Source organism: Leuciscus leuciscus (genome assembly GCF_965113295.1).
Source record: "Leuciscus leuciscus genome assembly, chromosome: 1".
NCBI lineage: Eukaryota > Metazoa > Chordata > Actinopteri > Cypriniformes > Leuciscidae > Leuciscus > Leuciscus leuciscus.
The window spans coordinates 12,639,596-12,783,774 of NC_138725.1; the positions used below are offsets into that span (position 1 = coordinate 12,639,596).

Consider the following 144,179-nt stretch of genomic DNA (forward strand, 5'->3'; position numbering starts at 1 on the left):
ATTGGCTATGCGCAGTGCAATAATAACAATAACCTATAGCAGCCTATAAATCTTCCAGAATATTTCAGTAACAACTAAGCTAGAGAAAAATATATTGATTATCATGTTGCTTCAAATGTTTCCATTCGTTATGATGATATGAAATGAGATAATAGTAAAAACATGAAGCCGTTTGGTGCTTTTCAAACGCGATCGTGATCCAAAATATGATACATTCAAACGCGATCACGCTCAAATACAAAACATTATGGTTACCATATACGTATCTACATTTGAGCAGATATCCACAAACACAGTCACAGTAAACATGGGTCTAAATATTATAATATTCACCATATATCTAGCAACAGTTCAACTGCAATGTGAAATTTATGCAACAATAACAAACTAATATGTAAGAATTTCTTACCTTAAATCTTTGTCTTCAAATCGCGTTCTTCTTCTTCTGAGGTAATTCGAATGTAAGCTCACAGTGCGCCTTTCAAACTCGACGAAAAGCAGAGATTTGTGAAGTGTTTTGTTGTTGAGGTAATGAGCGCGTTCGCGTTCCATGTGGAGATTTGCATGTCAATCTCTTTTGCGCGAGTGGGCGTGTTCAAATTAAAAAATAATTAGGAAGCGTTTGAGAAGCTGGACATCTTGTTGGTTTTATCCAAATTACTTAAACAGAGAATATTTGTTTTCAGTTTGAATCCGATCATTTAAAAGTACACACTTAAATGTTTATAAAGGTATATGGCTCATAAATGTGTGACAAGTATTCGTTGAGTTTTGTTTCAGTTTATAGACGTGCTCAAGAAAAAAAAGTTCACCGCGACGGAGAGGCAGAACGCACACCCTGTTTATTTTCTTTATTTTACAAAAGCACAATGTTTTGATTTGATTGTAAGTGGACACATACAAAAGTAAAAATATCACAGATTATTTTTTTATATTTCTTTTTTCTGTATGACCATAAATGACGGAGTAATTTAAGTTTATAGTGCTACAATGTGGAGAAAATCCGGCAAAACGCGCCGGCGCGTTTGCCGACCTCAGAGGGTTAAGCCCTGTGCGACACCCTTTTAAAATGTGAAAATCCTATTAATTTAGCTTTATTGATTTGAATGTTATTTAATATTTACTTTAATTTCAGTTTATTATTTAGCTTGGATTATTTTAATACATCAAATTAATAATTCCTTGGGAGCATACGAATTGGATTACCACAAATGATCTGTGCTGAATTCATCTGGTCTGACTCAGCTCATCATTGATTGGGAGAGAACAGTTCAAACTTACTGGCTGTGGAAATCAGTGGGCGTGTCTCATTATACTATAAGCAAAACGCCGTAAAATAGCGTGCGCTCTGTGCAACCAAAACAGCTTTTTTTACGGCGTCATATGACGGCGTTTGGATTTAAACGCGATTAATCTATGGCGTATTTCTGAGCCTCTTGGCTTGCCATACACACACATGACCCACAGATAGACGCGCGCCAGTATGAAGTTCTCTTTCGCGGTAGAACGAACACACATGTATGCCAAAATGAATGCACTGCCTGTGAGTGTCCTGATGTGACACACAGAAAGGCTCGCGCTAATATCGTGCGTGCGCACAAAACAGCATTCCAGAATACAGTTATCTTTCGAGCTTAAACGAACAATAACACACACAATTATGGCAAAATGCCTTTTTGGCGAGTATCTTCATAACATAAGAGTAGTCTTATGATGAACGTGAAGAGTTGTGACTCGTGAGAGAATGAGGCGCGTGTGAGATCCGTGTCTCTGACAGCAGCGGCTGCTCTTAAAGGGACAGTACACAGTATCAACTAATTATATCTGTCGCTAAAGTTAATCAAAGAGCAAAGGGAACAGAGAAAAACACTCACTGCTCTTGACTAAAGAACTTTTTTCTTTAGGCAGATTATTAATAATCTTTGTTTTGCAATCACAATATTTACCTCTATTATCGCACTGACATTTTCCCCAAATCGTGCAGCCCTAATATATAATTATATATATATATATATATATATATATATATATATATATTCCATCGAATATTCCATTCTCTTTACTCTTAAGTATAACACATAAATATTTTTTATATACATTGTCAGAAAAGTAAACAAAGCAATGAAAACATCATTGCAATTACCAAGTCCATCTCATCTGGCATGTTATTAGAATTATTGATAATGTTTTAGAACTCATCTCTGTTTATAATGACACATTAGCTACAGTTTCTGTTTTCATAGACGATAAATGTAGGTTTTAAATCCTTCATGTTAATCTTCTATGAACAATGTAGATTAATGTAGAATAAACCAATGTATATTTTAGTCAGAATTATTGCTCTTCATCAACTTGAGGTCCTGGAGCTCGTTCTGTAAAGTTGAACAGAGACTCACTCGCTCTCGGGACAAGCATTGAAGGAAAATGGAAATACACACATGACTTTCTTACATTTACTGATAAAGACATAACCATTAAATATAAAAAAGTCATTGAAATTACAATCATTTATTTCAATCTCTGCATTTAATAAACTACCAGGGATTGTTTTTATCACAGCTTGTAAATGTTTTAAATGAATGTGTATGTGTGTGTTTTGTAATGTATGATTTTTTTTCTGTCAAGCTGTCGGTGAAAATAAGAGCTTGTTCTTCAGTGATTTGCCTGGTTAAATAAAGGTTAATGAGTTACACAAAGGGAATACCACATCAGAGTAAACATCACATGCATCTGAACGATGTGTTCAACTGTATGCTTAAGAGTTTATTTGAAGTGCTGAATATGAAGCATTTTCATGTTTAGGAAAACTTGGCTTGTGTCGTTTCAGCACTAGTTGATTTATGTTAGTTTTGTTTGTTGTGTTGTTGTGGCTTCGACAAAACCTGATAATCTTAAGTTACATGATCACGGTCACTATATTTTTCAACATGTGATTAGCCTTAGTACTTAGTTCAGAGTCTGAAATATTGATTATTCCTCTCTCATCATGTCTGTAAGAAATGAACTTGTGTGTTATTAGCAGAACTGCCAGAAAGCATCTGGAAGGAGAGGACGGAGAGAACGCCAGTGATCCAGAACCTGCAGAATGAAACATCATGATACTGAAGAACAAAGAGGTTGGTGTTTATTCTTGATTCCTCATTCATTCTTCATGATGAAGAACATGCTGATGCTCACCAGATTTACATTGTTTCATGACCAAACTAGTGTTTTATAACACAAATCATCTTCATGACATTAAAATAGATCATAATCGTGTACAGCAGTTTTGACCAGATTTGATGAGATTAAAATGTCTGTTGAACTCATCAGTGATCTTGACTTTGAGCTTCACTTTTCATTTCATGTTTGTCTCTCATTTGAAATCTCAATTGATTTAATGTTTCTTTTAGACCTGATGGACGCGAACGAGAAAGGAAAAATGTGTGTAAATGTAAATCAAGTCTGAAGAAGGATCCGCAGCGGAGAGAAACTTTACATGTGATCAATGCGGGAAGAGTTTCACTCGGGCCTTCGTTCTGAAATCACTTCTGCCTTCTCATTCAGAAGAAGAGCACCAGAAAAATTACACTGGAAAATGTTCAGGAGCTGAAGAAGAGGCCGTAACACTTTTAACAGAGACATGAATCTGATATTAATTTGAACTCGTTCATTGTTTTTCAGAGATCTGTCCTATTAGTTTTAATTTTTATATAATAACTCCATAATTTTCGGTTCTGAAAGCCAAGTATTACGTTTGTTTCAGGGGCTTCCCAGCAAACACAGAACGTTCCCCTAACGTTAGTTTTTGGTTCCTGTCTTTTTTATTGTTTTGGGAACTAAATAGTATAATTCTAGGAATGCTCTTTTTATTTATTTTTTTGCAACAATAATATAATGTTCCCAGAAGGTTGCAGGATAGTTATTTTTAACAACATAGACATTTTTAATATTAACATAGAAATAGTTACCAACTATAGAACGTTCCCCAATGGTTATTGTTTATATAAATATGTAAACTAACTTTCCAATTAAAACGCTGCAGATGGTTTTGTATAATGACCTGTACTGAGCTCTGTAACTAGTTTATGCAGCATTTAATAAAATTTAGCAATTAGTTAAATCCAAGCGCATTACATTGTGAATGTGAAAAGCACAGAAATCATAAATTCTTGGGTTTGTTTATATCTTCATTTACTCCTCCTCTGATCTGCACACGCTTCTCCAACACGTGTTGTTGTACACAGTGCAGTGATTCCGGGATCTACGTCAGAACGCTGCCTCGTTATTGGCCAGCTCATGCGTCAGGATCACACGATCACACTAAAAAATATTATAGTCGCTTCATAAACCGCAGTCTGTAAGTTTCGCCTCTTTGTCGCTATCTCCGTTTGAAATCTGCTATTGCAGTTATATGTGGAATTATCTTTAAATGCGTTGTGCATCAGCACGGCTCCTGAGCACGGATGAATAATATCTTGAGGTGTATGTGTGAGCTGTCAGTCAATGCACCAGTGTGGATATTCACTGTACTTCAGGAATACAGATACGACCTCCAGGAATTATTTCCAAAATAAGAAGGAAAATGTCGTCTGAACAAGTAACATGTCAGCCACTTTTGTTCTGATCAACTGATGATTAAATCTTATGATCACAAAGTTAGCTCAGATCACGTCAAACCGTGTAAATTATTGTTATACTTTGTTCTCAAATTGTTAATGTTATCAAAACTACGTGACTATGTATTTAAGGCTATAAATGATCTGCCACCTGCAGCATCCTCACACGCAGAATAGCCTACTAGCCGAGACTCCTTCTTTATGTATACAGACGTGACGTAATGACGCAGAGACGAACCGCGGCAAACTTGTATTTCTCGTGGAAACCTACCAGTACCACTCAAATTAGAATCCGTTAAAAGCTTACCGCTGTGAATCAGGCTACGGTAAGGAGATGAAAATGTTGTAGAGGTGAGTCTAAAAGACAATTTTCACCTGTATATATACACTCAGTTACATCTTGTCAATCACAGTCATTTCACGATTAACATTTCCTTTTAAATTTTATTTCAACAGGTATAGACTGGGCATGTCAACCAGCCAGGGTGTGCGTAGGGCGGTTGGGGTGAACGCCAAACTTTTATCAGCACACCAACTGGACTTGTATACTAATACTAAAATGTATACTTGGCCCGTATCGCTGGTGCGGTCCTTGATGAGGACTTGGTGGAGGCAGCTGAGCTCTTATCCTCTATAGCTGGGTATGTCTCTTAATTTATCAAGGACATAACACAAACTATTTGTACATTACATTACTATAAACGTTGTATTCCTCACTTATACAGGACTTGTTCGGACAAGGGGTCAGCAGCAGTTGCTGAAACCAGCACCCGGCAGTCTTTCTGACAGTTTTTGGAGGCGTTTCCTGTCTCACTGCAGGGCCAGCCTCCATCTAAGAGGCAGCGCAGTGAATCTGGCTTTTCTGGAGACAGAGCGTTCTATGATAAGTGGCAGCTTTCACAGTATGCTCCAAGGAAAGACTATCTTCTCGGTAATTCTCCAATTCTATCAATACAGTATTGGCACCCATTAATTCTACATTGATTCACTGTGACAAATAACTTGCAAGAGAAAAGTCTTGTCATTCTGTCTTTCAGGCTACTTCAGTCTGCGGAGGCCTTCAGCTGCAGAAGTGGCAAGGGTGATTGGTCAGGAGGGGTGGACGACCAATTGCCCCAAAGCAGAGGAGGTAGTCAAGATGTGGAAGCCGTCCACCAAGCAGAAGGTCGAAACCTTCTGGGCGCCGCAGCAGTCATTCTATTCTACATCACTTACCGATCAAATAAGGCTTTGGCGGCACTACATTTCGATTTGGCGACCGCCAAAAATTTTCAATGCAGGACAAAACCCTGTAATGGACGTTAATATTAGACTGTTAGGTTACGTTACGTACTTTACGTTTATACGGGAATGGTGAGTATAATTACTTGCATTTTAGGGAATTTACTGAAGGGTTGTCTTGGCCTGTAGTAGAAATCCTACATTATTTAGAAAAGTAAAATACTTCAATTTAAATGTTCTTGTTTAGATATCACAGGACTTTGGAGTTTTATTCCCTGACAATGCAAACCGCCTTTATGAGTTTTGGGCTCCTGTCTTCATTGACCGGATTTTACTTTTTGCACTTGAGACTTGATTTGATCCATTGGTTTTTGAAAACTGTAAGCATTCTTTCTGTAAACTCGTCGTTCAAGATGTTTGTGGTGAAGTTGCCTTTAAAACCCTTCCTGCTGTCCTGCCATCATCGCCACACTGCACAGATGGGAAAATGGTCCGTCCAACTGAAATAAAGCGCAGCTTCATTGACATTAAACCAGTAAGTTTAACCAACACTGCAACATCAGCTGTTAACTGGCTTTATATATTATTTGAGGTTTATTTATATTGTTGATATACATTTTTTTTTTACTTAAAAGTTAATGCTTTGGATAAAAGCGTCTGCTAATTTATGTACTGTGTGTGCACGCATGTTTTAAATGTAATATGTATATTTTAATATTTGCACATCATAATTGTTTGTTCTATTTATACACGTGTATATTTACATACTAGGCTCACTCATATTTATTGCATTCATAATGTAATACTTAACACATGTTAAAACATATTTATTGTGTTTATACAATGTCTATTTTATTTATTAAAATAAGGTCATAAATAAAAATGAAAAAAAAAAATTACTCAACTGTTGGGTTATTTTAACCCAACGGGTATTTAACCCAGTGCATTGGGTTAAAATAACCCACAGTTGGGAAGGTGCTATACTACCCCATAGTTGGGTTATTTTTAACCCAACATTTTTAAGTGAGTACATATTAGTACCTGTGTACAAAGGTGCCTTTTGAAAAGGTTCTGGCTAGGGATGGCTCGATACCACAATTTTGGTTTCGGTACGATACCAGAACCTAATACCTCGGTATCGATACTAAATCGATACCACAGGTGACAAATAACCGGCCTCAAAATTTAAGTGAATTGAAACTATTTTATTAAAAAACACTGCTTGAAACTCTGCAGTACCGAATATGCAAACAAAAAGTATCAAAATGTAAAAAATTTAAAATAAATAAAAAAAAAACAGTCAGGGAACATACAGTAGCCTAGGTTAAATTTTGATTTTGGAAAGAAAAGAAAAAACCTGAAATGATACAATTAAAATAGGTTAATATCTATAATAATAAATTAATATAGAATAATAATAGAATAATGAAATGACATGTTAACCATTAGCTGTCAACAGAGAATTATCAACATTTATAGCATTTATTCATCTTGGTTTGAGTACTGTTTGGGTTCATATTAGTTTAATGCATTGCATAAAGTAGGCTAATGTTAACATGCTAAACATGTATTAGTATATTTAAATAATAATTACTGATTGATCTAGATTAATACATGTTATAATACTGTTAGGTCAGGTTACCTAATGAATGTTGACAAATGTAGCTTAATTGTAAAGTGTTATTCTAACATTCATATTAGTAATATCCATATTACTACTATTACTCTTTCTCTCTCGGCTGATTCCTAGGGGTCGCCACACTAGCAATTTTACTAGCACTAATACTAAAATGAATATTACTAATCTCTTTATTCATTCAAATTCAATTAATATATGATTGTTTGAATGTGCAAAAATTATGAGACCTAAACTTCATTGGTTCTAGCGTGTCATGCAAGCACATTTGAGCTTTCGTGTTTACCGTATCATATTTAATTGATAAGCTCTTATGTATGTGCGCTGATCAGTGTTGTGAATAGAAGTCTAAATTAAATCAGTTGAATGATGCTCACCTGTCGATCTCTGAACTCTTTGAACAAGTCAGGATGAGCAAGTGACAAGTGCTTAGCCAGACTGTGTTGCCTCCCGTGGCTAATTTAAAGCAGCGTTTTGTAGAGTGGTGCATTGAGGTCTGTTGCTTCACCTTTCTCATTACTTTTGTAAGCAAAGTAATGCTATATTTCACTCCTACTGCTCTCTTTATTTATTAATTTCGGGCGTGTAGAATCATAGACAGTATGTGTAGAATGAGCTTCATCTGTTTGATCCATCGTGTTCCTCCGTTGTCACGTTTGCCGGTTTTGCGTGACCCGCGTCAGTTTGGGTAGCGCACTGCCGCCTAGCGGTGAACTTCGAAACAGCAGCGCATCAAATACCGAATTGAGCAAAATTATGATATTGTACCGTTTGAAATATAATATATACCGGTATTTTTGCAGTACCGGTATACCGCGCATCCCTAGTTCTGGCCCAGTGACAGCTTTTGAACCGTTTTTGCTAAGAGTGATTTCTATCAGGATGACTCTGAACCAGACTGTCGATGTGGAAACAGGCGATTCAGAACAGGACTATGTCTTGGTCAATATTACAGAAAACAGAAGTACGTTTGGCAGTAACTGCTATTTTAAGAAAAAAAATCTATATATATTACTGATTTTCAAAAAAAAAATAGAGGGGACCAAGGATGATAACATCACTGAACATTAGACAAGACAGTCCATTACCACACTCTGAGCTACAAGGAAACGCTGAACATTCGACATAGCTGTGTTCCAATGTGAAGTCGAGAAGCACCTGGCTGCAGCCTGCAGATTTGGGCGGGGGTGCACCTCCACCACCTCTGTGCAGCCCCGCCCACAATGCTTCTCATTGGTTAGTGGCAAGTGATGACGTCGATCAAGGCGGGGCTGCACGTCTCTTCACTCCAACATCTCTTTTCATTGGTTAGTGGCGTGAAGTCATGACGTTCTAGCATGTTTTCATTTCCTAAGGTCATCGCTGCATGGTGAGTACACTACAGGCAAGCTACTCTTTTTTTTGTTCTAATTTTATTTACATTTTATTTGACCATTTTTAATTCTGAAGTGGCGTTTAGTGTGATGTTAAAATGAAGTGGTGTAAAAATGAGATCGTGTAACTTTACTCATCATATCACACAAATAACTATAGGGCAGCGTAGGTCTAAGTGTGGTGTGTGTAGTGTGTTTGTGTGTGTGTGTGTGTGTGTGTGTGTGTGTGTGTGTGTGTGTGTGTGTGTGTGTGTGTGTGTGCAGTGCGTGTGTAGTGCGGGTGTGTAGTGTGTATGTTGTGTGTGTCTGTGGTTTTGGTGGGATTAGGATATAGTGTTAAAACCATAGGTTAAAACAAGGCCCTTAAAAAGAAATACAGTTTCCGGTTTACCGTGGCGTCGACGTCATTACTGTGCCACTTACCATTGAGAAGCTGGGTGCGGCCCCGCCTCGATCGACGTCATCACTTTGCCCCTAACCAATGAGAAGTGTTATGGGCAGCCCCACCCCAATCTGCAGGCTGCAGCCAGGGGCATGTTCAAGTTCAAAACGGTGCGCAACGTTTTGCTATGGTTTCCGGGTTGAACGTCATGTTTCCTGGAAACGGCGTGCACCGGTGTGCAACGGGGTTTGAGATGCGTTTTCTCTTGTTTGGTGGGTGTGTCAGAACTGCAGTCCAATCAGCAGCAACATGTATATAAAGCACGTGGTATTAAAGTGAACTCGCACAATGGGACTAAGGAAAGTAATTTACAAATGTGTTCGATGCAGCTCGGTATACGCAACAACTGAGGATATTAGAAGACTTGTTTGTCTAAAGTTTTATTGTAAAAAATATAGGATATCAACATAATGATGTAGTTGTTTATATTTTTAGCTTCATTGTAAGTGTATTGGTATAGAAATAAACAATGGTAATTAAGTGCTTTTCCTAAAAATGAGAAAGAAAATACAGGGTATTAAAACAGTATGAACTACAAATAAAGTCAGTATGTGAGGCTAAATAGATGTGTTTTAGTCTGAATTAGGTAAGATGTGTGCTTCAGTTTCAGCAATCCCTTCACTCGATTGGGATGTTCTCTTTTGTTCTGGGCGGCAAGTGCAGTAACTGTAACATCGGGCATATTTTGTAGTATTAAACACATATTTATACCGACTTCATCAGGCTCTGAAAATTCTTCACAAAGAACACAAAGAATGGCCTTCTCAGCTGCCATAGTTGCAACTCTTGCGTCATCAGAACAGTGTGTTCAACGCATCACCGTTTCTGTTTAAAAAACGTTGTGCAACGTTTTGTCGGAGCTGAACGCAGCCCAGGTGTACTTGGGGAAGTCTGCATCCTCCGAAGGCTGTATTTGAAGGCCGATTGGCCGCGTTTAAAGGCCGATTGCGTCACAGCAGCGCGATGACGGCTGTCCCAATTCAAACACTGCATGCTTGGAAGGCCGATTGCGTCACCGCAGCGCGACGAAGGCTGCCCCAGTTTGGAATGTCATTCAGATGCGACGCCAAATGCGCACTTCGTTTCTCGGACAAAACGAAGGATACAAAAATGCACACTTTCGCGGCCTACTCTTCCCCAGAATTCATAAAGCATCATCATTCATGACCAATTAAGTGAGTTTTTGCTTAAAAGAAGTCAAGTCAAGTCATCCTCATTTATATAGCGCTTTTAACAATGTAGATTGTTTCAAAGCAGCTTTACAGAGATAGACATATAATTTATGGTAACAGAGATTGTTTTGTATAATAAATAAGCAAAATAATTATTTTAATAAGCAAAATAATCTGCCAAATGGGGCAAGTAAAATAATCTTGTTTTCAGTTTGATCTAAGATTATTTTGCTTAACCCATTAGCAGATTATTTTAGTGTTTTAAGTAAAAACTCACCTAATTTTAAGTTATTTTTCCCCAAAACAAGAAATGTTTTACTTGCCTAGTAGGCTAAATGCTTCTTGATTTAAGAATTTTTAGATGTTTGAACTAGAAACAAGACAAAATAATAAGTAAGAAAAGCTTTTTTTGCAGTGAATATCAAGTAGGAGGGTATATTCAAGTAAATAAAACAGCAGAAAAAATCCAGCTGAAATGTGGTAGATAAAAATACCTGAAAAACATAGCGGTCTCTGCAATACATTATTTGATATACCTGAAATAGCTAGCGAAATAAGTGTTAAAACCAAGGGGTGTTTCTTAAAAAAACTGAACTTAAACTAAAAAACTGCAGCTTAATTTATCAGGTGGTCTGAGGCAAAACCTGTTGTAATGTTTTGTTTTGTTTCAGGGACCAAGGAGCAGACGACTGAATTTATAAAATGAAGGGCCGAAAATGATCATTTATTTACAGGGACCAAAAACTCGGCCACTGTGGCTTGGACGTAAAGTCATTAACCATTTGTAATATTTCCACTAGCTGCCTCTTGTATGCAAAAATTAGCCCTCACCCTATACAAAGCCCACAGCAATGAGAGAACAACTAGATAAGGCAATAGTCTTTCACTCAGTTGTTTTTTGTAGGTTTTTTTTTGTGTGTGTGTGTGTGTGTACAAACGTTTTAAGCAAACTTGAGGATCCAGGAATATGATTTCTGGAGTATTTTGTATGCATGTACTGCTGTGTGATTTTCTAATGTTAAGATTGCACCCCTGTCTTAATTTGTTTCGTAAGTCTTTCCGTTTACTCCTTTTTTAGGAGAATTCTGGAGAAAATGGACCCACTGGGGAAGGTCACTCCCTTGCAGGCCAAAAGAAAATGGGACAACTTAAAAAAAAAAAAAAGAAAGCAAGTTAATTGACACATCTTTGCTGAAATGTATTGTGGTGTTCTTGTTGTTTACAACTGGTATGGTGTATTTGCTCTGCCTTAGGATTGCAAGTGTCCTGGGACAGGTGAGGGGGTGAGCGGGAAATCCTCTGCTGAACTTGGCTGTGGTTTGTCCTCATGGATGAGGTCTTGGGACAGAGGCCTTCCAACAACCCCCCTGTCCTAATTGCCTCCATCCCTGAGGACAAACCAGGGCCAAGTTCAGCAGTGGCGGACCGAGATGAGGAGCCAGCCCCACCAGCCCCACCAGCCCCAAAATACAAGTAATTGGTCTGGACATTGTTGACTTTTTAAATGGAAGTCATTTGTAAACGATACATTCTTCTATACATGTTTTTTTTTACCATGTAAAATGAAAATGATTTCAAGTACTTTTTACAAATATTTACAACAACAGGAAAACAATTCAAATTAACGGTACATAAAACAGATTGGAAAAACAAGTGTATGCTTTCAGCTGAGCACGGAGACCCTGGTGGAGCTGCTGGACCGGGATGGGCTCCACAATAGAGACCCTGGTAAGGCCTCCTGCTGGTGGGACATCATCTGGGACGCTCTCCAGAGTGTTTGACTGCATATTTCCACTGTCCACTAAGTTGTCTACCAACAGGTTTGCAGGGCTGACTCAATCAACAGCTGCCATGTACCTGAGATATTTTCAGAAAGAGGGAAGAGTAAAAGAAATACTCACATCCTCAAATCAAACCTTACAATTCTCTTACTTGCCTGTTACAAATAGTTGTGGTCAATGGGAACCTCCTCCAGGGCCTCTTCTGCAGACAGCTGGTCTCGCCACAGAGCACCACTGACTGTCTCCAAAACATGCTCCCCCTCATCCTCTGCATCCTCCTCCTCGTGCTCATCCTCTGCATCATTACATTTTTTTAAAAATAAAGAAAAATAAAAAATAGGGGGGACCTAGGATAATAACAACACTAAACACTAGACAAGAGAGTCCATTACCACACTCTGAGCTACAAGGAAACGCTGAACATTTCGACACCATGTTTCACTTCCTCAAATCTGCTTCACAGCTTTATCAGCGCTTTAACCTGTTCTGAGAACAGAGCTATTCTCTGAACGTGTTCAAATCATCCTGCAAAATCACCATCATCTGGAAATCACACTGAATACTGCACTTGAAGTCCATTTCAGAGTCTTGCATATCTGAGCTTTCTCTATTCTCCTGAGTAACTCTCTCAGTTAAATGATCTATAAGAGATCATCTGAGGTTTTGCATATGTGATAGTCCTATTTCTCTTTATTTTGCAGATTTTAAACACACATAAACACTAACATTTTACATGAAGCATTGGCTTTATCACATTTGCTGTCGATGAATAAATGATGTTACTGCCATGATGGTGTTGTTCCAGCATCTACCAGCAGAGGGTTGAGGAGATTATTCAGTCAATTCCTGACCCAATCCCAGAGGAAAACAGTGAGGATCAGGCACTCTTTTAAAAAGACTAATTTCCGGCTATACTTTTGGACTCTGCCCATATATATATTATAAAAAGGTGCTTGTATCCAGACTGTTTAATGTACAAGGGCAGCATGAATGTTCTTCCACAGCTCAGGAACACTATCAACAAAATATTATCAATTAAAATAATTGTTTTATCCACATGCTCAAACACAATACAACAATGTGTGCGGTAAAGTGCCTTGTTTAATTTTGCACGTCTTCTGAAACAGATCTTCACACAAACCAGGAAGTGACATCATGGTCTAAATGTGCTGAATTATGTAATATTCGGTTTCATAGATGATTTCAGTTTATTGACAATAAGAAAAAATAAAAATCATTATCAATAAATAAGTTTAGTCATGTTTGATGATTGATTAATCTCTCACTGAACTCTGGTCTGTTCTGCTAGTTTCCCTGTAGCTCTGATTACAAGATCTGCCTTCATACGACTGATTCTCTCGCTCTCAGCCTCCTTTATTGCTCTCTCTCCCTCCTTTATTGCTCTCTCTTTCTCCTCTATTGCTCTCTCTTTCTCCTCTATTGCTCTCTCTTTCTCCTTTATTGCTCTCTCTCCCTCCTTTATTGCTCTCTCTCCCTCCTTTATTGCTCTCTCTTTCTCCTCTATTGCTCTCTCTTTCTCCTTTATTGCTCTCTCTTTCTCCTTTATTGCTCTCTTTCTCCTTCATTGCTCTCTCTTTCTCCATTATTGCTCTCTCTTTCTCCTTTATTGCTCTCTTTCTCCTTTATTGCTCTCTCTTTCTCCTCTATTGCTCTCTCTTTCTCCTTTATTGCTCTCTCTTTCTCCTTTATTGCTCTCTTTCTCCTTTATTGCTCTCTCTTTCTCCTCTATTGCTCTCTTTCTCCTTTATTGCTCTCTCTTTCTCCTCTATTGCTCTCTCTTTCTCCTTTATTGCTCTCTTTCTCCTTTATTGCTCTCTCTTTCTCCTCTATTGCTCTCTCTTTCTCCATTATTGCTCTCTCTTTCTCCTTTATTGCTCTCTTTCTCCTTTATTGCTCTCTCTTTCTCCTCTATTGCTCTCTCTTTCTCCTTTATTGCTCTCTCTTTCTCCTCTATTGCTCTCTTTCTCCTTTATTGCTCTCTCTTTCTCCTTTATTGCTCTCTCTTTCTCCTTCATTGCTCTCTCTTTCTCCTCTATTGCTCTCTTTCTCCTTTATTGCTCTCTCTTTCTCCTCTATTGCTCTCTCTTTCTCCTTTATTGCTCTCTCTTTCTCCTCTATTGCTCTCTTTCTCCTTTATTGCTCTCTCTTTCTCCTTTATTGCTCTCTCTTTCTCCTTCATTGCTCTCTCTTTCTCCTCTATTGCTCTCTTTCTCCTTTATTGCTCTCTCTTTCTCCTCTATTGCTCTCTCTTTCTCCTTTATTGCTCTCTCTTTCTCCTCTATTGCTCTCTTTCTCCTTTATTGCTCTCTCTTTCTCCTTTATTGCTCTCTCTTTCTCCTTCATTGCTCTCTCTTTCTCCATTATTGCTCTCTCTTTCTCCTTTATTGCTCTCTTTCTCCTTTATTGCTCTCTCTTTCTCCTCTATTGCTCTCTTTCTCCTTTATTGCTCTCTCTCTTTCTCCTTTATTGCTCTCTCTTTCTCCTATATTGCTCTCTCTTTCTCCTTTATTGCTTTCTTTCTCCTTTATTGCTCTCTCTTTCTCCTTTATTGCTCTCTCTTTCTCCTTCATTGCTCTCTCTTTCTCCATTATTGCTCTCTCTTTCTCCTTTATTGCTCTCTTTCTCCTTTATTGCTCTCTCTTTCTCCTCTATTGCTCTCTTTCTCCTTTATTGCTCTCTCTCTTTCTCCTTTATTGCTCTCTCTTTCTCCTTTATTGCTCTCTCTTTCTCCTATATTGCTCTCTCTTTCTCCTTTATTGCTCTCTCTTTCTCCTCTATTGCTCTCTTTCTCCTTTATTGCTCTCTCTTTCTCCTTTATTGCTCTCTCTTTCTCCTCTATTGCTCTCTTTCTCCTTTATTGCTCTCTCTTTCTCCTTTATTGCTCTTTCTCTTTCTCCTTTATTGCTCTCTCTTTCTCTATTGCTCTCTAGTTTTTACAAAGAAAGATTACATTGGAAATATTGTTACAATTTTTATTGTTGTTGTAATTGTATAACCTTTTTTAATAAAATACCAACAAAACAAACAAAATATATATATATATATCTCTTTAAATAATTTTTATTAAGCTTTATTAGTGACACATTTGGGTAGAGAATATATTCCTAATCTGAAAATACAGTATGAGAACAATTAACTGCACAATTACTAGAAATGTTTACTTTGGATATTATACAATTTGCAAGCAAAATTTGTGGAAAAAACAACAACAACAACAACTGTGAACCAATTATATATATTGTCCTTGCATTATTTTTTGTGGCTCAGTCACATGCCTGAATGAAAGGCTCATTACGTATGCAGCCTCATTATGCGGGGGCCCATTGTCTCCTCAAGTGTGAATCACGCCCATCCAAACAAAAAGTGTCGTACAAAATTTAAATCAATGTATTGTTTTATGTGAATGATTAGGAAGGATGATTTTCACATCATTTTGAAGAAAAAACTCTAGGCGACAAAATGCATTATTCAGACGTCTTGTGGACACATATATAGTATGTGTTTTGTGGCCTTATTTCAGACATTTTTAGTTTTTTCAATAACCATGCATAAACATTATTTTCTCAAAAATACAAACATGTACATACATGTTGTTCACATATTATGGTAGCCCTGTTTGTGCTAAATAGAGTGTAATTACACCTTTGCCATTAACATGTTTATAAGCAACTGAAAAAAGCACAAATGTCAGGGCATGTCAGAACATCTCAAGGACCCCAAAAACACCTTAGACCCCAGAGGGTTAAACTCCAGTATATTTTCTGCCATTCGGATTGAGTGACCAGTTTGTGCTCCTGTTTAAACTGCTTCACTTTCTCATGCAGTTTCTGCTTCTGAATCTCCTGAATGTGTTTCTTTGACTCATCAAACATGTCATTTGTAAAGTGTCCACCATCTTCTCTATTTTCCTCATCAGATCTTTGACTTGTAGGTATCCAGATGACTTATTGTCCAGACAGAAGAACCGATTTCCACAACTCTTTACAAGTTCTTTAAGATCTGAATCTCTTTCCTGTAGAAACTGCTCAATGGTTTTCTTTAAATGTTTTTTTTTTGTGAGTAAAGAGGATTAAAGTGTATTTTCCATCTGTTCTCCAAACATTTCTTTGAGCTGCTGTATTGTGTTTTTCTCCTCCTCAGTGAATCGACCCACTTTAATCACGATAATAAAAGCATGTGGTCCAGGAGAGGAGTATGTTATGCATTTCACTACTTCAGTTTTAACCTCCTCATTATTAAGTTCAGTATCATAAAGTCCAGAAGTGTCGATCACTGAGATCTCTTTACCAAACCTCACTGTAGTTTCTGACTGACACCATTTCGTTACAGAGTTTGAACTGGTTAAAGATTTAAACAGGTTTACTATTAATAAAAATCATCATCTCTACAGAAGTTCGCCACTCGACCTATAACTCAACCTAATAAGTTAGAAGCACATACCTTATGAGTGCGATCTCCGGAAACCAAATCAGATTTTAAACCAAACCAAGGCAGACAACACATATGCTTGGAAGCTGAGGGCTCGTCCAGTCTATCGGGAGGAGAAATGCTGAAACCCGTACTAGCCGCGCTTTAATCAGTTTCACCCAAACCTCTCACTGTACACAAACAATCCTGCCTTTACAATACGAGTGGATACTTAGATAAAAAACACAATCATGGCTTTCACCTTCCAGAAGAGGAACAACCTCAACCCAATGCCAGCCGCAGGACTTCATACACCACCCTGAAAATAGGCTAACGTTAGCTACGACAACCCAGCCAACATCACCAAACATACCTGGATGGCGACTAAATGACGACACGGGAAGAAAGGGGCGGTGACTCGTGACGCCACACACTCTAGCCAGCCAGTTTATATACACTCTACTGCTTAGCACTGATAGGACGAAACTCAATGAGTAGACTAACCAATCACATGCAGGCAGGAAGAATTTCATTGGACCTGCCACATAAGGCTGTGTCTGAAGTCAGTTGTAGTTCTTGTGTTTCTCTTTTCTTCAGAAACCCACTTTAAGAAAGAAGAGGAACTGTTTTCTGAATGTGTGAGAATTCACACCTGTCCGCCTAGACTGGATTCAGAGATGATCACAGCTGTGTGTGGGTTAAACCAGTCCGGTCTAACTAACTGAGTTCTGAGAACTAACCAGCGATGACATACGTCTGAAAACACTAGAGCTCAAAGCCACAACACAAAGAGACTGTCACGCGGGTGTAGAAACACACACAAAGATGAAGATGTTTAGGTAGGTTTAGGGTATAGTGTAGGTGTACGTTATTTCAAAGCGTGATGGTTAATCTTTTAGCGCTACTCACCGGACATTTCAACACAGATCTGCAATGATACGGACAAACTTCGACGTAATAAAACGTTGTTTTCATGTTTCATGATATTCATGTTCATCTGTTCTGGAAAAAAGACTAAACACACTTTTAGCGCCACTCACTGGACATATAACTTTGATACTGTTGTGAAACGTGCACAACGCAACGTATTTTACCGTCTTGCAAAAATGTTGCCACAGGAACGTTTTTTACATGAGCCAGGGTTTCAATATTGACTTTTACAGCTAATGAAATTCAAAATAGCCTTTAGAGCATCTCTGAATCGCTTTAAACAGCTCATCTGTGTCACAGCACACCAAAACCAGCTGACCGAGAATTATCCCCGTCAGAGCGGCTCGTGCCAAATCCACCGGCCAAAGGGAAAATGACTGGCATTTGGTGTTTGTAGTGTTAATAAAGGAGTCTGGATCTGATCTATTTCTCAGGGCTGGAGAGAGTAAAGCAGAACATTATAATCCATGTGTAGAAACTCTTCCTGAAGACATTTAATATCTGCTTTACAGAACCTCATGAAGTGTGTGCAAATACTTTCTGTTTAACCACTGGAGCTGATGTTAATCATTTCAAAATACTTTAAATATTAATTTTCTACAAGTTAGTCATGGATATTGGAAACCAGCGTTTAAGTCGTTTTCGCGGATCCATGTGAATGGGGATCGTTTGACATTATTAGTAATAAAATTAGTTTTCTGCTAAAAAGGAATAATTGTACCTATTTCTAGATTTTAACGTCATGTGGAAAACTGCTAAAATAAAGAAATGAGATTCACTCATTTCATGAGAACAGAGGAAGTGAATAACCAGAGGAGGAGCTGATGATGTGTAGAGGAAGAGCTGTAATTATATATAATGAAGAGAAAGACTGACAGAAACACAAAATGGCTGATAAGTGTGATCTGTGTCTGCTGGGACTGATCATTCTCTCTTCACTTCTCACAGGTAAAGAAATCTGTATTTTCTCTAAAGACATTTAGTGGAATTAGTCTGGAAAGAGTTCATTTGAACATGCTCAGTTTATTCTTGCACACATTCACATTGTGATCTCAGAGTTGTGTATTGATACACACAGATCATACTGTATTATTCCTGATACTGGACATAGTGTCACTCAAACATCTGATGATGAAGAATTATCTTCATATTAAGAGTGTGTCAGTGATTTGAACAGCGCTCTGATAAAGACTAATAGTTTATTCTGGAGAGAGTGTTGTTTGCTTTAAGTGAGGAAAAATACTATGATTTAAAACTTCAGCTTTTTATGCTGGTATGTTTTATGTTTCATTTATTAATATATATCATAATGATCACTGAGATATACTGTGTTTCAGGAACCAGTGGAGTGGATGATGATCATGTGTTCATCAGTTCTGGTGAAAATGTGCGTCTGTCCTGTAATAATGCTCTTTCTGACTGCAAATCTAAAACTATGTGGAACTACTCTAACAGTCATTCAGCAACAGTTGAACTGATTACTGAAGGGATAAAGAAGAAAGACACAGAGAGACATGAGAGACTGAGTCTGGAGTCTGACTGCTCTCTGAACATCAAGAACGTCACAGAAGAAGATCATGGATTATACACCTGCAGACAATATGTGAATGGACAGAAACAAGGACATGATGCAGATGTTTATCTGCATGTTCTTCATGGTAAGTTTATGATTATGTGGTAAATTTAAAAACTCAGATGATGATTGAAGAGTCTGTGATTTTTGTCTTGTGTTCAGTTTCAGTGTCTTCATCATCATCATCATCATCATCATCCTCACAGACTGAGATCAGTCCAGGCCGCTCTGTGACTCTCTCCTGTCAGTTGTATTCATATACTGGATTTTATTATGATGAATTCTCCTGTGATGATTGGATTCTTTATACGGGATTTGAGCTGTTGTGGGTGAATCAGACTGGTGTTGATCTGAAGACAGACTCCAGATATCAGATATTATCATCATCAGATCACTGTATCAGGGCTCTGACTACAACACTCCTGAATGAAGATGACAACAGAGAGTGGAGATGTCAACTTACTCATGGAAATCAAGTCAAGACCTCAGTCAGATACACTGTCAAGTATTCAGGTGAGAAAACAGTGTTAGAAGAGCCTCATAATGTCAGTAACACTAAGGTCTATCAGTATCACTGAACCAGAACAAACTGAGGGAACAAAAGCTTCTTTGTCTCTCACAGAAGAGTAACTCAAAGCATTGCTTCAAACTAATGAACTGCAGTGAAGTAACAGTCCAAAACGTGATGCTGGAAATAATACAGGAATTGAAACTTGACAGCAAAAATATTAACTTTTTATGTAATATGATGATCAAAGTTAAAATATGAATGTCATATTGTACAGTATTAATGATCTGAACTAACATTCATCTTCACAGCTCAAGCTGATTCAACGACAGCAGTGAATCCAGTCCACATCACACACTCTCAGGATCCCTCAACTATAAACACACACGTTTCTAAAGGTACATCATCACTGTCTTTCTCACATCAGTGCTTTCCAGTGCATAATGCTAGAGTTATCTTCAGTGTTAACTCATCAAAATATGACTGTCATATTCTACAGTATGATTGTCACATTGATTTGTTGTTTTAGTTTCATTTCGTGGACTTATATGGTGTGTCCCAATTAGCGTACTTATGCATATTCTAGGACATGTTTAGTATAAACAGTGAGAGTAGTGTGTTCATATAACACTCCGGTTCTTTCACTCGATTCTCCCAGAAAGCGTCACATGAAGACGATATGTTGAGCTCATCCATGCAGCGCATTCACTGTAGATACAAGAAAAACACCAAACAGACATAAAATACTGCTCATCCACTCACAAAATGATAAAAAAACATACATTTAAAAGTAAACAAATATACAAAAAAAAGAGAGAAACACAAAATAAGCTGTACACTCGTAATGCTCAGCAACAAGTTTAACATATAAAATGTACTCGGTTACTAACGTAATCTCGGTTCTCTCTAGAAGAGGGAACAAGTATTGCATAAATTGCTTACGCTACGGGTAAAGTCATCTTTTCTTGAGATATTGAAGCCAAAAATTATTCTAATTTTGTATTTATTGTCAACGCGTTGCAGCAGCTAGCAGACCTAGAGCGGGCTAACTAGCGCTGCTCATTGGCTGCTCTGCGGCAACCGCAGTAGTCTATCACTGAGCCCTGCGTGACGTCATGCCCAAAGCGCCCCCACACATCATAGCCCGCCAGAATGGGCGTGACTTTGCGTATAAAAGGACGGGCTCGGGAGATGCTTACCTGGTTTTCATCGACTGAAGCGAGACCAGCTCGAGGCACGAGCACTGCAGGTTACGCAATACTCGTTCCCTCTTCTAGAGAGAACCGAGGTTAAGTGAGCAATCGAGTACGTTCTCTTACGAGAGGTTATCTCGTATTGCGTAAGTTGCTTACCCCTTGTCAACGCCTAGCGCGCCAAGCATCAACCACATATAGTCCCAGGGGGACACCCGGGGGACACAGATTAGTGGGAATAAAACGGCCAACTTGAGTGGGCCAGTACATGTACATAAGCACACAGTAGCATGTGGCAGGGAATACAGAGTGGCACAGCCAGTCCATACTGAGAAGGGAATATCTACCCTTATAGTCCAGCTCAACCAGGGGAGCTAGGATTAATGTGAGAATAGCCTGCGCGCGAACGAATCTGAGCAGAACATACTCGTAACTTAGACTGACAAAAGTCTAGCCTGCAGGGCAGGAACTTCTAGGTTATAAAGCCTAACAAATGTAGAGGGGGAGGCCCAACCTGCTGCCATACAAATGTTGTGAATAGAAATCCCGCTGGACCAAGCCCACGAAGAGGCCATGCCTCTAGTGGAATGAGCCCTGACGCCCAAGGGGAAATGCAGGTCTTTAGACGCATATGGTGCCGCGATTGCGTCCACTAATTGTAAGATTAATAAGGGAATTAAGATCAATATAACTCAAAGGGGATTGAATTACAGGGAAGAACCGAATTATTATGCAAATTATTCAGAATTAATATTTAACACTTTATCAACTATTCGTCCACCGATAAATTGAGATTAGGGTATTTTATCAATTCTGGACAGAATATTATCCCGTGGCCTACGGTAATAATATCATAAAGTTATGATAACTGATTAATATGAGCAAGGTAGCAAAATCTTTTTAGTTTAAGGCAGTAACTTGTAAGCACACAGCACAAGACGCTTGTATGTAAAATCAACCAAGACTTCATTGAACTACTCTAATACACACAAACTAAACTAACAAAAACACACAAACATTCATTCAAACAGTGACAGAGAGTGATGTTATTAACGGAGGGTGAATGGAGTCCCAAATGTCTAGCGTTAGACACTATTTCTTGACCGCAACCTGAGAGAATCAAACTACTAGCACTTCAATCTTAGTTCGTTTTCTTAATAACATTTGCACCAGTTCACTTCAGCCAGAATTAGGAGAATTGTGTACTTGCGTTTAGATGCTCCTGAGCGCGTGCGTTCCCAGTGACGAAGTTGCTGGAGAGGGAATCTCTTCGGCGCTGATTGGCTGGCAGTCGGTCGATGTGCGTTCTGAGGGACAGCACTCGATGGTGAGTGGTTGGTTGGCTTTGCCGGGTGGCGCTTCGTTCGCGGGATTTCCTGGATTGCGGGTTGCTATGCAACGGAGTTTCCTCTGAGTCTGGAGCGACTCTGAGAGGGGTTTCTTTGACGAAGTTCAACGAAGGATCTTACGGAAGAGTTGATGAGTTTTGCGTGAGCTCTTGGTGGTTTGAAGGGTATGTAAGCATACACGCTGGACGATGGAAAGGTCAGCAAGAGCAAAAGTCACTGCAAAAGCGAGGCACAAGGCAGGCAAAAAGCAAGGCAAAAAGCTTGTCATTGGGTTATAAGCGTGTCCATCTGACCCGTCCTTCCTAGTGCGACAGCCAATCAGATATTGTCTTGGGCGGGACCTACGCCCCGTTCTCCGGTTCTTGCATGTAATTAGCGTAAAGTCCACATGATCACGTGTGCCCAAACTCCTGAGAGTTTAGTTAAACGCTTTAATAAGTAAACTTAATAGTTTAAATATGGTGCATCCTACACACATCTACTTTATATCAACATTCTAGAAATCATTTACCCATCAAGTAGGTACCAAAATACATATACTTCCCATAGTGGAGGTGGAACTAAATAAGGATTTCGCTGTGATAAGTGTTTAACACACAAAATTAACTTCAGTAATATACAGCATACATAATACAGAGAATACACATGTATGAGGCAACTTCTGGTGATTAGTTCCTATAACTGAGGTAGAAAACCTTACAAATAGGCTGTAATGAAAGTTAAACACACAGAAAGAACTCCACAGGTTACATAAAATATACATGATACTTAAGATATATGTGAGGTAAATACTGGTGATCAATTCAGCTTATTGGAAGCAATTTTGAGATCGTTGTTTGTATTAAACCACAAGTGGGTTAATTTCAGTCTATTGGTTTTGGAGACAAAAGTCTCTGGAATTTACAACTGCAGAAAGGGGGGTGTCCCCTGGTTTAGGGTTTGTGGTGATTCTGGGCCATAAGAATGCTTTAGCATCCTTCGTTTCCTGATAAGGCTGTGGATTTATGCATTGGGGTCACCACAGGGTTCTTGGCCATTTGGTCTTAAGTTTGTGGAACAAAGAGGAATCTTTTCCTGCTGTCCTGGCATCGCTGGTTTGAGATTAGACACACACAACAAGGGAAAGGGGGGTGACATCTCCTTTAGCCATCTCGGCACCATGACTGTGTTTTATGACTTACTAATGATTCACTGGGGAATCGTTCCGAACTGTGGAATGTGGTGTTGGGTTAATATGAAATGGACCGTTCAAGGATAATCCTACACTATCCACCTGCACAGACTCTGTTTTGAGGTGGCAAGGCCCTTGGCGCGCCCACCGAATGAAACGAAGAGCTGCTCTAAGCGCCTGAAGGTGGTGGAGCACGTGACGTAAAGCCTTAACGCCCTAACAGAGCAAAGGAGGTTAACATCGACTTCGCTACCAGATCCTGATAGGGCCGATAACGTAATCACCTGCGCTTTGAAGGGAGTGCCAAGCCCTTTGGGGACATAACCATGTCTCGGCTTGAGGATGACTTTAGAGTCATTAGGTCCAAACAGGAGACACGCAGCGTTAACAGATAACGAGTGTAAGTCACCCACACGCTTGACTGATGACAGGGCTATCAGAAAAGCGGTTTTGAGCGAAAGCTATTTCAGATCCACGGTCTGTAAAGGTTCAAAGGGATGTGCTTTCATGGCCTCCAGGACCACAGAAAGATCCTAAATAGGAACCGATGGGGGTCGCGGGGGATTCATCCTCCTGGCTCCTCTAAGGAAGTGGATGACAAACTCATTCCTTCCTATTGACTGGCCGCGTGTCGACTCTGTGAACGCTGCAACATATACTTTGAGCGTGGAAGGGGTCCTGCCCTTATCCAGTAGGCGCACCTACCCTTATTTTGTCGGCGCACCAGCTAGTAAACACAGACCATTTAGACGCGTAGAGCCTTCTCGTAGAAGGAGCTCTAGACTGCGTGATCGTGTTCACAACCCCTTCTGGCAGGACAACGGGTATCCATTTATTATCCATGCATGCAGAGACCAGCGGTCTCTGCATGCATGGATAATAAATGGATACCCGATGAGGATGCCAAATCGAGCCGCCGGCTTGAGAGAGGAGATCCCTTCTCACCGGAATTGGCCATGGGGCTAGGTCCGTCAGCCGCATCAGCTCCGGGAACCAAATTTGGTTCTCCCATCGCGGGTCTATGAGGAGCACCGAGTGGCCAGCTTCCCTAATTCTCCTGATTACATGTGGTAACAGCGAGATCGGGGGGAAAGCGGCATGAAGCGGCCAAGTTTCAAAATGTCTGTGCACGTCCCTGTTAATAATAATAGCCTGCAAGAAGATTGCAAATTATTTGTGCGCTGATTTGCAGCAAAAACGAGAAAAAAAATGTTGCTGCTGGTCAAGCAAATGTTTTGTGCTTTATTTCTGTTTGATATGATTGTAAATATATCTCTTAAAATGCTGAAATTCTAGTCTATAACTCCTCCCCGAACATCCCGCTGTCCTGTATCTTGCTCTCTCATTGGCTGTCGGTCATCGCTGATGTAGTTTTCAGTCAAAACACATTCACACAGCAGGATTGTGAATCGCCGACAGGTTCACATATTTAGCAAAATATCTCACGGGTGTCTGCGATTCTCTCAGATTGCGTCTTTGATAATTCACACTGCATGATTGTCACTAACATGAACGATCTCACAAAACCTGTTGGAGAGCGAAAATCAGGCTTAATATCGTTCAGTGTGAACTCGGCATAAGGCTGTGTATGAAGTCAGTTGTAGTTCTTGTGTTTCTATTTTCTTCAGTGATTCTGCTTGTTAACAGCAGGTGTTCATCACTAATGCTCAATCATCACTTTAATCACTTTATCATCTCATTAACTTTAACTCTGATTCAGAGTTACTTTAACACTCTTTAGAGTGGGATCATGTGTAGGATTCTGGGGATTTTGCTGTGTGTTCTCATGTTGGATTTCTCTCTTTAGTTTGGGAAAATAAAGTTTAAGCTGCTAGGTTTGCTACACCTCACCTCTTCTTCTCCTCATTCTGGATATTATTATGATGCATCTCAACTAACATTCATCCTTGTTTTCTCAAGCTGATACACCAACACCAGTCACAGACTCTCAGGATAATTCGAAGAAAAACACAAAAGGTACATGATCACAGTCTTTTGTCTTTGTCTATAATTGTCCCCAATCTGCCCTGTCCGTCTCTGACTCTGTGCTCGATCTCTTCTTCAGTCATAGTGATTTCTGTCGCTGCAGTCTCTGTTCTCCTTCTTGCTCTTCTCTGGCTGATCTGCAGAAAAAGAGCTGGTGAGTTTTCAGATTTACTCCTTTACAACAATTAACCTCTTAACCAGCGCCCCTATTTTTGAGAATTTTCAGAAAATGACATACCCAAATACAAATGTCTGTAGCTCTTAAACCCTATGGTCCACATTCATAACTCTGATTTTTTTTAAACTAGACACTTGAAACTTAGTTACACAAGAGTCATTATAACTCAAAGTAGCATAGGAACAGAATAAAACAAGGTCAAATTTACATGAAAGTGACTCGCAATTTCTTTGAATTAAATTCACTTAGGGGAAAAAATTATCAGACTTTTATGTTAAGGGCCTGAAAACACCATAAAGATAAAACTGAATGTCTGACCATGTTTAGATTCAAATTTGAGGATGATACTCCCAAAAATGTAGTTTCTGTAAGCTTTTATTCAAGAAAAGTATAGGCGTCCTTTCCAAAATGCAATTTGGAGACTCCAAATGGACACCTGGCACCCAACACCTTGACATAAGGAGTAAACACTGCATAGGCCTACTACATACATGTATATAAATTCAGAACTGTTCTGCCCTTCAAACTACACAAGAAAAAAAACGATTTCAGCACAACATTTGAACAAAATTCCCTTTATTTTGAACAATTCTAAGAGCAAAAACAGTGATTTCTCACTACATGTATAAACATTCCAGAAGTGATCGTTTTCAAACTAATGTATAAAATATATAAAAAGAAAACAATAAATGTTTTAGAACATTTGTAATTGCAAATTGTGTTTTTTTCTCAAATAAATTGCAATAAACTGATAATTATAATGAATATCCTATTACTTTCTGCTGTTCTTCGTCGCAGCTCCTCTTCATCTTCATCAAAAACACCTCCAAATCTCTTCTGTAGTCGACGATCCATGATAGAGATGCTCAGATATATGTTTTGGAGTAAATCCGTGCATTTATGCAAGCTCCATGTGTCAAAACATTGCGTGTATATGTGTGTTTACAGCCTATGGTCGGCGAATGTGTGTGCGAACTTATTTACACCGTCTCACAGCGCTGTGAGGAATAATAATAATGGAAAATGTCCCTCAGTAGTGCGGGTATATCAAGGAGCGAGCTGAGGAATGGTGTAGTAAGTTTTTTCATTTATGGTGTAGTAATCGGGTTTCTGTTTATGAATGAATGAACGGCAGAGATGCGCGCTGTTTACCACAGCTCACAAAAAGACAGTTTAAATTTAAATCGCGTGTGTGAATGAATGATGATGTTTTAGCAAACTGTATTGCTATACTGAGATGAGTAAAATCGACTGAAATATGTTGAAATAAAGTGTCTAGGTTTTGACATAAATGCAAATATAAATGTAATTTTACAAAATATTAACGATTTTCAAATACTGCTGTATTGAATGAACAGCTTTTAGCAAACTCTATTGCTATACTGAGATGAAGAAAAATATCAAAAATTATCAAAAAGAAGGTGTAGCGTTTATACGCCCACGTATAAATATTATTAATTATTATTCATAACGGAATATGACCAATAATTAATATTTTAATTATTTTTAATTATCTTCAGAATTTACTGTAGCAGAATCAATAGTATGATCATTTTATCAGTTCATCCAATGAACAGAAAGCATAAACAAGTATTAACTCTAGGAAATATAATATCTTCCTGGTCAAGAAAGAATTAATCCCCAGCTAACAATAAATTACGAAGTAAATTAAGGGTAACAGCATAGGTAACTTAAATCGAAGTTCAAGACAATAAATCTGATAAGCACACACGAGTAATCTCTTTTAAATACAAACAATACTTTATTGATTATATAGACTACTAACACATAAAGCTAATATCTAACACAAACACACGCACACACACACATACACATTCATACGCGTTGCAGAAAGGGATAGAGTGAGGAAAGAGTGGGTTTAAGAGTGAAAGGATGAAATCTCACGATTCCATATACACTAGACATGACCTGAACAAACCATCAATCATTAATTTAACCCTTCTATCGTTTTAGGCAGGTTATTAAAGTTATATAAATACACCAGTTAAGATTTTAGCCTGCATGGAGGTACTTGCGTATTTGCTTTTGGGGATTCCCTTTTTGTTGCGTGAAAGGGGTTTTCCCGGTCCGTTCGGTCTCCTCGTGCCTGATGTCTGGATCACGGGGTCAGTCACGTGGTGTGCTGGCGGAATGAGAGTCTTTGTTTGAAGCTGGCTTTGCAGAAGAAACGTGGCTCGAAATCTTGTCGCAAAACTTAACTTAGAACCGACACTCACAACGGAAAAGAAATGAAACTAAGAAAAGAAAGGAAATTGAGAGTAGATGATGATGGCTTGAATGAAGCTATTTAACCCATGTTCTTCAGATCTTGATTTGGGTTATTTCGTTTGCGCGTTTACATGGTTCCTATAGAGAGAGAGAGAGCTTCGAGAGCAGCGAGAGAGAGAGCGAGAGAGAGCAGCGAGAGAGAGAGCTTTGTTTTTGGGTCTAAGGTTTTAAACTAAAATTTTGTCCAACCTCCAGGATGAGTTCTGGCCAATTAGACACTGGCTGAATTTAGGAGGTGACGTTCTTTTCAGTTCTGATCGTAAATCATGCTTATCTGTGCTCTCCTTACTAACAGAGAGAACAGGGGCCACAGTTTAGACATGATTTCTAATTAAAAGAAGATCAAAACATATTACACCGATATCATTCAAGCCATCTTGCTAGTTGTGTTCGTAAGATAGCATTGATATGAAACAGTACACACTTTCATTCATTCACTCCTTCTAATAGTTAATATAATAACTATTACCTGAATTAAATGGGATCAAAACATATTATCTTATTAAAATATACATATAAGTGGTGGAAACAACCCAGGATTAGGTAGTTGCATGATTGTTTGATCATGAGTCCATTGAAAATTGTTCTTGAATGATTTTATGTATAGTTATTGATAAGAATCAGTTCTCTGGTGAAGAGACAGAACTCTGTTTGTTCAGAGGTCTTAATGAGGAGGTGTTCAGGAATGTAGTCGGGGGTTTCAGTAACATCTGCTGGTGTCGATTCTTCTTCTAAAGGGTCTTTTGCAGACTCTCTGGCACCTGGATGGGTGACTTATGGCTCTGGTCTGTGCGGACACTGTCTTTATCTTAACCAGTCCGTATTAGGCCACAAAGCTAGCCATTGACCAGTTATGTGATAGTGCCGGGGGCTCCTTCAATTAGTCAGACCGGTGATGATCATGAGACGTTCTGAACAAATCTTCCCCCCTCAGTCATCGAGAAGTAGAGAATTTGAATTAATATTCAAAAAGAAGATTAGTTGGTGGTTGCTTTCTACCCATTGTCGTTACAAAGGATTACACTTGAATTGTTGTAATTGTAACCTTTTTACAGTCCCTCCAGAAAAACGCGGAGTTTTTTAGTGATTGTTGCGGGCAAAAATCCTTGATTATGCGGCAAGATTTCTTAAAAAATGCGATGGAATATGCGGGATATTTATGCAATTTTATGCGATGAAATTGCGGGAACTTGCAAAAATTGCGGGAACTTGCGAAAATTGCGGGAACTTGCGAAAATTGCGGGAACTTGCGAAAATTGCGGGAACTTGCGAAAACTGCAGTTTGATGAAAAAGAGAAAAAAAAAGTGATTGCCCAACACCAATTACATTAATAGTGTAATAAATGTCTTCATTTTAGTTTGAATGGGAAAGACGAGGTGTAGGCTACTCACCCTGCTTAGGGGGATGCGATCAAAGCCTGGAGTGGAGCAAAAGCATGTTCCTCTCTCCACTCTAAGCGTTCTTTTATCACTCCGCTCATGATCCACTCCGGGTTTTCCAGTCCCGCTCACGGAAAAACTGCTCCATGTTCACTCATTTTTAAGAAAGTTACAGAAAACAACTTCTACAAACAATTTTAATTTGCCAACATTTGATAATAATAAATAAAAGTGCATGACATGCAAATCAGATAACAATCAAGTGCAATATAAACATGTTTTGTCAGGGCATCACTCCCGAACCAGCATCAACACTCCATTTTCAACATCTGCTTAACTTACTCCTTCACACCACAGACACGTCTTTTTGCCTTCTGTGTCTGACGTGATTTAACTTCTCCCCAGTTGTTCCATGAAAACATGCAAAGCACGGCCTGCGGTGTAAGATACGACCGGATTTTTGTGAAATAGGCCTATCGCGGGGTTTGCAGCTTTTCAATGATGTCGCGTAATTACGTCACTTCATAACGTTCCCATGGCAACAGGGGAAATGGCTGCGCTTGTGTGAAGTAAACCCAACATTTGTCAACTTTCTGCTGACTTTTTGCAACGAAAATGCGGGGATTATGAAATCATGCAAGCCCGCATATTTTGCACGCGGAAATCTGCAATTTATGCGGCAAAAGTGCGGCGTATTTAAAAAAATGCGCCCCCCGCATAAATATGCGGACTTTGGCTGATTATGCATGGAATCATGCGATCGCATAATCGCGTTTTTCTGGAGGGACTGTTTTTAATAAAAAATACAGGGTAGGCCATTTATATGGATACATCGTAATAACATGGGAATGTTTGGTGATATTAAAGTCCTGTTTGTGGCACATTAGTATATGTGAGGGGGCAAACCCATCTTGAGGAGTTTGCCCCCTCACATATACTAATGTGCCACAAACATGACTTTAATATCATCCATATATTATATATATCCATATAAATGGCCCACCCTGTATATATTTATAAGGTAGATGTAAACAAGTAAATATAATTTTTTTCTTTAAATAATTTGTATTGTGTTTTATTAGTGACAAATTTGGGGAGAGGATAAATATTCCAAAACTGCAAATACAATATGAGAATTAACTGCACAATTACTAGACATGTTTACCTTGGATATTATAGAATTTGCAAGCACAATTTGTGAAAAATAAATAAATAAATAAATAATAAATGCGATGCCTTCAACTGTGAACCAATTTGGTAGTGTGTGTATATATATATATATATATATATATATATATATATATATATATATATATATATATATATATATATATATATATATATATATATATATATATATATATGTATATGAAGAGTTCAGATGCAAAAGCCTCTAAATGCCATCTGAAATTTTCTTCTAGAATGATCATTTTTATCAAGCTCGTATATTTAAGTTAGCTATAGGTGACACACCTCAATGAATGGCTCATTAAGTATGCAGGGACATTGTCTCATCAGGTGTGAACTACTAAATATGCATGATGCTGTTGGATCGTTTACGCCCCATCTGCATATTGGCTTTCCAAACTAAAAGTGTTTCGCAAAACTTAAATCAATGTATCGTTTTATGTGAATGATTAGGCAGGATGATTTTCACATCATTTTGAAGAAAAAAACTCTAGGCGAGGACATCCATTAGTCAAAAGTCTGATTGACACATATTTAGTATGTGTTTTATGGCCTTATTTCAGAAACTTTCATTTTAGGGTTTTTCAATAACCATGCATAAACATTATTCTCTCAAAAATGAAAACATGTACATACATGTGGCTCACATATTATGGTAGTCCTGTTTGTGCTAAATAGAGTGTATTTTTTTCTGCCATTAATATGTTTATAAGCAACTGAAAAAAGCACAAATGTCAGGGCATGTCAGAACATCTCAAGGACCCAAAAACACCCCAGACTCCAGAGGGTTAAACCAGAACATTTATGATTCAAGGCTACGCATTAGACAGTCACACCTCTATTATAAAGCAAAACTAATCACACACATGAATATAGGAATATGCATACATTAAAAGAATATTTCTATCCTACATTACATGAAAAGAAAGCGTTTGTGGGTGAGTGTGTCTTTGTGTGTGTGTGTGTGTCTTTGTGTGTGTGTGTGTGTGTGTGTGTGTGTGTGTGTGTGTGTGTGTGTGTGTGTGTGTGTGTGTGTGTGTGTGTGTGTGTGTGTGTGTGTGTGTGTGTGTGTGTGTGTGTGTGTGAGAGTGAGTGTGGACAGATCACCTGGGCCTTCGTTTGCAGGGAAAGGGGGAAGATTGATAGCAATCTTTGTGATCTGAAAAAAAAATAAAAAAAATAAAAAAAATAAATATATATATATATATATATGTATGAAGAACTCTCAGTGTAACACTTTGTTTGTTTTTAGGCATGCGCAACGGACGGTATCGAATTTCTGAATGAGCATTATCGGCTCTGTGCTTCGTCATAAGGCTTTGTCCGTGCTGGGCCTCATCAGTTGCTGTTCTGTTTTGTTCAGTTTTTGGTGTGTGTTGTTCTGTCACGAGCGAGTCGTCTCAAGTGAAACATCTGATTGAATCGTCTTGAGTGAACCGTTCTAAGTGAGCTGTTCGAGTGAACCATTTCAAGTGAACTGTTTCCGGTGAACGGTGACTCTGTTTTCGTGATATGTTTTGAGTTTTTGTTATTTCCCTTTTCTCGTTTATTTCTTTACTTTACTTATTCTATTATCTTCAAAGATTGAGTACTTTTGAATCTGTGTGATTGTTTCGAATCCAATTATTGTATTTGTAAATTTATATATTTTTTAAATTTATTGTTTGTGATTGAATTATACTGCTGTATTTATGTGATTTTTCTTTGTTATTTTTGGGTTTGTTAGGTGACGATCAGGTCGGGACCAAGGAGTTGGTTCCGCCCTGGAATTGTATGATAATTTTCATTATTTTGTTGTTATTTTGTTTTGCATAACACTGCTCTTTAATGTTTTTTTTCTTTTGTTTGTTGGCAGGGCCTGGGCACCCGGGGGCAGACGCGTGACCAATTAGGTGGTAGGGTCTCACTGCAGTCGTGGTCTTCTCTGGCATGAGTCGTGGAGTGTGTGCTGTGCTGGTGTGTTTGTGCATTGAATGGAGTGCTCTTCATAGAGGTGATATCTTGAGACTGCCCCTTGGGTATGCCCAGGTTCCTCTGCAGCCAACTCTAGAACTTAATAAATTGAAGGGAGTGATTGCTGGTCAACACCTTTTATAAAAAAAGAACTGTCTTTTAACAATTAATAAAATGAGTGTTTTCAATCACCTATGTCTCTGACTCCAACTGTGGTTAGGATCTGTGTGTGCCTTAGCTTAGAGGTTATATTAAATTCTTGGGGCGAAATTCCCCAAGTGGCGTTGTCGGAAATAATAAACTGTATTGAGCATGGGTATAAATTGTTGTTCCGCCCAATGTTATATCAATTTGAGTCAATGCCGCGCCCGCTCTGCTACATACATGCATATATATATATATATATAGGGGAGCGCGGGGCACAACGTAACACGGGGTTAGTTGTAACACGCTTGTTTTAAATACTTCCGCACATGCTTGGATGACGAAACTTGGTGTATTTACTAGTTGCCATATCAACACTATATAGAAAAAAAGATATCCATAAACATTTATTAAACCATAGCAAAAGTAAATTTCTTACTTAAGTTAATTTTTAATCTCTATTTTTTGTGTTTATTTAAAATAAGACAAATCTGATATTATTTTAATCTCCAAGATGTTATTTAACAGTTGAGATAGTTATTTAATGCTTAGCTAACTAGCAGAAGACACTAGCAGGGTTTAAATCCCAGTTGTGCAGGCGGGGGCATGTTGTAACACTGCGTTACAATGTGCCCCTATTAGAAATATGCAATTATATTCTATACTTTTATTAATTGTATTGAGAAAACGTGAGAAAAAGGTGAATAAAGACTGAGAGTCAATGTTCAGAAATTACTAATTGTTTATTTGTTTTGAACTATGTTGTATAGCTGTGTTTTCATGTGTTCGTAGTCAAAACTCAAAAATGAGTTTATATTTAATTATTAAAAATTGCCATTATTTTATATGAAAAAGTTTTTTAATTGTATTTTATTTAGAAAATATTTTAGTTTGTTTTGTATATTTTTTTTATTAGATCAGATAACATTTTAAGCTGTCATATGTTATGTTACAATGTGCCCCACACATATTACAATGTACCCCACCTATGGGGCATGTTGTCACATTTCACTTCCATTCTTTCGGGGTATATCAAGAAAAAAAGTATATACTAACAAAAACACATAATTGTACTAGACATGTGGGAAATTAATGTGGGAAAAAATAAATACTCTGAACTGTAAGTAGATTTACACAAACTGATAAAGTCAAAAAGCGTTACTTTGTGCCCCGCTCTCCCCTACAGTATATATATACACTAGCCTACTTTTACCATGCTGTGTTTTATTATAGAATATAAAAACATCCTCCTGTTGAACATGTATACAAGCACTGAAAGGTTGCCTACAATTCTAGCTCACATTTCATGTTTCTGTCTATATATACATGTACATATATGACATTAGGCTTAGTTCATGTTTACTCCAAACTCATTTCATAACATACATTTTAATCTGGCACGACCAGTTTAACATGTCTTACCTTAAAAATCTTCTCATCTTCAAATCGCGTTCTTCTGAGGTAAATCCGAGGTAAATTCAAGGTAAACAGCACAGCACAGCACAGCTTACAGTCGTCCAAACTCGATGAAAAGCAGAGAGGAGTAAGTTACGAAGTCTCTGCTTATTTGTTTTGAGGTGATGAGGGCGTTTACGGGTCTGCGTTTCTCCGCATGGATCATTTGCATGTCAATCGTTTGTGCGCGCGTGGGCGTGTTCAAATTTAATTTAATGAGGGCGCGTTTGAGAAAAAGTACATGCCGCTGCTTTCGTATGGATTACTTAAAAATAGAATATTTGTTTTTTTATATAATTTACATACTTTAAAAATAGAGATTCCAAGCGTTGTATAGACATGCGTTTCAAGTCTGTGTGACAAACATTCACTGAGTTAGACACTGTCTTTATTTGAGATGTGGCATTTTCTTCACTTCTCATTGTAAATCAAGCATTATCTGTGATCTCCTTACTCTCCAGCTCTAGCAGAGAGGAAAGAGGCCACAGTTTAGACATCATTGTTATTATAAGAATATGAAATATTTTACACAGATTTCAATCAAGCCATCTTTGGAATTAAGAAAATACAATCGTACTGATGTCACGCTCGGAGGGAAGAGAGAGAGAGATGTAAATGAACTTAAAGATGTTTTTAATAATAAACTCAAAACAGAAAGGCTTCATTCAGAACATAAATCACATCATAAGAAATAATGCAAAAGCAAACATAAAACAGGAACCAACTTAACTTGTAGACAAACAGAACGGCGGGAAGACTGGTAGATAATACTGTGGTTGAAGAGAGTAGTTTGAGTCCAGTGTCTAACGAGTAGATCTGACAGTGTTCTGGTGAAAGTGCTGTGTATATATGGAGGTGCGTTGATGAGGAGCGGCAGGTGCAGGTGATCAGAAGGCGGGTGATTGGGAACGAGTGGGCGTGGTGATGGAACCTGACGGTCCGGATGTGTTGCTGACAACTGATAGGAAACAAGACACACTTTCATTCAAACATCTAATAGTTATAACAATTACATGAATTATATGGGATCTAAGCATAATAGACACACATATAGGTTGTGGACACAATATAGAATTATGTAGTTGAACAATGTTTGATAATAAGTCCATCAAGAATTGTTTTGGGATGATTTTATGTATTTTTATAGGTAAAGTCTTAGTCTCTGTGGTTTTAAGAGATTTCAACCCTGGGGTCATTGAGAGTTACTTAAGAATAAGGAGGTCTGTTTTGTATATCTGTCGTGGGATCAAGCCTCTGCCGTTATCTTGATCGGGCTCTGAGCTTTGCCATCTCTGAACCAATCAGTCTTTTCCAAACCATCTAACATTGACAACGTTCTTCCTTTAGTTGCTTTAGTTGGCCATAAAGTTTGTTTCAGAACAGCTGAAATTAGTTAGTTCAATCAACTCTGAGTTGACTGACTCTGAGTTAAGTGCATGCACCACAACTATAAAAAGCCATTATCAATGGAGCACAGATATTATGAGTTACCCATGGCAACAGCGCCAGACAAAAAGAGGTCTGCACCACTTTTGAATAAGAAACTATCAAGACTATAAAACTCGTCAAAAAACGCGCACACACTCCAACCACCTGACTGCACAATACATTTTTTACTTTATTGATTCTGCTTTTATTCGTAATGCAATGGACCGGTCAATGTGACATAAATGATGGGACTTTATGGGACATTTGCACAAAAATAATAAATAACTTACCGTATAGCCTATTTTATAAGTCGCTCCGGAGACGCATATTAGTCAAAAAATGCGCCACGAGGAAGAAAAAAATATATATAGCCTAAGTCGCACTGGACTAAGTTGCATTTTTTAAAAAATTTATTTCATAAAAAAAAAAATAAGTTACAGACAGTTCTCCGCCACGGACGTGAGCGCTAAAGCGGCACTGAAATAATGTTTTAAAACTTTCACAGAGACCTCAAACTGAAAGCACAAAGCCTGTCTTTAAATTTAATTTCTTTTTGTATTAATTGTATCTTAATTTCAATCGATGTTTCAACAACGAATTGTCTGGATTTAATAAGAAGTAGGCTAAATATAGGCTATTAGAAAATAGATAATCAGGACACGGAGGCGCTGGCGAACCTAGCTCGTCTCATAAATGAACCGAAACTCAGCGTAGGCCTATAACCTCACAGACCTGAGAAATATAGATAGCTTGAAATGTCTACTTTTAAGCAGAACAATTCAAAACGAAAGAAAACAGACTGCGCTGCTTATGCAATTCGTATAAAATCTGCATTTCTCTCTGGAGCTGCGAAGATCGCGAGTCGTCATCTTCATCTGTCTAGCCGACACTGACATAAAAAAAAAAAAACTGTTTTATTAGTAAACAATTAAAATGTCTCCTGCTATATTTAACATATTTGCCTGTTCCTTACAAAACACTGACAGTGGGGTTTTTGACTGGGTTTTTTTTTTTTTTTTTTTTTTGAGCAGCTGCGGACAAATTTTTTCGACACACACAAACACACAATATTACATAACACGCTGCGCTTATGTTTTAAAAAGATCATTTAACATATAAATAACCATTTTTAAATTGCCCACTTAAAGTGTTTATTACAAATAAATGACTAAATGCTAAAAAATTAAATATTTTAATGAACAAACATATGCGTTGCATTTACAATTCTGTGAAAACAGGGGGTGCTGTAGCGCGGCCCTGCCCAACTGTTATACTATCAGAGGTGAAACTGGAAGAACAGTATGTAATTCAACCAAATTTTAATTTTCATGTAGGTGCAATCCTGGGGCTCGTTCTTCGTACGTTGCTTATTACATCCGAGATCAAATGACACATCCAAGATGATATCATCGTGCTAATCATGATCCGGCTAATTGGGTTCTTCGAACTCACCTGTTGTTTATGATTAGTATCGCTGGATTGAGTTATCTGAGATAATTGCGCGTTCATGCGCTGGCTTAAAAGGGGATATGTATCGATCGTAGAAACATTGATCAGCAACGCTGCTATTGGCTGTTTAGCGTGGCCAAAGAGCGCGCACAGTTTTTCTCCTCAACAGAGCAAGATAGTCGAAGTTTATTCGGAATTTTTATGTTTAATCAAAACGCCAGGGAACACCTCAAAGTCTGCAAAAGCCAGGAGAGAGGGCTGGCAAAAAGTAGCAGACAATTTAAATCTGTTAGAAGTGGCCATGTTAGATGTTTTTATCACTTATTAGCCTTTTTTGTATTTTAATAATTGCATAATTAGGCTACTTTGTTCATTGTAATGTCAGAGTCACCACACTAGAACATGGGAACAAATAAAAGTGAAGTACAAAAATATTCTACACAGCCTAATGGTAATTTTTAGTTATATTATAGTCTCTTCTCTTCTATAAAAGGCACTGTTAAATAAATGGTTGTCTGTTTATAAAAGCAACCAAGAAAAAGGCTGAAAAAAAGAAAAGATCTTAGTAGCCTACACTGTAAAATAATTGTACAAATATTGCTGCATTAAATGAAGGTCGCATTAAAAGTAATGATGAATTGCTTTGACTTGTGAAAGTGAAAACTGATAAACTTATATTAATGTAAAAATATTTTGCCATGAGTTATTGATCACATTTTCCCGAGTGTAGTTCATTGTAATGACATAGTGTTTTCCTCTTTTGTGCACTTTTACATAATACACCAACACTTGTATCTGTTCCCAAGAAAGTGGTGGCTGAAATATGTGCAGTAAGTGGACATTCTCTAACTTTCCAAAGGAAAGAAAGTATAAGACTTTGTAATGTCCATTTGTTTCCATTGCACTGGACAGTGAATAAACCCTCTCAGATAACTGTCATATGGAGGAACTAGCCGACCTGCAAGCGCATAAATAACTTTACTTCATTTATACTTGTATGCTTTATGGCTGCAATATAAGTTGCAGGATTCCACATCTACAGAAAGGCCTACAGAAGAGTCTGCACACACAGAGGAGACATAGGCCTACAGGTGGGCAGTGTATAGCCAACTTTTCCTTTTTATTTGTTGCATGAGGCATGTGTCTAATATCTTGTTGCAGGCACTTGACCACTGGCTTTTCTTTACAAAGAACAATTGAAATAAAACTCAAGGAACTAAGCATATTTGTCTTTTATTAAACATTTAATGTTTTTTTTTTGCCAATGTTGTGTAATATGGCACATGTAGCAATGTCACAGGCCCTGTCAGGTGTGCAACCCTCAGACTTTTCAGACACTGAAATCTTCCCTTTAGTTAGCTGAAGTTCATTTCATTGTGTGCCCTTGTCCTGGCTAGAGCTGCATTGTAACTGGTTTGGGTCAGGGAATGGTGTCATAAAACACCTGTCTGCAGGAACATGTCATAATCACCTATGAAAAAATGCAGTTCTGTTAGGATCAATAAGTGTATGTAATACAGTGAGCTTGATATTTAATTGTGGAACTTTCCTTACCACTTTCAAATAATGTGCAGGAATGTGAATCTCTGAAAATGCTTAAGTCATGCACAGATCCTGACCTTTTTGCTTTCACATTTGTGATTATGGAAGATTTGTCAACTGCCTTTTTTTTTATTTGATTTAATATTATTAATCTGGAATATTAAGAATCCCAATTGTAACTGGGCTGCACATTTACATTGTGAACCCCCTTTCTGTTCACATAATCCCCCTTTCTGTTCACATAATCCCCTTCATTGAGGCCTTGATGGCAGCCTATAGTCTATGGTACCAATCACGTTAGTGAAGCCTGAGTGACATACTGTAATCGGCATGGTCATGATTGTATGATCTTCATAAAAAATGATGATAGCCTAAAAAAAAATTTGCTTTAAAAAAAACTGCTTTACAACATTGGGTCTTAAGTGGCTTGGAAATGCCAAAAAAAAAAAAAAAAACTGTTTTTTAAACCTAAAAGCGCCAGGTAAACTCCAAATGACACGACAGACAGCCCTTTCCATCAACTTCTCCGCATCTCCAATAGTGTAAAGGAAAGAGCCACTCGCAAATAATCTTAGGGCAATGCAAACAGTTTGTGCTGTAGTTAAAGCCCGACTCCGACAAGTCGAAAATAAATGTGCGTTTCCAACAATTTAATAATGTAAACGACAATCTCACGAGTCACGAGAAAGAAAAAAAAAATCGCGCTGCGCTGGACTTCCCGCATCAGCTCCGCTTATGAAGCCGGGATCTAATCCTGTTTACATGAAATAAGCCTGCTCCCGAGCAGGTTTGAGCTTGCGCATGTGTTGCTATGACAGCAAGTCCAGGATGAGCTTCGAAGAACCAAACGATCCAAGATCATGCCAAATCGCCAACAATCAAATCCAGCTAACTGAGTTAGCGACGTACGAAGAACGAGCCCCTGGTATTAAAAGAACATGGCAGCAGCTGAAAATTAAATATAAAAACACAATTCAATCAGGTAAGGCATATCATGGGTGTAGGCTACCTGACTTTACAAACATTTGACATAACTAAATAGCATCCAGTGTCCAGCAGTGCAGCAGCATTGGCTGAGGGAATTCCAGGAGGGACTTCATCAGAACCAGTCACTCCCGGAGATCCAAGGGCCTTCATAAAATGTAAGAGGTTTACATACGTGTTATTTTTCATATAGGCTATTTTTGATATGTCCATTTATTTTATTTTGGGTTAGGTTTTTTGTTGGTCCCAACAGATTCTGATGGTAATATCTGTATTTTGGAGCCTCCTGTCCCAACAGAACCCCAGGCAGTTGTAAGTCGCCTACTCAATACACCAGCAATTATGACAAATAGTGTTCTCTTACGAGAGTCCTCTCGTACTGCGTTTTTGTAAAAACGCTACGGGAAAAGTCTCTTTTCACGAAATACTGAAGCAAAAAATTATCCTTAATTTTCATACATGTAAAGCGCGTTGCGGCAGTGCTTAGCTATGGCGAGACGGCTCGCTCGCTCATTGGCTGCTCTGCAGCAACTGCATAAGCCTATCGAGCGAGGCCTGAGGTGACGTCAGGCCAATGAGGACGCTTCGCGCCCTCCTAGCCATTTCCCGCCGAGATGGGTGTGGCTAGCCTCTATATAAGGAGCTCGAGAAGGCTGATTCACTTGATTTTCATCTCTTCAGCGAAGCTCACGCATCGCTGGATCACGAGGAAGCAAGCGTCGTTTGAGGCAAGCATTTCAGCGGGACGAGCCACTCGAAGCTGCTGGCAACGCCGCCTTCTACAGCCGTACCTGCTGCGCTTTCCGGCGCTATATATCCTTTATCACTCTGTTTGTGTGTGTGTGTGTGTGTTCGCCGCCGCGACACTCACCCCCTAAAAGAGCTGCGTCTTTTTAAAGATGCCTTCATGTGGCTCGTGCCGAGCCCCACTCGCCCAGGGAGACCAACACGTCATCTGCGTTTCCTGTTTGGGTGAGAACCATGCAGCACTCGCGCTCGCTGACGGCGGCTGCCCTCACTGCGACCTTTTGCCGATGGTGACTCTGCGGACTCGCCTGGCATCCTTCTCAGAGTCTGCACTCCCCGCCGCGCTGCCGCGCCGTAAGAAGCGCCGCTCGCAGCGGGCCCCGGAACCCGCTCCAGCTCGACCAAGCTCGCCGGTTTGCCCGCCTGCTTCACCGGCTTCTCCTGTTTCACTTCCTGATGCTCAGCGCCCGCAGTCTGCCGCCGCTTCATCAGAGGAAGTCATTTCTGAGGCCGCGTCGAGAGAGAAGGATTCCTGCTCTCTGCTAGCTTCAGGCAGCGAGGACTGGGCGAGCTCTGAGGACCTCGCGCCTCCTGCCCGCAAGCCCACTACGAGAGCCAACATAGAGAAGGAGCTCATGCGAGTACTCGCGCTGGCCGCGGCGAGCCTCGGCCTCGAGTGGTCTGCACCGGAACTCCCTTCTCGTACCCGGCTGGATGGTAGCTTCCTCCCTGGTGAGCGCACTTCTCCGGAATCTAAGCCCGCCCCCTTTCTTCCTGAGCTTCACGAAGAAGTGGCGAAGGCTTGGAATGCGCCCTACTCTGCGCGAACGCGCTCGTCTGTGTCGCCAGCATTTTCCTCCCTGGATAATGCGAAAGACCGAGGCTACCTTTCACTTCCGCCGGTGGAACAGGCGATAGCGACCCACCTTTGCCCGCCCTCTGCTGGACGGCGGACTAAACCGGTGTGGCCTTCTAAAGCCTGCCGCATGACGTCGACGCTGCTCGCGCGAATCTTCTCCGCCGCTGGGCAGGCTGCGTCAGCGCTACACACCATGGCTACACTGCAGATTTTCCAAGGTGATCTCCTCCGTAAGCTGGACGAGATGGGACCGGAGGCTATCTGCATCGCGGATCTGAGGAGCGCTTCGGATCTAACACTCCGCGCTACCAAGTCTGCTGCACAGGCCATGGGAAGATGTATGGCTTCCGCCACTGTTGCTGAGATGGCTTACGCTCACGGAAATGGCTGATTCCGAGCGCAACGCGTTTCTCGACGCCCCGCTGTCTTCCGCTGGCCTTTTCGGTTCTTCTCTCTCCGAGTTCGTGGAGAGATTTACCGAGGCCCAGAAAGCGTCCCAAGCCTTTAAGCACTTCCTGCCGAAGCGCTCCGGTTCTGCAGCGAATCGCGATAAACAGAATCCGCGAAGCTCTCAGCATCAGCCCCCGCCTTCCGCCACACCTTCTCAGCAGCGACAGCAGCGACAGCAGCACAGCTCTAGGTCCCGCTCTCGCTCTACCAGCCGACGCCCTGCTCAGCGCGGGCCTCGGCCGAGGGTTGTGGTGAAGCCGGAAGCCCCGAAGAAGTCCTAGCACTCCTAGGGAAGCGCAGGTGTGTGAGCCCCGCTGCGGCCGGTCTCTCACCCAAGCGCACCGCTGTTTCAGTCCCAAGACTTGCGACTGTTCCAGCGTTTTCTGCAAGACGCAAGCCTGCACAGTTGCCCGCTCGCCTGCACACAAAAGCCGTTTTCACGGCTACCCAGATATATCCCGAAAAGAGTGTATTTTCTGGTGTCCCGGCCACGGCCGTTGGTGCTATAAATGTAGTGTCGATGCCCACTCCTCAGTGCCCATCCCTACACACAAGCACAGCCCTACACTTAGGGCTCGCGCACATAAAATCGACTCAGGTCGATTGCGCTTCCAATATAGTGAAAGTGCCCACTCCCCAGTGCCCACACACACTATGTCTCACAGACCACAGGCTCTCTGTAAAAACGAAACCTGTGCGCGCTCGCTCTGCTCAGACAGGCAGCGCGGCCAAAGCAGTAAATGTACCCGCTTCCCGCCCACGTTTACTCGCAGACATGAGTCCCACGGGGCTCGCTCAGACCTCCCTCACTCAGTTAAGCACTGTAGTAAGGTCGAGGACGAGCGCTCTGCCCGCTGTATTAAGCGCGCCCCCCGCCTCGAATGCCACAGGCATAACGCCTATGTTATCGCACCTCGAAGCACCTCTGTCGCACGGCGAACAGAGCGCGCTTCGCATCCAGCCCTTAGCCAGCCATGCAGAAGCATGGGCAGCGCTTCCAGGGGTTTCGGACTGGGTGCTAGGCATTATAAAGAGAGGCTTCTCGCTACAGTTTTGTCGACGCCCTCCCCGCTTCACAGCGCGCGTCGAGACTACGGTGAATTTAGAAGTAGCACACCTACTTCGCGCCGAAATATCAAAACTGATATGCAAAGGGGCGATAGAGCATGTACCCCTGGCTCAAAGCGAAGGGGGGCTATACAGCAGATACTTTCTAGTCCCCAAAAAGGACGGTGGTATCAGACCCATACTGGATCTAAGACGGCTGAACAAAGCATTAGTGAAACGCAGTTTCAAAATGCTCACGACCAGGAAAATTCTCGCGCAGGTTCGCCGAGGAGACTGGTTCATGTCAATAGATCTGAAGGACGCGTATTTTCAAATACAGATAGCGTCACGTCACAGGCGATACTTGAGATTCGCCTTCGAGGGTCAGATATACCAGTATACAGTCCTTCCGTTCGGCTTGTCCCTGGCACCTCGTACATTTACGAAATGCATGGACGCGGCGCTCGCTCCTCTCAGACTCAGAGGCATGCGAGTGCTGAACTATTTGGACGACTGGCTGATCCTAGCTCAATCACGATCACAGCTCGTGGAGCACAAAACCATTTTACTCGACCACCTCGAGAATCTTGGTATCACGGTCAATTGGACGAAGAGTTCACTGAACCCCAGTCAAACGATTTCGTTTCTGGGTACCATTCTGGACTCACAGTCTATGACAGCGCGGCTGTCGCCACAGCGCGTGCTGCACATTCAGCGCGTGGCGAGATCTTTCCGCTGCGGCGCGTCTACCCCGCTCAAAACGTTTCAAAGGATGCTAGGTCTCATGGCCTCAGCATCAACGGTTCTCCAGCTGGGCTTGCTCCGCATGCGCCCTCTGCAGTTCTGGTTGAAAGCGCGAGTACCGCGCGGAGCGTGGGTGTCCGGCCGGTTGCGTCTCAAGGTCGATCAGAGCTGTGTCACAGCCCTGACACCTTGGTTGGCAGACGACTGGTACCGATCAGGTGTAAGCCTGGGGACTTCCTCGAGAGTGAGGATGGTGTCGACCGACGCATCCACCTCGGGATGGGGAGCGCTGCTCGAGGGCAGACCGTTCTTCGGCCTGTGGTCGAAACGAGAAAAGCTCCAACACATCAACTGCCTGGAAATGCTTGCAGTGCACAACGCGCTAACGCGCTTTTATCCCCACATCAAGGACCAACACGTCGTAGTCCGTTCGGACAACACGGCCGTGGTGTCCTATATAAATCGCCAGGGCGGTCTGAGATCCACATCCCTGTACAGGCTGGCGAAACGCCTCCTAATATGGGCTCAGCACAGTTTGCGCTCGCTGAGAGCAGTGCATGTGCCTGGGCTCCAGAATGTGGGCCCAGACAGACTGTCCAGGAACAACATTCCCCTGGGCGAATGGTCTCTACACCCACAAACAGCCCGGCTGTTGTGGGAGAGATTCGGCAGAGCGGAGGTGGACCTATTCGCGTCCCGCGAAAACGCTCATTGCCCCGTGTTCTTTTCCAAGAACGACAGCGCGCTGTCCCACGTGTGGCCGCGCTGCCCGCTTTATGCTTTTCCCCCCGTCTCCCTCCTGCCTCAGGTGTTAGAGCGGGTCAAGGAAACGAAATGCTCAATACTGCTTGTAGCACCGTTCTGGAAGAACCAAGCATGGTTCCCAGTCCTGATGCAGCTAGCAGACATCGCTCCATGGCCAGTGCCATTGAGGAGAGATCTCCTCTCGCAGGCCGGGGGCTCGATTTGGCATCTGCACCCGGAGCTGTGGTCGCTTCACGTGTGGGCGCTCAACGGTTATCCGTTAACCTCGCAGAGGGAGTGATAAACACCATCACTCAGGCCAGAGCGCCGTCGACTCGGCGGCTTTATGCCTCGAAGTGGTCGGTTTTCTCCGGCTGGTGTACAGCTCGGAGCATATCACCTCTCAATTGTGAGGTGACGGAGGTTCTCTCCTTCCTACAGGAGCTGTTGGATAAGGGCAGATCCCCTTCCACGCTCAAAGTTTATGTGGCGGCTATTACAGCGTTTTCCAGAACAACGCTGGGGCAGTCTCTAGGAAGGAACGATTTAGTCATCCGCTTCCTCAGGGGAGCTAGGAGGCTAAATCCTCCCAGACCTCCTTCAGTTCCTATGTGGGACCTTTCTACGGTTTTGGCGGCCATGAAAGGTGCCCCTTTCGAGCCTATCCAATCTATTAGCCTCAAGCATTTGTCTTTCAAAACAGTGTTTTTGATGGCTCTCGCTTCAGTGAAGCGCATAGGCGACCTGCACGCGCTCTCTGTGAGCCCAACGTGCTTAGAGTTTGGACCTAATGACTCTAAAGTCATACTCAAACCTAAGCATGGATATGTGCCAAAATCCCTCAACACACCATTTCGGGCTCAGGTCATCTCCCTGTCTGCCCTGCCGGGATCAAGTGAGGAAGGGGACTCAAGTTTTCTCTGCCCCATTAGGGCTTTAAGAGCTTACGTGTCCCGCTCTGCTGTCTTCAGACAGACTGAGCAGCTCTTTGTCTCGTTCAGTGGACGTTCCAAGGGAATGGCTGTTTCGAAACAGAGCCTATCCAGATGGATAGTTGACGCCATAGCGCTGGCTTATACTGCCAAGGGCCTCCAGTGCCCGTTGGGAGTTAGAGCGCACTCCACGAGGGGTGTTGCCTCCTCGTGGGCTTGGTCCAGCGGGATTTCCCTACAGGATATATGTACGGCGGCGGGCTGGGCCTCACCATCTACATTTATTAGGTTTTACAACCTAGAGGTTCCCGCCTTGCAGGCTAAGCTACTATCGGTGTAGCCGATTCAGCTGTCTAACTAGAACACTGAAATCGCATGCGCAATGCGCTGCCGACTGTCTTATGGGCAGAATTGTGTAAGACCCACATTTCCCGCATTTAGCTCAGGTTTCCCCACCCTGTCTATGCTATGTCATATTCGCGTCTGCTGACGCAACCTTATAAGGACAGAGGAATCCCCTCTTGTCTCTAGACTCTCTCTGTGAGGTCATGTTTTACGTCCGTGGACGTTGCAATATGGGGAATTATGTAATCAGACTCTTTGTGAGTCTATCTGGTGATTATGCACTGTACACCTGGTTTGCTCCAGTGATTGGTGTCTTTATCCCAGCACGCACGGCGCTTTACAAGGGGTTCCCGTAGCGTTTTTACAAAAACGCAGTACGAGAGGACTCTCGTAAGAGAACGTACTCGGTTACTAACGTAACCTCGGTTCTCTCTAGAAGAGGGAACGAGTACTGCGTTCTCTGCCGTGCGTACGGTTCACTCTGGTTCGCTTCGGCGATGAAAATCAAGTGAATCAGCCTTCTCGAGCTCCTTATATAGAGGCTAGCCACACCCATCTCGGCGGGAAATGGCTAGGAGGGCGCGAAGCGTCCTCATTGGCCTGACGTCACCTCAGGCCTCGCTCGATAGGCTTATGCAGTTGCTGCAGAGCAGCCAATGAGCGAGCGAGCCGTCTCGCCATAGCTAAGCACTGCCGCAACGCGCTTTACATGTATGAAAATTAAGGATAATTTTTTGCTTCAGTATTTCGTGAAAAGAGACTTTTCCCGTAGCGTTTTTACAAAAACGCAGTACTCGTTCCCTCTTCTAGAGAGAACCGAGGTTACGTTAGTAACCGAGTACGTTATAAAGTGTACTCGACCAAATGCTCATCTTCACAGGACGATGGAGATAAAGAGTTTCTGCTGCAACAGAGAGGCCTACAGAGGTAATGCTAATATTATGTGTCTACACATCAAACAATCTACACATTCTGATTATTTCACATTTTATGTGGAGTAGCCTATAGAATCTAAGTTTAAATCTAAGTATAAACAGGTATTCTTATCTCTCCCCGCGCCCCCAGAGTGTGGAAGAACAGCAGGAGGACGGTCCATCAACTTCTGGTGCACAGATCAACACAGTTCAGTGATTCTCAGTAAATGCCACAGTTTAATTCTGTAGAATTTGTTTAGAACTACATTATGTAACTAATCTACTATTATATTTTCAGTTGGCAGTTAAGGAGTTATATAGACTTCATCTTATTAAAAATAGAAAAAAAAACAGCAGTAAAAACAGCAATCAATAAATGTACTGAAAGAATGAATGAAGGTGTTTAAACACCGCTTCCTCTTTAAAAAAGGGGAGGAGACCGAAAGAAACTCTGGGTTTACCGAAGATAACCTGCTCCCGACCAGGTTAGGTTCACAGAGTAAGTTACCATGGTAACTGACTCTGAGTATAAGTTACCTCTCTTTCAGAAACGGGCTTGACTTACTCTGCTTTCCTCAAACCTTACACAGAGTTTGAACTGGTTAAAGATTTAAACAGGTTTACTATTAATAAAAATCATCTTATCTCTACAGAAGATCGCAACTCAACCTATAATAAGTTAGAAGCACATACCTTATGAGTGCGATCTCCAGGAACCAAATCAGATTTTAAACCAAACCAAGACAGACAACACACATGCTTGAAAGCTGAGGGCTCGTTCAGTCTATCGGGAGGAAATGTGCGTGCCGGTGATAGCTAAGCGCCTCTGTACTGAAATGCTGAAACCCGTACTAGCCGCGCTTTAATCAGTTTCACCCAAACCTCTCACTGTACACAAACAATCCTGCCTTTACAATACGAGTGGATACTTAGATAAAAAACACAATCATGGCTTTCACCTTCCAGAAGAGGAACAACCTCAACCCAATGCCAGCCGCAGGACTTCATACACCACCCTCAAAATAGGCTAACGTTAGCTACGACAACCCAGCCAACATCACCAAACATACCTGGATGGCGACTAAATGACGACACGGGAAGAAAGGGGCGGTGACTCGTGACGCCATACACTCTAGCCAGCCAGTTTATATACACTCTACTGCTTAGCACTGATAGGACGAAACTCAATGAGTAGACTGACCAACCACATGCAGGCAGGAAGAATTTCATTGGACCTGCCACATAAGGCTGTGTCTGAAGTCAGTTGTAGTTCTTGTGTTTCTCTTTTCTTCAGAAACCCACTTTAAGAAAGAAGAGGAACTGTTTTCTGAATGTGTGAGAATTCACACCTGTCCACCTAAACTGGGTTCAGAGATGATCACAGTTGTGTGTGGGTTAGACCAGTCCGGTCAAACTAACTGAGTTCTCACAGCCAGCGATGACATGCTTCTGAAAACACTAGAGCTCAAAGCCACAACACAAAGAGACTGTCACACAGGTGTAGAAACACACACAAAGATGAAGAAAGCCAATAGGTCTTATTTAATAAATCCAACAGGTAATCCAAACAGGAACAGACTATCATGCAACACACCCACTAAAGACGACACCGGACACTGACTGAACCAGAACTGAACACAAATACAGGTGATGATGATGGAGACTGATGAGTGTAAAGCTGAAAGTCATTAGTGTCCATGACAACAAAAGAGTGATTAAGGCAGACGATGATGAAACACAACGAGTCCAAACAAACCTGACTGTGACCGACACAAAAGACAACCATTACTGTGGACAGCAAGTTCGGTCCGACTACGGCATGTTTGGTGTCATTGTTCTCGGTGTGACTCAAGAAATCTATCAAGACCCTTTCATTACAAAAGGAAAAAATAAAAGATATCTTATACTTTTACAAGGAAGAAATATCATGAGTATCTTCAGAGCATGGTGCCGATGACACATACTGACTCTCATAATGACACACCAAGGTATTCATAAAACATAGCCAACACTGGCTCATTGGAAAAACGTTGCAAAACGCAAAATACGTACCAGTATGTACATATTACTGCAGTTTCTAAAAGAAATGAAGCCTAGAGGCAGTAAAACAGCAAGCACCTTCGATTGTGAATCGTTTTCACACACATTTCTGATAACTTATTAAGCTTGCTCAGTAGCTCAGCTGGAAGACCTTTGGTTCGAATCCTGTGAAAGACGAATCATGATATAAGAGCTCAAAGTTCATTAATAATCTTAAATACCATGGCTACGATTACATTTTAATGTTGCATTTGCTTTTGTTAACACTATCGGGTAGGTTTAGGGTATAGTGCAGGTGTAAGTTATTTTAAAGCGTGATGGTTAATCTTTTAGCGCCACTCACCGGACATTTCAACTCAGATCTGCGATGATACGGACAAACTAAGACGTAATAAAACGTTGCCATATTCACGTTCATCTGTTCCGGAAAAAAGACTAAACACACTTTTAGCGCCACTCGCTGGACATTTCACTTTGATACTGTTGTGAAACGTGCACAACGCAACGTATTCCGCGTCTTGCAAAAAATGTTGCCACAGGAACAGTTTTCACATGAGCCAGGGTTGCAACATCGCATTTTACAGCAAATTAAATTTAAAATAGCCTTTAAAGCATCTCTGAATCGCTTTAAACAGCTCTGTCTGTGTCACAGCACACAAAACCAGCTGACCGAGAATTATCCCCGTCAGAGCGGCTCGTGCCACTGCCAAATCCACCGGCCAAAGGGAAAATGACTGGCATTTGGTGTTTGTAGTGTTAATAAAGGAGTCTGGATCTGATCTATTTTCTCAGGGCTGGAGAGAGTAAAGCAGAACATTATAATCCATGTGTAGAAACTCTTCCTGAAGACATTTAATATCTGCTTTACAGACGCTCATGAAGTGTGTGCAAATACTTTGTTTCACCAAACTGGAGCTGACGTTAATCATTTCAAAATACCTTAAAAATTGAAACTTCTAAAAGAAAGAAGTGAGACAAACAGTAATTCTCTTGTGTGCAAAAGTAGCCAATAATCTGTTCAGAGCAGATGTGTGTTGAGACACATAGCTGTCAACCCTCCCGTTTTTTCCGGGTTTCTCACGTATTTTAGCTCTTTTCCCGCTGTCTTCCCGTTTTTGTAATTTCCCATAAAATATCCCGTATTTTTACGCTCTGATTGTGTTAACTCAGAACACGCAACTATCTGTGTCTGTGAAGTGGCTTGCACTTGGGTTGCTAGACCTCCGGTAAAGCAGGTGGCAGTATACAGACAGTAGCTTAGGCTACTATCGAAGAAGAAGAAGACAGTTGCAATGGCGGGCAGGTGGAAGAGGGAAAAAGTAGCGGGAAGTGAACTTCAAGGAGAGTAGAGTAGATGAGTGTGATGTGCGATGATGGATCAGGACGCCGACGGCCAAAATCACAGAATGTCTTTACTGTCTCTATCCATTTGTTCAACTGCCTCTTACACACATTCTTTCTGTCTCTCTTTCTCTCTCTCTCTGTTTCTTTCTCACTCTGTCTCCCAACATTAAGCTAAAACACGTTGTAGCAAATGAAAATGTGTAAGTAATGTTTACTTTGTTTATAAATAAAGCACTTTAAACATATCCATTGGTCTGTCATTCTTTAATATATATTGTGTAGTTATAAACTCTTTAGACTGTTAATGATTAGTGCTTTTTTTTTTAAAAAGTGCAGTATATGCACTTCTCAAACATTTCACACGCACTTAAAGCAACACTTCACTGTGACATCGTGTCACTAAACAGCAACTCTAGCAGAATTTCAACACTCATTTGATCAGATCAGAGGAAGTTACACAAACCACAAACCAGAGGAGGAGCTGATGATGTTTAAAGGAAGAGCTGTAAATAATGAAGAGAAAGACTGACAGAAACACAAAATGGCTGATAAGTGTGATCTGTGTCTGCTGGGACTGATCATTCTCTCTTCACTTCTCACAGGTAAAGAAATCTGTATTTTCTCTAAAGACATTTAGTGGAATTAGTCTGGAAAGAGTTCATTTGAACATGCTCAGTTTATTCTTGCACACATTCACGTTGTGATCTCAGAGTTGTGTATTGATACACACAGATCATACTGTATTATTCCTGATACTGGACATAGTGTCACTCAAACATCTGTTGATGAAGAATTATCTTCATATTAAGAGTGTGTCAGTGATTTGAACAGCTCTCTGATAAAGACTAATAGTTTATTCTGGAGAGTGTGTTGTTTGCTTTAAGTGAGGAAAAAACGAAGATATCAAACTTCTGCTTTTTATGCTGGTATGTTTTATGTTCTCATTTATTAATATATAACATAATGATCATTGAGATATACTGTGTTTCAGGTATCAGTGGAGTGGATGATCTTGTGTTCATCAGTTCTGGTGAAAATGTCTCTCTGTCCTGTAATAAAACTCTTTCTGACTGCAAATCAACTACATGGAACTATAACAGCTTCAGACATTCAGCACCAGTTGACCTGATTACTGAAGGGATAAAGAAGAAAGACACAGAGAGACATGAGAGACTGAGTCTGGAGTCTGACTGCTCTCTGAACATCAAGAACGTCACAGAAGAAGATTATGGATTATACATCTGCCAACAATATGTGAATGGACAGAAACAAGGAGTTGATGCACGTGTTTCACTGCATGTTCTTCATGGTAAGTTTATGATTATGTGCTCAATTTAAAATTCTCCCTTTAAACTCAAATGATGATTGAAGAGTCTGTGATTTGTGTTTTGTGTTCAGTTTCAGTGTCTCCATCATCTTCATCATTATCATCATCATCATCATCATCATCATCTTCATCCTCATCTTCATCCTCACAGACTGAGATCAGTCCAGGCCGCTCTGTGACTCTCTCCTGTCAGTTGTATTCATATACTGGATTATACTGTGATCGTTTGATTCATTCTGAGGGAACTGAGCTGTTGTGGGTGAATCAGGCTGGTGTTGATCTGAAGACAGACTCCAGATATCAGATATTATTATCATCAGATCTATATCACTGTATCATTATAAATCTAACTACAACACTCCTGAATGAAGATGACAACAGAGAGGGGAGATGTCAGCTTACTCACAGAAATCAAGTCAAGACCTCAGTCAGATACACTGTCAAGTATTCAGGTGAGAAAACAGTGTTAGAAGAGCCTCATAATGTCAGCAACACTAAGGTCTATCAGTATCACTGAACCAGAACAAACTGAGGGAACAAAAGCTTCTTTGACTCTCACAGAAGAGTAACTCAAAGCATTGCTTCAAACTAATGAACTGCAGTGAAGTAACAGTCCAAAACGTGATGCTGGAAATAATAAAGGAATTGAATCTTGACAGCAAAAATATTAACTTTTTATGTAATTTGATGATCAAAGTTAAAATATGAATGTCATATTGTACAGTATTAATCATCTGAACTAACATTCATCTTCACAGCTCAAGCTGATTCAACGACAGCAGTGAATCCAGTCCACATCACACACTCTCAGGATCCCTCAACTAGAAACACACACGTTTCTAAAGGTAGATCATCACTGTCTTTCTCACATCAGTGCTTTTCAGTGCATAATGCTAGAGTTATCTTCAGTGTTAACTCATCAAAATATGACAGTCATATTCTACAGTATGATTGTCACATTGAGTTGTTGTTTTAGTTTAATTTCATGGACTTTTATGGTGTGTCCCAATTAGCGTACTTATGCATATTCTATGACATGTTTAGTATAAACAGTGAGAGTAGTGTGTTCATATAACACTCCCAGAAAGCGTCACATGAAGACGATATGTTGAGCTCATCCATGCAGCGCATTCACTATAGATCCATGAAAAAACACCAAACAGACATAAAATACTGCTCATTCACTCACAAAAAAAGTATCAAAAAACATGCATGTAAAAGTAAACAAAACAATTATACAAAAAAAGAGAGAAACACAAAATAAGCCGTACACTCGTAATGCTCGGCAAAAAGTTTAATATATAAAACTTCAGTTTTTCATCAAGTCTGGGTGTCTTATGAACCCAATATAAAAATATAGCGATCGCGGGCCCAAGCCGGTGGCACCACCACCCTTGTGCCTTTAGTTACACTATGCTAAACTATTCTTTATCATAGGATGCTAAACTATGCATGCTAAATGCAAAACCGTTTGACATATTTAATATCCGTTCACACTTTAGCATCTTTAATGTATTTTCATCATGTTGAAAAAGTTTGGTGTGAATAAAATAAACCACTTAAGAGGAGTGGGTAAAAATTCAGAGGCTGATTTTGCAAAGAAATCCACATTCAAACCAAAATATCTGACTTCCTGTTGGTCGGAGCTAATGACTGTAAATTAGAAAGTTGTCCGGCTCGATGAGACCAATATATGTATTGATTTTTGTAACTGTGGGTAAAAGTAACCCCCCCCATTTTGTCAAAAGCATTTTGAAAGTGACACACGTCCTGCTGCCAGTTGGTGGCGCTATAACTTTGACTCACAGTAGTTACATCCATCTGATCGGCCTCTTACCACGAACACACTGCTGAAGTTTCATCAATATCAGTTAATGTGTGCAGAAGCAGAGACAATTTATATGAGACATGCCACTTCCTCAATCCTCATACAAATATATAAGGAAAACCCGTAACGGCAAAGATGGCGGTTGTATGCACATGTCCCGCCCCTCCCGCTGGAAAGCCAATCATCTGCTTTTAACAGTCAGCGGCTGACCACTAAGGAGCAAATGTACAGTGACGTGACATAACTGCCATATTCAACCTGTGCTTTCGCGCTGTGACTGGCGCTGAGCCAAAGACGGACGCGCTCAGCGCTTATCATAGGCTATATCACAACTGTTCAGTTTTTTTAACCACATAATGTTTATTTTAGGTTTCAGACATTTAAATACATATAATTGTTTAAGTGCTTGGCACAACACCGGCATTCTGGATAGAGACGTGAATGAAGTTGGTGTCGTGAACGTGAATCCTTGCGCATGCGTAGTAAAAGTATAAACTGGGGGAAAAGGCGTTTTAAACCTTATTTTGGGGCAAAGTCATCAAACTTTTTCAGCGATTTTTATCATATTTTACTGCTGTTTCTATACATGCAGTTTTTATGTCCCGGTGTCCAGTGAAAGTGCAGTTCTGACTCTCTGCCCATTCATTTAGATAGGAGCCTGGTCTTGTTAGTCCGAAATAGCTGCCCGGAGGCGTTGCCAAGATGGCGGCCGAGTGGCACGACTTGCCTAAAAGGACTTTGGCAGAAGTTATAACACTTCGTGTTTCTCTTTTCTCGCCATAAATTCGTGTCCTCGCCACGGCCAAAGCGTTCGAGATATCAAAAATCCGTCCGCAATTTAGCATCCTCAATGTCTTGACTTCATGCACACAGAGTTTGGTGGCGATTGGATTAATTCTCTAGGAGAAGTACATCAAATTCCACAGCATGCGTTTTTCAAACAACCCATAATAGCCGACTTCCTGTTGGGCTGGCGTAAAACTTGACCGAGGGAATGTCGTTCGGCCCGATGACATCTATATGTGTACCGAGTTTCATATTAATTCATGCAAGCGTGTTTGATATGTGGACCAAGTTTTCAGACCCCGTTCAAGGGGGCGCTGTTGAGCCCCCCTGCCACGCCCGTTTCTGAAACTTTTCACATGTCTAATGGCTAATAAGTGTGATGTGTCTGTCGAGTTTCATCCAATTTGAAGCATGCTAAGAGTCTCAAAAGCATCCGAAAAGAATATTAAAGTTTGATGCGTTGCCACGGCAACAGTATCTAAGATATCAATAATCCTTCCACAGGTCTATATCTGCCGTGTTAAAGTTTGAAGCAAATCGGGTAAAAATAAGAGAGTGATTTCAAAGCATTTTGAAAGTGACAAACTTCCTGCTGCCAGTTGGTGGCGCTATAACTTTTACTCACAATAGTCACATCCATGTGATCGGCCTCTTACAACGAACACACTGCGGAAGTTTCATCAAGATCAGTTAATGTACGCAGAAGTTATAACACACTTCCTGTGTCCCATTATTCGCCATAAATTCGTTTCCTCGCCACGGCCAAACCGTTCGAGATATCAAAAATCCGTTCGCAAGAATTCATCCTCAGTGTCTTGACTTCATTCACACCGAGTTTGGTGGCGATCGGATGAATTCCCTAGGAGGAGTATTTCACATTCCATTGTATGAGTTTTCCAAACAACGTATAATAACCGACTTCCTGTTGGGCCTTTGTAAAACTTAGAGCACGAAAGTTGTTCAGCCCAATGAGATATATATGTGTACTGAGTTTCATATTATTGCATGCAAGTGTGTTTGACCGAAGTTTTCGGACCCCATTCCAGGGACGCTGTCGAGCCCCCCTGCCAAGCCCGGGTACCAGCTTCAGTCCGGCCCTGATGGCCGCAGGTTCTGACGAGTGTGCAAAATTTCAAGAGTTTTTGAGCATATTAAGGGCCCCAAAAGTGGCAAAAAGGCAAAAAAAAAAAAAAAATCCTTACGAAAACAATAGGGCCTTCGCCCTTTCAGGGCTTGGGCCCTAATAAACAGATTTAAATATCTTATATCTTATCTTATATATATTTTACCTTAAAGAACGTCTCGGTTACGTATGTAACCCTCGTTCCCGAGTAGGGAACGAAGATGTTACGTCAGTGACGGCGAAATGGGAGTTTCGCTTAGAATCACCTTCGAGTATTACAAACCGAGCGAATGGCAGTGGAAATGCCATGGGTCTGCGGAATTTGCATGCGTAACTCCACCCTACCTTGTGGGTATATAAGGAAGTACGCCGCAACATGCAGATATGTTTCCTGCTGAGGAGCCGAGACTGAACTCCGGCATTTCCAGAGGTACAGCGGAAGTGGCAGGAAGACGTAACTTCTCCGTTCCCTACTCAGGGAACGAGGGTTACATACGTAACCAAGACGTTCCCTTTCATGGTCACTACGATTTACGTCAGAAATGGGGGTTCCAGTCTAATCACGCCACCTTCTCAGCTGTCTTCCAGTGCCCTGCGTAAGTCTGAGCTCCCTGTCGTGAGTCTGGCACGGACGAAGGAGTCCTACTTATCATAGGAATACCAAGGTACACTGGGAAGCATATCTCAGTGGAAATATGCAACACAATGCCCGCCCGAAGGGAGGTCTTAGAATACACATATGACCCGGAGGGACTGCATATGGAAAATCAAGTCTTTCAACCCGAGGGGTGGCAAGGTGGCTTGCCAAGGGAAAGACACATGCTCAAGGAGGCTTACAGTGGAAATACACATGTGGGGGTCACCCAACGGGGGAACCATGCACATGGAGGCACCTAGCCAACCGCGAAAGCTGCCGGAGGTAAAACTCTGGCGATGGCGTCAGCAGTGCTGAAGGAACTCAGGGTTTCTCAGGGAAACTCACCTGAGGAGAATATCGCACTGATCCAGTCCGTGGAGTGGAATGGCGAGCAAGCGAAGACACCTGAGCAGAATCTAGTACCGGCTAGTTGAAGCGAGTACATGAGAAGAAACTGGCTCCACTCGGAGATTATATAATCTCGCGAATGTGTTAGGGTGTCGCCCAGCCTGCAGCTCTACAGATGTCTGTTAGCGAGGCACCATGCGCTAGAGCCCAAGAGGAGGCCACACTCCGGATGGAGTGGGCTCTCACACCAAGGGGGCATGGTCGACCTTGCTGCTGGTATGCTAGAGCAATGGCGTCCACTATCCAGTGAGACAACCTTTTCTTGGAGAGAGCCTTCCCCTTCAGCTTCCCACCATAACAGACAAAGAGCTGGTCTGAGGTCCTGAAACACTGAGTTCTGTCTACGTAAGCACGGAGGGCGCGTACTGGACAGAGCAGTGCCAAGGCTGGGTCTGCCTCCTCCAAAGGCAGTGCTTGCAGGTTCACCACCTGGTCTCGAAGGGGAGTGGTGGGAACCTTGGGCATATATCCAGGCCGGGGTCTCAGGATCACGTGAGAGTTAGCTGGCCCGAAATTCCAGGCACGCTTCGTCAATGGAAAATGCCTGCAGGTCCCCTACCCTCTTAATGGAGGCCAATGCAACCAGGAGCGCTGTCTTCATTGACATGAACTTAAGCTCCACTGATTGCAGAGGCTCAAAGGGAGCACTCCGCAGGGCAGTTAAAACCACTGAGAGGTCCCAAGAGGGTACGAGAGAAGGGCGAGGAGGATTCAGTCTCCTCGCTCCCCTCAGGAACCTAATGATCAGGTCGTGCTTTCCCAGAGACTTACCCTCAACTGCAACATAATGTGCGGCAATGGCGGCAACATACACTTTCAGGGTGGAGGGAGACAGCCTTCTCTCCAACCCTTCTTGCAGGAAGGAAAGCACGACACTGATCGGGCATTTACTGGGGTCTTCTCGGCGAGAAGAGCACCAGGTGACGAAGAGGTTCCACTTCAACGCATAGGCATGTCTCGTGGACGATGCTCTAGCGGAAGTGATGGTAGCCAACCATCACTGGTGGTAGGGTACTCAAACCTGCCTCGTCCCGTCCAGGAGCCACACGTGGAGATTCAAAAGATCAGGATGAGGGTGCCATAGCGTGCCCCGTCTCTGAGAAAAGAGATCCTTCCTCAGAGGAATTGGCCAGGGAGGCGCTGTCACGTGGAGCATGAGTTCGGAGAACCAAGTCCGGGTGGGCCAATGAGGCGCAACCAGAAGGACCTGCTCCTCGTCCTCCCTGATCTTGCACAGGGTCTGTGCGAGAAGGCTCACTGGGGGAAATGCATCCTCGCGGAGGCCAGCTGTGCGCCACTGCATCCGAGCATGCCCTCGGTCAGGGAGTAAAACAGGCTGCAATGGGAAGAGTCGTGGGAGGCAAACAGATCTACCTGTGCGTCGCCGAACTGTTCCCAAATCAGCTGAACCGACTGGGGATGGAGTCGCCATTCTCCAGGGAGGGGCTGAAGCCGAGAGAGCTCGTCGGCTGCAGAGTTCAGGTCTCTGGGAATATACATGGACGGAAGCGACCTCAATAAAAATGCAAATGAATTACTTAAAAATCATACAATGTGATTTCCTGGATTTTTGTTTTAGATTTCGTCACTCACAGTTGAAAAGTACCTATGATAAAATTTACAGACCTCTACATGCTTTGTAAGTGGGAAAACCTGCAAAATCGGCAGTGTATCAAATACTTGGTCTGTATATATTTTGCTGTAGTGTGTCAGTAGGAAATATCAGTTTGCATTTCCAAACGTTCTTTTTGCCATTAATTGTAATAATCTAGTGAGATTTGTGTATGCACAAGGAGTCTGACAACAGCCGGTATGATCTGATCTCACCATCATCGAGTCCGTCTGTGATTACATGAAGAAACAGAAAAAACTGAGACAGACTAAATCCAGAAGAACTGCAGGAACGTCTCCAAAATGCTTGAAGAAACCTTCCTGCAAAGCTACCTGAAAAACTATGTGCAAGTGTACTTGGAGAAAAGCCGTTTTAAACGCAAACGGTCGTTACACCAAATATTGATTTGAATTTGTTGATAGAAGTTAAATCATAAATAAATTCAATTTATGATTTTATTTTTGAAAGCATTCTCACTTTACAGCATTTTAACACAAGTGCCAGTACTTTTCACAGTACTGTAGCTTTGCAGGAAGGTTTCTTCAAGCATCTTGGAGACATTCCCGCAGTTCTTCTGGATTTAATTTATTAACATGCCTAAGACTTTTGCACAGTACTGTATGCTCATCCCTCACTAATGTTGCACGAGTGTCCACTACTGGTGAACTCTTGAAATGAGTTTGAATGAAAAGCTCTTGATCACTTGGAATCCAATATGGAACTGATTATAAATTATACATTTGTTTTACATACCATTATATAGGCCTGTGTGTGTGCTTTGGCTGTTGGAGAAAATATATTTTAACAAAAGAATCTGAATAAAAGTCTAATATCATACTATATAGAGTTGTGTGGTTTGACATGCTTCATGCCGCAATGCATGCTGGGAGCCATGAGTTTTATACTATGGGTGGCTCCCAGCATGCATTGCGGCATGAAACATGTCACCATTGTCGATGGCTTTTGTCTTTGTATATAATTGTCCCCATTTATCCTTTTCACCAGGCACAGACTCTCAGGGTCATTCGACTACAGACACTAAAGGTACATAGTCACAGTGTTTTGTCTTTGTCTATAATTGTCTCCAATCTGCCCTGTCCGTCTCTGACTCTGTGCTCGATCTCTTCTTCAGTCATAGTGATTTCTGTCGCTGCAGTCGCTGTTCTCCTTCTTGCTCTTCTCTGGCTGATCTGCAGAAAAAGAGCTGGTGAGTTTTCAGATTTACTCCTTTACAACAATTAAAAACAGTTCAGATGAGCAAACAAACACATCATGTTCAGATTGTAAGTATCATAGAAACATGTGGATTATATGAAATTCTCAAACAGAAGTTTATTCCTGCTGAGAAATCCTGTGTGTTTGATCATAAATACTCATATTTCATGAGGCACTTGTTTTCAGATAATAAAAGAGGGACTGGCGACTCTGCGGGGAGTTCAGTAATGCAGTGATTTAGATTTGATTACTGTCTTTAAAGCTCAATAAAGTGTCATTCATGCAGTTTTTCTGTTTGTTCTGAAGGTCAAAGATGAGAATGATCATAAAGGGACGTATGAGACGATCAACATGTCCATTCCTCCTGCAGCAAGAGCCAATGTGAGTCCACTAAATCATCAAACATTATGTTCACTGTCTGTTCAATAATGTGATTTAAAAGCTTTTGTGTTATTCTACATATTATAGTGAGAGATATGTCTGTTCTGTGTGTTAAACTTGACTCTCTGCACGTTTGCATTGATGTTTAGGAGCAGACAGATTATGTGACTTATTCTGAGGTCACTTCTTCCAATACAAAGCCAGTAAAATCACTCAATGTGAGTAGATACCAGCACATGAGTTTGACTCTCAGATAAATGAAGCTCATGCTCTGATAATAATAATAATAATAATAATAATAATAATCGCTGGGGTTCAAACATTGATGGACAGAATCTGTTCTTTCAGGATCATGATGATACAGTGACTTATGCTGCCATCAGAGGAAGAGAAGATCAACCGCAGGATGAACTTTACGCCTCTGTGAACAAGAACAAGACCTTCACAAATAAACATTAATATCTCATCATATCAGGAGCAGACGGGAAGTTTTCATCTCTCTGGTGTTTGGAGGAATTATATATTTGTGTGTGAACGAGCAGATATTTGTTGAATGTCCTGTGAATATGAATGAGATTTATTGTGAATCATCATCTGGTCAGAGCACAGAATCTCATCTATATCATCACAGCTACAGTAAAGTTAGAGACTGAAGCCCTGATGTGTTTTCATACAGGCCAGACTCAATCTAGTGTCTCTCAAGCCTCTTCCATGACTGGAGTCTGTTTATCCGCTGGATTTCTGTCTGAAAACCTTCATCTTCATGCAGAAGCTCATGCTGAGATGATCCTCTTGCTTCAGCTTGTATATCCGCTGTTTCTTCTACAGAGACGTCCGTCTGAGAATTACATCAGTGTCTGCTCACATAATATTCTCATAACATATCCTAAAATTTGACTTTGCTCTGTGTATATGTCACGCTATTAAAGGTAGGGTAGGTAATCCTGTTCAGAAACACTTTTTTTTATACTGGGTGAAATGGTCCTTCCATCCTGATAGTAGTCAATACATTATGTGTTCAGAAAAAGGAATGAAAAAAATCAGACCTCTGTAGCAGCTGCAGGACAGTAAAAACTCTGACCAATCACTGCCATTCGGTGCGAATGTAAAGAACCAATCAGATGCCTTCATGTCTCGTGCCCGCCCCGAGCCCCACTGTGCGCGCTGCCCTGCGTGCACTCATCACATGTCACCGTTCCCGGAAATATTCAGCTCAAAGCACCTGCATATGCAGTCAGCGAAGGCAAACAAGGCAAAAACTACTTCCTCGGACCCTGCCCGCACTCTTGAACGACCGCACTCTTGAACGACCTCCTCTGCTTCGCCCTCAACCCCGGACCTGTCCTCGAGCCGACGATGCGGTACTTTTCTCCGGACTCGGAGTGTACGTTAGTCTTCATTAGAGTCAACAATGTTTTCATCATGGAAACTCTTACATGCAAAACACCGTATATGTTATGAATCTTACACGAAATTCATCTTCATCACAGTGTAACTGATGGCAATGCAACCTGTTTTTAGTTTTGCCTTATAAATATAGCTCGTTACCGAATGAAACTTTACCATTATCGATATGCTAGCTTGATAGTGAGTACTAAAATAAATCTTATTTGTTTATATTCATAGTGATAAAGTTAGGTATTTTATTACATGTGATTCTGACATGATGTCACTGTATGTACTGCGCTCCTTCCTCTCCACTCGTCTCAGGTAATAAATGCGTCTTGTTCCAGCCTGAGTGTTTGGCGTCGCGCGTTCATGTGTTTTGGGGGCGTGGCTTTGGAAGGAGCTCAGAAGGGAGGGGGTGGAGTGAATGGAAATAATGAGCTGTGTTTATTGCAGATTAAAAGGTCTACAGTCACTCGATTTTAAAATTTTCTTTTTCAGAGTACTTACATTTTAATTATGTATTGGTATATAAAGACAGTTTAAACAAATTTGGAATGTTTTTTTTTTAGAAAAATGATCACCTACCCTACCTTTAAATGTCAGTTATTTCTTTCTTTTTTTCACATGTGACAATAAAGAGCACGAAAAATCATGAGTTAAAAGAAAAGTTTTGTCTCTTCCATTCCTGTAAAAACAGACGTAACTAAACTTGCTCTTGTTAGCTGGAAAGTTTCAAAGTTAGAATTCACGTTTAAAATGAATACTTGTTTGAAGGTAAAAGAGTGGCAAAATTCGAGAGCTTGTAGATTTGGATTTGAGAACAAAATATTCATATTTGTAAGCTGAAATGGACCCTCAAAGTTCTGATGTGAAAGTCTGAATGTTTCGATTCACACAGACAATAAACTAGTCAGACGTTACCAGCTAAGTCCAAACGTCGAGCGAAGGGTTCATTATGATGACCATTACACTGACCTCGTACCTTATGCACACCAATGATGTTGAAACCATCTGGTCATCTACAGCTTTAAGATGGTATGAGCTTCTGGAGTCGGGATTTCATCCCAGTTATAGGAATTTCGATCTCTGTTCTGTTGACTGAGAAGAAGGCCTTAGGTTTCCATGATATGGTTGGATGTTGCTTCTCTCTGAAAGGTACAGTGCTGGAAGTTGAGAGGGATAAAGCTGGGATCGTTCCTCATCTCTGACCCCATGCCTAAGTCAGATATAAGCTACAGCAATCAGCTTCACTAAACCACTGAAAGTGCTCTTTTAACACGGACATTTAAAAGGACAGAAGGATGGATTTTCTGCTTCAAGTGATAGGACTAGCTGAGTGAACTTATATTTATATTGTCTTGATGTCTGTGTCGTTTTCTATAAATATTCAGATATAAGTGACCGAAAAAGCCATTTTAAAGCAGTTAAAACATCCGACTGGTAAAATTGTGTGTGCTTTCCTCTATTTTAAAACCTGTATGTTTAGCAGTAACTACAAAGCTATTTGAGGAAAAATATATAATTTATTTTCAATTTAAAAAAAAAAAAAAAAAAAAAAAAGACTGACCTAGGACATTCTTAATGATAACAGCACTAAACACTAGACAAGAGAGTCCATTACCACCCTCTGGGCTACAAGGAAACGCTGAACATTTGGACACCATGTTTCACAGTCTCTAGACCAGTGGTTCCCAATCCTGGTCCTGGGGACCCACAGCTCTGCACAGTTTGTATGTCTCCTTTATCTGACACACCCAGTTCAGTTCAGAGCTCTTTCCTAACGAGATGATGATCTGAATCAGGTGTGTTAAATGAGGGAGACATGCAAACTGTGCAGAGCTGTGGGTCCCCAGGACCAGGATTGGGAACCACTGCTCTAGACACTTCCTCGATGTGGAATTGACTCTCTTCTGCAGCCTGTCTCTAGTGGCCAGATGATGAACTGCAGTTTAAGTTACTTCTGTATCGGCTTCACAAGAGAGACCGGAAGGTTGCCGCCTTAAAGGTACATATCTTTGAACCTTTTGTACCTTTTTTTCTATCAGGATGACTCTGAACCAGAGAATGTGGAAACAGACGATTCAGAACAGGACTATGTCTTGGTCAGTATTGCCCAGAGTGTGGTAATGGACTCTCTTGTCTAGTGTTTGCTGATTTTCAATTTAAAAAAAAAATAAAAAAAAAAAAAAATAGGGGGGACCTAGGATGATAACAGCACTAAACACTAGACAAGAGAGTCCATTACCACACTCTGAGCTACAAGGAAACGCTGAACATTTCGACACCATGTTTCACTTCCTCAAATCTGCTTCACAGCTTTATCAGCGCTTTAACCTATTCTGAGAACAGAGCTATTCTCTGAACGTGTTCAAATCATCCTGCAAAATCACCATCATCTGGAAATCACACTGAATACTGCACTTGAAGTCCATTTCAGAGTCTTGCATATCTGAGCTTTCTCTATTCTCCTGAGTAACTCTCTCAGTTAAATGATCTATAAGAGATCATCTGAGGTTTTGCATATGTGATAGTCCTATTTCTCTTTATTTTGCAGATTTTAAACACACATAAACACTAACATTGTACATGAAGCATTGGCTTTATCACATTTGCTGTCGATGAATAAATGATGTTACTGCCATGATGGTGTTGTTCCAGCATCTACCAGCAGAGGGTTGATGAGATTATTCAGTCAATTCCTGACCCAATCCCAGATGAAAACAGTGAGGATCAGGCACTCTTTTAAAAAGACACATTTCCGGCTATACTTTTGGACTCTGCTCATATATATCACAAAAAGGTGCTTGTATCCAGACTGTTTAATGTACAAGGCCAGCATGAATGTTCTTCCACAGCTCAAGAACACTATCAACAAAATTGTACCCGCAAAAATATTATCAATTAATAAATCATAAACATTATTTCTTTTAATCACACGCTCAAACACAATACAACAATGTGTGCGGTAAAGTGCCTTGTTTAATTTTGCACATCTTCTGAAACAGATCTTCACACAAACCAGGAAGTGACATCATGGTCTAAATGTGCTTGAATTATGTGAGATTCTATTTCATAGATGATTTCAGTTTATTGACAATAAGAAATAAGAAAAATCATTAGCAATAAGAATAAGTTTAGTCATGTTTGATTGATTAATCTCTCACTGAACTCTACACATGGTCTGTTCTGCTAGTTTCCCTGTAGCTCTGATTACAAGATCTGCCTTCATACGACTGATTCAGGGTTTAAGGCCACGCCATCCAGTTTGGTTCAGAAACCCTTTAACAATGAAAACAAATGTTTATTAATGCTGTAATATATGTGTTCCATAGCCTATACAAGGCATCTTAAACAAGGCTCCTGGACTACTTCCTGGAACTCACTGTTGGGCCCTATATGAATATGAAGGCCCCAAAACCTCTTATAGATCTATTTTGTCCCATCCTGTTTACAATTATATTTATTAGAACCACTCTGAGCTTATGTTTGTGTGTGAAAGGTATTGAAAAAATAATATGTATTATTACAGCATGATTGCCCATTTTCCCTAAGTTGAAGTGAGACTACATTTTTAAACATTGCCTAATTTTTTATTTGCCTCATTTGCATAATTATAAATGATCCAACAAAATGGGCCTAGAGAGTGCAATAGAGTATGTTTTAGCATAGTTATTATTTACAATTTGAACAGTAAAAAGTAAAAACGTACACAATTCACTCTACAGTTGTTTGAACGACTGTAAAAGATGCACCTTCAAATAAAAAAGGCAATTAAGCAGAGAGTGTGTATTAAGTGTGTTTTAATAGCCACAGCACTCGAAACCACTGGTCCGATCAGATTGTAATACCTATCACCACTAGACTAGTGACGTCAAAACCATCCACAGGATTCTGTGAGACTATGAGGGGTGGACCTCAGTTCTTCTAGATCCGGGGGCAAGACAAGTTTGAGAGTTCAGAAATATAAGAGCTCAAACCCATATTCAGCAGCCTATGAATAAAAATCATTAGTTAGGATTGTAAAAAAAAAAACAAAAAAAAAAACTTGCATTAAGTTTAGTAACAACATGTAACAATATTTACATCAATTAATTTGGATAAATATCAGGTACTGTATAGCTACATGTTCATTTTTCTCAGAGTAAGAAAAGGTAAAGGTTTGGGGGGGGGGCCCAGATACCTGGCCCCAGGGCCTTTACAAGTCATAATCCATCCCTGCTTCAGGATCAGATCAGATTTTCTGTCCAATCAAATGCTCTCTAGAATCTGAAGCCCCGCCCCCTACATTATAAATAGACGCTGAATCTGCGGCTGAAATCGGTCACTTGTTCACACATTTACTAGTTTCTACATGGTGAATGGCACATAGTGCACTATATAGAGGACAGGGAACCATTCAGACAGTGTAAATGCTTTCCATTGGGATGAATGAAGTCTGGTCACGCAGGGAACTGATAAGAATGTAAATGTGTACCTTGAAATGCAATGTATGTCGCTTTAAGTTGTAAAATGCTGCTTTGCTCAATGGCTCTGAGTGAGCTGTAATATAAGCGAAACGCTATTGGCTATTAAAAAAAGGGGAGGGGCTGCCTGATATGCCCCGCCCCTTCTTCCTGTTTCAGTGGAAATTACATCAACACATTGAATAATGCTGTGTGTTTCCAGGCACTTCAGTGGGACTTTAAATCTCAAATCTTTATAAACAAGTGTGTACTTTTTAAGTCTGAACAGTTTAGAGATTTCCAGATGTGGCATTACTGGACTTTTCACACAGAAAATGAAATGTTCAAGTATCTTGAACCATATCTTCAAGTATCTTATCCGGACATGTATCTTTACCTGGTTGATACACGAGTAAAAGCATATTTATAATTATTAATTCATAATTATTTTCTTAGCGGAAGGGTTGGGAACATTTGTTTGTAGAATGTGGATGATATTTGTCTTGCGCTTTGTGGTGTTGAACTTACACCCCTAGCATTAAATATTTAAAACCTTTAAGTCATCCTTTAAAAACTCTTGAAAAATCAGGCATATTTATTTTGAATAAATCTCAAATCCAAACAGTAATCGTAAACAAAAAAGATAAATAAGTAAAAGAAAGTTCAGAGATCCAATACACACAAATAGTTAAAATGACCTTAAAATGAATCATTGAATCATATTACACAACATAACGCTTTTGGACTTTCTCAGTTTGTGTAAATCTACTTAGGGTTCAGAGTATTTATTATTCCCACATTAATTTCCCACATGTCTACAATTATGTGGTTTTGTTTTATTAATACGGTGTATATTTTTGCTTGATTTACTCTGAAAGAATGGAAATGAAATGTGACAACATGCCCCATAGGTGGAGTACATTATGACATGACCATATGACAGATTAAAATGCTATCTGATCTAATAAAAACATATACAAGACAAACTAAAATATTTTCTCAATAAAATACAATTATTCACTTTTTCATATAAAATAATGGCATAAAAAAATAAAATAAATAAAGATTTATGAGTTTGACAATGAACACACCGGAAAACACAGCTCAACATAGTCAAGTCAAGTCAAGTATATTTGTATAGCGCTTTTCACATTACAGATTGTATCAAAGCAGCTTCACAGTATTAAATTAAAATAATACAACAAGGTTTGTTTCTAGTGGATTTTATTGATAAAATCAAATTAGATATCCCCAGAATATCCCCAACTGAGCAAGCCAAAGGCAATAACAAAGGTGTTTAACATAGTTAAAACACATAATAATAATGAATAATTTCTAATCATTGACTTCACCTTTTTGTCATGTTTTCTCAATAGAATTCATAAAAGTATAGAATAGAATATCATAGTTCTAATAGGGGCTCATTGTAACGTAGTGTGACAACATGTTCCGCCTGAGCAAACCCTGCGAGTGTCTTCTAAAGTATTTAAAACAAGTGTGTGACAACTAACCCCGCGTTAGTGTGTGCTCTCCTCTATACTTCTAGAAGTTTGTTTAAAGTGTAACCTGAAAAAATCCCGATAGTGAACGTGGAATTACTTGTGGGAGTGACCATCAACTCCACCCTCTTATTACACTAACCAGGAAAACACTCGTTATTCCTTGTTTCTGTCAAACTGACTCTTTGTGTCCAGACAAAAGAAATAAAGAATCAGCGATCAGTGGAGAATGCAGAAACAAGCTTTCAAGAAGGATTTATAATACGTTTGTTTCTGAACAGAGCAGATCTTAGTGAGATCTAATGATCAATCCAGGTATTATGCAGATGAGCGAGAGAGACTCAGTCCTCAGAACCAGGAGAACCAGCAGAACCAGAACTCAGGAGAACCAGGACCAGCAGACCCAGGAGAACCAGGAGCCGGACGGTGGCGATGAGGAGGCCGCGCTGAACGGCCCCCGGAGCCGCGAACACAAGCCGGCAGTGAAGAGAGAGTTTCTGCGCGAGAGTTGCGCTGTGGTTCTGCTGCTCGGGTTCCTGAGTCTGATGTGGGTTCTGGTTCTGATCTCAGTCCAGCAGCTCATCATCAGCAGCAGAAGCACAGGACACTTCAACGCCACCCGGGCCAGGTACACTTTACTATAGTACAGCCAGGCTATCAGGTGCCTTACTATAGTATTGCATGATTACCACATTCATACTTTCGTTTTTGTTTTAAGCATGACTTTAATAAAAACGGTATCGCATTCAATGCCTTGTAAGCTTAAAACAAGAAAAAAATTATCTTCCAAGCCATGGTAAAATAAGTGATTACATTGCAACTTAATAACATGAGGTTTAAAACATCAGTCGTATATGTCTGTTTGGGTTTGATTAGACAGGAGAAAATATTAAAACATGCTGTAATGTTAAACTATTAACAGTTTATGAACATTAAAATAAGAGGATATTTGCAATATTATTTGTATCATACTGCAGATATCTCTACTAATGATGCTTAAAGTTAGCATTAAATTAAAATTCATGTTTCTAAATGAATAATATTCATCTTATTGTGAATGTTTCATACATCTATAAAGAATAGAATAGAGCAGAATAGAATAGAATAGAACAGGATATAATGGAGCAGAATAAAGTAGGATAGAAAATAATAGAGTAGAATATAGAAAAATAGTGTAATAGAATAGAATAGAATTGAGTAGAATAGAACAGAATAGAGTCGAGTAGAGTAGAATAGAACAGAACAGAACAGAGTAGAGTAGAGTAGAATAGAATAGAATAGAATAGAATAGAGTAGAATAGAATAGAATAGAACAGAACAGAACAGAACAGAGTAGAACAGAGTAGAGTAGAATAGAATAGAATAGAATAGAACAGAACAGAACAGAGTAGAGTAGAATAGAATAGAATAGAATACAATAGAACAAACAGAACAGAATAGAATAGAATACAGTAGAACAGAACAGAGTAGAGTAGAGTAGAATAGAATAGAACAGAGTAGAGTAGAGTAGAATAGAATACAATACAATACAATAGAACAGAGTAGAGTAGAATAGAATAGAATAGAATAGAATAGAATAGAATAGAATAGAATAGAATAGAACAGAATAGATTGAAATAGAGCAGAATAAAGTAGGATGTAATAGAATAGAATATAATAGAATTTGGCTTCACTGCAATAACTCGATAGGAACAAAACTATAATAATAACAGTAAACAGAGCAGCAGTAGACCTGTGCTCACGTGTGTAAAGTTATGTGTTATGATGTGCAACAGGATGCATTTGGATCGGATCACCAGTGTCGGGCCGCGGACCATGGGAAGCCCAGAGATCGAGATCACGGTGAACTACCTTCAGGATCAGATCGAGCAGATCCGGTCTGAGAGTGAAGCTGGCTCTCACTCCATCACAGTGGACGTCCAGCGGCCCAGCGGCACCTTCAGAATCGGCGGCTTCATCAGCTGCTACGACCGGCTGACCAACATCGCCGTCAAGCTCGAGCCCAAGAGCGGCGCGCAGCACTTCATGCTCGCTAACTGCCACTTCGACACGGTGGCCGACAGCCCAGGTGTGTTTCACAACGCTTCACACATCATCCTGCTGGCGTTCTCCTCAGGAGACTTTGAGTTTATGTGCTTTAATAGAGTTATATTTCTTCATTAATTCCTCCTTTAGAGTTTGTGAGAATTAATGGAGATCTCAGTTACGTCTCATTTAAGTTTCAACTTTGATAGAATATCAACTTTGTGTCTTAAAGGGATGGTTTGGAGTAAAATCAACCTAGGGTCCTTTGCACCATGACCTCGAGCCCAATACCCGATACTAATAATGTCCAGAATGGACACTACATCCTTATGCATCACTTTCTGACAGGACTTTTACGTGCTTTTCTCAACTCAGTGAAGTGACCTCGACGTCCGGGTTAGCGGTAGCATGAGCCGTCAGGCAAGTGTTATTTAAATAAACTCCTGATGTACTTACAAACTTTCCAATGCCTCGTTTTATGAGTACAGAACCTATTTGTACTACTGTAGAATTTTGGTCCATTCTGGGCATTATTAGTGCGGTAATTTACGACATACATCCTCGGATCCATTAGCGCCTGCACTAAACCATCCGGCTGATATCACTAAATAAGCTCTAACTTTAATAATGTTCAACCAAGGGAAAAAAGGCTTCTGGGGGGGTGTTGGGCTCGAGGTCATGGTGCAAAGGACCCTAGGTTGATTTTACTCTGAACCATTCCTTTAAGTATCAATATGTTGCTACTAGTTTCTTGCTGTGAGTATTATGAAGCTTCATTAGGTGAAAGAGTTAATAAAATGTTATTGCTTAGAAGTTGCTCATTTGAGACTTGAAATGAAACATAATTGAGTTACATTAAGTATTTATATTTGTTTCTCCTTAAGTGGGAGCAAAATGTCTCAAATGAGTCTCTCGTCATGATCCGGAGAGAGTCTGGCGCTGTAAATTTGGAGATTGGAAATGATTGAGTTTATATTGAGATCTCTGACTTTTTATTGCAAATTTGAGCAGTTTGAGACACTGTTGAAATTTCTGCTGAAACTAATGGAGTCTTTTTCTCAGAAGATTGAGGAGAAACATGAGACGCGGGAGACTGCAGTCACACACAATGGTGACGTCACACGCATAACCCCTATAGGTGTTGTGGTTTTAGTCAGAATGTGATTTTGTTTGAATTTCACAAAAGTGTTGTTGTTCTGTTATGTTTGGATTTATGTTAAATCCCAGTCAGTTATGATTTGAATGCATTTGATTGACAGGATTAAATTGTATTTTTGTATCTGCAATATCAGCATCTTGCTTATAATTAATGGTTTTATGTATTGGTATCCATAGCATGTTTTATTGTTTTCTTTGAATCATGTTTCTATATTTGTGTGCATGCTTTACTCAGTGTATCAGTAATAACTGCAGGTACTGTGTGATCAATAACGTGTGTGTGTGTGTGTGTGTGTGTGTTTCAGGAGCCAGTGATGATGCCGTCAGCTGTTCAGTGATGTTGGAGGTTTTACGTTCTCTAGCTAATCTCTCCACTCCACTCAAACACGGCGTCATCTTCCTGTTCAACGGGGCAGAGGAGGGCATGCTGCAGGTGAGTGGTCACAGCATGGCTGACCTTTGACATTTACATTTACATTTGATCATTTAGCAGACACTTTTATCCAAATCGACTTACAAACGAGGAGAGCAATAGAAGCAGTTAAACTAACAATAGGACATCAATATGTAAGTACTGTGACCCTTCCCAGTTTATTCTGACGCAGTTTAAGGTTGTTGTTTTTTAAAATATATATAAAGTAGAAGAAAAGAGAAAAAAAGTGTTAGTATTAATGGATCAAGTGTTGCCAAAAAAAACATTTCTTGAAGATGGCTAAAGATTCAACAGCTCAGGTTGAGTTGGGCAGATCAGACGTGTGCTCTCTTCGGCTCGTTAAAGACCACTCTAGCTGCAGCATCTGGATCAGTCACAGAGGTTTGACAGTGAAGCTGGAGGACCAGCCAGGAGAGCATTACAACAGTCCAGTCTGGATAGAAAAAACGCTTGGAAAAGGAGTTGTGTTAGCCTGGGTGCCAGCCCGAACCCCGCCCACAAAATTTTTTTGGTCGGGAAGTTCGGTCTGGACTCGATCCGTTGAGGAGTAATTATGCTCGGCTCCCAGAAGGCCGAGCCAATCAAATTGCCAGGGCGGGCTTTAATCGATGATGGACAGATGATCTGCGGCTTCTTCAGCCTGGTATCTTTCGTCGTCTTTCCATTTTTTAAAATCAGTCATGTTGCAACCATGTTATAAAGTTGAGACAGGGCCGACAAATGTGAGAAGATTTATTTGCTTTATTGTCAAGATCTAATCCTAAACGGAGAACTTGTTTGTATATACAATACACCTTTTGTATTTCTCTCAAAAATGCTATTCATGCTTGTTAGTACTCCGCAAATTCTTAAATTATTTTTACAACAACGGCAAAGATCGTTTACACTCATTACTTTACTACTTCTTCCAGCGTGCGTGCAGTTGAGCTCTGTTGACAACTATGCGTCGCTCAACATAGTTCACTTACTGTGTTGCTCTGATTGGTCGTAGGTCTATCCAATTGAGTGCAGAGTTTTTTTTTCCTGGTTCGGTTAAGACACGTCTCATAATCAAAGCCCTATGGAGCAGTATCAGACTCGCATTCTGCCTAGAATATTATGACGAAGTCAGGCTAGAGTTGTGTAGCATGTTCTGATAAGAAGGGCCTGATCCTCCTAATGTTGTACAAGGCAAATCTACATGACCGGGCAGTTCTAGTAATGTGGTCAGTGAAGTTCATTTGATCATAAATTACAACTCCAAAATTCCTGGCTGTCCTGGATGGAGTTATGGATGATGAACCCAGCTGAATGGTGATGGTTATGGTGTAGTGTTGGGTTGGCAGAGACCACACACATAGCTCTGTCTTCGCAAGGTTTATTTGAAGGTGGTGGTCCTTCATCCAGCAAGAAATGTCTATCAGGCAGGCTGAGATGCGAGCAGCTACCGTCGGATCATCTGTTTGGAATGAGAGATAGAGTTGAGTGTCGTCAACTTTGCAGTGATGGGAAAAAACATGTTTCTCAATGACAGATCCTAGTGATGACATGTAGATGGAGAAGAGAAGCGGTCCCAACACTGAGCCCTGAGGCACTCCAGTAGCTAGATGATAGCAGTGATAGGAAAAACATGTTTCTGAATGACAGATCCTAGTGATGACATGTAGATGGAGAAGAGAAGCGGTCCCAGCACTGAGCCCTGAGGCACTCCAGTAGCTAGATGTTGGGTCTTAGACACCTCACCCCTCCATGACACCCTAAAGGACCTACTAAGAGGTAAGACTTGAACCATTGGAGTGCGGTTCCTGAGATGCCCTTCATCTTTAGGATTGACAGGAGGATCCGGTGGTTAACTGTATTAAACGCAGCAGACAGATCCAGCAGGATGAGAACTGACGATTTGTAAACTGCTCTTGCCAGTCTCAGAGCTTCAATAACCGAGAGCAGGGCAGACTCAGTAGAGTGTCGCTTTTGAAGCTAGACTACTTGTTGTTCAGGAGGTTGTTCTGTGTAAGAAAGGCAGAGATCTGGTTGAAAACAACTCGTTCAAGTGTTTTAGCAACGAATGGAAGAAGGGATACCAGTCTGTAATATTCTTGAAATGCTGGATTTAGAGTGGGTTTCTTAAGCAGTGGGGTTACACGAGCCTGCTTAAATGCTGTGGGAAAGATACCAATGTGAAGAGAAGTGTTGATATGAGTGAGTGAGTGCAGGTACATCTGAGGAAGAAATGGATTGAAGTAGATTAGTGGGAATAAGATCAAGCGGACAGTTAGTGGGGTGATTGGAAAGGAGGAGTTTGGAGACTTCTGCCTCTGAGAGCAGAGAGAAAGAGGGGAGAATGTGTGTGTTAAAGGAGAACTCCGGTCAATTTTAACATTGAGCTCATTTTTTTGTACATTTGGAGTGCTGTCAATACAGAGAACAACGACAAAAATCGGTGTTGCCTACACCGAGTTATTCTATTTTTAAAATTTGCACCCTATTGACTTCAATGGGGCAAGTAGTAAGCCTGCTTTTTAGCCTCTTAACATCCTTTAAGTGTCATTACAAGTGCACAGAAAATGTGAGTGATTCCTTCCGAGTGAACACGAGTGGATCTGACTGCAGTAGATGTTAGAGATATTAATAAAAATGAAGTTAATTCAGCCGTTAATTGTTAATTAAAAGTTAATTGTCGAGTTCACGCGCGTGATCATAGGTACTAAACCTATGCGCGTGAACTCGACAATCGATTACTATGGCCTTCCACCGAAAACAGGATGTAAACAAAGGTATGAGCGCTGGCTGAATTAACTTCATTTTTATTAATATCTCTAACATCTACTGCAGTCAGATCCACTCGTGTTCACTCGGAAGGAATCACTCACATTTTCTGTGCACTTGTAATGACACTTAAAGGATGTTAAGAGGCTAAAAAGCAGGCTTACTACTTGCCCCATTGAAGTCAATAGGGTGCAAATTTTAAAAATAGAATAACTTGGTGTAGGCAACACCGATTTTTGTCGTTGTTCTCTGTATTGACAGCACTCCAAATGTACAAAAAAATGAGCTCAATGTTAAAATTGACCGGAGTTCTCCTTTAAGATGTCTGTGTCATTTTGTTGCGTGACAAATTGGCCGCTGATGGTGGTTGTTTTATTTATGAAGAATGTGGCAATATCGTCAGCTGTTAGTGTTGATGGAGGCGGGTTGAGAAGAGAGGAGAAGGTTTTGTAAGAGTCAGAAGAATTGTTCATTTTGTTGTGATCGTAATTCATTTTGATTTGCACCACTTCCTCTCTGCAGCCCTGAGTTTAGAGTGATGTTGGCGGAGAACGTTAGATAGCCAGCAGACAGAGGGGGTGACGCGGGCTGGCCTGGATGACAGGGGGCAGGAATTGTCCAAGCTGGATGACCTCAGCCAGCATCTGATTATCTTAGTGAAATGTGTTCAGGCGGTTTGATGTGAATTGCTCACACCACTTTCATCATTCATGGTCTCACAGTGTGTTTGCCACACACACGCATGTTAAAGTGTAGTTTGAACTCTGTTAACATATGTCTCTCTCTCAGGGGAGTCATGGCTTCATTACCCAGCATCCCTGGGCTCAGCAGGTGCGAGCGTTTGTGAACCTGGAGGCAGCAGGAGTGGGAGGGAAAGAGTTGGTGTTTCAGACAGGTAAACACTCCACACACACCTGTGTGTATCATAGCTGAACGCCTGCAGCAGGAGAATCTGCACTGTAGAACAAGTGCCAGAGTTAAAGAGATTCACCTCATCTCGTGTCACAACGGTTCTCGGTCTCGAGAACACAAAGCAAGCATAAAGTTAAGTATAGCACGTAGATTTCCTCAGAAACAGACGTGGAAAAACTGGAACAACCTGAGTCTTTCCTTGTTTAAGGTCAGACATTTGACTGAGGCTGAGGTGTGTGCTTATGTAGTGTGCCGATAAGGGTGTAATTGATGACAGGTGCTGGTGATTAGTAGTCTGGCGACAGAGATCGCTGTGTGGTGGAAGTGAGGGCCCATTTACACGTACATGGTTAAAACTGAGACATATGCCTTCGTTTGTGCCCTTCGTTTACACGCAAACGGAGAATTCACCTCTGAAAACGATTCTTTCTAAAAACTCTGGCCAGAGTGGAGATTTTGGAAAACTTTGTTTGCACGTATGTAAACTGAGAAAAACAAAGTTTTAGCCAGCCGACGTCACAGTATGCGACAGAACTTGCGTTAAAAGTGCGACCAGAGAGAGGAATTGATTCGTTGCTGTTGTTGCCATTTTTGGGATTCTGATTGGCTAACGTGGGCTTGAGCTTCTCGTTACACTGCCACCTACAGGTTTGGCATGCTCTTGACTGCATATATACACAGATTCATGTAAACAAACACTTTTCTGAAAACTGACAGGTGTGCACAATGTTATTTTTGAAAACGGAGAGGGTGAAATGTCCATTTATTAAAATAGCCGGCCAGCTGTAAACGTAGCCTGAGAGAGCCTGGCTGATCTGTGACACTTCTCTTCTCGTCATCTCACTAACACACCAGTGGGCGGGGCCAAAGTTGCGATGGTGAGGCAGTAGAGGCTGTAGCTAACGGTATCTAACCAACGAGTCGTTCTATAGGCTTAGTTTCAATTAAAGCTGTTTTTGGACCAACAAGGATGTTTTCAGTTCTGAAACTTACAGGATATTCTTATAGTATGATGACCTCTTATATGTCAAAACCTCAAGGAAAATGTGATTTAACCCCTTTAAAACATCATGGGCATTTTATAATGAATATACATTTTTCAACCTCTACAATATTTTATCAGGTAGAAATAGTAAGTAATTTTTATTTTATTTGATCCTTTTCCAGTAAATCAGGAAAGACTGGAAAAGTGTTGTAAATTCACTGGTTAAAAATAGCAGGAAGCTGTGGAAACTTGTTTCCGCCCGAGAATAATAAACAAAAAAGGTTATTGTAACCTTTTTATCCTATGATGTTAAATGACAGTTAATTCTAAAGGTCAGAATTATGATTTACAATATCAGAATTGTGAGATAAAAAGTCGCAATTACATTTTTAATGTTTTGATTATGTGGCAGAAATAAGCTTTCATACTTAAAATTTTTGGAAGCCTACAAATTTATTGTTTTCATTACTCATTTTAATCAATGGAAATTCAAAGTTTTGAAAACATTTTCATTACAGCAGATCAACCAGAGGAATATTATTATAGTGGTAAAACAAGTTTATGTATTTCCAATTTTTTGTCCCTTGTTTCTTGTGAGAGATGTTGATGCAATGATAGATCCAGAGAAGCCCATTGATGTTTCAAACAATGACTGAAGTTTTTTCAATCAAAATATGAATTGCTACATAAAACAAACAAACGACTTGTAGGCCGCTTGCAAGTTTTTTGGGCTCCATGCGCACGGTCAAAAGACTGAATGCTCTCGCTCCAGCGCCCCCTTCCTGTCAGGAGTGGCATAGCATTACATGTTCTTCCCACACACTCACAGAAATAAAGAACATTAACATCATTATAACAAATTGGTATTTAAATGAACAAATTTATAAAATTAAGATGATAAGTTTGGCTCCTCCTAAATGGAGTCAGAAAGGTAGAGAATCGCTTATCTAAACCCAGATGTTGTGTTTGTTTTTCTCTGTGCAACACAAATGTTCTGTTCACATTCACTTCTATGATATGGAAAAAAGGAGCGTGATCATTCTGTCAAACATCTGAACGTGAGTGTGAGTAAATGTGCCTGTGTGTGTGTGTGTGTGTGTGTGTGTGTCAGGTCCAGAGAACCCGTGGCTGGTCCAGGCGTATGTGCAAGCCGCTGTTCACCCGTTCGCCTCAGTCGTCGGTCAGGAGCTTTTCCAGAGTGGATTAATTCCCTCAGACACAGACTTCCGCATCTTCAGGGACTTCGGGAATATTCCTGGTATGGAATGCACACTGTAAAACATCTGTGGAAGTTATGGTAAAAAACAAACCAAAAAAAATAACAGCAGCTCTGATTGGCAGAGCTTTGACATACAATAATACAGTATTAACAAGTTAGAGATTAAACTTAAATTTACAGGAAAAATACCTGTTTTATTTGATATATTTAGTGGTATTTCAGTGATATATTGTTAATATAAAAATAAAAGTCATTGGTAATAAGAAAACCAGGAGTCTTTATCGAGACTGTGAGATTCCCATCATGTTAAAGACTTCTTCTTCTTCTTCATCTCCTTCTACAGGGATTGATCTTGCGTTCATAGAGAACGGTTACCTCTATCACACTAAATATGACACTCCGGAGCGAATCCACATCGACTCCATCCAGGGAGCAGGTGAGACTCATGATATATATATATATATATATATATATATATATATATATATATATATATATATATTATTCTACAAGTATCTGTATCTTATATCTGGGTCTGGATCTGGATCTGGTTTCCCTCACAATCCATAAAGATGTGTGAATTGCAGACACTAAATTATGTTTTATTAATAAATTTCAGGAGGAGCACGTTCTGATAAGTAACTTCCCTTTCGGACAACACGCCAAATACACATAACCTTCACTCTATTTAATGATATGATAGTGTGAACTCGCGTGAATGTGTGTTTTGATGCCTCGCTTTACCTATCAGTTGTTTTGAGAATGATGAACTTCCTGTTTCTCTCGGTCACTAGGCGACAACATCCTGTCTGTGCTCAAGCACCTGGTGATGTCGGATGTGCTGGCGGATTCCTCGGAGCATCGCCATGGTAACATGGTGTTCTTCGACCTGCTGGGATTGACGATGGTGGCGTATTCCGCTCGCACCGGCACCATCATCAACTGTGTGTTTGCCGTCGCCACGGTGATCTACCTGGGCTGGAAGTGCACGTTGAGCAGCGCTGTGGGTACGTGATGGTCACATGACCGGATATCAGTTGAGTTTATTTTATGATATCGCTGAATGGTTTTATTCAGAAATGACATTAATGGGCATTTTTTAAAAGAAGAATTATTTTTTATCGAACATCAGAAGGCTTATATAATCGCTATATTTCTAAAATGCTGATAATATGCATTATACTTATTAAATATTATAGAATATTTTATTGTATATATTATATTTTGGAAAATATTGTTCAAGTAGTGTCTATATTTATTGAAGTTTCTGTGTTTTTTTTTTTTTTAATAAATGATGTTATCGCTGATAACTGATAAGCTGTGTGATATCATGAATCTGTTCAGTTGTGTGTCGAACATCATCTAAAGGGGAGTATAAGACATGAATGAGTGATGTCATCGGCTTCATACTGATGTATTGGATGTTAGCCTCTATAAAGCACTGATGTAACGTGTGTGTGTGTTTTGCTGCAGGCTGTCGGTGCACGCGTGATCTGGCGCGTGTGTGTATTGTTGCAGGCTGTCGGTACACCCGTGATCTGGTGTGTCCGGTGTGTGTGGTGCTCCTGAGCTGGGTCATGGCTCTGCTGACGGTTCTGTGCGTGGCTTGGCTCGTCACACTCATGGGTCGCTCCATGTTCTGGTACACACACTTCTACGCTGCCGTCTCTCTGTACGGATCCGCCGCCGCCGGCATGATCCTGCTGATACACATGCTGGCCAAGAGCCTGTACTACAGGGTGAGTGAGGGGACAAAACATATACCAATACAGTTCAAATCCCCGATGTGTTCTTGAACAGCCAGGTATCCCAGAATGCATCTCGCACCTACCAGTGAGCGTCAGTGGCGGAGGAGTAAACCCGTGTCATTTAAAAATACTACTGTTACTGTATTCACAAAATGTAGTTTTCAGGCGAGAATGTAAAGCTCAGTGCTTTATTTATAAAGATGGCGCCTATTTGAAAGTTTGATCTGACGTTTTCAGAGTTGTGAGATCCAGGCTATCAGCGGGTGCTCAGTGCTCATTAACATTATCTTATACCATGGACTGGGTGTGAATACTCGATTCTGATTGGCTGCAGGGTGTCCATTAAAAAGTGATAGAGGACACCTAGTAAAGGAGTTCTGGTGAAACCGTTCGAAATTAATAAATAAATGCGCTGGTTACATCAGCTGTGAGTAACCATAGCAACAGGCAGTAAACTGAAGGGTTCTACGAGCTGAGCGGACTATAAATATCTCCGGTTGCTAAATAAACGGTCAGACGTAACCAGGGAAACCAAGTTATTGTTTGTAAAAACTTTAGATTTCGATTGTAAAACTAATTAAAATATAAACTAATGTTTTAAAAATGTGTTATTTGGCAAGTGACCATGGTAAAAGCGGGTTAATGCCCTTCGAGGTGTCCATTGTCAGGTATTAATGGACTTCGGCGGAGGCAACCGTCCTCCCGTTGTCCATTAATACCTGACAATGGACACCTCGTTGGGCATTAACCCTTACATCTTGTGTTTATCTAATGTATCAATATCGTTTCGGCTAAGGGCAAAGTGAATTTCCATGACTTTATATATTTAGGCTATTTAACTGTACCGTTGTAGCCTACTAGAGCATTGACTTTGTACATTCGACTGATTGATTGCTTTATTTCTTATTGTATAGCTTCTTATACTGTTGACACTGCCACAGTAAAGCCCAGCACGATGCTCACTTAGGGGGAATTAGGGGACTTTTGTTGGTCACTAAAGACTTTTATTATGATGGGCAAGCCCATAAGAGGGAAAGGGCGGCCATTTTGATTGTAGTGTGTGTGGTGAGGTGGCACGCTTTTGGCTTCCTAACTCCAGAGCTTTTGGTCCAAAAAGATGATCTCTGAGAAAAAGAGTCATGGAGTATTAGACTTTTGAGCTGCTTTACCAGTAGATACACTACTCTGGAATATATATTTTTCCTGGACTATCCTCTACAGATTATTTTTTCTTTCAGCTGGAGGACAACCTTTGTTTTTGTGGGGCCTGGAACCAGCAGATAATACTTTTTCTCTTTTTGGGGAGATTTGATCGTCAATCGCCGTCGACACCCAAGCCTCCTATCAACCTGGAGTTTCCTACCTTCGGTCAAAACCGTGAAAACTGTGATGTTTTGGAGTACATTGAAAAGTGTGAAAACTTCCTGTCGCTCAGACCACTCATGGATGTGGAGCCGCTAACCACAATCAATGCAGTGCAAAAAATGTCCAGGAGTTGGTGGGCAGCTGGAAAGTTAAAGATAAGCAACTGGGATGAGTTCAAACACCTTCATCTCTGCCTTTCTTTCCTCTCTCTCTCTCTGTCAGTGTGTTCGGAGCGCGAGTCGTGTGGATCTGGCCGAGCTCTTCTTCGACGTCAGTCTGCTGTTGTGGTGTTGTTTGCTGCTCTTCCTCACTGTGTGTGGCTTGTGTTTGGCGTACGTGCCGATGATGATGGTGGCGTTTCCGCTCGTCAGCAAAGTGCTTCTCAGAATGTTCATCAGAACCAGAGGTCAGAGGTCACACCAAACACACCTGATTCACATTCACTTGTCCTGTCTCCACTCCATCAGTACAGTAAAACATTGTTTCTACATTATTCCTCTGAGATTTAGCTTATTTGGTGTATTTGAAGCATATTTGTTTTTACAGCTGTTGTGGTTAAGATATTAAAGGTACAATATGCAAGAATTTTCTGCCGCTAGAGGGCGCTACATTCCAAACAACAACAACAACGGCGTAGCTTGATGACGATGTGAAGGAGCGTGGAATGATGGGAACTGTCGTTTTAAACTCCACCGTTGATGTAAATCAGTCAGACGGGAATCGAAAAATCATGTTCATGGATGAGGTTAAGTTCTATTTTTATAAATGTTGCGTAATGACATGCTTTTTGTGGCGAGGGGGGCGTGGTTCAGCACGGTCTGTAATGGGAGAGAGAAGAGACGAGCAAGTAGGTCAAGTGCAAATGACGAACACCTGTGTCTTATTGCTGTGATCTGCATGGAGAGACCGCTTATAAGCCGCGCGCTGGAACGAGAGAGAGACTGAAGAAAAAATTGGACGCAGAGAAAGAAAACCGGTGGATCCGAGCTCTCATTTTTGAACTGTTTTGTGCCGTCGCGGTTGCCACGGTGAATGCACGTTGTGCGTGACTTTTGTTTTTTTTGCTTTATTTTAATAAAGTATGAGTCCCAGTCACGCCGATCCCTGTCTTCTTCCTTCCTGACTCTTGAACCTCATCACACTTTTATTTCATTAAAATGAATTAACCGCAAGAAAAGTAAGGTTTAATTCTAAATTGGTTATCATAGATGTTACTGTATGTCGAATTCATTGTTGTGATAGCACTGCGCAGTTTTACGTGTTCTAAACAATTGTTGTAAAAGTACATTCGAACATACCCACATCATTTGCCAAAATACTGATTAATCTTTATGTATAACACATGCTATATTTATTTACATGGCCATAAACACCAGACGTGATAAACAATGTCAATAAACTAAACACAAACCTAAAGCAATAATACTTCCCTTACATAAACATAACTATTACCGAATGCTACATTTGGAAAATATAAAATGAAGCATGCTTTGGCGACAGAACCAGCTGCAATCGGTAAAGAATAATTGTGTTCCATAACGACTGCACGAAACAAGCTAACGTTTGTTGCTTGATAGACGCTACAACTACAACTTTCGCATTTGTCCAGGACTCCACACAGTACGAGCGGAAACCGAGGGTAACGCGGATATGACGCAATTGACTGGCGACTCCCAGCTCCCCCCTGCTCTAACGCCCCGTTTCCTTGGTTAAAATCGCAATTTTCTCACAATTTAAAAATAGTTGGAAACATTTGGGATATTGTAAGTAATCAACTTAACAAAATATATAACACTGGCCTTGAGATTATGGGATATTTTAATGCAAAATTCTTACATATTGTACCTTTAATTGTATATTATGATTATTTATTTTTTTGCGTTTTTAAGTGCTATAAAAATATATTTTTAAATAAGTGAAAATGTTTTTGTTAGGTATACAGATTAATACTGTGTAGACAAAATGATATGCTCTCACTGTAACAATGCTGACATGGAAGCAGATGAAAATCATGATGCACAGGACCCAAATACAGTTTATTATAATGGTGAATATCCAACAAATGTGAAACATAAACCATGAGTTAGGCATGAAACACAAAATAAACATGACCTAGATCCTTGACTAGAAACCATAACTCTGGAACATGGACCAGCATTCAAACTTAAATACACAACAAAGTAGGCTTGTTCGACTTGTTCTTGTTGTCATTAGTCTTTGTGTATTCAAGCCCTCATATTTGCCATGTTACTAGGCTTGTTCGACTTGAACCGGCGCTGCACAGACCGAGAGTGATTCAAAAGCATAAGGAGTGTCTGCTCTCTAATCCCTCGCGGTAATTTGATGTCATAAACCGATCTGTCTGTGCAGCGCCGGTTCAAGTCGAACAAGCCTAGTAACATGGCAAATATGAGGGATTGAATACACAGACTAATGAAAAGAAACACCTCAAACAATGAACCAATCAGAAAGTGACACATAAACAGGGGAAACATGATAAGGAACCAGGAAACATGACTCTGAGAATAACAAAATAAAATACATGAAACTGAAAGTGACAATCACCATGATACTAAGTTAACATTTTTAAGGTGAAATTCCAGTCATTTGCTTTGGCTTCAGTACAATGTCAACATAAAAGGCAATTACTTGATTCTGGATTGTTTTTTGTGTAATATATAATGTCTGTATGCAAATATAAAACAGACTTAAAATTTTAGCAAAATAGTTTTTTTTTTATATTTGTATTAAAAATGCACAAAATTAAGACAGTTTAAGTTTTTAAATTGTTTAGTAGAACTGGTCAAAATTACTTTATAATATCTGTTTTAAAACTGGACTTTTATTTTGCCATCCTTTTATGGTGTTTTAGCTCTCTGGTCTGCAGTAGTTTAGCTGAAGATGGGGTCAAAGGGCAGAAATCAGGGCTCTGATGTTTAAATGAGGTCATTCATGATTTAGTGGCACGTGTGTGTGTGTGTGTGTGTGTGTGCAGGAGCATCTCTGTTGTACACCGTCCTGTACCTGGTGGGTCTTGCCTTACCGTACGTCCACATCATGTTCATCATCTGGGCGGTTTGCGAGATGTTTACACCCATCCAGGGCCGCAATGGAACCAGGGGAATCCGACCCGACTTCTTCATGGGGTCAATTGTTACCCTGGCAACCGTGATTCTGTCTACCTATTTTGTGAGTCATACAGACTAACTATAACACAGTAAATGCAAATGTAAACATTCAAAATTCAAACATTTAAATTCAAACATTCTAAGTATGACAACCAGAGATTAAATCATCTTAGGTTTCGTGTACTTTTGCGTCCATTTTTTCCTTTTTTAAACCAGAAATTAAATATGGAAGATGCGGTTTCTTCTTTTTTTTATTTTAACACTGATTAATAGAATCAGCAGATACAAGCTAATTTTCCTTAAGATTATTATTTTATGAAAAATAATATAAATTATATACATCTTGTTTTTTAATATGCCTCTTGTTTAGCGCTCCATGTTATTGAGCTTGTGGTCTCGATCAAATCCCTTTGCTTTTCACTCTGTTATATATATATATATGCAAATAAGTATTTGAACACCTGTCTATCAGCTAGAATTCTGACCCTCAAAGACCTGTTAGTCTGCCTTTAAAATGTCCACCTCCACTCCATTTATTATCCTAAATTAGATGCACCTGTTTGAGGTCGTTAGCTGCATAAAGACACCTGTCCACCCCATACAATCAGTAAGAATCCAACTACTAACATGGCCAAGACCAAAGAGCTGTCCAAAGACACTAGAGACAAAATTGTACTCCTCCACAAGGCTGGAAAGGGCTACGGGGAAATTGCCAAGCAGCTTGGTGAAAAAAGGTCCACTGTTGGAGCAATCATTAGAAAATGGAAGAAGCTAAACATGACTGTCAATCTCCCTCGGACTGGGGCTCCATGCAAGATCTCACCTCGTGGGGTCTCAATGATCCTAAGAAAGGTGAGAAATCAGCCCAGAACTACACGGGAGGAGCTGGTCAATGACCTGAAAAGAGCTGGGACCACCGTTTCCAAGGTTACTGTTGGTAATACACTAAGACGTCATGGTTTGAAATCATGCATGGCACGGAAGGTTCCCCTGCTTAAACCAGCACATGTCAAGGCCCGTCTTAAGTTTGCCAATGACCATTTGGATGATCCAGAGGAGTCATGGGAGAAAGTCATGTGGTCAGATGAGACCAAAATAGAACTTTTTGGTCATAATTCCACTAAACGTGTTTGGAGGAAGAAGAATGATGAGTACCATCCCAAGAACACCATCCCTACTGTGAAGTATGGGGGTGGTAGCATCATGCTTTGGGGGTGTTTTTCTTGAAGGATTCAAATTTAAGAATCTATTTCAAATATGCTTCCTTACATAACATCACGGTAAAGAATATTGTATTTAGTGTTTAAGGGTAAGATAATGATTCTGCTCAGCAAAGTTGCCTTTCCTGTTTTCTCCTTATTGTCTGTAAATGGCTTTCGGACCCAAATGGCTCTTGGAGCCTTATGCTGGCTGATTGGATCATTTGAATGATAGTGTTATGCTGATTGGTTCTGTCTCTCTTGAGCAAGTCGGATAACCTGCCAAACTGGTTTTGACTTGATTGAATCAAACGCCTATGCTTTGTCTTGATTTGTCTCCACCTTCAAAAGCCCCTCCTCTTAAAATGCCTATAAGACACCATGTAAATTTATATACTTTAGATTATGATGGACGAAACCGCAGCCGCGCTCAAATAAAGAAACTCTTCTGTTTGAACGTGATCCCAACGTCTCCTGGTCTGCTTTGAAGAAAGAAAAACTTTACAACATTCTGCACATGGGACAGGGCGACTGCACTGTATTAAGGAGAGGATGACCGGGGCCATGTATTGCGAGATTTTGGGGAACAACCTTCTTCCCTCAGTTAGAGCATTGAAGATGGGTCGAGGCTGGGTCTTCCAACATGGCAATGACCTGAAGCACACAGCCAGGATAACCAAGGAGTGGCTCTGTAAGAAGCATATCAAGGTTCTGGCGTGGCCTAGCCAGTCTCCAGACCTAAACCCAATAGAGAATCTTTGGAGGGAGCTCAAACTCCGTGTTTCTCAGCGACAGCCCAGAAACCTGACTGATCTAGAGAAGATCTGTGTGGAGGAGTGGGCCAAAATCCCTCCCGCAGTGTGTGCAAACCTGGTGAAAAACTACAGGAAACGTTTGACCTCTGTAATTGCAAACAAAGGCTACTGTACCAAATTTTAACATTGATTTGCTCAGGTGTTCAAATACTTATTTGCAGCTGTATCATACAAATAAATAGTTTAAAAATCATACATTGTGATTTCTGGATTTTTTTTTTAGATTATGTCTCTCACAGTGGACATGCACCTACGATGACAATTTCAGACCCCTCCATGATTTCTAAGTGGGAGAACTTGCAAAATAGCAGGGTGTTCAAATACTTATTTTCCTCACTGTATACACTCACATAAAGGATTATTAGGAACACCATACTAATACTGTGTTTGACCCCCTTTCGCCTTCAGAACTGCCTTAATTTTACGTGGCATTGATTCAACAACGTGCTGAAAGCATTCTTTAGAAATGTTGGCCTATATTGATAGGATAGCATCTTGCAGTTGATGGAGATTTGTGGCATGCACATATCCGGGGCACGAAGCTCCCGTTCCACCACATCCCAAAGATGCTCTATTGGGTTGAGATCTAGTGACTGTGGGGGCCATTTTAGTACAGTGAACTCATTGTCATGTTCAAGAAACCAATTTGAAATGATTCGAGCTTTGTGACATGGTGCATTATCCTGCTGGAAGTAGCCATCAGAGGATGGGAACATGGTGGTCATAAAGGGATGGACATGTTCAGAAACAATGCTCAGGTAGGCCGTGGCATTTAAACGATGCCCAATTGGCACTAAGGGGCCTAAAGTGTGCCAAGAAAACATCCCCCACACCATTACACCACCACCACCAGCCTGCACAGTGGTAACAAGGCATGATGGATCCATGTTCTCATTCTGTTTACGCCAAATTCTGACTCTACCATCTGAATGTCTCAACAGAAATCGAGACTCATCAGACCATGCAACATTTTTCCAGTCTTTAACTGTCCAATTTTGGTGAGCTCGTGCAAATTGTAGCCTCTTTTTCCTATTTGTAGTGGAGATGAGTGGTACCCGGTGGGGTCTTCTGCTGTTGTAGCCCATCCGCCTCAATGTTGTGCGTGTTGTGGCTTCACAAATGCTTTGCTGCATACCTCGGTTGTAACGAGTGGTTATTTCAGTCAAAGTTGCTCTTCTATCAGCTTGAATCAGTCGGCCCATTCTCCTCTGACCTCTAGCATCAACAAGGCATTTTCGCCCACAGGACTGCCGCATACTGGATGTTTTTCCCTTTTCACACCATTCTTTGTAAACCCTAGAAATGGTTTTGCATGAAAATCCCAGTAACTGAGCAGATTGTGAAATACTCAGACCGGCCTGTCTGGCACCAACAACCATGCCACGCTCAAAATTGCTTAAATCACCTTTCTTTCCCATTCTGACATTCAGTTTGGAGTTCAGGAGATTGTCTTGACCAGGACCACACCCCTAAATGCATTGAAGCAACTGCCATGTGATTGGTTGATTAGATAATTGCATTAATGAGAAATTGAACAGGTGTTCCTAATAATCCTTTAGGTGAGTGTATATATAAATAAAGGCCAAAACGACTTCTAAATTACTATGTCTCTTTTGCCTGGCTGTTAGGTGTTTTATATTGTTTTATGTGGAGAAATTGTAAAGGTTTAGGAGGCGCTTATAGGCTACGCTAGATGTAGCCGACTGTTCAAATTGAAAATAGCCCAAAATATGTCATGATGACAAAATTATATCCCAATATATTATTGTAATGAAAATTCCCATGTGCTTTGCCTCAGTGGAGGTTTGACATGAAATGTTTCTCAGTTCTCATTGAAAGCAATGCTTTACAGACGTGTCACTGCTATATTCTAAAGCGCTTTACGTGTCTTAATGTACTAAAACAACAACCATGGGAAATTATTTTTGGTAATAAGGTAAATACTGAATTTGGTCCTTCAATATCACTGTCTTAGTACATTAAGCCACATTAAGCGGTTTTCACGTAAAGCGCTTTAAGAATGTCCCGCATTCTTGTCGTCAGTATAGGAACCTAATTTCTCTCGGACAAGTATCGGAGAATGGGTTTATTGGAGTATCGGAGAATGGGTTTACTTTTAACGGTGAACAAAGATTGTGGGGAGCAATCTCACTTGTCATCATGTTGTGACTTTAGAATTTACAGAAGAAAACTTGTAAATTGACATTTTTTCAACATTAATTCATTTTTAATCTTGGTTTATAAAGATGTGTAACCATGGTAACTGTTCCTTTAAGCAAGGGTGATCAAAAACCTAACTCAGAAAAGAAAGGAGATTATTTATTGACACAAATAAATCAATATTACAAAAATGTCATTAAAGAAAATACATTAAAAAAAAAAACCTACATGGAACATCTTATCCCAGCTACTCACTCTCTCTCTCTCTCTCTCTCTCTCTCTCTCTCTCTCTCTCTCTCTCTCTCTCTCTCTCTCTCTCTCTCTCTCTCTCTCCAGATGCATTTCATCTATCTGTGGCGCAGCACAAAGTGTGTGTTGGCTGTTCTGGGGTCAGTGTTCACGCTGATGTTTGTTCTGGTCTGCTCTGGTCTGTTCTTCCCGTATTCTGGTGACCCGTCCAGCCCGCGACCCAAACGTGTCTTTGTTCAGGTACCGTTATTAGTTTACTCAAACTCAATCCATAAAATACTGTCCTGACAGGGAATAAAATAAGCATTAGCTGGAAATAAGTTTGTTTTTATATGTCTGTATGATAGCTGAAAATAAAACGTTATATACATGGAATATATATAACTTTAAAAAAATTAAAATATGGAAATTAGTGGAATCAAGATAATGCAGCCTCTTATTTACATGAGGAAAAAAAATTATAATAATTGCCTACATATTTTATTGTATCATTATTGTATCATATTGTTGTCAAATTAACTGCCCATTTCAAAAGTTTGGGCTTTTCTCTCCTTCTCCTTTTTGTTCGCTGAGGTGGAGCGGTGATGAAATATTGTTTTTTGTAAATACTTTCCAGCATTTCAGTAATTAAAAAGTACATCTTTAAAACACATGCAAATTACAGTGAAGCGCAGCAGTTATCGTACGTACGGTGCTCAGCAGTGAACAAAAAGGATTTAAACAGTGAATTTTGAAGTGATCTCTTCTTGTAAACTCAGAGATGTGGATTCGGACGGCAATTAAATCCTCACATGACCTTAACGTTTGTCAAAAAACAGTAGATAATTCAGCTGGGGATTTTTACGCGGTGATTAATTGAGTGATGATTGAGCATTATTGAAGACACCTGATGATAACAAGCAGAATCACTGAAGGAGAAAAAAAAGAAAAAAGGAATCGCCATTATGCTGATCGGTGTTTGCTTTAGTTGGGCTTTTGTCCCTTGACTTTTTAATATTAGATTAGTAACTGAGCTTAAACAGCCAACAAACAAGCAAAGAGAAAAGATGATATGATGGTGTTGGTTGTGTTTTGACGTAATCATCATTTGAGCCTGAGTCACTAAACTCATTTACAGTCTAATCTCTGAGTTAGATTTATATTATTGATTTCAGCACCACTGTGATTCTACAGTATAAGATCCAGCAATTTCAATATAGTTCTAAGGATTTCAGGTTGCTCTGATAAATAAAAAAATATAAAACACGTTAAAATTAGACATCAAGAATCAGCGTATGAATCTCAATAATGGTGACAAACAGAATATTCAGATAAACAGATCAACTCTGAACATTAGACAACAAGCTACTAAAAAGTCACATAAAACACCAAAACGACTAATGTACTAGGAAAATTAAGCTTATAATTTATTCATGCAACAATGCATGATGGGAGCCATGGATTCATTTTGATTGGTGCACCCAGAATGCACTGCAACATGCTTTTTGATGGTCACCACTGTTGAGAATCACAGGCTGATTCTTGATGTCTGTGTGTCTAAATGAAAAAGTTTTTAAGAAATCCTTCAAATTATACTGAAAATGCTGGATCTTATGCTGTAGAATCACAGGGCTGCTGAAATCAATAAGGTAAATGTAACCTATAATGTAATTGCCTATAAATTAGCTTGGTAATTCAGGTCAAATTATTATAATGTGAAACCAACCAACACCACCTGATCATATTTTCTCTTTGTTCATCTGGATATTATAACTAAAAATCTAATGTTAAAAAGTCAAGGGTCAAAAGCCCATTTAAAACAAACACTGATCACCATAATGGTGATGTTCTCCTTCAGTGATTCTGCTTGTTAACAGCAGGTGTTCATCAATAATGCTCAATCATCACTCAATGAATCACTTCATCTCATGAACTTTAACACTGCTTCTGTGTTCATTTAACACTCAGGGGCAGGGGCAGTCATGGCCTAGTGGTTAGGGAGTTGGACTGGTAACCCAAGGTTGCTGGTTCGATTCCAGAACCGGTGGGAAATGACTGAGGTGCCCTTGAGCAAGGCACCTAACCCCTAATCGCTCCCCGGGCGCCACACAAAGGCTGCCCGCTGCTCTGGGTGTGTATCCACGTTTGCAGTGTTGTGTGTTAACTACTCACTACTCTGCTCCTAATGTGTGTGCATTAACTTGGATGGGTTAAATGCAGAGGTCAAATTCCAAGTATGGGTTACCATACTTGGCCGTCACGTGTCACTTTCACTTTCACTTTCACTTTCATATTTTAACACTGTAACACTTTTGAGTAGGGGTGTAACGATACACAAAACTGACGGTTCGGTTCGGTGGGGGGTTTAGAAAATATAAAATTGCTTTTTATTTATTTTATTAAACAGTGGTTTAATGAACAAATTGTCTTTTGTCTTTAAATTAATTCAATTACAATTAAACGTTTCGCAAGGATTAAAAAAAAGATCTGCTAATGCTGTAAACTATATAGGGAGCCCGCACATTACTATAACTTTAAAGGTTAACAACAGAGCCTAGGTTTTTAGCCTAAATTCAGATGCTATTTATTTGTAGATATAATAATCAACACTCAACACATTGTATGAAAACATGTAAACTGCACATAAGGCTTAACCTAACTTATTTTTTACTCTAATTCGTTATTGAAATATAATAATTTACACAGTTGCTGTCATTTTCATGACAGATCTTTTACAACATACATTAAATAATCAAGATATCATTAACAGGTTAAGTAAAATATAATATATAGGCTAATATAGTGAATTCATTTAGTGCAAGAGTTCATTTCTCTAAAAAACAACAAGCTCTGGGCACTGAATGACTTGCCTGAGGTAAATATAATGCTATATGTGACAAACTAAGACGTTTTATTGACGTCTTTCCGCTGCTGAAACACTGATTGAGCGATTACACAAATGATGATGTCTTTCAGTAAGTATACTGTATCTTTCAACATACCTTCAGGTGTCCATTCATGTTAACTCTGTAACTGAGGAAGAGAATCATGTTTCCTCGCGCTCCGCACTGCCGCTTTAAATGAGGTGCTAGTACAGTCATCTGACACGCCACATCAAATAAAATTGTGTGTGTGTGTGTGTGTGTGTGTGTGTGTGTGTTTTCAGCACATCACACGCAGGTTTCACGCGCTGGATGGATCTATACAGAGCTCAGACTCGGGATTCTGGATCAACAGTCTGGATTACACTGGCATGCAGCACATCACTCCTCATATCCCAGAGATCAACGACAGCATCCACACACACTGTCAGAATCACTACTGCCCCTTCCCATGGTTCTCCATCACGTGAGTGTGTGGTGTCGGAGGATTGGGGGATGTAGTTCATGAACCTCGTGACGTCTTTCTCTCGTTGTTTCAGGGAGAACTGGTATCTTCCGGCTCCTGAAGTCTCTCCTGACCCTCCGCTGGATTTCCAGCTCGTATCCAGACAGGACACTGAACGGGGAACCGTTAACATGACCTTTGAGGTCAAAGGTGAGACCACAGCCTCATTTCATCAGGAACCAAATGGGAGTGATGTCTGCCAGATTTCTAATGTACAAAAGATGATGGTTTTTACTATGTATATTACATTATCTATTTTTACAGAGATATTATTACTTGCTTTTAATACTTTATTTAAACCAATTATTATTGCCTTGTTATTGTAATTATGTATTTTAAGTAATGTAAAAGGCTATTGTTTGCTTAGGTCCATTTTTATTACCACCCATAAAAATTAATTACCGATTAGTCGTTGAAATAATCGTCCGATTACTCGATTACCAAAAAAATCGTTAGTTACAGATGACTGTTTTTCAAAAGTAGTTTTTTAATTATTAAATCTGCTTTTAGTTTAAATTTATATATTACAAATTTTCCCATTTTTACTATTACAACAAATACAAATGACTAATATTTACATTTAGTACTAGTTGCAGTTTTATATGTTGGTAATATAAGTATTAACATTTTAACTAGTTGTATAAATTATATGCAAATAATACATTTAATAACTATAAAAAAGAAGGTAAGACTTTATAATAACTGCGCGATATTAATCATTAGTTAAGCATTAGTAAACAGTTAATTCGTCATTTATAAAGCATTAATAGACATTAATAAGCAGTTTATAAATACAGTTATAAATGCTTTGTTCTTGATTTTTAAGCATATCTATAATGTGTTTAATAATTGTATTTTCATACTTTATTAATAAACAATTTATCATTTCTAAATGAAGTATAGCATTATTTACAATGCAGTTGTTTAGGAGTTGTCAGTGGTTCATAAGATCAGTTAGAAAGTGTAAGTAAATGATTAATAAACTGTTTAAATACATCTTATTATTCAGACATATAGTAATAGTTACTTAGTGTGTTAATAAATGCTTTATTAACATGTATTTCTACTGTAGTTCAGGGTTAATTCAGGTAGTTATAAAGCATTTAGTAGTGGTCAGTGAACTATTTTTGTGATCTAATCTAAAGTGAGGACTAGTTATGCCTTCTAAAGCATTTACAAAGGAGATTTAAAGGTTCAGTTAAATATTTGTATGTTCTGTATCACTGTGTTGTGTTTGTTTCCTTTTTCTGTTTAGAAGAAAACTGAGTCTTTAAATCTCCTTTAAAAATGCTTTACAAGGCATAACTAGTCCTCACTTTAGATGAGCTCACACAAATAGTGAACTGACCACTAAATGCTTTATAACTACCTGCATTTACTACATTTACTTACACTTTCTAAGTGATCTTATTAATCAATGACAATACCTAGTTTGTAAATAATGGTAAATAATGTAACTGGTTTGTAAATAATGCTATACTTCATTTAGAATGAAAATACAACACATTAAAGTATGCTTATAAATCAAGAATATAGCATTTATAGCTGTATTTATAAACTGCTTATTAATGTATATTAAGGCTTTATAAATGATGAATTAACAGTTTAGTAATGCTTAACTAATGATTAATAGCGTGCAGTTATTATAAAGTGTTACCAAAAAGGGTAATCACATGATAATATATAAAAACACACACATGCATAAATAAATATCAAAAAGAATGACTGTTGATGACTCTTCTTCAAAAACAGTTTTTTTTTTTTTTTATAATTAAACCTGCTGTTTAAAATATATAATAAATGTTTGTATATATAGCATATTTTTTTAAATTTGTTGCATTTCTTTAATTAAAAAAAAAATAATATATTTTATAATATACATGCATATATACATTTGTATTAGCTATTTATTCAACTTTTTATCCATCCATCCATACATGCATCCATACAAATATTTGCCTTGATTTTTAGAGAATAAAATGAAATAATCAGCAGCGTTCAATAATCCAGTGAGTGTGTTTGACTGGTTTAGTTGTGTTTATTAATGATGAATAATGTCCACATGTTCAGCGTCTCCTGTTGTTCTCGCTCAGGTCCGAGTCACATGTCTCTGTGTGTACAGCCCAGCGCCGGCGCGTCTCTGACGTCCTGGGCATTGGGTGACGGGAAGCTGCACTACGACAGCAGCGGAGTAAACTTCATCTATTACTCCCATGGCCTCGACGCTCCTGCCTGGAACTTCTGGTTTGAGATTCAGGTGGACTTGAGCTAAAGAACCACAGATTTAACATGAGGAGCGTGGAGGTGTTTATTGTGTGTGTTGATGTGTGTTTCTCGTCTTCAGCCGCCCTGGTCCTCAGACGCGTCTCCTGACGAGGGCTTGATCTCTCTGGCCATCTCAGCTCATTACTTCTCCGGTTCAGACCGGAGCTCCGAGCAGCTGGACTCGTTCCTGAAGAGATTCCCGGCCTGGGTTTTCCCGTCCTCATGGATCAGCACATACCACGTGTACAGATACTGAGGGCCACACACACACACACACACACACACACACACACACACACACACACACACACACACACACACACACACACACACACACACACACACACACACACACCACTCACTGCAGACCCATGAATGACTCTCTGCGGAAGGGAAAAGTGCGCACGTCTGATTGGACCCTGATGTGAAGCTGAGAACTTTCCCATGTTAAAGACATCCATTTTTTTAATAAATATGATCGTTGGCGTGGATTTTAGCGTACGCACACTTTAAGGTCAAATTTGTGCACAAACGTTTTATAAATGAGGCCCTTGGTGTTTTATATGCAACTTTATTTTCAGATTTAGTTCTGATCATTCTGGTAAATGCACATTCAGCTGGATCCAAACCTTGAAACCCAAGGGCTTTTTTATTTATTTATTCGTTTTAAGTGTTGGAGGATTGCTCATGTTTGCATGTTTTTTATTTGTATTATTTTCACAGCAGTGAAATTTCACAGGTGAAAGGGCAAATGACCCACTTATTCAGCTCAGTTTGTTTTTGTTTGACAGGGACAAAGCATGTTAATGAACATTTGCACAAAATACACAATGTAAACAAGCCGGATTATAGCAACATTGCTAATTTACGTCCGCAGTAAAATTTTCAAAACTCAATTATGTTTTTTTTTTTTTTTTACAGTGATGAAATGAGAGGTTTTTTTATCCAACACTTTTATCGCCTTCTTATACAGTGTTTCTATAAAGTTCTATAAAGTTGTGTCACCTGTGAATGACCAACTATTGAAACAACTGGATATGTTAAAAAATCATTGAATATAAATACAACCTTGCAGCACCAGCTGTCAAGAATGGCCTAATGCACTTCAAATTCTTTAAATACAATTTTACAATATTAGACAACTTTTTTACATAGCTTTTAAAAGTAAGAGTAGAATCCTGCTATGACCAATATACAGGATTGGCTTACCAGGACAGGTCTAGTATTGAACACATAAAAAACTGTGTGTATGATGTTTTCAAAACTGTTAGTAGAGATGACAGATTCAAATGTATTTCTGAGAGGGGAGGATTTTAGATTTTTTTAAAAAATTTAAACGATTTTTGTCGTTTAAAGTCAAAGGCTTTTTCAAAATTCTTAGCGTGGGTAAAAAATACTACATCATCTGCATGCATCTGAACATTTACATCTTTACATACTCCAGGTAAATCATTTGTGACGAACTGAATGTTGTCACCAAAAATGATTGTAATGTCCACAGGAGGGCGATGTTGTCATAGAGAGTTGTGAGTATAAAGGCAAAGAAAAAATGGAACGGAGGTAGCTAGAGCCATAGATATCATATATAAACGCAGGGTTCTCAAGTCTCACGCACTGGCCGTGAGACACACGCAATTCAACCAGTTCACACGCTCACACGCCACACCATGTATTTCTCACGCTGAAAAGGCAATGCCAACCAAGTTGTCCTGCAAGCTTTATATATAACGTTGTATACGAGGCGCGGGCACACAAAGTGAAGTTTCCTGCCGCCAGGACGTATCTCGGCCAGATTGCGTTCGTTACTAGGCAACATAGATGCGCGAACACACGGAAGTTGATGGAACATTCTCGGCCACCTAGTAACGACTAGGTAACCAACAACATCGCGCGAACACGCGTCGTGATCATACTTTATATACTTTTTATATACTTTATATACTGTATATAGTTTATATACTGTCTATGGTCGTGATGGAGAAGGCAAGGTGGAAGAAAGCTCGTCTAACATTTTTAGGCTAGAACATTTAATATATAGCCCATCGTATACATTATTATTGATGCAGCCAAAACTAGAAAAAAAGAGCTATAGAGAGTATTTTGCTAAATATGTGTACTATATTTATTATATTTTTACTTAGGCTATATCATTAAATAAAGTTATTATTATAATAAAAAAAAATGCATTATATTTAATTTGAGTTATTTTTAACCTTAAATAAATACTGCCAGCTGATAGGGCTCTCTGTATGTTTACAGCATTAGGTGAGTTGTTTTTTTCTGGAGAAAAATTAATGGCTATCTTGTGTAGCCTACCTAATATTTATCTAAATGAGTCAATATTAAATCAAATCACAATAATTGAATTGAATTGAAATAATAAAAAAGCGTAGCTTACCAGAAATTGTACCATGTAAACATTGTAACATGTTGTCACTAAACCTAATAAAATTCAGTTTAGTTACTAAAATGTTTTGACAATCACAATACACTTATTGTGATGCAATAATTTTTTGTACATGAATTGCTCTGTCATTTATCAGATTTATCAATTGTTATAATTTCAATTTGTGCTGGTTAATTATGAACAATGGGTAAAATTGGGGGGCGAGGGCGGGGCTCCATTAGGGCTCCTCCCCTAACCGCATGTGATCTCACTCCAAGCTTTTGATAAAACTTGAGAACCCTGTAAACGCTAGATGTCTTATGGCGCAGTCACTTCCGGCATCACCGTTCGGCCATCTTGTCTCAGTGCTCTGTGCATTAAGGTGAATGATCAACATGCACACAAATCCTCATATCTCGCTGAAATATTGACGGATTTACAAACGGTTTGGTTTCTTACAAACGTTATTAACGTGGCTATAATTCCGAATGCTTGAACATGTATGTTATAATTTTTCATATGTATGCAGTGTATGAATGTAGTCTCATAACTACATCTCTGACGTTTATAACAAACCAAACCATTTGAAAATCGGTAGAAAATTGAGCAAGTTATGGTTATTTTAAAGTATTTGCACCATTAAACAGTGAGCGAGCGCACTGTGGCAAGATGGCCGCCACGTGCGGACGTCGACCTCCATTGGCCAGCAGCGCGCACGAGACATCTAGCCTTTATATATGATATCTATGGCTAGAGCTAGAAGGTGCTCTCCACCATATATATGATATTTATGCTCTCCATACCAACCTGAAATGCTAACTTTGTCTGATGTCGGAGGTTAGAGGACTGAAAAATGGACTAACACTGGAGGTCTAAACACAGTGATTTATAGTGGTGGGCAGATCGAGGCTTCGTGAAACACTGAAACAGTTGAAGCAAATGTGCCATATTGTGTCGAGGCTTCGAAACAATCCGACACCCGTCTCAACGGTGACACCTAGTGGTCACTTGCAGGTGTTGATCTGAAAAAAACTTGACAACGAGCCATTAAAAAAATTGTTGTTTTTTTATTATTGTATTTTTCTAATATGTGAAGCTTGTAACCTGCAGGCTCCTCACTGTGCATAGTGTTATTTTGGTCATGACAAATGAATAAAAGAAATCAAGCCACAATGTCTCACTTTTTAATAGATTTTTATTAAAAAATATTTATTTAATCTCCAGCCTTTGAAAAACTCCTCTCACAAAAACCCACGAGGTCAAGATGCGTTGACTTCACTTTTATACAGATGTGCGATTGTGTGGTCTGTTCCCGACCCTGTCAATCAAATGCTGATTCGGCGGACCATGCCACCTGTCGAAACACTTGTGAAACACTCCGAAGCTTTATTTAGCCATAGTCACGTGACATGGGTGTTTTGAATCGTGCTTCGGATCAGTTGCTGTGTCCCAATGTGAAGGCTGCATCCTTCGAAGGACTGAAGACTTCAAGGATGCAGCCTATGCGTCCTTCGAAGGATGCACCATGTAGCCTTCGTAGGATTTCCTAATTGCGCAACCAGGTGTTTCTGATCACCGCTCCTGGCACCAAGCAACGGTGCGAGAGAACTGCTGCCATCCTGATAATTCATTTGATATAGCCTAATCAAGTGAACAGCTATGGAGCCAGAATTGGCTATTGTCTTTTTTTATGTTTTATATTTTACTGGAGATCATGGTGAGGATGTTTCAGCCCCGGCGCTGCCGGATCATGTATTTTCGGTTAAGCCCGGTTAGAATATAAAACCCAACCGAATATAAAAAAGTCCAGTATTTCTCGCGCTCGTCATCGGCAGCTGTCACAGTTGCCAGGAGACAAGAACAATCCTCCGTAGGCTAGACCGGTCCGAGCGCTTCAGATGCGCCCTTTGTATAGGACGCTGTAGTTAGCAACAATTTGTTAATATTGTGACAATAGACCTACATTTTGTTTCTTTAATTTTCGGAACTGCATATTTCGTAGTATTCATGTTCAAATGTGAAGTAACCTACTGAAGTACTTTTTTTCCCACACATATGATTTTACATTAAACTACACAAAAGTATATAATGTAACAACCTTGAAAATATACAGAAGTAAAATGCAGTAGTAGCATAATATAAATACAAAACTATAATAAAAACCCTGACAAGGAGTTTTTTCCCCTGCAGAATACATACCTCTAGTTTTACTCTTGATACTTGAAGTAGCCTACATTAGAGTATGCAAGATTAATTTTGCTTAACTAAGGTTTTAGTAGTTTTTCCCCAATGCAGTATTAGTAGTTATTAAAAGTATGTGGAAATTGCAGTAATTTGCAAGAGACAACTTCTCACTTTGAGCACACGAATGCGTGTGTAATTTATTTTTCAAAGTAAACAAAACCACAGAAGAATGGAGGGACCGCGATCCCTGAACAGTTATGCAGAACTACAGAACTACACTTAATAACAAAGGTGAATTATGTCTTTTACATTCACTACACACGTCCCCCCAGAATTCACCATAACAGAAAAACCAAACAGTCAACGTGGAGGTGGGCGTATCAACCGGCCACAACGACTGCGCTGTACCGAAGGTCGAGGAGACCCCAATGCAGCCGGTGTAACATCATTACACGGGTGAGGGGCATGGAGTGTGGGAGGCTTGAGTGGGATAGGAACACAGGGTGGGGGCAGAGCAGGAGGCCGTCCGCGTCGTGGGGGCTGGGCCAGGTCAATGGGCCTGGCCACGTCCAAATGAGCCGGTTTAAGGCGGTCGATAGAGAGTCGCTCTGGTTTGCCACCCCTGTCCACCACAAAGTGTTTGTCCCCTGTCTCCAGAACCCGGAATGGGCCCTCGTAGGGCGGGCGTAGTGGTCCCCTGTGGGCATCGTGGCGGATGAAAACATAGTCGGCTGTTTGAAGTCCTGCGGGGATGTGCGACTGAGGGAGGCCGTGACGGGAAGTGGGGATGGGTGCAAAAAACCTCGCATTATCCTGTGGGCATCGTGGCGAATGAAAACATAGTCGGCTGTTTGAAGTCCTGCGGGGATGTGCGACTGAGGGAGGCCGTGACGGGAAGTGGGGATGGGTGCAAAAAACCTCGCATTATCCAGTAGAGTAGACCGCTGGAGAGAAGCAGACCAGGGAACGGTGGTGTTAGGGACAAAATCCCCTGGCACTCGCAGCGGCTGTCCGTAAACAAGTTCCGCGGATGAGGACTGAAGGTCCTCCTTTGGTGCAGTCCTGATACCCAGCATCACCCACGGGAGCTTGTCAACCCAGTTGCTGTCTTTGAGGCTGGCACGCAGGGAAGCCTTCATTGACCTATGAAAACGTTCACAGAGTCCGTTAGCCAGCGGGTGATATGCAGTCGTGCGGTGGAGTTTCACTCCGAGTCTCTGTGCGACAGCGTCCCAAAGCTCAGACGTGAATTGCGCACCTCGGTCAGAGGAAATGTCCGAAGGAGTACCAAAACGGGCAATCCAGGTGCCAATAAATGCCCGTGTCATCTCGACAGACGTCACAGATGTCAGTGGCACAGCCTCAGGCCAACGGGTGGTCCTGTCAACCATGGTTAACAAATATGTGAAACCTTGAGAGCAGGGCAGAGGACCAACCAGGTCGACGTTTACGTGGTCAAAAACGCCTCTCAGGAACCGGGAATGATTCTAATGGAGCTTTAGTGTTGCGGTGTACTTTGGCCCGTTGGCACTCAATACAGGTGTTAGCCCAGTCCCTAACGTCCTTCTTGAGGCCGTGCCAAACAAATTTAGCTGCAACAAGTCTCTGTGAAGCTTTCGCACCTGGGTGGGAGAGACCATGGATGGCATCAAACACTTGTCGTCTCCACCCCGAGGGAACGATTGGCCGAGGACTACCTGTGGAGATGTCACACAGGAGCGTTGAGCCGGCATCGGCAAAAACCACGTCCTCAATCTGCAGCCCAGTAGTAGAGTTTTTCAGATGTTGCACGTATGGGTCTGTGGTCTGAGTTGCGGCCATGCGGTTGTAATCTAAACCAAGATGGACTGCCCCTGCCACGGCCCGTGATAGGCAATCCGCCACGTGGTTGCTCTTACCGGCAACGTGCTGCAAGTCCGTGGTGAACTCGGAAATGTAAGACAGATGCCGTTACTGGCGGGCGGACCACGGCTCAGCCACCTTGGCCATGGCAAAAGTCAGTGGCTTGTGATCCACAAAAGCGGTGAAATGTCGGCCTTCTAGCAGGGAAAGAAAGTGTCTAATGGCGAGGTAGAGACCCAGCAGCTCCCGGTCGAAAGTGCTGTACTTCCGCTCACAAGGGCGCAGCTGACGGCTAAAGAAAGCCAGCGGCTGCCAGGCCCCGCCTACCCACTGCTCGTAAACAGTGCCGACAGCGTAATCCGAGGCGTCCGAGGTGATGGCAATGGGGGCTGTAGGAGAAAGATGCGCCAGCATGGTGGCGTTCGCTAGTGCTGTTTTAATGGCATCAAAAGCCTTGACTCTGCTCTCAGTCCAGTCCACAGCATGTTTGGGTTTACCCTTCAGGGCCTCGTGCAAAGGCCCCATGAGCTGAGCGGCTCGAGGGATGAAGCGGTATTAAAAATGTACCATGCCGAGGAACTCCTGCAGGGATTTGACAGTGGGTGTGCGTGGGAACTGTATGACTGCCTCCACCTTTGATGGGAGAGGAACTGCTTCGTCCTTAGTGACTCTGTGTCCTAGGAAGTCGATGGTGGAGAGACCAAACTGGCACTTGGCGGGGTTGACAATTAGTCCATGGTGGCTAAGCCGCTCAAAAAGGGTTTGGAGGTGCGCCAGGTGCTGAGACTTGGACGTGCTTGCTACCAGGATGTCATCCAAGTACACAAAAAGGAAAGGCAGGTCCCGCAAAACAGAGTCCATGAGGCGCTGGAAAGATTGGGCGGCGTTTTTAAGGCCGAACGGCATGCGCAGGAACTCAAACAGACCAAACGGCGTGATCACTGCTGTTTTGGGAATGTCCAGTGGGTGTACCAGCACCTGATGATATCCCCGGACGAGGTCCACCTTGGAAAAAATTACCTTGCCAGCCAGGTGTGCTGAAAAATCCTTTATGTTCGGGACTGGGTATCGATCAGGTGCCGTTGCCTCATTAAGCCGCCGGTAGTCGCCACACGGGCGCCAGCCGCCGCCAGGTTTGGGGACAATGTGGAGGGGTGATGCCCATGGGCTGTCGGATCGGCGTACTATGCCCAGGCGTTCCATGTTTGCAAACTCAGCCTTTGCAACGGCAAGCTTGGTCGGGTTGAGGCGCCAAGCGCGGGCGTAAACGGGTGGACCAGCAGTGGCAAGATGGTGCTCCACACCATGCTTCACAGTAGATGCAGAGAAAGTGGGCTGAGTGAGGGCTGGGAAACTGGCCAGTATACGTTGGAAGTCATCGGAAGCTGAGAGCATGTTAGACAGTCGGACGGGGTCAGCCTCGCTGAGCGTGCACGTATAAGAACAAAACGTGACAGCATCAATCAGACGGCGGTTCTTAACATCTACCGACAGTCCATGTGCACACAAAAAATCAGCGCCGAGGAGGGGAACGGCAACCTTTGCAGTAACAAAGTCCCAACCGAACTGCTGTCCTCCGAAACACAGTTCGACATACCTCGTTCCATATGTACGGATGGGGCTACCGTTGGCAGCTTCCATAGGGGGGCCGTGGCTGTCGGTCACCATGTCCAAACGGGATGCAGGCAGAACGCTCCTTTGTGCTCCCGTGTCCATAGTTCGAATTACAGGGGGTACTGGGAGGTACTATACCAAAGGGACAGAAATATCAGTTTTGGGGGGATCAGATACTTTTTCTGATATTGTGAAAAAATATAATTACAGTTACAATACAAGTCAACTCCTATTTTCACTGTAGGAACATTTTAATGTAATGCGATTTCAGACACCCCTGTTGTGGACCGTACCATTTTTAACCACCATGGCTAAGCAACGGAGATAGAGAACGACTTCAACTTCTCAAGCAAGTGTCAACGTTGAATGACAAAATGCTAGTTTCATAAAGTATCATTCTTTTCAACATTCCTTATTTGTATATTAAAAAATATTTAAAATAATCTAATTTAATACAATTATAATTTTTCAATGTAAATTATTTAATTTGATTGTTAACAGCCTAGTGTCTAATTATTTTAATTGAATATATTTATCAAATTTAAGAATTTGAAATGAAAGATGGAGCATACATTTAATAAAATTAGGGGAAAATGCCCTTTATAAAGGTACAAAAAATTATTCTGAGTTTTTTCAAACAGTGATGTAATGAAACATTGACAATTTAAGCTTGAAGGGAGTAAAGCCTCTGTTTAGGCTATTCACGAGTTCACATCTACATATAATTAGTACAATAAGTTTATGCGTATTTGGCGTGCTGTCCGGGGGGAGGGCTCCGAGCTCGGAGTTAGGCCCGAACCCAGAGTACTCCCCCCAGTTGATAAGTGTAGATGGAACTGGAAGTGAGGAGATGGGGTGGAGGAGGGATGCTGACAAACTTTCAATGAACAGAGATAGGTCTGCTGTGAATTTATACTCTGTCATTGAGTTAATTACTGATTAATCTCCAGCTGTGCATAATTTGGTTAATTATCTGAACCTGCTCCTCCCGAACTTTGTTAATAAAACATCATTTAAGGAAATGTAATTTTGCCAAAAGAAGAACTTTTATTTTAAATAAATGCTCATTTTAAATCAGCCTACTTCAGTGTGATATGTTACCATATTATCATGCTTAACACTAAGAATTTGAATAATTGTAATGTGATGATCAGATGCAGATATCTAAATCAAAGAATATGGGCGGTTTGCGGGTGGATTATTTATTTTTAATAGTGGATTCAGTTGACTCAAAGTGCACCAGATTAATGAATTTATCTTTAAAATGTACACAATTTTCTTACGGGGGGGGGGCATGCCCCCGGACCCCCCTAGGGGTACCAGGCACCACCAACAAAAAAATGTGCGAGACACATTAGGCTATATGATGATCTACAAAAAAAATACACATTTAATTATCTTGTTATTAAAATACATTATTAGGATTTTACCACCTCCGCCTCATTTTGAGCCAGGAAAAACCCTGAAATAGGCAATAGGCTTCTTGTAAAGGTATTACTTTTACCAGTAATTAGAATGGTATTTCAGTGCACTTAACTTCTAACTTTTGGGAGTTGATCAAAACAGTTCTCTTTTGGATATATAATAACAATGAGATATTCTGTAGCCTACTGATTATCAGTTTTTTTGCATGTTTAGACCTTGTATGTGTGTTGCACAACACATGTTGCACTTGGCGATCACGGTGGGGATTGATATGGTAGTGGACCATGATGGTCATAGAAGAAGTGAAGGAGCAGTACCCCCCAATTATTGGTGGGGTAATTCACACTCTGCCCGTGTCGCACAGAAAACGGCGACTGGAGATGCTATCGCGGATGAAAAGCAGCCTCGGCCGACACTCATGGCCACTACTGAGCGCTGGCCCTGGCATTTCCCGAAACACCGAAACTGCATGGTCGACGGCATTTGTTGGCCTTGGTTCCAAACTTTGCCAGAAAACTGCTGCCGACGAGAAGTAGTCGCAGCAATGAGTGTGGAGTCGTCATGTGTCACTGAAGAGATATGCGCGGGAAAAAACGCGGCCGCACAATGTCCCTGACTCGCCAGGAAAAATGTATCAGTCTCTTCAGCTAGTTTACGACAGTCAGTGTTTGTGGTGTTGGCTAATGCAGCTCTCACTTGGGAAGGCAGCTGACGCAGGAAAAGCTGGATGAAAAGAAAGTCAGGTCTGTGTTCGCCCAAAAGATCCATCATACGGTCCATGAGCTCGGATGGTTTGCTGTCACCCAGTCCTTGAAGTGAGAAAAGCCTGCTGACTCTCTCAGTGTCCGACAGTTCAAACGTTTTCAACAGGTGGGTTTTAAGTGCTTTATACTTCTCATTTTCGGGAGGATTTGTAAGAAGGCTAACCACCCTGGATGCTGTTGAATTTCCGAGAGCAGACACAACGTAGTAATATTTAGTCGTATCCGCGGTGATCTCACGCAGCGCGAACTGCGCTTCAGTCTGGGCGAACCATGCAGATGCTGACAATTCCCAGAATTCGGGGAGTTTGAGGGTGGCAGCGTTCGCGGTCATGATTGCGTCGTGTCTCTGGATACATCCAGCAGACTAAATGTCGGGGTCACCAGTGTGGAAACTGCAGTAATTTGCAAGAGACAACTTCTCACTTTGAGCACACGAATGTGTGTGTCATTTATTTTTCAAGGTAAACAAAACCACAGAAGAATGGCGCTGATCAGCGTTCCTCGTCATCACGCCTTCCCCCATCTTAAAGGGACCGCGATCCCTGAACAGTTATACAGAAAAACAGTGTACAGAACTACACTTAATAACAAAGGTGAATTAGGTCTTTCACATTCACTACAAGTACTTTTTTCAGAAATATACTCTTTAAAAAAAAAAAACCTGTAACATGGGAGCCTAAATATGCACTCAAACACTCTGGAGACCATCCCAGATGATGTCCCACCAGCCTCCTGCCTTACCAGGGGCAGCCCATCCCGGTCCAGCGGCTCCACCAGGGTCTCCCTGCTCAGCTCAATAAAAGTCTACATCATTTTTTTCTTATTTTATGTATTGTAAATGTAAATGTTTATGTTGATTTTGATATGTTTAACGTATGTTGTTCATAGTTGGAAAAAGTACTTTAATGTAGCCCGTGGAACAAATGATTTTCATTTACCAATTTTAATTTAAAAAAAATAAAAAAAGTATAGAAGAGTTTGTTTCAAGTGGAAATTATTACTGTCATTACAAAAATAAACAATGACCAGAACAATTCATTCTCTTTTATTTACACATTTAAAGTTGCATAAAAACAATGTAGGCAGATTTTTCTTTCCTTTTAAAAAATAAAAGTGAAAAAAGTTAAACAAGAATAGAATATATATTTTTCAATCATTCTCTCAAGAAGAGAAAACATCCTGTCCATCCTCCTGTGCTCTCCTCGCCTCTGCCTCCCTCTGTAGTTGGCCTTTGTCTCGCTGCCTTCGTGGTGCTGGTGGTGCTGGTTTTTCTGGTGATGCGGGTGGTGCTGCCCCCCCTGGCTCCTCCTCACCGTGGGCACCCAACTGCTGAACTCGGCCCTGGTGTGTCCTCAGGGATTGAGGCAATGACGACATGGGGGTTGGTGCAATGCCTCTGTCCCAACACCTCATCCATGAGGACAAACCAGGGCCAAGTTTCAGTAGTGGGTTTCCCACTCACACCCTCACCTGTCTCAGGAGGACATTTGCAATCCTAAGGGCAGAGCAAATGAACCACGGCTTGTTAACAACAACAGCACAATACATTTTAGCAAAGACATGTGTATTAACTTTCTTACTTTGTATTTTATTTTTCTCCTGAATTGCTCTTAAAGAATATTGTATTGTCATGAATTCTATTTCTGCCAAAATTGTATCTCTATTCAGAAATCAGGGCTCTAGGGGTAACACTGCAAGTAAAGTCTCCGAACATTTGTTTTTAGATAAACTTGATTTAAGTTTTGTTTTGTAGAAAACCTTTCTATAATCAACATAGATGGAAAAAAATAACATTATAATATTTTAACAAATATGAAACTAAATGTGCTTTTTTAATGGCTACACCAGTATAGTAGGCCTACAGACTCTCTATTTGTACAAATTGCTGCACATTCATTTAATTCTGAATTTTGCACACACAAGTTGAAAGGCATTTGTTCAAATCAAGTTCACGGATAATTGTGCGTGCATTTATTAATCATTATGATACTAAAATCATAACAAAGTAGGCTATGCTATGTACAAAAAATCAGATGAGCCCAGAATATGAACGCAACTGGTTTAATTACACGTTAAGCATTTTCCTCCCATAGAAAACCATTATAAGAACGTTTAATGTGGCTTAATGCAGATTAGAATGTCCCCTTATTATGTCGAAATAATGAGTTATTATGTCGAAATAACAAGATATTATGTCGAAATAACATATATCATGTCAAAATAACAAGACAAGTTTTCTTTTTTCTTCTTCACTATGCGGTTCAGGGCTTCCATATAGACTACAGCCTGAATATAACTGCTTCCAGAAATTATTTTGGGGGTGCTATCGGGGTGCTTTGGTCTTTCTTGGGGGCACCTGTTAGCCCCTCCCTAGCGCCGCCCATGCCCGGAGGTAATATAGCCTCGGTCGATGACGTCATCGGCGCGCACCCGCGAGGCTATAAATAGATGAGCCACAGGTGCATCATCAGGTCTTTTGTCTTCAGAGGCTATTCTGTGTATGTGTGCGTCAGAAACATCTCTTTCTCTCTATCTGCTACAGATCTTGCTAGGAGTTAGTTTTCAACTGGCAGTGTGCAGTAGGGATGGGGAAATGAAGCCTCATGAATCACTGAGGCTTTCCCCTGACTGTTCCGGGAAAAGATTCAAAGCTTCGAGAGTGTCGAGAACAGCGCCATCTGGTGCTTATTTAAAATAAAGCAGCCAGAAGTCTGTTAGAAGCTCTGGCAGATGAAGAACCACAACCAGGGCCGGCTCTAGCCCTTTGGTTGCCCTAGGCAAGATTGAGTTTTTGGAGGAGAACAGCTCGGGGCGATCGTGGCCAGACTACACTCATCACAGCAAACAGAGTCCCATAAAACACTCAAAGCTTTTAAATAAATAAATTGTGTGTATGGGTGATTCTTCAATTGGGGGCTATTTTGCCATCTTACATTTTGATGAATGAAATTTGGTTGAATTTAGTTAGAATTATGTCAAGACAATGTTTACATGCTTTGATGTAAAGATATAATAATGGCCACGACTGAGCTTAAATATAATTTGAGTATTTTATATCTATTTGCCAACTGGCACTGCAAAATGTCATTCCCATCACAACATCAAAAAGTCTCATAATGCAAAGAATGTATCAAGGAGATCATTTAAACTCATTTATCTTGCAAACATTGTTAACCTTCAACAATACGTATAAAAAACAAAATGTTTCCATTCAGCAAATATATTTTCCTGTTCTTACCATCAAAATGTGTTTTTCTGTGTTCAAAGCACACTTTTGTTTAATTTCTGGAAAATTAATTTGAAATTAATTTTAAAGGTCCCGTTCTATGCCCCTTTTCACAAGATGTAAAATAAGTCTCTGATGTCCCCAGAGTGTGTATGTGAAGTTTGAGCTCAAAATACCCAACAGATCATTTTTTACAGCATGTTTAAATTGACATTTTTTGGGGCTCAGAAAAACGAGCCGTTTCAGTGTGTCCCCTTTAAATGCAAATGAGGTGCTGCTGGACGACACAGGGGGCGGAGCTTCATGAGCTCGTGCTCAGTCTGTCAGGAAAAATTCATCTCACGGAATGATGATAATATCAGAAACTCTCAGTAACGGCGTTCATTTCGAGTCGGACAATAATGCCTACAGAGTCAGATTGCTGTATAGAGATGAAACAGGTATGGTTTAGTAGTTTAATTACGGTTATTATAACGTATTTGTCATCTGCTTGTAGGCTATGTATCCATTATTTATTAATAGCCTACAAGTCTGCTGTCTGAATGATGATCAAACATGTACTGATGAGTTTAATAAAGTTTATTGTACATCACACAAAAGATGAAGCGTCAGTTTTACTTCAGAAAATCACCGTAAGAGCTGAGTAAACACAGTACTAGGCTAAGTTATAAGAAGTGCGCAAGTAGCCAGTAGAGTTGAGGGAGCATTCCTGTGGGCGGAGGTTAGTCAAGAAACGGTTCTGGTGATGTCACTAATGCAGGATGTAGAGGGGTGTAGTCAGAGGTGGAAGTAACGAATTACAACTACTCACGTTACTGTAATTAAGTAGTTTTTTGGGGTACTTGTACTTTTTTGAGTATATTTTTAAATCTGTAATTTTACTTGTACTCAAGTACATATTAAGCTAAGTAATCTACTTCGCTACTTGTAAAATCACATTTCGTTACTGAGTACAATTTGAATTGATATTCAAATCTTTGAATGGCATTTCGGTAGCCAATAAAAATATTCGATCGTAAACGGACCAATAAAACCCCTGATATTTGGACTGAATGAAAGCCGCCGCAGTCGCAGCAGGTTTTGAAGAGCTGATCATGAAGGAGGCGAGGAGCTCAGAGTGATTAATGGCTGGACTGAAAGTTTGGAACAACAAACTACATAGTAGTACTGTCAAAATATCTATATTTTACCAGCTGCGCGTTCTCATTCTCTCATCTCAACGACAGCGAGTTTGACACACCCGCCTCGGGATTGCAGGTAGGCCTTACTCATAATGTTATTAATACCTGCAAGTTTCTATGGCATATTTTAATGGCAAATGTCACGAACAATATTATAACGCGAGTCGCGAGGGCACATTCATGTAATCGCAGAAAACTGGACGCGAGCTCTCAAATGTACGAACGAACTGGACTCGGATATTGAGTCTCATATGGACTCAACTGGACTCGGACTGTGTGTCATATCATGTGCAATCGCGAATCTCTCCAAGTGGTTCTCACTGCAGACTCAAATGACGTCCAGCTCCAATCTCTCCATGCTCTTGAATTAAACGCTGTCAAAAGTTATGAAAAATCTAGTCTTTTTGCAAATTAAATTCAGTTTGAATTGAAATCAAGCTTCCTTGTGCTGTGTGTGAGCTATTGCAACAGTTCACGTTACCCTATTGTAAAGACAAATACACTGAGTGAGTAAATATTAGATTATTGTAATGGTTATTGATCAATGTTTAAATATGTAAACAAAAGCCTATATTAAAATCTCACCTTATAAAGTGGACGTGTCTCTTCAGAAGACTTGAATTAAACTTTTCCATTCAAATAGATTACTGTTACAATGAGTGTTGTGCTTTTCAATGCTTGAAAATAATGATTGCCTTGACAAAATGGATGGACAAAAATGTAGATATTAAAATATTTAGTATGTAGTAGTTTTCCCGATGGTATTAAAAATGATAGGCTAGGCCTACTGAATATTGACATATTTCAAGGTGTCATATTGAAGGTAGAAATTCCAGTATCCACTAATTAATGTCCTTTGACAATAAGGTAAAAAACGTGTTAAAAGTAGCTATTTTCTACATAAATCTATGATTTTGTTGAATATTTTTATTGGTAATGCATTAACTATCGCCAGCTAAAAAGTAATTAGTAACTAGTACTCTGAGTAGTTTTTGAGAAGAGTAATTTGTACTTTTACTTAAAGGTCCCATGACATGCTACTTTTTGTAGGCTTTAATATAGGCCTTAGTGGTCCCTAGTACTGTATCTGAAATCTCTTTCCAAAAATTCAGCCTCGGTGCAGAATTATAGCCACTACAAGCCAGTCCCAGAATGAGCTTCCTTCAGACAGGCCGTTTCGGTGTCTGTAGCTTTAAATACTAATGAGGAGGAGAAAGGCGGCGCGAGGTGGAGGGTGGGTGTGGCCTTGACCATCTTGCGCAACGGGATCGTGGCGTGCATGTTTACGTTGGATATAGCAATGGCAAGAAGACACGCAGTCTTTCAAGCATTTCAGTTTGACCCAGAATCTGATCCAGATGGAGAAGCAACGGATGAAGAAGTTGCAACTCAGCGGCTCCAGCAGGACGTTTCCGAATGGTCAGTTTAAAATATTATGTCTGGATACGGTACTTTATTCGGATGGTTTAGTTATTATCATGTAGCTAACGCGAACCTACTGTTGCCTTTTCATGAGAGATCTGTAACGTCTGTATTTATCTTATTACAATATCATCAAGCTCTGCGATCTTGAAATGCGGATATCGCGCGCGCCATATAACCAACAGGAAAACGGTTATCCAAATAACAAAGACGTGTACAACACTCACGTTACAGTGTGTGTATTCACACACATAAACTGCATAGCTGCATAGCTAATGTTACAGCCACATTCTACGTGTAAAATCTAGGTAACGTTAACCATAAACAGTAAAGCAACACACTTATATATCATTAGTTGACTTACTTGTCCGAGGTGTGTAGCTGAGCCAAAGAGAGTGATCCAGACTTTAGTTTCAGACGTTCAGCAAGCCCAGCTCTGTATTGACCCTTCGGTGTTCATTTGTACATCCAATTATTGAGCAATTGTTATGCTTCGCTCGCTCAAAAGCCATGATATCTCTCGTCTCGTGGACAAACTAAAATCGCGCGCGCGCGTTCCTACTTCCTAGCGCATTTTCTCATGGGCGGAAAATCTCTGGGCGGGCAAAGCAGAGACAGGGGAGGTAACATTTCCTCCTTATGACGTCATAAGGAGGAGATTCAAGATCAGCGCGTATGAACCTCCATTTTCTCAAAGGCAGAGAAAGATAGCAAAAGCTCGATTTACACCGATTGAAATTTTTAGAAACTTGGGGACCATATACAGGCTAGGGGAACTCATATTAATGTTAAAAAACCTCAGAAAGTGAAAATTTCATGTCATGGGACCTTTAATTACTTTTTTGACACCAGTACTTTTACTTGTAATTGAGTATTATTTCAGCAATGTAACGGTACTTGTACTTGAGTACAAATTTTCAGTACTCTTTCCACCTCTGGGTGTAGTCCAATCGAGCCGTTTTTTGTAGTCAACTTCTGTTAAATAAAATATCTCGCTTGGCATTGAACTTTGAGCTTTATAATTTTACAGATATTATTTATGCTCTAACAGCAACATTACACACTAACTAAAGTTTGAAACATGGAATCGCATGCAACGGGACCTTTAACATAAAACAGTTTTAAAGGTATGTTTGCTGTAAATTAAGCAACGTGGCGGTAATGACATACTGTTCTGGTAATGACATAGTGTTTTGGTAATGACAAATGAAAAGTGCAAATCAAATTTAAAGGCTTAAATAATGACTACTGGTGAGTGTTGCTGAAAGAAATGGACAGATGTGAGATATTCAATTCAAGTTTTCAATTCAAATTTATTTGTATAGTGCTTTTCACAATACACATTGTTTCAAAGCAGCTTTACAGAAAGTGCATTTCAGAAATGTACATAGAAAAATAAAGTTAGTTAATCATGTATTAATTTAGGGCATAACATCGCTGGCGTCGAGTCGTCTCTTCACAGGCGTCGAGTCGTCTCTTCACGGGTGTTTGGGCATCTGAAGTCTCCATGAGAGGCTGGATACAAACTGGAGCTGACGAACTCTATTTACCTCGGGACTAGCGTCCCGAGATAACAACAGAAAAGCCGATGGGAAATAATTAGCATAGCTGCTGTTCATAATATTAATGCATTTGATCCGATTTAACTGTAGTATAAAAGGTAATCATTATGTGAATGCTTGGCTAAAGAGATGCGTCTTTAATCTAGTTTTAAACTGGGACAGCGAGTCTAAGCCTCGAACAATATCAGGAAGACTATTCCAGAGTTTAGGAGCTAAATGTGAAAATGCCCTCCCTCCTTTAGTGGACTTAGATATCCTAGGAATGACCAGAAGCCTCGAATTTAGTGATCTTAAAGAGCGCGATGGATTGTAGGGCGATAGAAGATCCGTTAAATACACTGGAGCTAAACCATTTAGGGCTTTATAGGTCAGTAGTAATACTTTGTAATTGATACGGAACTTAATAGGTTACCAATGTAGAGATGATAGAATTGGTGTTATATGATCATATTTCCTTGATCTAGTAAGAACTCTAGCGGCTGCATTTTGGACTAACTGTAGCTTGTTTATTGAGGATGCAGGACAACCAGCTAATAAAGCATTACAGTAATCTAGTCTCGAGGTCATGAATGCATGAACTAACTTTTCTGCATCAGAAACAGATAGCATGTTACGTAGCTTAGCAATGTTTCTAAGGTGGAAAAAGGCTGTTCTTGTAATATATGAAATATGATTTTTGAAAGACAAGTTGCAGTCTAGTATGACACCCAGGTCTTTTACTGTAGAGGATAAAGTAACAGGACATCCTTCTAAATTAAAGTTGTATTGTAAGAGGTTTTGTGGGCAGTTTTTTGGACCAATAAGTAATACCTCCGTTTTATCTGAATTTAATAGCAGAAAATTACACGTCATCCAGTATTTTATATCTTTAACACACTGTCAATTTAGATAATTTAGCATTTTCATCTGGTCGTGATGAAATATATAATTGAGTGTCATCAGCATAACTGTGGAAACTAATTCCATGTTTTCTTATAATATTACCAAATATACAGTGAGGAAAATAAGTATTTGAACACCCTGCTATTTTGCAAGTTCTCCCACTTAGAAATCATGGAGGGGTCTGAAATTGTCATCGTAGGTGCATGTCCACTGTGAGAGACAATCAAAAAAAAAAAAAATCCAGAAATCACAATGTATGATTTTTTTAAAACTATTTATTTGTATGATACAGCTGCAAATAAGTATTTGAACACCTGAGAAAATCAATGTTAATATTTGGTACAGTAGCCTTTGTTTGCAATTACAGAGGTCAAACGTTTCCTGTAGTTTTTCACCAGGCTTGCACACACTGCAGGAGGGATTTTGGCACACTCCTCCACACAGATCTTCTCTAGATCAGTCAGGTTTCTGGGCTGTCGCTGAGAAACACGGAGTTTGAGCTCCCTCCAAAGATTCTCTATTGGGTTTAGGTCTGGAGACTGGCTAGGCCACGGCAGAACCTTGATATGCTTCTTACAGAGCCACTCCTTGGTTATCCTGGCTGTGTGCTTCGGGTCATTGTCATGTTGGAAGACCCAGCCTCGACCCATCTTCAATGCTCTAACTGAGGGAAGGAGGTTGTTCCCCAAAATCTCGCAATACATGGCCCCCGGTCATCCTCTCCTTAATACAGTGAAGTCGCCCTGTCCCATGTGCAGAAAAACACCCCCAAACCATGATGCTACCACCCCCATGCTTCACAGTAGGGATGGTGTTCTTGGGATGGTACTCATCATCATTCTTCTTCCTCCAAACACGTTTAGTGGAATTATGACCAAAAAGTTCTATTTTGGTCTCATCTGACCACATGACTTTCTCCCATGACTCCTCTGGATCATCCAAATGGTCATTGGCAAACTTAAGACGGGCCTTGACATGTGCTGGTTTAAGCAGGGGAACCTTCAGTGCCATGCATGATTTCAAACCATGACGTCTTAGTGTATTACCAACAGTAACCTTGGAAACAGTGGTCCCAGCTCTTTTCAGGTCATTGACCAGCTCCTCCCGTGTAGTTCTGGGCTGATTTCTCACCTTTCTTAGGATCATTGAGACCCCACGAGGTGAGATCTTGCATGGAGCCCCAGTCCGAGGGAGATTGACAGTCATGTTTAGCTTCTTCCATTTTCTAATGATTGCTCCAACAGTGGACCTTTTTTCACCAGCCTTGTGGAGGTGTACAATTTTGTCTCTAGTGTCTTTGGACAGCTCTTTGGTCTTGGCCATGTTAGTAGTTGGATTCTTACTGATTGTATGGGGTGGACAGGTGTCTTTATGCAGCTAACGACCTCAAACAGGTGCATCTAATTTAGGATAATAAATGGAGTGGAGGTGGACATTTTAAAGGCAGACTAACAGGTCTTTGAGGGTCAGAATTCTAGCTGATAGACAGGTGTTCAAATACTTATTTGCAGCTATATCATACAAATAAATAGTTTTAAAAAATCATATTGTGATTTCTGGATTTTTTTTTTTTTTTAGATTATGTCTCTCACAGTGGACTCACGATGACAATTTCAGAACCCTCCATGATTTCCAAGTGGGAGAACTTGGAAAATAGCAGGGTGTTCAAATACTTATTTTCCTCACTGTATATTGAGAATAGCAGAGGGCCTAACACAGATCCTTGCGGCACTCCATAGTTTACTGACGTTATCTTCGATTTTTCCCCATTTAAACAGACAAAATGGTAACGGTCTGATAAGTACGATCTAAACCAGCTTAATGCCTGTCCCTGAACACCAGTGTAATTTTGTAGTCGATCTAAGAGTATTTTGTGATCTATAGTGTGGAACGCAGCGCTAAGATCGAGTAAAACTAGTATTGAGATGCAGCCTTGGTCAGAAGCTAGAAGTAAATCATTTGTAATTTTAACGAGCGCAGTTTCTGTGCTATGATGCGGTCTGAATCCTGACCGAGAAAATTTTTCATAGATATCATTTTCTTGCAAGAAAGAGCACAATTGAGCGGACACAACTTTTTCTAGTATTTTAGACATAAATGGAAGATTTGAAATCGGACTGTAATTTGCTAGGTTATTATGATCTACCGGTAATTGTGGTTTCTTAATGAGAGGTTTTATAACTGCCAACTTGAATATTCTTGGAACATAACCTAAAGATAAAGACGAGTTAATAATATTGAGGAGAGGCTCTTCCACTACACATAACAGTTCTTTCAGTAGTTTACTGGGTATTGGATCTAATAAACACGTTGTTGGTTTAGATGCAATGATAAGTTTATTTAGCTCTTCCTGTCCTATAGTTGTAAAGCGCTGTAGTTGTTCTTGAGGGGCGATAATTGAGGTTGAATCATAAGACACCATTAAAGATTGTACATTTACAATTGTTTCTGATGCTTTCTATTTTCTCAGTGAAGAAATTCATAAAATCATTACTACTAAACTAACGAAATATTTTGCTCAGGTAATGTCTGTTTATTTGTTAGTCTAGCCACGGTGTTAAATAAAAACCTTGGATTATTTTGGTTATTTTCTATTAGTTTGCGGAGAAGCTCAGCCCTGGCTGCTTTTAGGGCCTTTTTATAACGTGACATCTTTCCACGCGATTCTAAAGACCTCTAAATTAGTTTGTTTCCATTTACGCTCTAAATTACATGTTTCTCTCTTGATAACATGCGTAGCACTGTTGTACCATGGTGCTTTAGTTTTCTCTATAACCTTTTTTAATCTAATTGGTGCAACGATGTCTAATGTACTAGAGAAAATGGTGCTCATAGTGTTAGTCATTTCCTCTAGTTCATCTGTTTGTTTGGGTTCACTGAGCAGCTGAGATAGATTCTCAAATAGCTTACCTGATCTATCTATAGTGGTTGGAAGGATTGTTCTGCCTGGTCGATAACGTGGCGCAACATGACAAATTTCAGCAGTACTTAGTATGCAAGTTACCATGTAATGGTCAGTGACATCACTTTGCGGTATAATATCTGTATTGGTTGGATTGGTTCCATGTGATATAATTAAATCTAGTGTATGATTAAGACGATGAGTGGGACCAGTGACGTTTTGCTTGACCCCAAAGGAGTTTAATAAATCTGTAAACGCAGCCCCTAACGCATCATTTAAAATCTCCAACAATTAATGCTTTATCGACATTGACCAATAGATCTGAGAGAAAGTCTGCAAACTCTTTTAGGAAATCAGCATAGGGCCCTGGAGGTCTATATACAGTAGCCAAGGCTAGAGATAATAGGGATTTCTTTATTACATCTAATGTTTAGCACAAGTACTTTAAACGAATTAAACCCGTGACCTGTTTTCTGAGTAACATTAAGAATATCTCTATAGATTGTTGCAACACCGCCGCCACGACCAATTAGACGGGGCTCATGCTTATAACAGTATCCTGGTGGAGTAGACTCATTAAGACCGAAATAATCATTTGGTTTAAGCCAGGTTTCAGTAAGGCAAAGTACATCGAAACTATTATCTGTGACCATTTCATTTACAATAACCGCCTTAGGTGTGAGCGATCTAATGTTTAGAAGACCTAGCTTTAGAAATAGTTTTTGTTCACTAATATTGAGATTTTCTGGTTTAATCAAAATGAGATTTTTCCTAGATCCTACAGTAGATTTAATATTTGACCTCACTAAACGAGGAATAGACAGTTTCTATATAATGCTCTACATTGGTACTTATATCACTTAAGTTGGGACAGCAAAGACTGTGATTTGGACTTTGACTTACTAGTCATATGGTGTGATTCCAATTATTTACAAAGAGCAGTTTCTGTTCATTACACCATGTCATTAACCATTCATTTAGAGCAAATAATCTACTTGAACCTTTCATGTCCTAGTCGGTACGTGGGAAGCGGTCCAGACACGATGATCGTTGTTGCAGGCGATGTGTACGACAGCACCGGAGTATCGGAGATATGTTCACACGCTGTAAAAATAGAAAATGTTCGTTTGTAAATGAGTGTAAAGAAGAAAATCAAGGATTATGAATCAATTCGACGGAGCTCCAAATACAAACTTTTTTTTTAAAGATTTATGTACACATTTATTAAATGTCACATTGTTTTAGGTATACTTGTGAGATGCTGGTGACCACCAGAGGATGAAAAAGGCTTTCTCATGGCTTCTCATGACACGTGTTCACTGGCCTCATCTCATTAAAGTACACCAGCAAAAGCTATGGGATACAATACACTAAAATTATTAACATTATATACACATTTCCGTCACAGATGAAGCATTCTGGTGAGCAGTAACCTTCACAGTCTTTTGAGTAAAGTGCATGAAGGATTCCTTTCCTTCTATCTCCAACATAGCGTAACGGTAAGTCAAAAAAAAAAAAAGTCTCCACAACAAAGGCAAATGCTCAGCTCATATCTCACTCGATACGTCTCCTCGTCAACTGGAGTGCATTCTCCCGGAAAGAAATCCAGATGTCCATCTTCTTTGACCACAACAAGGATACGTCTCAGGATCTCAGGAACACTGCTGTTAGAGCTTGCTGGGACAGATGTCAGCTCGATCCTTTCCACAACCTGCTCCACGATCTCTTCCTGCTCATCCACGTCCAGTGGTTCGATCTTTTCAACTGGGGAAGGTGGGCGCGGGCGGGCTGGTGTCCTCGGCACAGCAGTTGGCACGACCAGTTTGTACGGTACACTCTCATGAAAGCGCCATATTAATGGTCTGAGCAGTAGGATCAGCTTCGAGAGCACCTGCAGCTCCTGGAGGTGGCGTTGCGTTACTGGCAGGGTGCGCTCCAACTCTGTCAGAGGAGAAAAGGAGACATAATCACCGTTCTGTATGAGCCCGACGCAGCTCAGTAAAGTGAGGATCTTGATGGTCCTGTCCTTGGGCATTTCCCTCGGCAGCAGTTTGATGCACCGCTCCAGCCAGGGCATCCCGTGCTCCCGGTATTTAGTAAGATTCCGCAAATAGGAAAGCCCCAACTCATCGATTTTCGCACACACGTCGCCCACGTAAGAGGCTGCGTGAGCAGCGGCGGATGGAATCTCGGCAGGCTGATGCAGTTCAACGTAATCTTTGAAATTCCACTTCGCTTTGAGGTGGCGTTGCTCGTCCCAGTATTTGATGTTGGGAAAGAATCTGTATCCAGACAGGGCCAAGCTGAGGCAGTGCGTGGGATCATGGGAGGCTGCCGTTACCATTTCGACGGCGCGACCTTCCTACCGACGACTTCACGGGCGAACTCGGACACCGTCCTGAAGTCCACCAGCCGGCCGAACGGACACGTGCGCACTTTCAGTGACTCGCAGGGCAGATTGTCGTCTCTTTGGTGCATATTGCAGAGCAGGATCCTCACCAGCTGCTCCCCGATGATCTGAGGACCTGCGAGCAGGCTGTCGGTCAGTGGGAACAGCCTCTGCACGCGTGCCTTTTGGACTCCGTCCTTTGTCCGGGTGTCCAGAGGAGGAGGAGACTCGCCCGACGCTGGCGCTCCCGATGGGCCCCAGGCAAAGGAAGCCCCTCATCCAAATCAGGCTGTTCAGACGACTCGAGCTGACGCCCAGGGCAGAGCTGAACTGCAGCGAAGTTCGGCACAGTGGATGACCGAAAAACAGCTCCTCGACGGCGAGCTCGATTTGAAAAGCGCTGCAGCTATTTTCGTAGCCCGATTCAGAAGGTCGCGTAGAGCGCCGGTCAGGTAGGTGGCCACCGAGTGGACCACAGAGGACATACCACTGCCATCTGTTGTGCGAAATGGCACCAACATTGGCGCCGTCTCAAGAAGGTTGTTCAGCATGTGTTCGCTGAAAAAAACTCTGGGATCCAGGACTTGATCGAAGTTGGGCCCGATGAGGAAGACGCCCTCCAAACGGGCGTACGTGTCAGTTACCATCTTCTGGGCGAGCTCCACCATGTGTCCCAAGTACCTGTCTGCGGAAGCGTTGATCATCTGGCGATGCCGCTCTATGTGCATGTCTCACATCGTGATGACCCGGCTCACGGGGTGCTTCGCTGAGGCCGAAGCGTGACAGTGAGGCGTGACGGCGTACAGCTGGATGAAGTTCAGCTTTGCGTGTCCAGCATACATGATGCTCAGGAGCCTCTGGTCGACGTCCATTGGGAGGTGGTCCAGACAGGATTGGAAGTTGGCCGTCTCCGTCATGGTGTAGACGGGAAACAGGGTCCCCCTGCTGACCATAAGAGCTTAATGGATGGGTCAAGCGAATGTACATTGCAGGCAACGTGGTAGGAGACGTCCTTGACCCCAGAACGGTCCACCAACCTTTTCAGGTCAAACGGGCGCTGGTCCCTCTGCCCAAATTTTGTGAGCGCCAATTTCCGAATTTACGTCGTTGATGGAACTCTGGAAGAGTTCCAGAATGAACCGTTGGTCGCAGTGCAAAACGTTCAGTTTGGTCAAATTTCCCAGGTCATTTTTCATAATGGTAGGTCTCGAAGAGTCCGACGGTGACAGCCCCTTCAGCCGGTTCAAGAAATTATCGTACAGGGCATCAATCATTCCGACGGCGTGAGCTTTCAACATGAGATCGCTGCGAAACATTGGGTGCGCGTTGTTCGGGTCGGCCGGAATTAAGCTGATGTTGAGAAAGTACCCCCCATCCACCCATGACAAAACCGTTCCCATAAATCGGTGTAAGGCTCTCACACCCTCTGCGTTGAAGCACCCGGTGTTTTTGTTTGTTTGTTTTTTAAATGTGCCAGTGGTTGATCACTTTGGAAGGGTTGACTTTGCCCAAAAAAAGGAAATGGATCTCGGCTGTTAGGCAGCTGATATCGTTGAGCTGGACCACTACCCCATGTGGATGTACGGCCGGCGATGGGGACTGTTCAGCTTTCTTTCCCTCCTCATTCTGGGGCTCAACAGAACCTCCAGCCTCCTGGTCCTCTCTGGATCTCTCTCCAGGAGCTACAAGAGAAGGGACAAATGATTAGAATTATTACACACACTGTTATTCTCATCATCCAGAAAAACATGCACAAGAAAACAGCACTGCTCACCAATTGGGGCCAAAGGGTCGATTGACAATACACTTGGACTTGGTGGCCAAGTTAAGGGCTGAGGCGATGTCAAAGTAGTATCTGAACTCCAGTGCGATGTTGATGATCATGGCAGAATCTATGGAACCACACAGAGTCCTGCAGCAGACGGGTGAGTTTACTGTCTCTGTAATGCACACGGCCCCTGGCTCTGTTCAAAGCATCCACCACTTTCCTGAGGGTGAAGAGCGACGGGTTGATGGCTCCACGCAAAGGGTCAAAAATCCATACAAAGGCAGTCCAAAACAAGAAACAAAACAAGAACAGGCAAGAAAACAGACCTCCAAAGTGGTGTGACGAATAACAAGGACTCCATGACAAACACTGAACCAACAGGGTATATATAAACAGAAACTAACAAGGGAACGGGAAACAGCTGAGTGCAATGAACAGTGATGAGTCCAGACAAGGATTGTGGGAAATGCAGTTCATGATATAGTGGTGACAGTATGGGGAAGAGACCTCTAGTGGGCACCCGGGATACACAAACCAGACACTGTGACAGAGACTCAAATGCCACTGGGAGAGTGAGATTGTCTTCCTCGTTACAATTTATCCCATTCTGATTCAACACTGTACAAAACTAACTATGTATTTGAATTAAAACATTAAACGGAAATACAATTTATGACAGTCAATAAAAGATGTGCTCGTAAATACCTGTGTGTGCTTAGAAATGTTAAGAGATAGGAATGTTTCTGGTCCAAGCTCCACGCTCCGGATGATGGCAGTAATGCACTAAGAAGAAGAAGAAGAAGACTAACACAACACAGCTGAACCAAATGAACTAATGAAGGTGGTGAAACTGGGAACAAGAAGTGGTGGGAAACTGAACACAATGGACATGAAAAGTCCAAAAACAAACACATTGAACAATGCCTACTGGGCAAACTATTAAATGGTTCAGTATTAATAACAACAAATAAGTTCTTAATTTCAATGTTCAAATACTTAAGTGAATTGCACAAATCCAAATGACTCAAATGTTTAGGCTAAAAAAAAAAAAAAGTCCCTTTACAGCTTTTAGGTACCTAAAGACAAAGTCCTTAGAAATGGTTCAGATTCAAACACTAGTTCTGAAGAGCTGTGGGATAAACACCATCCAAGCTTTGTGTGGGATGTACTCGCCCTTAATACCTGTTGTGCCAAATTTCCACTCCCTGCCAGAATCTGACTCCCCTTCGCGTGAATGCGCATGACATCACTTCACTAGCCGCGGCCTTTTTTCGAAACCATTATTAAAGAGAAAAAAAAAAAAAAAAAAATCACGTTTTACAGGAATTACACGTGTAAACTTCCGGCAAAGAACATTGAAAAAGACCGCCGCGGCTAGTGAAGTGACGTCATGCGCATGCACGCGAAGGGGAGTCAGATTTTGGCAGGGAGTCAAAATTCGGCACAACACCTGATACAATGAAAAAGCAATTAACCAATTCCTCAGATTCACACATCGTTGGTGTATAAAACAAGCCACAATTAAAATAACAGGAAAAAGAAAAAGTTAACCAGTGAAGACATAGAAAACGCAAGAACAGAAAAATAGACAAAAACAATAAATGCCAATCCTGGACAGTTCCTATCCTTACACAGTTTGTCTTCAGTATTGTAGGGTTGAAAATAATTCAAGATATTTTAAACGAACAAAGATATTTGCTTTACTGTTTCCACCCCCTCTTTCCGCCACAAGGACCATTTGGAGTTCCTAAAGGCACAGGGGTTTCTGATAGTGATGAAGGCCTGTAGGCCAACATGTTTGTATAGGGGTCGATGAATTGTCACACCTTTAATACAGTGGGGGAAGTGTAATTATCTGATTGGTCAGTTTGAATGTCTCACATCTGGGTTTTAGTCACATGGTCAGGAAAGGATAAAAGAAGATTGAAACTGTTGCTCTGCCTCTTTGATGCTCGGGCTCTCTGATGCTCGGGCTCTCTTCTTCTCTGGGTCCCTTTCTTGGGGCTCTCTCTCTTTATCTCCTCCTTCCTCTTACACTCTCTCTCTCTCTCTCTCTCTCTCTCTCTTTCCATATAGCTGCAGTAAAACCATGTAAAGGAGCATAGAATTGTCATGTGGCCACAATGTTAATCACAATTTGCATTAACCATGAAAATGCTTTTCTCACAACAGGATTCAGTAACTCTGTACTTTGTACTTTATCATGCTCCTTAACTGAAACATTGGTGTTGAGAGATTTTGAGTCAGATCACACCTCACACTTACATTCTCATGCTGGCTCCCTGTTACAACAGGACCAAATTTGCATCACAATTGCAAAACTCCTCACCTTTGTTTTGGGGCATGATGAATTTACACACAGCCACAGCTAAATGCAGACACATCATTTGATCTTCACACAAAGTCAAATCTGCATCTATCTGATTCTGCCTCACAAAATTAATGCATACAATGTTAAGTCTTTACATCTAGACTTAATTATAACTGTGAACTGCATCCAGTGATTGTTTGTTTTGTTTTTCTTTGGATTTACTTTATCACTTATCACTTAATCATTTGTCTCACCAAGTTAAATTTTAAATTGTATGTCAGTATTTCTCATTTTTACCCAACTACAAATATTTGTATTCTCATTAGCCGCGTTTCCACTGTTGGGCCAGGGCCGGGCCGTGCTAGTGCGTGCCAGGGCCAGTCACGTTTCCACTGTCACTTCCGGGGCTTGATCGGGGCTTACTCGGGGCCAACGGCCAGGATTTCTGGCCCGTCGAATACCTTGGGCCAGCTCGGGCTAGAGGCGTGGTCAAGGTAAAAGGCGGAGTTTATCGGTGTTAGGGAAAGTTATAGTCTGCGGCAAGATGGACATTTCACTTTTTTATATCGCGAAAAATAAACGCTGCTCGAAATGGAGAATCGCCTGTACTGGTCTGTCGAAGATACCAAAGCTCTTCTGAGCATTTGGGCAGAAGAAAGGGTACAACGTCAATTTGACGACGTGTGCAGAAACGAGGACGTTATAAAATACATCGTTGCTGAACTTGCTAAGCTAAGCATTCAGCGAACAACGCTTCAAGTTCAGGAAAAATTTAAAAAGTTGCTGGCACAGTACAAAGCGAATAAAACGCACAATGGACAAAGCGGTGCCCAGAGAAGGAAATTTCCATGGTTCGACTTGATGGACGGCGTGCTGGGTCACCGTCCCTCTGTTAGTGGAGAGACAAGTCGGGACACTATGGCAGCCGCGGACGGTGAGTTAATACATGCTATCTTCCTAAAATCTAAGTTTTCTAACTTCCTAAGAAAACAAATAAAATATTGCATAAGTGGCTCATATGCGTGTTTATGTTTTGTGTGCTAGAATCGTCATCCCAGAGTGCTTTATTTGACTCAGAAGTGGAGCAGGGACCGTCTACTACACTTCCACTGCTAACGTCGACACCCGGTATGCAAAAAAATATACAAAATACACCACAGAAGTATTAAACATTTTGTTAGTTTCTTGTCAGTATGTAATTATTCTATCCGCCCTGAAGATCTAACCATAATAAGAGGAGGATCACTCTGTACTCCATACAGAAGAGCACTTCTTGCATCTGAACGCTCATCACCAACATTGCAAGGTGAACGTTCAGCATCTCTATCACGATCACACCACTCTGGTATAAATCTGTCCATGTACAATTCACACAAGTTGTGCAGTGTACAGCATGTCTCCACCATATCAACAATAACATTTACATTGCAGTCATTTCGCTTACTGAGACACTTCCACCTTCCTTTCAACCTCCCAAACGCATGTTCAACCACACAACGGGCTCGACTTGTTCGCATGTTGTAAAGTTCTTGGCCCTCTGTAAGCCTGCCAGTATCAGGATATGGTTTTAGCAACCATTTCTGCAATGGGTAAGCAGAATCACCAAGAATGAAGTAGCCAACATCAGTTCCACATCTGTTTTTTACTCTGCCAGAAAAACCATTACTGTTTGTGGCCCAAGCCCATAGGCGTGACTTTCTGAGGACACTAGCGTCGTGTTCTCTCCCTGGCTGTCCAACATTCAGGTCCCAGAACATCCCTTTGCCATCCACAGTTGCTTGTAAAATTATGGAGTGCCAACCTTTTCTGTTGTGGAAATCTGATTGATATTGTGGAGGTTTTAATATAGGGATGTGAGAACCATCAAGAGCACCCAGAATTAGAATAGAATTCCAAACCTCTCTTCGAAGTAATCTGCCATCTCAGATGGTTTGTCCTGGTCTGGTGTTTTGATGAACTTGGGCCGAAGTATTGCAATTACAGCCTTACAAAAGTCATGCACACAGCGGCAAACAGAAGTCCGACTGACAGCAAACAGGTTGGCTACCGTCCTGTACTCTGTTGTTGATGCTAGTTTATACAATGCATGTTGTATCTTGTCGCTGTAGTGCAGGCTTCAGAGTTGTACAAATGTATGTGAATGTTTCTCGGGAAACTCTGAAGTCGCCCAGCCACTGCTCATGTGTAAATCTTTGAGCAGTGTTCTCCCACCAGTCACTTGTTCGCTGATAGGCCCACACCTCAGCGGTCCGCATTATATCGGTGTAGTAGTGATGCATCATCTGGAAAATAATAGAATGAAGTGTAAACATTAATTCCATAATTATGTTACAGATCTGTACATGAACATAAATGAAAGGCACTTCTACAGCATTTATAAATATTTTCTAACCCATTTACTAATACATTATTTATTACACTCCAATGTTTTATTTGTTAAAATCCGTTAACGCACTGTGAACTAACATGAACAAAGTGATACTATAAACATTAGGCTACTTCCCTAATTATTTGAAATACATATGCATATACATAATCATGGGTATAAATAGATGTATTATCAGCCAAATAATACAATGAAACTATAACATTACCTCCTAATTATATTAATATAGCAAGCAAGATATGATAAGCTAGCAAAATATTTGTGTCTTTTCAGCAGACAGTAAGTTAACGTAAAGACTATGTTTCTGTAATCATAAACATAATCATGGGTATAAATAGATGTATTATTAGACGAATAATGCAATGAAAGTTTAACATTACCTCCTAATTATATTAATAGAGCAAGCAAGATATGATAAGCTAGCAAAATAGTTGTGTCTTTTCAGCAGACAGTAACGTAAAGACAGTTAATGAAAGCTCATAAAAACAACTCCGTGTTCAAACAACTCACATAGACTACAAGATACGAATTAACTAAGTTATACTATAAACGGAAATATTTACCGTTTCCATCCATTGCTGGCGAATCTGCATTCGCTGTAACCGAATCGCACGTCGTTGGATCGCTCTCTTTCGTCTTGCAGCCAACATAAGCTTTTGGCGTTGTCGCCACTGAACCTCCATCTTCTTATCTTGGCTTTGCTGCCTCATCTTCCACCAAGCAAACACCAAAAAGAGCAAACAAACAGACGCTTCGGTGCTCTCCATCTTGATCGTTCAGTAATTTTAGCTAGCTTGTGTCCTGCCTGAATGAACTTCATAATTCCCGCTGAAATAGGTGGGGTTGTATGACGTTTGATCCAAGAAGGTGTGTTATGGGCGGGGTTTAGGGCAGCGCTGCAGGGCTAATGGCCCGGCAGTGGAAACGCAAGCACGGTGCTTGAGGCCCGAGGCCACTGGCCCGGCTCGGCTCGCTGTTAGCCCTGGCCCGGCCCTGGCCCGACAGTGGAAACGCGGCTATTGTTCTCGGTGTGACTCAAGTAATCTGTCAAGACCCATTTCATTACAAAAGGAAAAAATAAAAGATATTATCTTTTTTTAATTTCATTATATTTTTACAAGGAAGAAATATCTTGAGTATCTTCAGAGCATGGTGCCGATGACACATACTGACTCTCATAATGATAAACCAAGGTATTCATTAAATTTGGCCAACACTGGCTCATTGATTTATGATAATGTGGCGAGTGCGACTTTTCTTTTTGGCGTGGAGCGCCTTTTGACCGCTCAACGCCCAGACTCAAGGAAGACACCGGCTACGCCACCCGGGGAATTTCACCCCGAGAATAGAATTTGACTAGTTCGATAGTTAACCCACCAAAATACAGAAAGCACACAGGTTCGACTTATGCACGAAGCCAGAGACGTAGTTGCATTAAAAGGCAATTTTATTTATACAATTACTAAAACAACATCAAGTTAAAAGTACCATACTCACTAAAATAGGGGAAATGAGTGCTGAGGCCTTACCAGTGGAGCGACATAGTCAAGGGGTGGGGGATCTAAAAAAAAAAAGATTCCCCAACCACACGTGAACACTCCCACACACACAGTGATAAAAAACTCAAGCTGCCTAGAGCCTTACAAAAATAACCAAAATTAACAACAGATCATAAACTTTCAACAGAAATAAAAATCTTTTTATCCAAAACTTAAACAAAAGAAACATAAACCCCAATCTCCACACACATATCAATAGGCACGGACGAGCCAAAGAAAGACAAAGCTATCATCCGTGCCACAATTACTCAAATACAGCCCTGCCAGACACCCAGTTGGGCAACGAATTCTGGCGCTGAAAGACACGTAGAGGCGTTCAAAGCCTGGAGTGAGCTCATGTATCTACAACCCGTTGAACAGTCTATGGTTGAAACAGAAATCGGTTGAGACAAAACAGCAGCGTGATGGGGGAAGGGAAGGGCTAGTGCAGATACCAGCGCAAGCAAAGCAGTTTACAATCCTGACGTACACAAACAAACCAAATTTAGTAACGGTTTATGATTAAACAAAATATACACGCGATGCCAACTAGTATACATACATACCCGTCAGGGAGCTTCACACCAATACACCAACTAGTGTATAGTGTAGCTACAGCTACACGGAGCCTACAATAAGACGGCCGATTACTTAAACACTCAGTCAAAACAAATATCCAAAGAAGAGAAAGATTTGACCAACCTACCAGCAGCAAAACTCAACCCGGTTCCGTTACAGGAAGGATCGGGTTTGTGACAGGGAGACACTGCACGCTGTAATTCCCATCCTAACACAAACGAGGCCTATAGGTAACAAACAAATTAGCCACACTGTATTACCTATCGAATTACCATAACTGCACCACGGACGCGAAAGGATCCAGAGCGGAAATGTGCCTCCGGCAACAAAGAGTAAGGGGTGTAAAAAGGGCACACACCCTGCCTATATAGCATGCAGTTACATCCTGACTGGTCCAGAGAGAGAGTAATTGAAACCATGGCGACCAAGTAACCTGCTACAATAACTTATAAAGCTTGCTCAGTAGCTCAGCTGGAAGACCTTGGGTTCGAATCCCGTGAAAGACGAGTCATGATATAAGAGCTCTAAGTTCATAAATAATCTTAAACACCATGGCTACAATTACGTTTTCATGTCGCATTTGCTTTTGTTAACACTATCGGGTAGGTTTAGGGTATAGTGTAGGTGTACGTTATTTTAAAGCGTGATGGAGCATTAATCTTTTAGCGCCACTCACCGGACATTTAAACTCAATACGTACAAATAATAATACGTACAAACTTCGACGTAATAAAACGTTGCCATATTCACGTTCATCTGTTCCGGAAAAAGAGTAAACACGCTTTTAGCGCCACTCACTGGACATTTCACTTTGATACTGTTGTGAAACGTGCACAACACAACATATTTTATCGTCTTACAAAAATGTTGCCACAGGTACATTTTTCACATGAGTCAGGGTTGCAACATCGCATTTTACAGCAAATTAAATTCAAAATAGCCTTTAAAGCATCTCTGAATCGATTTAAATGTCTCTGTCTGTGTCACAGCACACAAAACCAGCTGACCGAGAATCATCCCTGTCAGAGCGGCTCGTGCCACTGCCAAATCCACCGGCTAAAGGGAAAATGACTGGCATTTGGTGTTTGTATTGTTAAAAAAGGAGTCTGGATCTGATCTATTTCTCAGGGCTGGAGAGAGTAAAGAAGAACATTACAATCCATGTGTAGAAACTCTTCCTGAAGACATTTAATATCTGCTTTACAGACGCTCATGAAGTGTGTGCAAATACTTTCTGTTTCACCAAACTGGAGCTGATGTTAATCATTTCAAAATACTTTAAAAACGGTTAGTCAAGTCAAGTCAAGTCAAGTATATTTGTATAGCGCTTTTCACAATACAGATTGTATCAAAGCAGCTTCACAGTATTAAATTAAAATAATACAACAAGGTTTGTTTCTAGTGGAATTTATTGATAAAATCAAATTAGATATCCCCAGAATATCCCCAACTGAGCAAGCCAAAGGCAACAGTGGCAAGGAACCGAAAAACTCCATCAAGTGACCTAATAGTGTCCTAAAACTCCATCAGGTGACCCAATGGAGAAAAAAAAAACCTTGGGAGAACCCAGGCTCAGTCGGGGGGCCAGTTCTCCTCTGGCGTTTATTAACTAGAGGCCGGATTGTAATTTGAACTGTAAGATTAAAAATATTATATGAATGCCTGGCTGAAGAGATGCGACTTTAATCTAGTTTTAAACTGGGAGAGCGAGTCTGAGCAACGAACAGTATCAGGAAGGCTATTCCAGAGTTTTGGAGCTAAATGTGAAAATGCTCTCCCTCCTTTGGTGGTTCTGGATATCCTAGGTATGACCAAAAGCCTTGAATTTAGTGATCTTAAAGAGCGCGATGGATTATAGGGCGATAGAAGATCCGTTAAATAGACTGGAGCTAAGCCGTTTAGGGCTTTATAAGTCAGTAGCAATACCTTGTAATTAATACGGAACTTTATAGGTAACCAATGCAGTGATGATAAAATCGGTGTTATATGATCATATTTTCTTGATCTAGTAAGAACTCTAGCGGCGGCATTTTGGACTAACTGTAGCTTGTTAATTGAGGATGCAGGACAACCGGCTAATAAAGCATTACAGTAATCTAGTCTCGAGGTCATGAATGCATGAACTAACTTTTCTGCATCAGAAACTGATAGCATATTACGTAGCTTAGCAATGTTTCTAAGGTGGAAAAAGGCGGTTTTTGTAACATATGAAATATGATTTTTGAAAGACAGGTTGCAATCGAGTATAACACCCAGGTCTTTTACTGTAGAGGATAAAGTAACAGGACATCCTACTATATTAAAGTTGTATTGCGAGAGGTTTTGTGGGCGGTTTTTTGAACCGATAAGTAGTACCTCTGTTTTGTCTGGATTTAATAAAAGAAAATTACGCGTCATCCAATCTTTTATATCTTTAACACACTCTGTCAATTTGGATAATTTAGCGTTTTCATCTGGCCGTGATGAAATATATATTTGAGTGTCATCAGCATAACAATGGAAACTAATTCCATGTTTCCTTATAATATTTCCAAGTGGCATCATATATACTGAGAATAATAGAGGGCCTAACACAGATCCCTGCGGCACTCCATAGTTTACTGGAGTTATGATCGATTTTTCTCCATTTAAATAGACAAAATGGTAACGGTCTGATAAGTATGATCTAAACCAGCTTAATGCTTGTCCTTGAACACCAGTATAATTTTGTAGTCGATCTAAGAGTATTGTGTGATCTATAGTATCGAACGCAGCACTAAGATCAAGTAAAACTAGTATTGAGATACAGCCTTGGTCAGAAGCTAAAAGTAAATCATTTGTGATTTTAACGAGCGCAGTTTCAGTGCTATGATGCGGCCTGAAACCAGACTGAAACTTCTCATAGATATCATTTTCTTGCAAGAAAGAACACAATTGAGCGGACACAACTTTTTCTAATATTTTAGACATAAATGGAAGATTTGAAATGGGTCTATAATTTGCTAGGTTATTATGATCTAATTGTGGTTTCTTAATGAGAGGTTTTATAACTGCCAGTTTAAATGTTCTTGGAACATGACCTAAAGATAAAGACGAGTTAATAATATTGAGGAGAGGCTCTTCCACTACAGGTAACACTTCTTTCAGTAGTTTAGTTGGTATCGGATCTAATAAACATGTTGTTGTTTTAGAGGAAGTGATAAGTTTATTTAACTCTATTTGTTCTATAGTTGTAAAGCACTGTAATTGTTCTTGTGGGGTGATAATTAAGGCTGAATTATAAGGCGCAACTGAAGATTGAACGTTTACAATTGTGGTTCTGATGCTTTCTATTTTCTCAGTGAAGAACTTCATAAAATCATTACTACTAAACTGTAACGGGATATTTTGTTCGGTTGATGTCTGTTTATTTGTTAGTCTAGCCACGGTGTTAAATAAAAACCTTGGATTGTTTTGGTTATTTTCTATTAGTTTGCGGAGGTGCTCAGCCCTGGCTGCTTTTAGGGCCTTTTTATAACGTGACGTACTGTCTTTCCACGCGATTCTAAAGACCTCTAAATTAGTTTGTTTCCATTTACGCTCTAAAATACGGGTTTCTCTCTTTAGAACATGCGTAGTATTGTTGTACCACGGTGCTTTAATTTTCTCTCTGACCTTTTTTAATCTAATAGGTGCAACAACATCCAATGTTCTAGAGAGAATAGTGCTCATAGTGCTAGTTAGTTCTTCTAGCACTTCTAGGTTAGTCATGGATAGTGGAAACCTTTTCAGTAGCAAAACAATCTTATTACTAATAATGCATCATTTTAACATCATGTGGGAAACTGCTAAAAGAAAGAAGTGAGACTAACAGTAATTCTCTCGTGTGCAAAAGTAGCCAATAAACTGTTCAGAGCAGATGTGTGTTGAGGCTGTGGTTCACAGAATTTCAACACTCATTTGATCAGAATAGAGGAAGTTACCAACCACAGGAGGAGCTGATGATGTTTAAAGGAAGAGCTGTAACTATATATAATGAAGAGAAAGACTGACAGAAACACAAAATGGCTGATAAGTGTGATCTGTGTGTGCTGGGACTGATCATTCTCTCTTCACTTCTCACAGGTAAAGAAATCTGTATTTTCTCTAAAGACATTTAGTGGAATTAGTCTGGAAAGAGTTCATTTGAACATGCTCAGTTTATTCTTGCACACATTCACGTTGTGATCTCAGAGTTGTGTATTGATACACACAGATCATACTGTATTATTCCTGATACTGGACATAGTGTCACTCAAACATCTGATGATGAAGAATTATTATGGAGGTATTTTTGGTGCAAAACTACTGGACGCCTGTGACAGTGAAATCTGTAGTTGTAGAGAATAGCCACACATGTGTATCAGTAAATTTGAAGTCACAGAGAGAAATGTTTTAAGAGTTGCAAACTTGTAGACTTTTTTTTATCTTCCACAAACACAACACAACAGTTACACCTTCTCAAATTCTTCATTGCAGGTGCACAAATCCTATTCTACAAATCACAAATTAAGAAACTCATACGCTTACATTTTTGCTACAGTTGCTGCAGTGAATATGGTGCAAAACGCATTTACACACCTGCATCAAAAAATGTGAAGTCATGGAGAAATTTGGCTCATCTGCAAATCAGTATGTGAATTCATCCAATGAGAGTTGCACACTTGTAGAATATTTTCTCACAAATGTCTTGTATATTTTTCTTGCACAAACACAAGTACATAACTACAGCTGCTTGAATCTGCTGCGACGAATCTCAAACACTGTTTTTCGCTTTCAAGTGACAAGTTTTGCGCGCTCTCCCTTTTGCACCAAGTGCACCGTGAAATGTGGGGCAAAAGTGAGTTGTGCATCTGTAGAGGCAGTGGGCGGAGCCTACATGAATATTCATGAGTTTCCCGGGCATGCGCGTGCTCATTCTAGTTCACGCTCCTCGTTTCTCAGCAGGTTTAATGGATTATTTCAAAAAATGTAAATATAGTTTCAGCACGAACTTAAACTACAATTGTGTATCGTTTTGTTAAAATTATGTACTTGTGTTTGTGCTAGAAAAATATACAAGACATTTGTGAGAAAATATTTAGATAGCATATGAATAACATGCGCAACGCGCCACTGACTTTAAACTATTTTTTCCTGGTTAGTGGCGCAATTGTTTTCTAAACCAGCAAAATAGCATGAGGGAACGTTTGCGCCGGAACACGCCTCCTTTTTTGCGCTGAACCGCCCAGGGAGCGCAAGTTCATTCCCTAGTTTAGCGACGTGCTTCTGTGGAGGGAAAAGCGCGCTTTTGTGAGGAAATAACAGGAGGATAAGTAAAAACTCAGTTTATTATAAGTGGTCAGATGTTATGACACAGATCGGGGACAAACACTCAGGTGGCAGTTGAAGCAGGGACGAGATGGCGATCCGGTGGTGGTGCGGTGATCAGCGTGCTCGAAGTGAAACTCAGGAACCGTGGAACAACCAGACGACACGAAGGAACTGACGAAATCCAGACGAAGAATGTAGCAGACGAGGCACGAGAACAGGACACTCACCGAGGAACAACCACAACGATCTGACAACATGAGAGGGAAGTTACTGGGCATATAAAGGAACCTGGGATTGAAGACAGCTGGTGACACTAATCAACACAACGAGTAACCACACCCACACAATTACACTCACGCAGACACATCAGTGAGAGACAGCCGATTCATGAACCGTGACAGCTTTGCGCGGGTGCAAAATAGGAATGATACATGCACCGGTGTACAAAGTCAATTGCGCTGGGTGCAAGAGAGGGGCCTATATGAGTCTTCTGCTTTTTCTGCTGGTAGGTTTTGTATCAATTTATTAATATATATCATAATGATCACTGAGATATACTGTGTTTCAGGTATCAGTGGAGTAGATGATGCTCATGTGCTCATCAGTTCTGGTGAAAATGTGCGTCTGTCCTGTAATAATGCTCTTTCTGACTGCAAATCAACTACATGGAACTATAACAGCTTCAGACATTCAGAGACAGTTGAACTGATTACTGAAGGGATAAAGAAGAGCGACACAGAGAGACATGAGAGACTGAGTCTGGAGTCTGACTGCTCTCTGAACATCAAGAACGTCACAGAAGAAGATTATGGATTATACGGCTGCCGACAATATGTGAATGACAGACAACAAGGAACTGATGCAAATGTTTATCTGTATGTTCTTCATGGTAAGTTTATGATTGTGTGGTCAATTTAAAAAGTAATTCTCCCTTTAAACTCAGATGATGATTGAAGAGTCTGTGATTTGTGTCTTGTGTTCAGTTTCATCATCATCATCATCATCATCATCTTCTTCTTCATCCTCACAGACTGAGATCAGTCCAGGCCACTCCGTGACTCTCTCCTGTCAGTTGTATTCATATAGATTCTCCTGTGATCATTTTGTCCGTTCTGAGGGAGTTGAGCTGTTGTGGGTGAATCAGGCTGGTGTTGATCTGAAGACAGACTCCAGATATCAGATATTATCATCATCAGATCAATATCACTGTATCACCACTCTGACTACAACACTCCTGAATGAAGATAACAACAGAGAGTGGAGATGTCAGCTTACTCGCAGAAATCAAGTCAAGACCTCAGTCAGATACACTGTCAAGTATTCAGGTGAGAAAACAGTGTTAGAAGAGCCTCATAATGTCAGTAACTCTAAGGTCTATCAGTATCACTGAACCAGAACAAACTGAGGGAACAAAAGCTTCTTTGTCTCTCACAGAAGAGTAACTCAAAGCATTGCTTCAAACTAATGAACTGCAGTGAAGTAACAGTCCAAAACGTGATGCAGGAAATAATAAAGGAATTGAAACTTGACCGCAAAAATATTAACTTTTTATGTGTAACCCTTTTCACCATAGGCTCGTGATGAGGCAAGTACGTTATACAGCAGCGTATAAAGTATTAAACCCTCTTAATCCTAATGCTTGGTAAAATGGTGAAATAGACATTCCATTGTATAATAACCCTGTCTAAGAACACTATGATTCTCACTATCTCTCTGCTTATCAATGGGTACCTGAAAGAATATTCTTGGTTTTAAAACATAGAATATTAACACAGAAAACACCGAGCTACACAAATACAATGGCTGGTGAAAGAATAAACAACAAGAACGCCATAGCTCAATTTCCTCCTTTTGTATTATGCAAAACTCACATAACAGTTGAACAGCAAAGAGCAAATATGAAAATAAAACCCAATTTGAAAGAAAAAAGAAACCCCAGGTAATAAAGTCAATGGTCTGTGATAACCTGAGTGCACTCTTATTTTTCAGTTGTTTTAGCAGGCCTGCATTAAGTTAGTTCGTTGGCGCGCTTAAGGTTGGAGCTCATAAAGTGAAGAAAGCAACAATACCTCCTGGCGTGTAGTGAAAAGCTCAGATCCTACCGCGTCTGTAACTCTCTCTGTCAGGCGAACTCCGTTTGCAAGCGGCACAGGCACAGCAAGGGTTAAACAGCTTCATCCGCCCAGCACCGACAGTCAAACAGTCCCCAATGACGAAACCGTCCGCGTCAGCCAGCGAATCTCTTCCCGATATCGTCTCCTCTCGTCCAGCAGACAAAGTGTATGCGGTCACTCCCGCGACCGTGTGACAGTAACGTTACTGAAAAACCACGAGCTAATTTAGCCAGAGAGGCTAACAGGCCTAAGCTCGTGTCACAGTCCAAAAACACACAACTCCGGTGGTGTTTCACTTTCCCTCAGTCACAAACTCCTACGCAGAGAACGCAGTTTCTGATAAACAAATTATAGTCCAACTTAAAGCGTTAAGCCCACAAACTCTGTTAATAGCAGACTAGCCCTCGTGCTCACTCTCGTGCTCAGTTTCGTTTTTTTTCGCTCCCCTTCCTGTTTCCGTTCTCGTCTCTCGCGGGATTTCACATAGTTCAACAGGATACTTTATTAGAACACTAAATCTTTAACATTAACAGATTGATTAGTGAGCTTCTCTTATGAAATGAACCATCCTTAAAACATTTTAAAGAAAACAACTCAACTGTTAAATTACCAGGCACATCTGAACAGCACAGAAATAATTAAATGATAAATCTTCTTGCATATGCATTAAACACTATCAAACAAAATACAATAACCCACATAATTCAGAAATAAACTAAATAACAAACGGACTGATATTGATCAGGTCATTACACTCTCCCCCCACCAATATAAGACATGCCCTCATGACTTGGTGCTTTAGCAATGTAAACACAACACAACATATTAGTGAGTATAACCTTAAGTGGCTTACACCTAAAAGATCACTGGGCACTTATCCATTTATAAAGGCAAGAAACATATCTTGTAATAGGAGCTTTTATAACACTTGGATGTCCTAGTGTGTCATATTTTAATATGGATGGAGCTCTTCTGACTCTCTGAGTTCTGCTGGTCAGAGTTTCAGGCTTTGTACCATCTGGTAACATTTGAGTTTCCTCATTAACAACTTCATTTCTTGGAGTCTCTTCTCTCATTTCACCTGTTTCATGTGTCCCTGTTTCTCGACTTGTCATCTCAGCAGACTCTGGTTGAGACCCTCCTTTGTCTGTTACTGTTTCCTCTGTAACCTCTTGGATTGCTTCTGGCTGTGTCACCTCTTGACGTTCAGTCACTTCATCCCACACCATATCCAGGTCCAAGCTAAATGGTTCTGACATTTCTTTTTCTTCTCCAGTCCTGTTAGCTTGGGCAGATAAGTCATAGCACATCTCACTTTCTTCATCCTCAGAATCTGTGTACTCTTTCCCATGACAATTATCTGGCTTTTCTTCTTTGTCTTTGTTCTCTGATGTCTCCGATGAAACCTTGCTTCTCTCTGACACACGGTTACGAAGTTTATGAAGTCTCTTTCGTTTCTTTCGAAGGACTCTCACACCAGGTACAGGGTCAACATCAGGTGTCGGATCCAGGCATGCATTTTGTCCAAGAGGCAGGATGTGATTTCGGTGGAGAATTTTGATAGGTCCATTTCCATCTTCTGGTCTCAACCGAAACACTGGTAAGTTTGGCATCTGACTGTCCACCACATAAGGATTTGAAGCCCAGCGGTCTGCTAACTTATGCTTCCCCTGCAACCCTAGGTTCCTTATCAGGACTCTGTCTCCAGGCAACAGCTGTGAACACCGAATCTTCTGGTCATACCTCCGTTTATTTCCTTCGTTCTGCTTGGCAGCAATGGACTCAGCAAGTTCATAGGCAGCTTTTAACTCCTTTCTCATCTCAGTTACATACTTTAGGTAAGTTCCCTGCCGTGTGTCATCGCTGGATGTCCCAAAACACAAATCCACTGGGAGCCTTGCCTCACGCCCGAACATAAGGTAATAGGGCGAAAACCCAGTAGCCTCATTCGAAGTGCAGTTGTAGGCATGGACAAGGTGTCCAATGTGCTGACTCCATTTCTTCTTACTACTTGGCTCCAGAGTCCCGAGCATGTTTAACAAAGTCCTATTAAACCTCTCAGGCTGGGGGTCTCCTTGAGGATGGTAGGGCGTAGTTCTTGATTTTTCAATCCCAAGTGTGCCAAGAACCTCATGTACAAGCCGACTCTCAAAATCTCTCCCTTGATCACTGTGCATCCTCTTTGGCAATCCATAATGGACAAAGTACTTTTCTATCAACACCTTCGCCACCGTAGAGGCTTTCTGGTCTCTCGTTGGAAAAGCTTGGGCATAGCGGGTGTAGTGATCAGTAATAACCAGAACATTTTCTGTATTGCTTGAATCGGGTTCAATGGACAAAAAGTCCATACAGACAAGGTCCAGTGGTCCATCACTTTGCAAATGAGACAGCGGAGCAGCTTTCTTGGGTAGCGTCTTTCTCTTTATGCAACGGATACAGGACTTGCAGTAGTCTTCGACATCTGACTTCATCCGTGGCCAGTAGAATCTATCTTTAATTAGGCCGTAGGTTTTGTCAAGGCCTAAATGACCACAGTCATCATGCAGAGAGGTTGTTACCATCTTCCTATACTTTTCTGGCAAAACTAGCTGACAGCGAGGGGGTTTTCCAGGAGGACTTGTGACTCGATACATGACTCCTTTCCGTATCTTTAACCGATCCCATTCTCTCAACAACAGAGAGCAGGTTGGATGCTTTGTCTTGTCAACTCGTGTCAAATCTCCTTTGTTGAGAGCTAACCATATCTCACCAATGCCAGCACATTCTTGCTGAGCATTTGACAGCTCAGTAGAACTCAGAATGGGCATCTCCTTTACACTCAAGGTAGACATATTACAGTAGGCTTGCGGGATAGCATGTGAAGAGGGTCCTAATTGGTCAATTGCCCTACTAGGACATGGATTTCTACGTTTATTCACTTCAACCATCTGACACATGGCTCTCACACCGGCTGCAGATATGTCTTTCCGTTCCGGTACTTGAGTGAGCGTAGGATGTGGCCGACGAGACAGAGCATCTGCATCAATGTTTTGAACTCCTGACCTGTACTTGAGACTGAAGTCATACGTGGACAATGCCGCAAGCCAACGGTGACCTGTGGCATCCAGCTTGGCCGACGTCAGCACATAGGTCAACGGGTTGTTGTCTGTTCTCACCTCAAACTTTGTCCCATACAGGTAATCGTGCAGTTTGTCCACTACCGCCCACTTCAAAGCCAGAAACTCTAATTTATGAGCAGGGTAATGTCGCTCAGATGGGGTTAGGCTTCTACTGACGAAAGCAACGGGTCTTAACCCTTCACCTTGATCCTGGTATAACACGCCACCTAGCCCTTCTTGGCTGGCGTCCACATGTAACACATAGGGAAGCTGAGGGTTTGCAAAAGCTAACACCGGGGCTTGAGTAAGTCTCTGCTTCAACTCTACAAAGGCTGTCTCACACTTGTCATCCCACCTACTACCAAAAGGCTCTGATGGGTTCAGGTAGAGGTTATCCTTTTTTTCTTTGGATTTCTTGGCAACTGGTGGGTAACCGGACAACAGTTGGTTCAACGGATAGGCAACTTTGGAGTAATCTTTCACAAAGCGTCTATAGTATCCACAGAAGCCAAGAAATGATCGCAAAGCAGTCACAGTGTTTGGCCGGGGCCATGTGGTTACTGCTTCAGTCTTCTCTGGATCAGTAGACACTCCGTCTTGAGATATAATGTGCCCCACGTAAGTCACTGACGGTTGACAAAACTGGCATTTATCCAGCGACAACTTGAGACCCTCATCCTTCAAGCGGTCCAGTACCTTTAACAACCTATCCTCATGCTCTTCGAGTGTTGCTCCAAACACGATGAGATCATCCAGATATACCAAGACTTCCAGCAAGTTCATATCCCCAACAGTTTGTTCCATGATTCGTTGAAAGGTTGCTGGAGCCCCTGACACTCCTTGTGGCATCCTTTCAAATTGGTAGAAACCCGCTGGGCAGATGAAGGCCGTCTTCTCTTTATCGGAGTCACTCATAGGCACCTGATAATATCCACTCCGGAGGTCTAACACACTAAACCACTTGCTTCCGTTGAGACAGGCCAGTGCGTCTTCGATCCTCGGTACTGTGTACTGATCTGGAACAGTGCGTCGATTTAGGGTCCTGAAGTCCACACACATCCTTATTTTACCTGTCTTCTTTCTCACCACCACTATAGGTGAGGCATACGGACTTCTTGATTCGGTGATGATCCCAGCATCTTTAAGCTGTGACAGATGTTGTCTCAATGCCTCTAGATCAGCAGGCGCAAGTCGGCGAGACCTCTCTCGAAAAGGTTTGTCCTCTGTGGTTTTGATAGCGTGATGTGCACTTTTACAGCAACCAACATCAAACTCATGGGTAGAGAAAACCTCATGTCGTTCCATCATTTTGCCCACCAATCTCTCCTTCCACTCCTCAGGGACTGGTGAATCTCCGAAGTTAAAGGAAGATGGGGTCAATTTTCCTGCTGACTCAGTGTTAGGCTTTTGGCTTACAGAAGACGAGGACACCACATCTACTGGAAACAGGTGAGCAACCGGCATTCCTCGGGTCAAGGTAACTTCTTTTTTCGATACATTCCTGACCAGCACAGTGATTTTCTTTGACATTACAACAGTGGGTACCTGCAACTCTGGTCTGACCAAAAACTCTCCTGAAAACCTTGGATCATCGCCGGGTTCTTCAGGTGAGTCCACCAGAATGGCTTGAGCACGTGGAATCCCTCGAAACTTTGGCACACCTGTCACTCGAGCTACCCCTCCAGGGCGCACAGTAATGGGTTTACTTTGTGTGAACCACACAGTTCCTCTCTTGTGGTTGTCATCATCATCAGGTAGGCATTCTAACAGCTGTTCAAAAGCCCTTTTGAAAGCGGGATGAATGTGCATGCAAAAGCTGACTAAATTCTCTCCTATTCTCTCTTTACAGCTCTTCAGTAGTCGTCTCACTGTGGGTGTATTTGTGCCAACAAGTATGAACGCTTCACCTCTCACAACTGGGTCAGGACACACCAACACAAGGGCATCAATAGTCTCAGTAACTCCAATGTCAGCTTCCAAAAACTCCAGCTTAAGTGACAAATAACCATCATATGGGTAATCAGCAGGACTGAGGCCCCATATCTGCAAGGCACTGATAGGTGTCAATGGCAGGTGTGTCAAGTATCTGTCGTAGAAGGATCTGTACAGCAAAGTCACTTGAGAACCAGTATCGAGTATAGCTTTAGCATAGATGCCTTCAATCTGCACTGGTACAGCAGAACTTGGCCCCACTAAGCCCTCAGGTATAGTGTCTTTCACTTTCTCATCTGGTTTAAAGCACTTGGTGGAACGTGTTTTCACCACAGGGAAGCCAGGCCGTTCCTTTACTGGTTCCCGCGGTAGTTTCCCGACTTCTTTGTCAGTTTGATGAGACGCTTGTTGACCCTCTTGAGATTTTCTTCACCATCACATTCCCTTTTGAAATGTCCATCCTCCCCACATCTATAGCAAAATATCCCTGGTCTATCTTCCTCAGTGCCAGCTCTTTGCAGTGTTTCACTCCTCCTTTGTCTAGCCTTGGCAGGGATTTCAAATTGTGGACCTTGGGTATCTGGCGGGGATGTTACTGTAGCAGCTTTAAGGCTAATCATTTCTGCTTTCATAACAGTAATGTCTCTTCTGAGTTGTTCCACTTCAGGATCAACTTTAGTTTCAGGAGTGGTCCTGGGGACAGGAGTAACAGTCAGTGACGTCACTGGGCTTTTGACATCATTCCTACTTTGAAGCATGTCCTCTTCCTCTCGGACCTCTTTCAATAAGTCACTGAAGGTAGGTGGTTCACGCAGCTTATGTGTCATGCGAATGCGAAGGGCAATCATGTCTTGTGGCAAGGCACCTCTCACAATCTGCTCGATGCGAAGTCGATTCATTTCCGACAGCTGCACCCCTCCTTTCCTGAAAACACAGTGTAACAGTTTATCTAGCCTCATCAAATAGGCGGACAGCTTCTCACCTTCACATTGAAGTGTGTGTCGGAATCTAATAAGAAGATCAGATGGACTTTCAGTTGTTCCAAAAGCTGTCTCCAGAGCTTGCATGTAGTCATATGAAGTAGCAGAAGGGTTCTGTGCTCGTAGAAACCTCACTATGTCAGCAGCTGGACCTTTAAGACTTTCCACTACCCTCTGTTTTTTCACATTGTCACTGCATTGCCATTCCTCCAATAAATGCATAGTCTGCTCTGCCCAAGCGTCATATTCTTCTTCCCCACTGGGGGTGGGTCTCACACCAGAAAACATGCGGAGCTTCCTATAACTTTGAGTATCAGCAGGTGCAGTGTTACATTTGTCCACCAGGGAACTTATGGCATTGATCAGGGCAGTGTTCATGTCAAGAGGCGAAGGGTTAAGCAAGCCTTTCACATCAGTAATAGTCTTTCCTTCATGCTTCAAAAAGGACAACAGCTTGGCTTCAAAACCTTCACCTTCCGCGAGAACAGGGAGCACATGAACAGGCCAAGGACCAGCTTTTCCAGGGAGCCCAACACAGTCAGGTATAGTCTGCTTAGTAAGATCAGTGGATGTCTGAATCAGCACAAACTGGGTTTTGGAAGCCACATCTAGACAGCGATCCATTATTTTAGCAATTCCAAAAGCTTTAACAAGACTCAAAGCTTGAAGCAGAACATCATCTGTGATATTGGCATCGAAACCACTTAACACTACTGCATTCTCACGAGCTATTTGCTTCCTTTAACACCAAGCTTCAATCTCATCAACATCCATTTTGTGTGCTTAGAATTGATAAGTGAGAAAGAAAGAGAAAAAAATTAAACTGTTAGCAGTACAGACCACTCAAATATGAGATTACAATAGCAGTTTGAAATCTGCGCACAACATCCCGGACGAGCCCCCAAAAATGTAACCCTTTTCACCATAGGCTCGTGATGAGGCAAGTACGTTATACAGCAGCGTATAAAGTATTAAACCCTCTTAATCCTAATGCTTGGTAAAATGGTGAAAGAGACATTCCATTGTATAATAACCCTGTCTAAGAACACTATGATTCTCACTATCTCTCTGCTTATCAATGGGTACCTGAAAGAATATTCTTGGTTTTAAAACATAGAATATTAACACAGAAAACACCGAGCTACACAAATACAATGGCTGGTGAAAGAATAAACAACAAGAACGCCATAGCTCAATTTCCTCCTTTTGTATTATGCAAAACTCACATAACAGTTGAACAGCAAAGAGCAAATATGAAAATAAAACCCAATTTGAAAGAAAAAAGAAACCCCAGGTAATAAAGTCAATGGTCTGTGATAACCTGAGTGCACTCTTATTTTTCAGTTGTTTTAGCAGGCCTGCATTAAGTTAGTTCGTTGGCGCGCTTAAGGTTGGAGCTCATAAAGTGAAGAAAGCAACAATACCTCCTGGCGTGTAGTGAAAAGCTCAGATCCTACCGCGTCTGTAACTCTCTCTGTCAGGCGAACTCCGTTTGCAAGCGGCACAGGCACAGCAAGGATTCTCTTCCCGATATCGTCTCCTCTCGTCCAGCAGACAAAGTGTATGCGGTCACTCCCGCGACCGTGTGACAGTAACGTTACTGAAAAACCACGAGCTAATTTAGCCAGAGAGGCTAACAGGCCTAAGCTCGTGTCACAGTCCAAAAACACACAACTCCGGTGGTGTTTCACTTTCCCTCAGTCACAAACTCCTACGCAGAGAACGCAGTTTCTGATAAACAAATTATAGTCCAACTTAAAGCGTTAAGCCCACAAACTCTGTTAATAGCAGACTAGCCCTCGTGCTCAGTTTCGTTTTTTTTCTCTCCCCTTCCTGTTTCCGTTCTCGTCTCTCGCGGGATTTCACATAGTTCAACAGGATACTTTATTAGAACACTAAATCTTTAACATTAACAGATTGATTAGTGAGCTTCTCTTATGAAATGAACCATCCTTAAAACATTTTAAAGAAAACAACTCAACTGTTAAATTACCAGGCACATCTGAACAGCACAGAAATAATTAAATGATAAATCTTCTTGCATATGCATTAAACACTATCAAACAAAATACAATAACCCACATAATTCAGAAATAAACAAAATAACAAAAGGACTGATATTGATCAGGTCATTACATATGTAATGTGATGATCATAGTTATAATATGATGGTCATATTGTACAGTATTAATGATCTGAACTAACATTCATCTTCACAGCTCAAGCTGATTCAACGACAGCAGTGAATCCAGTCCACATCACACACTCTCAGGATCCCTCAACTAGAAACACACACGTCTCTAAAGGTACATCATCACTGTCTTTCTCACATCAGTGCTTTTCAGTGCATAATGCTAGAGTTATCTTCAGTGTTACTCATCAAAATATGACTGTCATATTCTACAGTATGATTGTCACATTGAGTTGTTGTTTTAGTTTCATTTCATGGACTTTTATGGTGTGTCCCGATTAGCGTACTTATGCATATTCTAGGACATGTTTAGTATAAATGGTGAGAGTAGTGTTCATATAACACTCCGGTTCTTTCACTCGATTCTCCCAGAAAGCATCACATGAAGACGATATGTTGAGCTCATCCATGCAGCGCATTCATTGTAGATCCATGAAAAACACCAAACAGACATAAAATACTGCTCATCCAGTCTTTTTTTGAAGAAAAGGTGCATACTTTTTAGTGTGTAGCAGAAGAGTAGACATGTTTTGGGACAAATTATCACATCAAACAATTGCATCTTTAATGGTTGCTCTCTGTCGATTAGTTACATGCATCCTGTCACGCAAACTGACCTGCCAATCATCTTGCAATGTGTTGCTATGGCTGCTGGTCAAGCAAATGTTTGTCCTTTGTTTCTGTTTTATGTAATTGTAAATATATCTATTAAAATGCTGATATTGTCGTCTATAACTCCTCCGCTGTCCTGTATCTCGTCTCTCATTGGCTGTCAGTCATCGCTGATGTAGTTTTCAGTCAGAACACATTCACACCACAGGATTGTGAATCACCGACAGGTCCAGATATTTAGCATGCCAAATATCTCACGGGCGTCTGCGACTCGTCTGCAATTCTCTCAGATTGCGTCTTTGATAATTCACACTGCGTGATTGTCACTAAAGTGAACGAGCACCGATTTGCCAGTGATTTTGGGCATTTGTCGGTGATCTCACAAAACCTGTTGGTGAGCGAAAATCAGGGCTAATATCGTTCAGTGTGAACTCAGCATAAGGCTGTGGCTGAAGTCAGTTGTAGTTCTTGTGTTTCTCTTTTCTTCAGTGATTCTGCTTGTTAACAGCAGGTGTTCATCACTAATGCTCAATCATCACTTTAATCACTTTATCATCTCATTAACTTTAACTCTGATTCAGAGTTACTTTAACACTCTTTAGAGTGGGACCATATGTAGGATTCTGGGGATTTTGCTGTGTGTTCTCATGTTGGATTTCTCTCTTTAGTTTAGTAAAATAAAGTTTAAGCTGCTAGGTTTGCTACGCTTCACCTCTTCTTCTCCTCATTCTGGATATTATTATGATGCATCTCAACTAACATTCATCCTTTTCAGCTCAAGCTGATATGACAACTCCAGGCACAGACTCTCAGGATCATTGGAATAAAAACACACAAGGTACATAATCACAGTGTTTTGTCTTTGTCTATAATTGTCCCCAATCTGCCCTGTCCGTCTCTGACTCTGTCCTCAATCTCTTCTTCAGTCATAGTGATTTCTGTCGCTGCAGTCGCTGTTCTCCTTCTTGCTCTTCTCTGGCTGATCTGCAGAAAAAGAGCTGGTGAGTTTTCAGATTTACTCCTTTACAACAATTAAAAACAGTTCAGATGAGCAAACAAACACATCATGTTCAGACTGTAAGTATCATAGAAACATGTGGATTATATGAAATTCTCAAACAGAAGTTTATTCCTGCTGAGAAATCCTGAAATGTCAATCTCACGGAGTTATCAAGTCAACAATCATTTTTTATTATTCATTTGAATGCTTCAACAAAATCTGATTGTTGAAAAATCTTAATGCTTAACATTGTGTTTTTCATGTGTGTTTGATCATAAATACTCATATTTCATGAGGCACTTGTTTTCAGATAATAAAAGAGGGACTGGCGACTCTGCGGTGAGTTCAGTAATGCAGTGATTTAGATTTGATTACTGTCTTTAAAGCTCAATAAAGTGTCATTCATGCAGTTTAACTGTTTGTTCTGAAGGTCAAAGATGAGAATGATCATAAAGGGACGTATGAGACGATCAACATGTCCATTCCTCCCGCTGCAAGAGCCAATGTGAGTCCACTAAATCATCAAACATTACGTTCACTGTCTGTTCAATAATGTGATTTAAAAGCTTTTGTGTTATTCTACATATTATAGTGAGAGATATGTCTGTTCTGTGTGTTAAACTTGACTCTCTGCACGTTTGCATTGATGTTTAGGAGCAGACAGATGATGTGACTTATTCTGAGGTCACTTCTTCCAATACAAAGCCAGTAAAATCACTCAATGTGAGTAGATACCAGCACATGAGTTTGACTCTCAGATAAATTAAGCTCATGCTCTAATAATAATAATAATAATAATAATAATAATAATCGCTGTGGTTCAAACATTGATGGACAGAATCTGTTCTTTCAGGATCATGATGATACAGTGACTTATGCTGCCATCAGAGGAAGAGAAGATCAACCGCAGGATGAACTTTACGCCTCTGTGAACAAGAACAAGACCTTCACAAATAAACATTAATGATACAGATCATGAGCTCATCATATCAGGAGCAGACGGGAAGTTTTTATCTCTCTGGTGTTTGGAGGAATTATATATTTGTGTGTGAACGAGCAGATATTTGTTGAATGTCCTGTGAATATGAATGAGATTTATGTGAATCATCATCTGGTCAGAGCACAGAATCTCATCTATATCATCACAGCTACAGTAAAGTTAGAGACTGAAGCCCTGATGTGTTTTCATACAGGCCAGAATCAATCTAGTGTCTCTTCCATTCCTGTAAAAACAGACGTAACTAAACTTGCTCTTGTTAGCAGGAAAGTTTCAAAGTTAGAATTCACGTTTTAAATGAATACTTGTATGAAGGTAAAAGAGTGGCAAAATTCAAGAGCTTCTAGACTTGAATTTGAGAACAAAATATTAATAGCGTCGAATAAAAAAAATATATATCGGTCATCTACAGCTTTAAGATGGTATGAGCTTCTGGAGTCGGGATTTCATCCCAGTTATAGGAATTTCGATCTTTGTTTTGTTGACTGAGAAGAAGGCCTTAGGTTTCCATGATTTGGTTGGATGTTGCTTCTCGGCTCTGAAAGGTGCAGTGCTGGAAGTTGAGAGGGAAAAAGCTGGGATCGTTCCTCATCTCTGACCCCATGCCTAAGTCGGATATAAGCTACAGCAATCAGCTTCACTAAACGACTGAAAGTGCTCTTTTAACACAGACATTTAAAAGGACAGAAGGATGGATTTTCTGCTTCGAGTGAACTTATATTTATATTCTCTTGATGTCTATGTTGTTTTCTATAAATATTCAGATATAAGTGACCAAAAAAGCCATTTTAAAGTGGTTAAAACATCCGACTGGTAAAATTTTGTGTGCTTTCCTCTATTTTAAAACCTGTATGTTTAGCAGTAACTACAAAGCTATTTGAAAAAAAAAAAAGAAAAAAAAAAAAGACTTATTTTCAATAAAAAAAAAATAAAGACAAAAAAAGACTGACCAAGGACGTTCTTAATAATAACTGTTACGCAACGGCTCCGAGACTCGAAGGTGAAGATCCAAATGCAGTTTATTTACAGAGTAGTCGTACAGGCAGGGTCATCAACAGCGAACAGATCAAAGGAGGAAACACAGAGAATATCCAAATAACAGGCAGAGGTCAGGGCAGGCAGCAATAATCAGAGTCCAATAAACAATCCGAGTCAGGCCAGGCAGAGAAACGATCAGGAAACGGTGAAACAGTCCAAGGTCAGCAAAACAAGAATCAAACACGGGAAAATAACGCTCAGAAATGTTGTAACAGTAAAACATTCAGAGTGAATGTGAAAACCAGGTATTTATGGTGTGAGTGAAACAAGGTGATAAGACACAGGTGAATGAGATGAGTGCTGATGAGTCCGGGCAGTGAGTTATGGGAAATGTAGTTTGTGAGGAAGTGATCATAGTCTATTATGGAGCGCCCTCTGGTGGCTCTCAAGGGCACTCCAGCTGGTTATCGTTACATAGCCCCTCCCCAAAGAGCAGCTTCCAGACGCTCCAAAACTGTCCAGGTGGGAGGTGGCCCGGAGGCGGATCCGGGGGCGGGATGGAGGGCCAGGTCCGTGGAGCGGAAGAGGACCTTGAGACTGCGGTAGGGCGGAAGGCCAGGGCGGAGCAGGCTGTGCAGGCGGAGCAGGCTGTGCAGGCGGCCAGGGCGGA

The 144,179-nt window shown here is 40.8% G+C and overlaps 3 protein-coding genes and 1 long non-coding RNA gene across 8 annotated transcripts; all 4 read left to right on the plus strand.

The window, feature by feature from the left end:
- The first annotated feature begins 2,643 nt into the window (after positions 1-2,643).
- Positions 2,644-4,102, plus strand: LOC309492961. The gene is made up of 2 exons (XR_014203757.1): positions 2,644-3,116; positions 3,393-4,102. It is a non-coding gene; the product is annotated as an uncharacterized lncRNA (long non-coding RNA).
- A 14,120-nt stretch (positions 4,103-18,222) lies between these two features.
- Positions 18,223-61,064, plus strand: LOC309501016 (uncharacterized protein). 4 transcript variants are annotated; one of them, XM_082172891.1, is made up of 12 exons: positions 18,223-18,529; positions 18,919-19,239; positions 19,317-19,667; positions 19,974-20,060; positions 25,290-25,352; positions 51,603-51,689; positions 58,244-58,282; positions 58,371-58,445; positions 58,640-58,677; positions 58,990-59,052; positions 59,183-59,768; positions 60,827-61,064. In XM_082172891.1, the coding sequence occupies exons 1-11, from the start codon at positions 18,469-18,471 to the stop codon at positions 59,291-59,293; spliced, it is 1,296 nt and encodes a 431-aa protein (XP_082029017.1). In that variant the 5' UTR covers positions 18,223-18,468; the 3' UTR covers positions 59,294-59,768; positions 60,827-61,064. The 4 variants fall into 4 exon arrangements, with proteins under 4 accessions (XP_082029017.1, XP_082029019.1, XP_082029018.1 ...); XM_082172893.1 differs by lacking the exons at positions 51,603-51,689; positions 58,244-58,282; positions 58,371-58,445; ... (2 more) ...; positions 59,183-59,768; positions 60,827-61,064 and adding exons at positions 25,441-25,515; positions 32,252-32,522; XM_082172892.1 differs by lacking the exons at positions 51,603-51,689; positions 58,244-58,282; positions 58,371-58,445; ... (2 more) ...; positions 59,183-59,768; positions 60,827-61,064 and adding exons at positions 25,441-25,515; positions 31,649-32,244.
- A 5,233-nt stretch (positions 61,065-66,297) lies between these two features.
- LOC309498316 (endoplasmic reticulum metallopeptidase 1-like) lies at positions 66,298-92,305 on the plus strand. 2 transcript variants are annotated; one of them, XM_082168983.1, is made up of 16 exons: positions 66,298-66,792; positions 67,940-68,232; positions 69,653-69,780; positions 73,315-73,420; positions 75,534-75,680; positions 75,985-76,077; positions 76,436-76,648; positions 77,115-77,380; positions 78,977-79,160; positions 81,750-81,943; positions 86,393-86,545; positions 89,451-89,632; positions 89,706-89,821; positions 91,765-91,928; positions 92,016-92,196; positions 92,277-92,305. In XM_082168983.1, the coding sequence occupies exons 1-15, from the start codon at positions 66,467-66,469 to the stop codon at positions 92,190-92,192; spliced, it is 2,742 nt and encodes a 913-aa protein (XP_082025109.1). In that variant the 5' UTR covers positions 66,298-66,466; the 3' UTR covers positions 92,193-92,196; positions 92,277-92,305. The 2 variants fall into 2 exon arrangements, with proteins under 2 accessions (XP_082025109.1, XP_082025108.1); XM_082168982.1 differs by lacking the exon at positions 92,277-92,305 and having other exon boundaries at positions 92,016-92,246.
- A 36,010-nt stretch (positions 92,306-128,315) lies between these two features.
- Positions 128,316-142,644, plus strand: LOC309501224 (uncharacterized protein). Its single transcript, XM_082173302.1, has 10 exons — positions 128,316-128,380; positions 130,176-130,496; positions 130,591-130,932; positions 139,951-140,037; positions 141,310-141,372; positions 141,461-141,535; positions 141,845-141,873; positions 141,965-142,039; positions 142,189-142,257; positions 142,388-142,644. The coding sequence occupies exons 1-10, from the start codon at positions 128,320-128,322 to the stop codon at positions 142,496-142,498; spliced, it is 1,233 nt and encodes a 410-aa protein (XP_082029428.1). The 5' UTR covers positions 128,316-128,319; the 3' UTR covers positions 142,499-142,644.
- Positions 142,645-144,179: the final 1,535 nt, after the last annotated feature.

Excerpts from the sequence above, each read along its gene's own strand:
- LOC309501016 (XM_082172891.1), top strand. The coding sequence starts at position 18,469 with ATGGCTGATAAGTGTGATCTGTGTCTGCTGGGACTGATCATTCTCTCT. Across the intron at positions 19,668-19,973 it reads ATACACTGTCAAGTATTCAG|CTCAAGCTGATTCAACGACA; the intron begins GTGAGAAAACAG and ends TCATCTTCACAG. Across the intron at positions 25,353-51,602 it reads TTCGAAGAAAAACACAAAAG|CTCAAGCTGATTCAACGACA; the intron begins GTACATGATCAC and ends TCATCTTCACAG.
- LOC309498316 (XM_082168983.1), top strand. The coding sequence starts at position 66,467 with ATGATCAATCCAGGTATTATGCAGATGAGCGAGAGAGACTCAGTCCTC. Across the intron at positions 79,161-81,749 it reads AATGTTCATCAGAACCAGAG|GAGCATCTCTGTTGTACACC; the intron begins GTCAGAGGTCAC and ends GTGTGTGTGCAG. Across the intron at positions 89,633-89,705 it reads TTCCCATGGTTCTCCATCAC|GGAGAACTGGTATCTTCCGG; the intron begins GTGAGTGTGTGG and ends TCGTTGTTTCAG.
- LOC309501224 (XM_082173302.1), top strand. The coding sequence starts at position 128,320 with ATGGCTGATAAGTGTGATCTGTGTGTGCTGGGACTGATCATTCTCTCT. Across the intron at positions 130,497-130,590 it reads TTATCTGTATGTTCTTCATG|TTTCATCATCATCATCATCA; the intron begins GTAAGTTTATGA and ends TCTTGTGTTCAG. Across the intron at positions 141,536-141,844 it reads GATCTGCAGAAAAAGAGCTG|ATAATAAAAGAGGGACTGGC; the intron begins GTGAGTTTTCAG and ends ACTTGTTTTCAG.